Here is a 144,179-nt window from a genome sequence, read left to right as displayed (position 1 = left end):
TACATGGCATTTACATATTTTTAATGTTTGGCTAAAGTTATGTTGGATACCTTGTATAATGCAGCAGGGGAATAGCTAGCCTGCTCTTCCATTTCTGGTGAGTCAAGGGCCTTCATTGAGCTTCATGTAAGTTATTAAACACAACATGCCTTTACACCAACAAGAGCTTTCCCTCCACATATTGTAAGCTTCGAGTAACTTTTTTTGTTAAAGCAGTGCAATTGTTCTGGTAGCATTGAACCACTGTGAAATCTACATCTTGCTAAATGGCTTCGAGGCTGTTTTACAAAAGTCTCCAAGAGACCTACCGTGGTAGCCCAGTGGCTGTGGTGATTCACTGCTGAGCTCAAGGTTGCGGGTTCAATCCTGGCCACAGTGGCTGCATTTCGGTGAGGCTGAAATGCAATGCTTGTGTACTTTTTAATTTTGGTGCACTAAAATAATGGCTAAAATTTATTCAAAGGTGGTTAAAATTAATCCAGAGTTTCCCACTGTGGTGTGAAACAAGAAAGTATGCCCCACGTGCGCGCATCTCTAGGAGGATCTCCCGGACTCCCTGGAACCCGCGCTCGTCGCAAGCTCGCCTTCTTCTTCTTCTTTTTTCCCTTCGTGTACTCGCCAAGCCTCGTTTACTTCGCTGTTTTCTTCTTTTATTTGTCCCCTTTCATCCCCCCTTCTGCCTGGACCAGGGCGAAACGTCGTTTGCAGAAACGAAAATGTGGTCTATATAATGTACACTTACCTTATTTTCGTCTCTTTCTTTCCTTCCTTGTTTCTTTCTTTGCTTATGCGCGCTTCCTAATATAATCAGAACATGGTTTTAGCAGGTAAGACCCCAGAATTTTTTTTTTTTTAATCCTCAAAAGAAGCTTCCCACCACAAGAAAGCTTCCACATTCCAATTCTTGTTCTGCTTGTGTAGCATGGCTTTCCAGTGAAAAGTAGGCAGTTGTGGCCAATGTTTATAGAAGCAAGGTTCTATAAACCTTCCTCTCAATGCTGGTTTTCAGTTGTGTGATAACAGTGGTGAACAATGTTTATAGAATCGAGGTTCTATAAACCTTGGGTGTGGCTGCCTGTGTACGTTTCTTCTGTTTTTGATGTGTCATCACATATTTTGTCTCTTTTGTTCTATATTCTGTGGTTCATTTGATCACATCGGAAGAGCACCATTTCTGGTACGGTAATATAACCCTAGTATGTAAATCAGGTCTTGGCATTTCATAAAAAGAGGGGGAGCTTGTCTAACAACATATGGCATGAATGTGAGGAAGAGGCTCACATACATGCGCACACTATCCAAATAAGGTTATAGCTAGCAGTTGAGTTAAAAAGTGCACCTGTATTTACTGTGGCACATGATAACGAATCACAGACTTTTGTTTTGACAGAAACTATGCGGGACACAAAGGCTCAATGTTGGCTTTCAGTCATTTGATGGCATTGGTGAGAATTTAACACAGAACAAAGAATTAATTTTAATAAGATATATTCATTCAGCTAAGATGATTTCTAATGGAAGTACATATGCAAAGTTTGGTTTTCATTTAAGAAGTACTGGGCCAATTTTCAAAGTTGTGGAAACTCTGCCACATGCTTTTCACACATTAAAGAATGGCACTTTGAAAAACGTTTTTGAAACAAATATTTCAATCTGATTAGCTCTAAAGCGACCTTGCAATGCTAGACGGGGCATCATCAACATTGTTAGAATGTCATGATGCAAAGCAAAATTTGCCAGTGCTTTGTAGCAATAAGGCTGTCTGTGATGATATTGCTCATGGAAAGAGAACTACAGCACTCACATGTGCCAGCTATACCGATCACGGGAACCGAGCAAGCTCGTGTATTGCAAAGTCGTGCCGCCTTCACCTTCTAGGTACCTAAATGTAGTTCGGGAAAACAAAGTATTGTAGTAAATTCAGTTTCTTGGCACTTGGAGCTATTTTTTCCAAAGTTAGGGTATGGACCATTATTCAACATTAAAGAGATACGTTGAAAATGTCCTACCAGTGCTACTTTAACGCTTTCACAGGTAAATTTTTCATAGGAGCTATGGAAATGTACCTCTGTTGTAATAAAACGGCTTTCAAAAAGTCATTTCTTAAATTGGAGCATGTTCAAAGGCACGCTATATGGTATGCTTTTGTTGGAAGTACATGTTCTACTGCCCATTATGACAACACATGTTGAAAATTTATTCAAATTTCCGGCACAAGATGAAGTAGGAATAGCCTTGGATATTTTTAAAAAACTTGCTCCATGTGCTACATAATAAATGTAATTTGTTCATTTTACATGGTACTTTGCAGAGCAGGAATTAATACACAAGGGCACAGCACAGGCCTTCCATGTGTGCAGAGTTTGACGCCTTCATGCTGCAGTTTTGGCACTTTCTTTAAATGTTCGGTGCTTCCGGCAGGTGCAGATTCACTCCAATCCTGATGCTGTCTTGAACAACGAACTTGTTTGCAATGAAGTGAACAGCCACCATGTGCTAATGCCAGAGTAACCTGCGCATTTTATGGCGAGTAGGAAGCAGGGCTGAGATAATGGAACAATTGTATCTGAATGTCATCCCTTGTCAGTGGTCAGAGCAGCACTCTGCCCAGTGTGTTGGAACGAAACAAAAACAGAATTTAAAAAAAGATATTTTTGACTGGAATGAAAATGTAACCGAAACATTATTTATTATTTTGTTTTTGAGTGAAACCAAAATATATTTATCTGTTTGCAGTTCAAGGGGAAAGTCGGCAATGTGAAACAACCTACGTCAAGCAACATCAACATTAGAGCGCATCTCAGGGGTCCGCATAATCGCGAATCTCGGGCAGGAAAAGTGCGAGCAATAGTTGGTCGAGCGCTCCACTAATCTAAGCCTGCTGTTTGGTGCACTAGCAGATCGGCATCGTAGCAAAACCCAGAGCTTGCGCGCTGAAGAGCTTATCATTTCGTTTTCTACAGGTACAACACTTTGTTACTGGAGTTTTATCATTCGTTTATGTTCATTTAACTTTATTGTATCGGAGCAGCGGCCTCGCATTTCAACGAGTACACTCAATGACATGCTGCTTCCAAGATCATGCTCGGTGCCTTGACTCAAGGCACTGAGCATGATCTCAGAATTCATAATGCATTATGAGAAAAATAAATACTATGTTTTTATCATTACTTTGCTTCAAAAGTTCTTGCATGCAAACCAAAACTGTTATGAACCGTTAAGGAGGAGGAGGAAATAACTTTATTGTGTGTCCTGCGAGTTGATGGGGAGGGCCAAAAGCCCCACCTAGATGACGGCCAGGAGTTCATGGGTCCTTTCGGCATCCTCGACCTGCTGAATGGCCCACAGTTGATCCTTGAGGGCGGAGCTGAGCAGCACGGCCTCCCAGCGTGTGCTGTTGCTAGAGGTCACGTTCTCGTTATTCTTACTTATCCCTTGGCATTTCCATAATATATGCTCCAGAGTGGCTCTGGATTCACATTTATTGCATTTGTCTGATATGTATCCGGATATATGATGTGCGAGAGCACAGGGTTCGGATACATCCTAGTTTGTAACTGCCGCCGTGTAACAGACTGCTTTTTGGCAATTTTGGGTGAGCTCACGGAAATATGGCCCTCTATAACCTATAGTGTTTTGTGGTGTCATTATATCTAGTCATTCTGTCCTCCCACTCATCTACCTCGCCATCACGTCTGGAAGCTGCGTCTCTTGCGGCCGCTGCTCGGTCCGTAAGCCCTCAAGCCGAGTCGTGTGCTGCCTCGTTGTTGCCGCCCTCTTTTACGGGTAATTTTTTTCCCATTACGGAGAAAAACCAGAACAAAACTTTTTTCTGTGAAATGAAACTAAAACCAGAACGAAAAAAATTGTGCTCAGACACCCTCTGCCTGCATTATCAATGGGATCAACTAGCCATAAACGATGGTAAGAGTGGCACAGAATCTACCATCCCAGTATGCTGATGCAGTGGCGTAGCTAGAAATTTCGTTCCCCGAGGGGGGGGGGGGGGGGGCTCACGTTGCAGCTCGGCCTCCTCTTTAAGAGGAAGCTTTAGCTCAGGTGCTCGCGTCTAAATACATGTAAAAGGAGAATTCATTTTTCTCAGCAACGACTGCACCAAATTTGATGAAGTTTGTTGCATTTAAAGGAAGAACTTAAATTATAGTGACTGCTGCTTTCAAATTATTCATTTAGATTGGCAATTCTTTATTAATAATTGAGATAAATCGCAAATTTTCAGAAAACGAAACTATCAAGTTTATAACTCTGTAACTCAACAACGAGAAATGATATCAAAATTCTGTGAATTGCATCTAATAGTACATCTACAGCAGGCCAAATTGTTATGCTATACATGATTCTAAAAAAAATATAGTAGTATGGGAATGCGGTCCTTGTACACAACGTAACCAACGCTCGTAAGATACCAATTGGCATACCAAATTTGTCCGCTTTAACTGTTATAACAGATTCCGTTTACAGAACCACAATATTTATTCTTGGTGCAGAGCTATTAATTTGTAAACATTGTGCTTCTATTTTATCGAACTTGCGAATTTTTCAAAATATTTTAAACAAAATTCAGGCCCGAACTCGAAATTCCATTTCTAACAGACACTAGAATTTAGCTTTCTCTCTCAAATGCAACGAATCCCCTTAAAAGCAATCCAGGGATTACATCAGAAAAGCATTTCTGCATTTTACATGTATTTTAATAAGCCACGTCAGAGTTGGGGCCTAGCTAAAGCTCCCTCTTAAAGAATGTGTCGAGGGATCAAATACATGAATTCATGTATCAAATACATACTGCATTGCCATTGCCAAAGATGCTGCTAACGATTTCTTGAACACTACACACTGTCAAAGCAAGTAAAATATGTGCGATGAGGTTTATTCTCGTTCACGACGTTGTGGAACGCTAGGTAAAACAAGGCACTGCAAGGGCTGTCCGAAGCACGGGGTCACTCGAGATCACGGCACAGCCCTTCGTCTTCCTCTTCAGACGGCACATACACAGGGGCGCGTCTGCTTCATTACAATGCCCTGGGAGCAAAGCGTAGCCATCCTGGCTACTCGGGGCGCGGAGAAGATGAGCGGGTCGTAGTACGGTTTCAGGCGGTTGACATGTACTGTCTCTCGCCCACGACGACGCAGGTCTGGTGACACTGTGAGCGGCTCGATGATGTAGTTGACCGGTGAAGTGGCCTCGATTATACGGTATGGACCGTGATAACGCGCCAGGAGTTTGGAAGAAAGGCCAGGAATGTTGGCTGGTATCCAAAGCCACACAAGCGAACCAGGAACAAAGTTGTGCAGTGGTTGATGAGCACGGTCATGTCTTGTCTTTTGACGTTCTTGAGTCTCACTAGTCAGGGCCCGTGCCAGCTGACGGCAATCTTCAGCATATTTGGCGACTTCGGAAAGCGGAGTATACTCTGTATCGTCAGGTTGGTATGGCAGTATGGTGTCCAAAGGGCATGAAGGCTCACGGCCATACACAAGGAAAAAGGGGGAAAAGCCGGTGGTTGCTTGCGCCGCGGTGTTGTACGCGAACGTAACAAAGGGGAGTACGGTGTCCCAGTTGGAGTGGTCGGATGAAATATACATCCGCAACATGTCGCCAAGTGTGCGGTTGAATCGCTCGGTCAGACCGTTGGTTTGGGGATGGTACGCGGTCGATTTGCAATGAATTATCCTGCACTCAGCGAGGAGGGCTTGGATGCCCTCCGACAGGAACACACGGCCCCTATCACTCAGTAATTCTCGGGGAGCACCGTGGCGAAGAACAAAATTGTGAAGGATGAAAAAACCAACGTCACGGGCGGTCGCTGCTGGCAGAGCTGCAGTCTCAGCGTAGCGAGTAAGGTGATCTACGCCGACAATAATCCACCGATTTCCACGCCCGTTGCATGGAAATGGGCCGTAGAGGTCGATGCCGACGCGGTTGAACGGACGAGACGGGCAGGGTAGCGGCTGCAACGGTCCTGTGAAACGCTGTGTAGGTGTCTTGCTTTGTTGGCATGTAGTGCAAGACTGAATGTACTTTTGCACAAAGTTGTACATGCCTCTCCAATAATAGCGCTGACGCAACCTTGTGTAAGTTTTGAGGACGCCGGCATGAGCGCTTAGGGGGCCAGCGTGAAAAGACGCGCAGACGTCAGTGCGCATATGACGAGGTATAGCGAGGAGCCATTTGCGTCCGTCGGGCATGTAGTTTCGGCGATATAGAATGTTGTCCCGCACTAAAAAGTGGGTTGCTTGGCGACGCAGTGCTCGTGTCGAACGGACATCAGACGGAGCAGCAAGGTAGTCGAGTAACGTTGCAAGGGATGGGTCCTTGCGCTGCTCTGTGAGCATGTAAGTGATGGTGAACGGTGACAGGGTGGACGAGGAAGCTGACGACGACGCCAAATCAGGCGTCAGTGGGGAGCGAGAGAGCGCATCAGCGTCGGAGTGCTTGCGACCGGAGCGGCACATGACGCGGATGTCGTACTCTTGCAAGCGAAGCGCCCAACGTCCCAAGCGTCCAGACGGGTCTTTCAAGGAAGAAAGCCAACAAAGGGCATGGTGGTCAGTAACAACGGTGAAAGAACGGCCGTAAAGGTATGGGCGAAACTTGCTTAATGCCTGGATGATCGCTAGACACTCCTTTTCTGTGACGGAGTAATTTAATTCTGCTTTCTTTAGAGTACGGCTCGCATAAGCGACGACGTATTCATCATAGCCAGCTTTCCGTTGCGCTAAGACCGTGCCAAGGCCAACTCCGCTGGCATCAGTATGGACTTCCGTGGGAGCATCAGGGTCGTAGTGGCGAAGAATCGGTGGTGAGGTCAACAAGTGGCGCAATTGCTGAAATGCTGCATCACATTCAGGTGACCATGCTGCTATGCCGTTACTGGCGGAAAGTAAACTTGTCAAAGGCGCCATGATGGATGCGAAATTGCGTACGAAGCGACGAAAATAAGAACATAAGCCAACAAGATTGCCTTGCACTATGCCTGATCCCTCCACCTCGTTGCCCGCACCACCGGCTGCCACTGCATCTGCGCCGGCGTCCCTCGTCACCGCGACCCACCCATTTTCAGTGGGACGGCCGAACACGACGTGGAAGACTGGCTCTCATCATACGAACGTGTAAGTGCCCATAACAAATGGAATGATCAGTCTAAGCTGACCCACGTGCCGATCTACCTCGCCGACGTAGCCAAACTTCGGTTCTTCAACCACGAATCAGCCTTTACAAGCTGGTCCGCGTTTAAGACTCTGTTTGCAGAAGTGTTTGATCGCCCAGCAGTGCGTAAGCTACGTGCTGAACAGCATCTACGCCAGCGCGCACAGCAGCCTGGAGAGACATTCCCCAGCTACATCGAGGATGTTCTCAATTTGTGCAAGCGGGTAAATCCCAGCATGTCAGAGGATGACAAGATCAAGTACATCCTCAAGGGCATCGAGGACAGCGCATTCCAGATGTTGCTGGCCAAAAGCCCAACTAGCATATCCGTCCTCATTAACCTCTGCCAGAGCTTTGACGAGCTGCGCCGCCAACGTTCCATCGCTCGCCAGAACATTCAGCACGCCGATTCCGTCTCGAGCATCGCGGTTTCTACCGAAATAACCTACTCGACCCTCTCGCAGCATATCAAAGATTTTATCCGTGAAGAGGTGGCCAGGCAGCTCTCGCTGCTGCCTCATAGTGACGCACCTACGGCAGCTTTGCCTCCAACGCTGCAGGAAGCCATCCGAAATCAGCTATCTGAAGCGCTTCCTGCAGCTCCTACTACCCCGCACCTCCACCAAATGCGATGAGGTTTATTCTCGTTCACGACGTTGTGGAACGCTAGGTAAAACAAGGCACTGCAAGGGCTGTCCGAAGCACGGGGTCGCTCGAGATCACGGCACGGCCCTTCGTTTTCCTCTTCAGATGGCACATACACAGAGGCGCGTCTGCTTCATTACATATGTATTTTTGTCATAAAAGAATGTTCTCGTATGTGCCAAAAATTGTGCCCAATATAACTGATATCAATGCTTTCACATTTTTTCTCTATTTAATAAGTAAAGAAAATATCACACAAACTTTAGAACTATATCAGTTCGAAACCAGCAAAGCAGTGCATGCTGCTGATATGAAAAATGTAAAGGCCATGGAATGAACAAGTTGAGGACAAATATGTTACTGACACTTTGTCATTCAAGAACCTTATTTACATTCTTGTACATATGCAACGGCCAGTGAAAAATCTCGATGACTCTGTCATTTGTTCCAATATATTACGCAGGATCAGCTGTCACCGGTGGTGTATCGTGAGTAATTGCACCGAAATCCTCGACTATGGTAGTGTAGTTTATGTTGCAGCTAGGCAGTCCTACATTGACTTGATCCAGTTCATAATCTCGGCCTCCGACTGGCGAGCGGTGCCTACATAACATCGCCTGCCCAAAGTTCATACGTTGACTGCAATGAGCCTTCATTACAGCACCGCAGAGTGCTACTTACATTTTGCTATGTATTAAGAATTCAGTCATCACCACAACATATATGCTACAACATCGTAACACCGTGCAAATCACGAGTACACTTCAAAAATAAACCGAACATGATTCGGCCACTCATCTTATGACACGAAGAATACTGTCAGACTTATGATGTTCCTCATGAAGCCCTGCAGGTTGCTGAAAGGCCACCAAGATTGCCGCCGTGGTGCAATCTTACACAGCTATATGACTGGACACTAACACATCAAAAGAAAAAAGATTCCACAAGAACACATAATACAAGAATTCCGAGCTATTCAAGAAAAACAAAAACTACACGGAATTTTAAACTGATGGCTCTAAAACACAAGAACATGTAGGTGTTGGGATCGTAACAAAATATTGGGAAAATAGCATTCGGATAAATAATTTTTCTTCACTCTTTACCTCTGAAGTTTATGCGATATAAATGGCAGTTAAGAAAATTACTGCCAACAAGCAGAAGAATGCTATTATTTATACTGATTCGTTAAGTGCCCTGAGAGCTCTAAACCTAAACTCTGTCTCTGAACCCCTGCTTGGCGATATCTTAAACATAGTCTTTAATAAGAAATACGGAAGAACCATACGATTTTGCTGGGTCCCAAGCCATGTTGCGATACCAGGAAATGAAGCGGCAGATAGAAGCGCATCCATGGCATCGCACAAAAGTATAACTCGCATAACACTTCCATACAAAGACAGTAGCCGAGTGATTCTTAAGACCCTAACATCAAAATGGGAACAAAAATGGAACTCGTGCATAAATAAGTTACATGTGACTAAACCCCTGCTTGGCGAGCGGAAATCATGCAGACACCAAGCACGGTTCTTTGAGGTGATGTTATGTCGACTTCGAATAGGACACACGCATCTAACGCACAATTTTCTATTTCGAAAAGAAAACCCATCAACTTGCAAGAAATTCAATGAATCGCTTACAGTAAACCACATAATTATGTCATGTCCACGTACTGAAACATAAAGGTGGAAACATTTAAACAATTTGTATCACCAGCATATACATTTACACCCTGCCTTATTTTTGGGCGATGAACCGCTAGTCCCATCCAGTAACTTGTTTGAGTTTTTAGATGAAACTGGATATTTACATCGACTTTAAGGAACGCAACTATTGCTGCCTTAACATTGGATCTTGTTCTGTCCTGTAACTGGCGCAGCATGGCCTTAGTCGCTTTTGCGCCATTAAACTCAAATCAACTAACAGAGAGCATGTATAAACAGCAGGAGTTCTGCAAAATATACGAGGGCCAGTCAAATGAAAGTGAGCCAATGCGAACTTAAATGATATTGCGCGACACTAAAAAACGACACAGACATGAGAGAAGACCACACACCAAGCGCTTGGTGTGTCGTCTTCTCTCACATCCGTGATGTTTTTTAGTGTCGCGCAATATCATTTAAGTAATGGATTACCAACTTGCCCGGAATGCTGCTCTCATTAAGTCCGATGCGAACGTATGACAAACAGGGTACTTTATTTAAAAGTAGTCTCCATGAGCAATTAGACATTTGTCCTATTGACTAACGAGTCGCGTGATTCCCGTCTTATAAAACTCCTTGGGTTGCTGCTTCAAAAAGTCTGTAACTGACTCTTTCACGTCATCGTCCGACACAAATCTAGTTCCCTTCAGATATTTTGCCCCAAAATGTGGAAGTGGCAAGGCGACAGGTCTGAGCTGTATGGCGGATGTTGCAGCGTTTCCTGCTTGAACTTTGCCAGTTTTGTATTAACCACATCAGCGACGTGGGGACGGGCATTGTCGTGGAACAAGATGACCCCATTCATCGATTTTCCATGTCATGTATTCTTGATTGCGACAGGCAGCCTATCCGGTGTTTCACAATATCGGAAACAATTGATACTCTCTCAATATTTGGCAAATTCTATCAGTAATGGCCCCTGACGATCGAAAAGTAAGTCCACTTTTCCGACAGAAATGACGGCGTTTGCTTTCCTTGGGGGTGGTGAATTCAAATGTTTCCACTGTAAGCTTTGCCGTCGTGTTTCAGGCTCGTAGTAGTGGCACCATGGTTCTTCCCCGATCACTATTGCAGACAAGAAGTCGTCACCCTCATTGTCATACCAGATCAGATGAGTCAAGGCAGCGCCGAAATTCTCCATCTTCTGGGGGTGGTTCCAAATGTTGGGCATCCATTGCGCATACAAGAGCCAATAACCGAGACGTTCATGAATTATGGTGTGAACGGAAGCGTGGCTGACGTTTGCAGGCTCTGCCAGTTGATCTATGCTTATCCTCCGTTCTTGTCTAATCAGCTCATCAACCTTTGCAATATTGTTGGGGATGATTGTATGGTGACTTTGGCCCGGTCTTTGATCACCTTCGCTACTTTCACGCCCTTCTTTGAACCGTTTGCTCCAACGCTTCACAGTGGCCTAGTGAAATGCAATGTTCAACATACACGGCAGCCATACGGCGACTAATTTCTTTTAAGAAAACACATTCAGCTGTCAGAAACCTCACAACGCCACGCTGCTAAACTTCTGGAGCATCCATTACGTCACGCAACCATGTTCAACCCAGTGTATGAGAGCATTAAAGAACATTCATCTTCACACCTGCATGTCACTTTTGTAAATGATAGATGTCTGTGTGCTACGCGCATGCCTTTCAGATATTGAACCGAACAATAATTGCCCGGGATGGGTAGGCTCACTTTCATTTGACTCGCCCTTGTACATAGAAACACGAAGATACAATGAAATATACAAATCCGAAGATACAGCTTGATAAAGGGCAAAAAAGTGTCACTGGAAACAAAGCACTTATGCACAAAACCTCGCCACAAGATATTTAAATATACGTATTAGTCTTCAATAAATCTACGTATCTAAGAAAAAGTCACTGCATATAATGCATCAACCAAGGCAAATAAACATGTTATGCACTCACAGATTCACAGAATCCTAGATCCCGCCCCCATTCAATCCATTCCCCCCCGATGCGCGCGATGGAAGGCAGCGCGCTTGGTCCCCGCTTTTCTCCTTTGTGCACACAAGACAGCCACCATCGCCGGCTCACCCATTCCAATCCCCCCCCCCCCGGCCCTACGCTTTCACTCGCACATAGGTACAGCATGCAGCGCATGGTCACGCTGTTATCGCCCTTGGACTTTATATGAAACATGAGGGCGATGGCAACGGCAGGAATGTGCCTGGAGTGTCCATATAATTGCTATCGCAATACTATAATAGAATATCCGGCAACTGAAGCGTCCCGTGGCCCATTACTTTTCGCAAAAGAAGTAACAAAATCGAACTTTCACCATGCGACAATTCGCTGCGCCGCAAAATGTTTTTTTTTTTTTTCCTTTAGAGGGGCTGGGCCACCAAAATGAACAAACACAAAGGAAGGTATGTTGGCCACAATAGAATGCCTAATTTGTGCACCTAATTTGGCTACCTTAGGAATATCTAATAAAACCTGAGACGCTTGGTCCACCGAGAGCCATACGCATACTTCTCGGTATCCTACAACGGCGAGACAAGACTTTCCAAAAAGGTTGCGCTCAAGCGAACGCGGTGCAACCCGTCGAGTTGCCACAGTAATGGCGGCAAGCTACCACTGCTTTTTCTATTCTATTAGCCAGAAAGCGTCCAAAACTCTGCAACTCGAAAATCCACTCGGCCAAAGAAAACTGAACGCGCACCGAATTGCACCGCGTGATGGTCGGGGCAACACCAGAAAAACGCATGCGTTCTGGCTGGCTCTGGCAGCCTGCGGGTAGGATAGCGGGAACAGAAAAAAAAGTTGGTCAGACTCAATGTGTCCTCGCCAATAAATGTCAAAGTAGGAAACAAATAAGAACGTAGCTACCTTGGCTGGCTTTAGTTAAGTCTTGACATGGATGCTTCGGCCTAGGTGAAAAAAAATGTTTTTTTTTTTTTTTTTTTTGTGACATGACGGCACAAATGAACCACCAAAACGCTTCGTCTCATCGGGCCTCGCTGCGTGCTTTATCAACTTGTCTGATAGTGTGTTGATTTGGCTTGTCACGTTGTATGATTCGATGTAAGATTTTAGAAAAGTCAGTGCACCCTTGGTGTTGAATGTTTAAGACAACATTAAACCCACAAAGTTCCGCAGTTGCATCTCTAAAGCCCAACTTTGGAAATGTTAATGCACCTTTCACATGAAAAGTTTATGAGAACTTTATACCCATAAAGTTTGGGAATTAACGTTCATGCACTCCATAGATTTCGTGGCCTCCGCGAGATGCTGCGGCAAGCTCGTTCGGCATCAAAACCCCCTGGAAACTTTGTGCTCAGATGGGGCTGCTTGCATTATGCGACTCCCGGTGCATGGGCGTTGCCGCGAAATCCAGCCTTAGTTTGCAATGTTCGCGGTGAAATGTATTTTCGAGCGTGAAAAAGACATTCCAGACAAAATACAGAATGATTTCTGGCGCCGGGGGTTGCTTTGGTCGGCGGTGCATGGATAGCACGAAAACATTTCGGGGGGGGGGGGGGGGCTGAAGCCCCATAAGCCCCCCCACCCCCCGTGGCTATGCCCCTGTGCTGATGTATTCATATCCATGCCATGCCTGTTCATTCAGTGAACACTGAGCATTTATGCATTGTTCCAAGTCCCCAAAGTTATTGCTGCACAGGAAATGTGGCCACCGTGCAGCTTACAATACAGCACACAAAATGGCACTATGTTTGATTATATTGTTCTAATGGCTTTTGCTATATGGAGTGATAAGCTTTAAGTTTTCTGGAATTTTTAAATGTTGCCTGTCGCAAATAACGCAGTTCTAGTTCCGCAACTGGATTATTCAATATAGCATGTTACTTTCACGAGGAATCGAAACACATATTCAACTAATTAACAAAAAATTTTAATTAATCGCACATGTAGGAGTATGCACCATCAAACTTGCTGTAAAAATTCACTCTTGTTTCACTTACTTTTTTAAACAAATGCTCTTTCATGCATTGAAGCACAAAAGTAACTGGAATGCTCATGTATTTCGACCCACAGTTTGGGAAATATCTCGGAACTGGCGTCAACCTGGGAGATCCATTTCAAGTGGATACATCTTGCAAACTCACCAGCTAAAATTTGTAAATTGTTACATGTGCCATGAAGTAAATATTTAGGAAGTTAATTAGTGCATTTATGTTAATTAGCTGAATATTTGTCGATTTCTAGTGCTACTAATGTCCGCCTCTTCGAATAATCCAGCTCAAGGACAATTGGAATTATGCTATTTGCGACAGGTGATTTTCAAGAATTCCAAGAAACATAAGAATGATGACCCTGTATAACGATAATATATGTTGTGGGAGGAATGCTTACTGCAAGTTCAAGAGTAAGGTGCCGATGATAGAAGTATGCTTCCAACCACTGCTGATTAAACCATTAATGGATCACTTTTCCCCCACAAAACCTCAGCTCCTTAACCTTTCAGTGCCGGGTTTTTTATCTCGGATATTATAAATTGAAGACACCAGTTTGTTTTTAGCTATGCAGAAGTGCGAAAATGACACGGATAATGGCAAATACCCTCTTGGTGTGGTCCTTGCATTCCTATCTGACGTCAGTGATTTGGTGGGACAGAAACGTACCGGTATGTCAGAGGCACTGAAAGGGTTAAAAGTGCAACAAATAATACATGTTTTAGAATGACAAATTCGAGATGCATACAGAATGGAGGAGGCTTAAAGAAGGCCATTTCATCCCGTCACAGAAACATTAGTGAGCGAGTATCCTCGAAAAAGATAATCCATGTATGTGACCACTCTCAAACAAATTACAACCACCACGTGGCCACACTGAGTTAACCAGCATGCCTGAAAAAGAAAATACTGCGCGTCCCCAGCGGTAAAGCAAGCCACACAAAGGCAAAAAAAGAACCCACGGCAATAGTCTCATGGTATGCAGGATGGCTATTTGAGCCATTTTATTTTAGGCCTTGAAATGTCTAGCTAGTGAAGTGGCTGAGCTACAAATCTGCTGCATTAGGAGCACACACAGATATATGTGACACAGCAAAGCAACTAATAACAGGCTAGCGGGTAAGTTTCGGTTTGCTGAGTGCATCATGACACAGCCACCATGCTGAACGCACAAATTATGCAATGTTGGTTGAGGAACACCTCTTCTGCAGAGGCCACACCACCAGTTTGATATATGAATGTGGGACACGCCAACAACACAATGGGCTGAGCGTGTTCTACTAGGCCTGACAGAACTTCATCCTAAAGTATGCACAACCCACAAATATTGCGTGTAGAGCGAACATGTGTGAGTAAGCACTGGATTGAATTAGCCCAGTCACTCTTTAGCTCATTTAGCTTTCTAAATAGCAGCAAATGCTATGGCACTCTTCACATAAGGTGGTGGCGACCGCTACCTGACGTTCACAACTCCTCTTTGCTGTGGCCTCCGAGATTGCGTGGCGCAGCTCATCCTGGAGCAGTTTCTATCGTAGTGTGGATGCAGCAGCTCTAAAAAAATATAGCACATTGGAGCAATTGTAGCATTCCCACCACCAGAAACCAGAGGCGGTGGTTACGCAATACCACCAACCGCTTGTGCACACAGGTCTGCCAGCCAGGCTGGTGCAGTGGTTGCAGGTTGCACTGTGAAGTTGCTGAAAGCCAAGCCTATTAGGTGCTTGACAGAATAATAGAGGTGGTGACAGGTGTGCTTGGTGTTTTTGGAAATGCAACAGTAGAGGGCTAGGTCCTGTGTTTAATGTGGAGGAAGAGAATGGCCCATTGAGCAATGCATGCCTAGCTTTTGATGACATGATCATGATCTGGCTTGCCACAACTGCACTACAGTGACTGACCTGTGTCAGTGGTCTGCAAATACTATGTGAGCACCATCTTCTAATTCTGTGATGCTAACGGGTCCTGCTTCAAGCCTGAAGCTGCGCTGTGCACATGGTGCATGTTTGTCAATTTATGTGCGTGAAGAATTGAGGCCTTGCACTATGATCATGGGATCGGCAGAACAAAGCAGGGCAAAACGAGGAAAACCTTTTTCTTGCTCCAGTGCTCCTTAAAATGGCACAGCCAATTTTGTGTTTTCACCAAATACTTTATTTTGAATATAAGCGCTTTAAGGTGAGAATAACATTCAACCCTATTAAGCAACATAACAAGAGCACTGCTTAAGTGACAAAACAACAGCAGTAAAAAAAGTTATTGTGGCAAGAACATAAAAAGAAAGGTAAACAATTCAGACAGCCTCACAAGAGCGGACAAAGAAGGAAGCCCTGCTGTGTGCCTGGAAAACCTATTAACTGAGAGGACTCCTCAGCAGAGACTAATGCTGCACAGCTTAAAGCATTTACAGCAACCCTACAACGCTGGTTGAATGTGGTGAAAAATTTGCGTAATAGACGATCCTGTCAAGACTATCTGAGCCAAATATTACTCCTGTACATGCAGTGAGGAGCCCACAATTTTACAAGGCTGCCTGCCCTTTCCTTCAACTTTTTTCTTTGCTCTTATACAGGAATCTATACCAATGGCTACTGGGCAGATTTCTTTCAATGTCAACACTAAGCAGTGCCTCAAGCAAAATAAAGGAATCTCATCATTGAAGGGCAATGGCACTACCTGGTGGAAAAGAATAATACCACTGTGCCAATGCAATGTCCTCCAAGATAGGTGGTACAATAGAGGGGCTTGCCACATGGTGTAAAAGTCATGCCAGTACCCGCCGTGGTTGCTCAGTGGCTATGGTGTTGGGCTGCTGAGCACGAGGTCGCGGGATCGAATCCCGGCCACGGCGGCCGCATTTCGATGGGGGCGAAATGCGAAAACACCCGTGTGCTTAGATTTAGGTGCACGTTAAAGAACCCCAGGTGGTCAAAATTTCCGGAGTCCTCCACTACGGCGTGCCTCATAATCAGAAAGTGGTTTTGGCACGTAAAACCCCAAATATTAAATATTAAAAAAGTCATGCCAGTAAAAAATCCTAAAGTGATCATGGGCACTGTTTCGCATTACATGGTGGCACAGCTTTTGGTGCAGTAGGGACAGCAAGGCAGGTAAGGTTACGATGATGTGGCAGCGGTAGCATTTGATTTCTGATAATACAAGGTGCACTCAGACACATTTTGCAGGAAAAGATCCATGGGGACGTGCCCTTTAATATTAGACACATTGTGCACCTGTTATAAAATGTGTCTTGGGGCCTTTTTAAGCGCAGTGAAGTTTGTCATACAATCTGCATGTAATGCTGTATACTTAGGTTCCTTAATTTTCGGGTAAAACCCAATAATACCCAATTTTTGCACCCTGAATGAAGTTTATGAAAATTGGTTGCAACCCAATTTCTTCCTGAATTTTGCCCTTTCATAAAGGGTAGTAATAAATAGAGGTGCTACAAAAATAATGAGGGTGGTCAAGATTTATTGTTATTGTGATTAATGCATGAATATGGTATTGCCTCGTTCTGTCTTAACACCCGAGCGAAAACTGGCATATACATGAAGGTATATATTCAGCACGTGCCTGCGTTCAGTGAATGAAAACTTGTTGCTTTTCTAATAGCTACGTTTATATTAACACTACAATGGCACACATGGCATTTCCTGCATATCGCGTAATGTAAACAGCGGTAATGCACTAGGAAGCAAATTAATATAGCGCTGATGTTGCTGTTCATTGCGAAGGATAGCTGTGACAATGTGTACCCAACTGCTTTACATTCAAAGCAGTGTGACTGATTTGTCTAGTTCGTATTCCATTAATATTGTTGCAAGAAAGTGTGGTCATCCTAGCTCGATGAGTCTAGGATGTACACATAAATTCTCAAAATGCATATGATAATGTACGGCAACAAGCCCTTGCAATATAAGGAAAAGCGTCACACCTTCTGTGAAGCACGCCCTTGTGCACTGCTTTTTCCTGTGTTAAAATGCAGATAACAATGAAATGAACAGATCACCAAACCCATGTCTGTTTGTTTTGCCAGTGTGGTTTCTTTAAAATGTATTAATAATGCCTAACAATGAGAATTCGTAGAGATGGTTTGTTATATAATTTGCGAGCAACTTTCTTCACCATTACATGTTCATGTGCGTGATTTCGCTTGTTTATTGAAAGTTTGTCCAAAAGAAGACCACTACTTGTGGTAAGTATAGCTAAAGCTTAGCCAGAAATACCTGAACTTTGGAATGAAGGGCAACAAAACCCCAATTTCTCTCTGATTTCCTTCTTTAATAATTGCACCCAATTTTTGTCCCCCGAATTTCAAATATAAAACCCGAAAATGAAGGACCCTACATATACTGTATTCTCGTGAAAAGTGCCCCATAAACCTAAGCATGGAAGTTAATACATGAATGTGAGTACCCTTCTTTGCTTTTGAATATGAACTGCTAGTGGAATTGACATTGTGACTATGTATTTTAAAAATTCAGCTTCACAAACATGCAGGATTGAACAAAAATATAATTTTCTGTTTGTGACACTGATAACAGTACTAGCTCGAGCTGTTACATGTTGTTTATGCTGAGGAACAGTACAAGTGCACAATTATAAATGCATTTCAGTTGTTAATTTAACGCAGCCCACCATTATTATATTTCATGTCTTAAATTACTTTGAAATTTTAAATTTTGAGTTTACATGTTACTGCAAGATTGCCATTCATATATTGCAATTCAGATTTATTTGCACTGAATCTGAGCATCTTTCCCTACCGTATTCATTATGGTCATTAAAAAAAAAGGTGCTTAGGTTGAAGAAAACATGGTAGGTCACTCTTGAACCTCTAGTGCCTCCACTTGTAAAGGACTGCCCAGCTGTAGTCAGTGAAAAATCAGGAATGCAGGCGAGGCTCATCAAAAAGAAAGAAAGAAAGCTTGATGCAAGTGCATTTATGCTCACAGGCATATTTACCGGGGGGGGGGGGGGCGGAGGCAAAGTATGCTATTTGCCCCCCCACCCCTCCAAAAGTGGGTACTTTCAGCTGCACGCTGGAAAGTCCAACTAAACTATAGCTGAAGTTAAATTTTCTTAATATGGTGGCCATGTGAGTAATGCTCTTCTTTACTATGTATCCTCTGCTTGGGCAGCCAGGATTGTCTTTTTTGCCTGCTCAGACCTTGCTGTAGCGAACAATGTGCAGGATTTACCATACACGCTCGCGTTGCGGAGAAGGCCTGGCACTGTGACAGTTCCTGTCCTAACCAATGTCAGCTTGCGCTACTTGCATCATGCCCAGTTTTTTGGGATTTCTATATCCGTATTCGAAAAAGCAATCTGCTTTCTATAATATTTAACCTGCGGGTGAGGACAAGGTCTGGATAACATATAATCAGCCGTGCCCAACGACTAGTGCGTCTTGCGGCATGAAATCGTTGGGTTATCAAATGCTGGAACTATTTAATTTCCATCCAGAGATAGCCTGCATAATGCTGCAATCTCAGTATCTTATCACCATCAAAAATCTAATCAAACCTCTTGCAGGTATAACTGTCAAATTTAATTGTGTAATCAGGACATCATACATATGTTTGTGAAAATGTAATTGGTTGAACATGCAGAGCCATTTCGATACCAATAGAACATTGACTTGAATTTTGTCTAAAGGCATGTGTCACTTCTGACTTTGTCGAGTTCATGTTCAGGCTGTTTCTAAATAAGAGCTACACTATTGTTTCCCAGCAAGAGCAAAAACAGCAGATATTTCACATTTTGAAGAAATGAGGGCCACATTTTGGTGATGTATATAGAAAATGTGAACTGTGTAGGTTGCTTATGTGCTCTGGAAACATTGACTGAATTCTCCCAATTTTTATGCATTAAACACTGCATTTAGTTGTTTCCCCCTGTATCCTCGGGAAACTATGCGGGGCACGGTGTTTACATTTATTCAAAGTACAAAGCAGTGTTCTGAGTGACAAGCACTAAATGTTTATTCTGTGTAGGTTCATGACAGCCTTTTTAGAAAGTTACTCATTGAAGCATTCCAGGGGGTCATAGTGATGCTAATCGAAATGTTTCTCAGACTCCTAAAACAGCAGCACAAGCTACATACCTGATATTTCATGAGAAAAGGAAAAATTTTAAGTGCAATGCGTTGTGAAACTTTCACTTTCCTGCTTTAAGTGCTAATGTTGCAGCTAATTACTAAACCATCATTTTTCCGTGTGTTTTCATGCATCATACGAGATTCTTAGTTGTTGTGAAACTTTCACTTTCCTGCTTAAGTGCTCATGTTGCAGCTAATTACTAAACCATCATTTTTCCGTGTGTTTTCATGTATAATACGAGATTCTTAGTTTTGTATCTCCGATGTCCTCGGTAAGCTAAAAAGGGTATCTTGCTAACATCTGGGGAAAATTAAGGGCATGGTATGGGTAACGTGTAGTAATGTTCCAAATGGGTCGCTTAAACATAATTTTTCGGTAGAATATGTATAAAGTGGTCCACAGCATTATTAGCCTGTTTTATGAGCGGTGTAAAACTTAGACTGCTGCGCTGGTGTAATTACAACTACAACTGAGGTCAAATTTTATGAACATAGGGGAAACAATATACCAAGTTTATGTGCAATGGTAAATGCATGTTGATCAAATACAGCTTTAAAAACATGCAAGTAAGTATTCGAAAGTATCACACTGCTCCTTTCAGCTAGGTTTTTCAATGCCCCACAAGAACTCTGTGTTTCAGACATTTTATATGTTTAAGGAATATGCAACATTTTAAGTGCAAAGTGTTGCATAGTCTGAACGTTCCTGGCTTATTTAGAAGTGTTACGAATAATTATTGAACCTTCTTTCTTCTTTTTCATGTGGGATATATAATAGGTTTGCCTCATGTCCTCACTGGCAGCTTCATTATGTTTGGTGACTATAAGGATAAGTTAATGGGTGATGTGTAAATAAAGTTGAAAATAGATGGGCAATTGGGGCTTTCGCAATAGATTACATATGCAAGAATTCTAGAGTGTTATAAGCATGTCTAACGAACGGGGAAGAATTGTGCCCGCTGCCCTGGCAGAACTGTAAAACCCACCAAGACCAAATTTAGAAAAAATTGGTGGTACGCTGTGGAAAATCTCTGCAAATCAAATGCATTTGGATCAAATACAGCCTTTGTAAAAAAATCCATATTCAAGTGTTAGAGCATGTGATATGGCCACTGTCAGCTATGCTTCCCAGTGTCCTGACATAGCTGTAGGCTACGACAGGTTTATATTTTGTGGAAAGGGGAGGGAGGTCATGGTGAGGGCAATGCGTGACAAAATCTTCACATTCCTGGTACAGTTAGAAGCATTGCAAGTTACTGAGCCATCAGTTTCCCCCTGCTATTTTCTTGCGTCGTAAGACATTCCACTTGGTTTCAGCGATGTCCTCAGTGAACTAAACAAGACACTTTGTTTATAGTTAGCGAAAACAAAGGGCACATTATGTGCAATATGTAGATAAACTTGAAAGACAGGAGACTAATTATGACATTTGCAGTAAATTACGCATGCAAGCGATATGGAGCTTTATGAATGTGTTTTACAAACAAAGAATTTATCCCGGTGTCCTGGGAGAACTGTGAACTCAACTAATATCAGATCTTGTGGAAATGAGATGAGGGGAGGAGGAGGACACAATGGTAAATGTTATGGCGAAGTAACGTGTGTTTTTAAAAATTCCCAACAAGAGGCGCTACATTACATGCGAGCAAGGTTTTAAATGGAGCAGTCATATATGGCAACTTTTTAAGGTATGTGATATAATTACAGGAAACTGAAACTGTTCAAAAGAAACAGCTTTGCTGGAAATCAGATTGCAATTCTGGTCACACACATCTGCTGTCTTTTTTTCTTGTGAATGTTGCAAATCATTTATGTTGGCTGTACTTTGTTGTCTATAACCTCGACAGCACTATTACCTAAACTAGCTATAAATTTATGCTGTACACTTAATAATCAAGTAGAATTCTTGAATTACTAAAATTGTTTCTAGCAAATGTGAATTCGTTATGTGCACTGTACTGCTTCTACTGGGTGGGATCAGGGACCACTGTGAGGCCCTCATTGCTTTTTATTCCTGCATCATCTTGATTTTATATAGCTGCAAGAAATAAATGCAAATTCAAATAATTTTTTGGACCCCCATGGTTCACCATTTGATTGATAAAGAGGTATATATGGCTGGTAAATATAAAAAGAACTGAAAGATGCATTTCCAGGATTTCACTTAACCAAAAATATACTTAAAGTGCAATTTTGACGTACCATACAAAAACCGGGATATACAGTAGAACCTCGTTGACACGCTCCCGCTACGTACGTTTTCCCGACACCAACGTTCGCAATCGCGAACACAAAAGAGTGACCCAATAGAGTTGCGCTCAATTTTCACGGGTTCATACGTTCCCGGAAAACAAGATTTTTCGGCACCAACGGTCAGTACGTCGCAAAATTGCGATTGTATGGTACGATTTCTGCCCGCTAGCTCCCATATAAACAAGAACATGCGCGAGGCACGCGCGATCGAGGATAGTATGTAGCTGGCCGCTGCGGTAGCTTCATCGCAATACTAGCCCGCCCGACTCGCGTGAAAACGCCGGCGCGCACTCATTTCGGTACCAGCAAATCACCAAGGTCGTCGCACGCGGCATTCGCAGCTATCACCTCCAATCCTATTGCGATAAGCATCTTCGCCTATCTGTTTTCACAGCGCATGTTGCCGTCGGAAGCGTAGCGCACGCTTTTAATAGGCGATAACCGAAACTTGACGCCGTTCCCTGCTGCAGACTGCGATCGTACAGGTTTTTCCGGCCGCAAGAGCCCATGTGAACAAGAAAAGGCGCGAGGCGCGCGCAGTTTCTTATTCCGGTACAGCAAATCTCCGCCCGGGTCGTCGCACGCCGCATTCACAGCTATCGCCGCCAAGCCTATTGCGATAAGCCTCTTCGCCTATCTGTTTTACGGCGATTTGTGCGTAGTGCCGTTGGTAGCGTACTGCACGCTTTTAGTAGGCGATAATCCAAACGCGCCGCCGTTCCCTGCTGCAGGCGGCGCGATGTGGGCATCGCGTTTCGCTTGCCCGGCATCGGGCGCCGCCCACCAGCTAGATTTCACTTCGGTTTCCCGTCACCCTCTTAAAACACCACGCAATAGGTAAAGAAGAAAACACGTCTTGGGCCGCCGGAGCACAGCCAGCTCGACGTGCGTCGGCGTCGCATGCTGCAGCGTACCGCATATACTTCGTTCCATACATAGCAGCCAACGCTGTGGAGGCTAGAGAGACTTCTTGCAGTGGCTTCGTTCGTAGTTGGATATAGATTTTTTTGACAGCAATCGTGCGCAACTGTTACACACACACACACACACATACACACACACACACACTATATATATATATATATTATATATATATAGTGTGTGTGTGTGTACACACAGTAAAAACTTGATCTAACGAAGCCCACTTTTACGAAGTTCTGACATCAGTACGCATGCAGCAGGTAGCGGCTATCATGGAGTATCTGGTGGCTATCACTTTCCCCTCCCTGTATTCTCTTTCCCTTACCCTGTGATCTGGGGGCATAAAAACAACGCCCCAAAACAATAAAGCAAGCTTTTTCCTTGTTGGCATTGGCAAGTGCTGACATGTGGTCACTTAGTGGCAACGAGGGTGGGATGATCGGACAAACACCACCAGGAAAACTGAATGGCTAACTATACAGGCCCACTACCATTTGATGAGGTCACCGATCAATGGCCAACGTACCAAGTTCGTCTGGAAGCATTCTTTGAGGGCCATGGTGCTACGGATGAGAAGAAGAAACGGGTTTTACTCGTCCCAGCACTGAGCACCAACACGGTGGACGTGATTGCTGGATGCTGCGCACCAGCCAAGGTGAACGAACTTTCGTACAGGGAGGTCATTGCCTTTCTGCAACAATACTTTTTGCCAGAGCCTAACAAGATAGCCCGGTCTTACAAGTTCTTCACGCACAGCCAATTGCCAGGCGTGCCAATCAAAGAATTTCTTCTGGCCATTTGTCAGATTGCAAACACGTGCAATTTCGGAGACAGTCTGGACAGAATGCTGCGAGATAGGATTGTTTGTAGGTTGCAAAGCTCCAGTGTACGTTGGCAACTTTTAGCAAAAACAGGCCTGACCAGAAGCAAGGCGGAAGAAATAGCGCTGGCAGACGAGAACGAAAAGAGGATAGGTGCGGCCAAGTCGGACGAAGACGTGTATGTGGTGACAGAGAAAGGCGCACCGAGGAAGGGACATTGAATGTCATGCTTCAGGTGTGAAGGTCAGGGACACAGCGCAGAAACTTACCATTTCTGCCCAGCTGTATGCTCCAAGTGCTGTCAATGTGGGCACCTGGCGAGGGCGTGCGTCCATCACACAGATAAATTGCCTACCACGCCAAGACTGTCACATCAGGACGTCAGTATGCTGGGGCTGAGGGACGACAATGCTGAGACTGATGGCCTAATCATGCTAGGGAATTCTGAAGACTACATCGGGTCCCTCGGGACAGTCAAGCTGCTGGTGCGTACGTTTGAGTGGGGCGGAGTTCCGGTCACCATGCAGCTAGACACGGGATCGCCCATTTCAATTTTGTAGACAACGTATATAATATATGGCGGCCTGGCCTAAGCTCCAAGACTCCTGTTGAACTTGTTTCCTCTGGAATCTTCCGGTAAGCGGACAGTTAAACCTCAACGTTTCCGCAAGGGGGCATTCCATGGCAGGCACTTTGACCGTCCTTAGATGCAAAGGGCCCAACCTGTGCGGCCGAGACCTCTTCAAAGCGTTCAACCTACGAATGTACCTGCTTTCAGCGTGTCAGCCAAAGGTGAGCCATTCATCATAGGTTCAGCAAAAAAGGTTGGTGTCCAAGACCTGTTAAAATAATTTTCTGAGGTGCTTGAACCAAGTCTGGGCCTTATCAAGGGTCCTACGGCCCACCTTTGCCTAAAAGAAACTGCCACTCCAAGGTTTTGCAAAGCTCGTCAAATGGTGTACGTGGCAAGTTCCCAAGTAGCCGAGGAAATTAATCGGCTAGTAGAAAGCAGCATTTTCAAACCGGTGCCACACTCCGAATGGGCTGTGCCCATAATTCCAGTGGTAAAACGCAACTGCAGCATAAGGCTTTGCGGGGATTTCAAGGTCACAGTGAACCAAGCCTGTCTTACAACACAGTATCCTCTTCCCAGCATGGATGATATACTTGCTACGTTAAATGGAGGGGAAGCTTTTACTACGACTGTCCTCCGCGACGTGTACAACCAGCTTCCTTTGGATGAGGAATCCCATCTACTTACGAGCATAAAACGAAGAAGGGCTTCCTCTGTTTCACACAACTACCATTTGGAGTTTCATCAGCACCGGCGTTGTTTCAGAGCCGCATGAAGGCGAGACTGCAAGGATTTCCAAGGGGTGCAAGTCTATCTCGATAATGTCATTGTTGCAAAAAAACAAAAAAAAAAAAAGACCAGAAAAACAAGAGAATGATTGCACCACACTTCGCAAGGTAATGAAACGGTTCCAAGAATCGGGAGTGCATTTGCATCCAGACAAGCCCAAATTTCGCCAACCGTTAGTTGACTTCTGGGTCACAGAATAAGTGCTCATGGTGTGTAGCTGAGACGAAAAACATTGATGCAATCCTTGAAGTCAAGGAGCCCCTAAGTGCAGCGGAACTGCGGTCATTCTTGGGACTGGTTACTTATTACCACAAGTTCCTTAAGAACATGCCCTCGGTGAAGGTACCCGTGTACGAGCTTCTCCGCACAAATGTCAAATGTTGCTGGGGCCGCCCACAGCAGGCAGCCTTTGATGAGGTTATGAGGCTCAAGGAAGCCGAGTGGCTAGCTCATCTAGATGGCGACAACCCACTAATTCTAGAGTGTGACGCAGCGCCAGTCGGAATCGGCATGGTGTTTTCGCACGATGTGGGCCAGGGTGTGTTACGCCTGGTTGGCTTCCGCTCCTGCATACTCACCCAAGCGGAGCATAACTATTCACAGTTAGAGCCCTCGCATTGGTGTTTGGTGTGCTCAAATTTCGTGCCTACCTGCTCGACAGAGTTTTCACTTTGATAACAGACCACAAACTGCTTGTTGGCCTCTTCCTTCCCGACAAGCCTGTGCCTGCCATGGCTGTGGACTGGATCCAGCACTGGGCCCTGATTTAGAGTGCCTACAGCTACAACATCCAGCACAAGGATGGCAAGGCCAACGTTCCAGTCAACGCAGTCAGCCAGATTCCGGTAACCACATTGACACTTCCCGATGAATCTGAAAATTGCGATGGTTGCGTACGTTCTTCTCACGGACAGCCTCAATGATGGGGCGATTTCAGCCAAACAGCTAGCGGCCTTGACTTCAAAGGACATAGAGTTAAGCGAGGTGTGGAAATCTGTCCAGGAAGGTTGGCCGCGGCACCTGTTGAGACAGGATGAGCCTTTAAAAGTATTCTTTAACAGAAGAGACGAGTTGACTGTTAGTCACGGAGTCGTGTACCGGGGCCACTGCATGATGGTGCCCATCGAGGCAATAACAGCGATGCTACATGTGTTGCACAACATGCATCAAGGAGTTGGGGCGATGAAAGCACTAGCCTGCTCACTGTTTTGGTACCCAAGGATTGGTGCTGACATAGAACGGCTCGTAAAAAGTTGTCATGTTTGCGTGCAAACGGCTCCTATGCCACCTAGACAGGAGACGGTGCCTTGGCTGAAAACGGGTCGGCGTTGGTCGAGGCTGCACCTAAATTTCACCGGTCCTATTGAAGAGTGCATGTTGCTGATATTGGTAGATGCCCATACTAAGTGGATTGAGGTTGTGCCCATGAAAAGTGCCACAACATACTCAACCATTGAGGCCTTGCACACCATGTTTAGCATATTTGGTATACCAGAAACCATTGTGTCAGATAACGGTCCTCAGTTCGCAGAGAAAGAGTTCGCTGACTTCTTGCGGCTGAATAGCGTCGTACACTTGCGTACAGCATTGTATCACTTGCAGTCAAAAGGACTGGCAGAAAGGGCTGTGCGAACTATAAAGCAGAGATTGAGGGAAAACCGGCAAGGGTCGTTACAAACCTGTTAGTCAAGGATCCTGCCTAGTTAGTGAAGGACCCTGTCGGCCCGTGGAGAAACACCTGCAATGCGGCTGTTGGGGTTCCAGCCGCATTCTAGATTAGACAACGCTGTGGTACCTCTTCCTTTGGTAGAACGTGACCCCTGCCATACTCATGTGCCCAGCTTCTTGCAGACAGGCAATCCAGTGTGGGTATGTAACTTTACACAAGGAGAGCCCTGGACGCTGGCCACGATCCGAGAAACACAAGGTGCCCGGATGGTAACGACAGATGGTACTATGGGGGAGATTGTGCACTGTCACTTGGACCAAGTCAAGGTGCGACTTCCGGACAGTTCATTGGCCAATTCACCAGTCCAGCGTCACACCAACATCCGGTTAGAAAGCACCACGGGCTGTCCAGAACCAGACGACCCACCTGCAGCATCTGCATCTACACGCCTACCACCCCTAGACGCCACTCCGCTTCTGAGGAGGTCCACTCGGATCCGAACGCCTCCTCAGCAGTTCTCTCTTAGAGAGGGGGGAGGGGGGAAGAAGATCGTTCTGATGTCAGCGTGCGGCGGCTATCACGGAGTATCTGGTGGCTATCACTTTCCCCTACCCGTGTTCCCTTCCCCTTACCCTGTGATCTGGGGCATAAAAATAATTCCCCAAGACAATAAAGCAGGCTTTTTCCTTGTTGGCATTGGCGAGTGCTGATGTCTGGTCGCTTCGGAAGTTCCTGACCTAATGAAGAAATGTACATTCACCGGCAGGTACCCGTAGGGTTTAATGTTATCAACCCGAATTAACGAAACAAGCTTGGCCGAACTCAATTTAATTAAGTTTTTCATGAAATAAATTAGTAAAAAAGTGGTGATTTCTTCCTAATTTTGCCACAGACAGGTTCTCACTGAGCGTGTGCATTAAAGCTATCACGTTAAAACATCTAGGTGCCATGGTCACATCCCTAGCTTTACTTTGAAGAGGCTGCACGCCGTGCCCATGCAAAGAACAGATGGCTTGATTAGCAGCAGATGTAATGCCACGGTAGCCTTTGCGTGTCGCTACGTTACAATTTTACATTTTGAAGGACCGAAAAATTCCTTTCTTGATTTTACGAACTTCCCAATTTAACTAAATAATTAGAGCATGGTCATCACTTTGTTAAATCAAGTTTCAACTGTAGTCCAGTTTCTGTATGGTACGTCGAAAATGCACCTAAGTGCATCTATGCACACATACAGAATAAAAAAGAGGGGAGATCAGATAGTTTGAAGTTTGCCCCCTCCCCCACCCCCCCCAATTGAGAAATAGTTGGTACGCCACTGTTTATGTCTCCTTGCTTCAAGAAATACACCCCTTACAAATGTCGCCAACACGAAGAGAAGCCCAAGCTGTTCAGTAACAGAACACCATGGCCACACACGGTACTAAAAATAGCCACTCTCCATGTGCGAGGACAAAGAAGACAATTTGCAGCATAAATGGATCATTTGAAAAGGGAATTAGGTGAAGGATTTCGCTGACCCACAACATATTTCTTTGCCAACCCACTCACACACCTAATGTGTCGATGTGCGGGTGCAATTTACCACGAAAGACAACCGATTCGTTCAAACATGTATCACTCATGCCTGATGCACAAAAAATTCTGGTGGAACCAATCTCACAATGACTGCAGAGTGCACCAGTGGCACACTGGTGCGTATCGTATTAGCCATGTACTGTAGCCAGGCTACTCTCGCACATCCCTATGGGCCTGCTGTGCAATCTAGCAGCACTGCTGTGAAGCCTGCACATGGCTTCCGAAATGGATGGCGCACCAGTGTGTGCGAATGTTCAGAAACGTGTCATGTATGAAGCTTGTACTGCAGCTGGTCTACTCTCTCGCACTTTCCACTGGACACGTTAGCCATGTGGTGGCACTGCACAGAAGTCTGCATGTGGCCTCCAAGATGCATGGTCCACCAATGTGTGCTAGCACCGAGAATGATTCCCTCACTGACAGCATATCTAGTGGCACATACCCAGTGACACAAGTTAGCATGAAAGACTTCCATTGAAGAGCGGCACGTAACCAGTGCATTCATGGCACAGCTTACTATAATGTTGGCGTAAAACAGGTTCATTAGCAGCCTGTACCCAGTGCATTCGTGGCAAAGCTTGCTGAAGTGTCGGGCTGCTGTGCTTAGGAACCCAAGTGATGTGGCTTTGATTCCTCCCAGCACAGGAGAAAGTATAAAGGTTTTTCTTTTAAAGCAGAGCTTTATATGGCCAGGCGAAATGAAAATCCGTCTGTCTGTGCCTGTGTACAGAAAACCATCATCATTAGGAATGGCTCGAACGTTGTCTTCTGCTATAGCAAGCTCGTTGGTGCCCCTCGGTGCAACCGTGGGAACACGCTCGTGCCACTGCTCCCGCATTTGTTTTCTTTCACAGCTGGCTCCGCTGCCACATTTACGGGGTACGACCATTCATTGTCTTACGTGATGGACAGGTTTAATTTTGAAGCAATTTTGAAGAATCGCAAGCGATAACGGCAGACTGCAGGCATTCCGTCACTGACATTGTTCTCTCTGTTGCAGCCAAACGTGTGTGTAACCTCATTAAGAAACAAAGACGTAACCAATAAGTGAGAAAGACTAATGCACCATTAGGATTAACCCAGTGATAAAACATCAGGGCCGCACGTTTCAGCTTCGCTGGTTAACCATATGTACGAAGTGCTTGGGCAGTGATTTTTTTTACTGATGAAGTCAGAAAAAATGGCTAAATACCCAGATGGTTGCAGAGCAAAAACTGCATGATGCAGCCGAAAAATGCTTGTCGCAATAAAAGCTCCTCCAGTAGGGATAGGAATTTCGCGATAAGGAAGCATCCGAGGAAAGTGAAGGCAGGGACACAGACACAAAGAACAAGATAGAGGGAGGCAATACACAAGGTGATTCACTGGTGTGTATGTTCTTGACTTGTTTGTGCTGCTACTTAAGTCTTTTCTTTATGATGCGAATATTTTGACTCTCATCCTGCACCTGATCATTATGGAGCAGCTTCATAGGAATTAGGATATTTTGGGATAGGAAATTCATGATAAGGAAGCATCCGAGGAAAGTGAAGGAAGGGATATGGACACAAAGAACAAGAGAGAGAGAGACTATGCACAATGTGATTCACTGGTGTTTGTATACATTCTCCCTTTGTGGTGCACCTGTCCTTGCATTTTTTTACTTGACACTGACTGCAGTGATATTTGCTATTTCTCAATTTGTCTTGTAATGTCATTGTGCTTTCTTGACTTCTGCTTGTGCTGCTACATTGTTTTATTTTTAAGACGTGAATACCTTGGCTCTCATCCTGCACCTGATTATTATGGAGCAGCTTCTTGGGAGTCGCTGTACAAGGTCAGAAGATGGAGCTCAAATCGCACAAGCTTTCACTGGTGGTCACATCAAGGACACTGCATAAAACATGCTTTCAGCAGCTGCCTTCGCACAGTTCCTCCTGAATTAAAAGAACACGGTTCGCCAGCTATAAATGTTCACGCATTTAGTAACATGCCTGTTTCTGAGCAGAGAAATCCTTTGTGTCGACTGCACTCTAGCAAAGCTTTGGAATATGCATCAAAATCTTCAGTCGTTGCAAATGAATGCAGTTACACTCACAACTTGATATGACAAACCTGTGTCTCCAAGTAGCCATTACATTTTAATATGCTTGAAACACTGCCATAATGCAGCCGAGCAATACATGAAGGCAGGCTAGGTGAAATTACACAGCTTATAATACTACAATGCAATATGAGATAAGCATGAAGACTGGCAAGTGCAGGGGCTACCATAGTGTATACTGTATTTACTCGAATCTAATGCAAACTATTTTTCCGATAAAAGGGTCCAAAAATTACATGCACGTTAGAATTGAGTACAACTCTAAATCTGTGCTACCATATCGCCATTAGCATTTCAAAAATTTGGAGGGCGCTTCAGCTTCGCCTTTAAGAGTGGAACGGGATAGCATTTAAAGATATCTGACTACTTCTCACACTATCGGCAACTGCAGCTTATGTAACTGTAATGTTCACTGGAAAACGCTGGTGGTGAACGCTATGCACGAAGGCGAGCCTTTTGGCAGAAATGCGGCCTCTTGCATGGGCCGCGATGCGGCGGAGGCAAGCGCCACCTGGAGGTGTTGCAAGGAATCGGACATGCCACCTTATGCCCTTTGAGATTTGCGCGCGCAAATCTGGGAGGTCATGGCCACTCTATGTAAAAACACTGGAAAAGGGGTTTGTGGTTCTTCGCACAACAGAATTATGTTTTCTGGTATATTCCAACTACAATCCGACGCTATCATGCCTGTAGGTTGTGTGTAAGTAGTACTTCCTGATTTTTCTATGTATTGTCGCTTGAAAAGTTCAATTAGTTCAGTAACTTCTTCGCACCACATGGAGTGCCTGGGTATGCGTGGTTTGAAATTCTTTTTGCCGAAACGACGTCCGATGCTGGACGCCGACACCGTATTGTCAGCAACACTGGGCCCTTAGGTGCTGCATTAAAATGACAGCCTTGTATGCGCTTCGAGCCTAGCCACCGCACCTTCCTCCATGTGCTGTAGTACATGTGTTTAGGTTAGTATGCCCATAGAGTTTCCTACAATAAACTAGAGGGAACTCTGCTGCTGCAATCACTGAGTCATCATGGGAATGATGGGAAGTACATGGATTTGTCTGATCTTTGTGCTTGTGGATTCAGACGTTTTTGTGGCTTTGTTTATTTTACTTTGTATGCCTTTACTGTCGTAAATTTCAGAGCACTCCACACTTTTCCAAGTGCAGAAGATGCTGCAAGCATGCACAATAGCTACTAATTGCAACGGTTCAGCTTGTTAAGTTGGCCAAATTGAAATGCGCTAAGCATCCCAAGGCACTGGCTTGCCCGCGATAAATTCATAAGAGCATTTTTTCTTATGTCGATGCATACGTCTGTGGTGTAACTGTTTCAATATCGGGCGTCTGTGCTAGAGGTCCTGTGTTCGAATCTTGCCGAGGGACAATTTTAAAAATGTTTATTTATTTATTGCACGGTACTTGGTTGAAAATGATGGGTTTACAAAGTCACAAAGCCGTTTGAAGCTAGAAGGACAAAGTTTAGACAAATCCATGCACTTCCCATAATTCCCATGCTGGTTCAACTACCCCCATTGCAGCTCCCATAGACACTACTGCCAGAATTCCCTCTAGGTATTGTATGAAACTCTATGAATCCACCGTTCGCCTTCCCGTTTTCTGCATTTGCTGTATCAGCATGGAAGTGCTGACTGCGAAGACACACAGAGTTTATCACAATGCCGCAATTAGAAGGAAAGTGATCACGTGTGAGGAGACGGGCTGAAATCGGGCCCCATCAAGGGCGTTCGGTGTTCCCAAAACTTGCATGCAGGACTGGCGCAAACTGGCAGCTGCTGCGCGTGGCCCCTATCTTGAAAACGATTTGTGATGGAGACGGAGTCTACGCACCTAGGCGCACCGCGTTGTGTTCTCGTCGCTTAGTTCGCATTAAAACGAGAGGCCGCACAAAGGTAAATTCGCCCGCTCCTGTTACTGCACTTCATCACTCCAGCATTTTGATAAAACAGTTTCCACAGTTATAGAGTGAGACGTGTTCATGTTTGCTTGTGCTTGTATGACACTATGCTTGTTAATTTAGTTAGTAAGCAAATGTTTAAAAGTTTATGCGGACAATAAAACTATTATCCTTACTTTTCGTATAATTGTCTACTAATTTGCTATCGAAATCAATGCTTCGCCTTTCGGGTGAACGACTTTTTTTTATGGCAACTTATATTTCTGTATGAAAGAATGAGGTGTGCGGTACTGTAAAGGGGGACTTTTCTTTTTTTAGGTCACGACAAACGGGTGCGCGTTACAATTGAGGGCATTTTTTCCCCCTTTCTTTTGGTCACGGAAAACAGGTGCGCGTTATAATCGAGGACCCATTAGAATAGAGCAAATATGGTAGGTATAGCACAACGTACAATGAAAAAGGTCCATCATAGCACCTGGGTTGGTGGCTATTCTGTCATACCACAAGTGATGTCACAGTGTAGCCCTTGTTCACATTAGCACTAGTACTCACAAGCTGCAACAATATCAGCTCATTAACCGGACATTAAAGATTTTTTTTTTTTGTAGCTTAACAGGCTTTTCACATTCCTAAAAAACAGTAAAAACTATAATAATTTCCCTGGTGTGTAGAAGAGAATACTAAAATAACCAGTCTAACATTGCATTTTGCATGAACTGAAACAACATGTGGCTGTTGCTATATTACACCAAGTCAAGCCATAACTAGAGATATGAAAGTATTTGCAATTTCAAATACAGCTTGTATATCTCTTTTTACTGAACTTATATTTGATTCCAGAATTGGACAGTTTTGAACATTCATATACAAGTTAATAAACTGTACTGCTGCAACTAGTGGAGCCTACATGAAGCAAGGCTTTTGCGAGTGATGCTGGTTTACAGGACTGTGTTCCCTATGGATCACTTCCAGCAATGTTGAGTGGCTAAGCCAATGAACAGAATGCCCATTGCTCCATTGAGGAATTGCACTGGTCATGTCATGGAAAAGGGAAGCATCATGAAGAACATGATGCTTTGCTGCATTATATACCTGCTGTTAACCTTGTTTTAAATATATTGTAGTTTAAATTTTTTGGAGCCACTCTTTTGAGTGAAACACTGCTTTCTGCAAACCATACCTGCTGCACAGAAAGGCCAGTTACTGAGAAAGCTAGTGCAGCAATAAATTTCTGTAGAATAATGTGCAACTTCCAAAATAAGCGTGCTGCTTTTCTGGGCTTCAATCTTGTGTTGCAGAGACCTGCCTTCACCTCATGAAATTGCTCAAGAGGTAAAAGTGGTACTACTCACAGCTGTTGTACAAGTGCCAATCTTGTCTGTTCATGCATGCAATCTCACTGCTGAACCACTGGGGTGCTTCCTTTTTGTGACTGCGATTCGTAAGGGAACTATTATTTTGGGAGTGTGGAGCAGATTTTTTTAATTGAGAATATGAGAGTGGCCTCTCCTGAACTCAGACTATAGTCATGGTCTCCCATAATAGCACAAACGTTTGCACTTACACATTTACAAGTTGTGCATATCACTGCCAATTTTTTTTGTTTGGGTGAAACAAGTATTAAATGTGTGTAAACCAACCCTTCAGCTTCACTCGCTCTTTTTCCGTCATCTCTCTTTGATTATATTATAGAAATTGGAAGATACTCGGCTACGGAAGCTACACTTTTTTTATTCCAAATGTTCATACTTGTTTTGATTCAACTGTTTTCAATATTAAAATAACCTTAGAGCTAGCAATGAAAACCACAACACTGACAAATGGTGCTTCACTTTTATGTGTCCTTTGCAAAATTGTGTCAACAATTTTCTAGATCTTAAATGTGATAAATTATTTGCACAACACCTGACACACTATATCAAAATGTTTGAAACTTGCAAGAAGCTTTCCGACTTGCATCAGTTAATACCTACCATTTCTGGTAAAACTAAAACAAGAACAAGAGCGCTCTTAGTCAAACTCAAGGTTTTAAAAAAATTGCTGGAGTGGAGATGATGACTCCAATGTGAAGCCTGACCGTCACCACCCTAACATGGGCACGAGGCAAGGTTAGCAAATAGCAGAAAATATACAAAACACTTTCTTCTCACCCCATGCTATCTAAGATGGTTAATTTTGCCATACACATATTGTTCGGCATCTTTTTTTTCTGTTACTGGTTTGAAAGAAAAGAACCTAAAATCTGTTCACAAATTTTGTGGCACATCATGTATTAGTATGCAGCCAAAAGTAATATTTTTTAGCCCAAAACTCTGAGCTTTTATTTTCAAATTAGCCCAGCATTTACAAGTGACCAAAAGCAAGTGAACAACGAGCGGATTTCAACTGTTGCGGCCTTTCTTGAAAGAAGTATAAACAAACTCTGGCTTCACCTGTGCTAGTAAGAAACAGTGGGGGCTGCCACTCCAGCAATATTTTTTAAAACTTCCTTGGTCACACTTGCAAAATGTTGAAGGACCACTCAGTGCAGTCAAAATACCAGCAAAAAGTTATTAGGCATGACACTGCCCCTTGCTACGTTTTCCAAAACAGCACTCCCTTCAACATTTGCCCACATGCTGAGGTGATGAAATAAAAGCACTTGGCACACCTCGTGCCACAATCATCCTAGCTGGCAATATTATGAATACCTAGTTAGCACAGTCACAGGAAAAGCACTATACAGCAGTGACAGTAAGCATATCGATGATGAGTGTGCCAAGCATGTCAAAACTGTCAGCATCAAGCATGCATAGAACCATTTCTCCGCAGTCAACATATTTGGCTTGAAACCTCGTGGACAGTTCGTACTGTAGTTGCTGAAATGGGCGAAGCCCACATCAGTGTCCTTGTTGCGGCAAATGTGGTACAATTTGCCTTGACAGCTACCACCCATTGTACCAGTTCTTAGCGTGCGCAAGAGACTTGACACAGCTCTTGCACATTTGAGGCAAGTGCAGGAAACATTACAAGCATTGCCCTTTTCTTAGCAACATGACTATAACCGTGGATAAAAATATCTGAACTGTGAATGCTATTATTATTGGTACTGATGGAACTTTGCCTTATTTTTTAATCACACTATCAACCAGAATGGATGAGCAGCACCTTTTTAACTTTCATATTGCATCCTTGAGTTGATATTAATCCCCTTATAATGTTCTGAAACACCCAACAGAGCAGTGCTCTGATTTCTTTTCCTTTTTTCCCTCTGAACTGATGTAGCAGGTAGCCGCCACTGCATTCCACGAGGTCAATTCATTATAACGGCATCCTATCATCCACATAACCGATGTCGGTGCATGTGTAACTGCAGATCTGACACTAAAAACTGCACATGTTCACACAGAGTCCTGCACTTCGGTTCATTCCTGGCGAATGCGGCAGCACAGTGGAATGGAACAAGCAGGGCCTAGTTGGGTTTCGGAGAGCGGTCAGCCTGATGTATGGGTGCCTGGCGTCTCCGCCCCACAAGGTCCAGCTCTAAGTCAGCTTCGTCACTGAATGATGAGTTCTCCGAATCACTGCTGTCTGTGTATACACCGAGGCCAGGGAGGACGCCAAGACAACGGAGTGCAGTCACTGGAGCTTGCATTCGCACTCGTTCGTCAGGCGACTGGCTTCGTTCTTCGTCACCGTCACCTTCACAAAAAGCATCAATGTGTGGCTCAGCTAGAATTGAGCAAAGCACCTGCAGCACCATCTTGGAGCACAGCAACGCACAAAGTGACTGCATGAATAAAATGAGTAGCCAAATATCCTACTTCCTATGTATGTGGTGCCAAAGCATAAATTTTGTAGCAAGGGCAGACGGTAACACACAACTCCTGTTGGATGCCATATTTGCAGGAACATGCGCTTTTCTTCATAACTTCTGGACTCGGAAGGCACCTCATTCAGGTTTGCGACACGAATATAAAGTTTTTTTTTTAACTTTATTTCTCTAGCGCTGCTACTACACCTCGTGCAAGAGCGTGCGAGCTGGAAGTTTTCCTTCTGAATTTCATTGCCGTCTTTATTCTGCTAATTTGAAACTCTGCTAGTACTGCATCAATGTGGTTACAGCGTATTAATTACAGCCTTAAGCAACATGATTGGCGCTGTTGTGCAGGTGCATCAAGTGAAGAGTAAGTCACATTTTGTATCACCGCACAGTGTGTGAAAGGCTTCACCATATTCGATTGTGTCACAAGCATTCTTGTAGTGCTTCCTGTCCAATAACATTGGTGGCATGCAGGACGATGCCCTTCTCGCTGACAGTGACAAAGACGACAGCAGTGAAGAGTAAACGGTGCATACACTTGTCCTTTCACTTTATTTTACGACAGCTGTTTGTAGTAATGATGAACACTGCCCTACCAGCATCCACTTTTATGCGTAATATGTTTTTCTTTTTCTGAGAGACCGCAAGTCTCATCTTGCGCTATGTTCATGGTTGCATTATTTACATGCAGATGTGATACCTTAAATCTCGGAAGATGCAATTCAACTCGCATGACAAGAAGGCACGGGTGGCATTTGTAGAAGTTTCTTCTAGGGGAAAGAAAGTTAAAGGTGAACTTTGCTCTTGAGAGAGACAATTTATGCTGGCTTAAGAGAAGCAATCTCAGTCTGTACAATACGTAAAAGAGGGACCTTGCTCTTGGAAAGAGACACTAGAATTTTACACAATGGTTGACTACACTTCAGTCACATGTACAGCTTGTGCCCTCATGACTATTTGCAGGCATGTGTAATTACAAGGTTCAATTCTGTTTGTGCACATGACAAATGTAATGAAGTGCAAAAGGTAAAGTAAGCAGGAATAAATGCACTGTCAGTTAACACCTGTGCTAAAACAAGTAACTGCTATATTTCCTGCTCAAATTGTGGGGCCTGTGCTGTTGATGCTCCAAGGATGAATAAAAAGTGATAGGAGTAGGAGATGGGAGAGTTTAGGATGAAGAGGACAAGGAAGCATAAAAGGGGGTGGGGGTAGTGGAGTTAAAAATAGCAGAAAGATGTACTGAGTAAATGGAACCCGACTAGAGACCATGAATACAAGTGACATGTGGGGTTATAATGAGCGGGCTTCTTGAGTAGACCACTTATTGGCCTGCATGTCATAAACCCTTGAAGCTGCTTGTCAGCTGTCAGTAATATCGCTAATCAAAGAATGTCTTCTATAATTACTACAAACTCTGCAGAGACTATTATTTTAGTTTCTTTTCAAGGATTGCTACTGAGGCTACACACGCTAAAAGTGAAGCAAGATCATCCGACACTCTTGCTGGCAAGTTCGTTCTGCAGTGTGTCACGAGACACTCATGCGACAGCCTGCCAAATGACACTTAACAGCAAGAAATGCTTTTTTGGAATTATGGAAATTTTGCCCATGTGACAAAGTAGAACAGTTCAAGTGTAAAAAAAATACTGGTAGCATTTAGCTACATAGACATATCTACACTTCAAGAATGTCTACATAGTGCCTGTTTTCACAGGGACTTCAGGCAAACAAAGGTTATTGGCAATTTACAACTCATTTCTCAATTTTAACACTGAGTAACTGAGTTTGCATGCCCCAAATAGATCACTCACAATGCTGTCAACTTATTAAAAAGTGTACGATTCTTTATGTAGTAACTACAACAAGGAATACTTTTCAAAGTTCCTAAAAATATTCCCAAAACTAGAATTAGCATGCAAAAAAACTTCTGGGGCTACACTCTTAAACAAAATTACACCCTTTTGCCACACAACAAAAATCTTCATCTGTCTTGTCCGCATTTCCTTTAACACGGCAAGCTCGGTACTCCCAAGTCACGAACAGCATGCCCATTATCAGCATGACAGAGCATTCTCGACAGGAAAACAGCGAGCACAGCGTTTTCAAGGAAGAAAACGCAAGCAAGACAGATGACGATTATCGTTGTGTTGCAAATATACACCCCAAAAGGTGTACATTTGTTTAAGAGTGTAGTTGTAACATTGCTTTGAAATAAAGTTGCAGAATAAATGCATACCAGAACTGTTTGTGCGCTGCTTCTTTTCCACATCAGTTGAGTCCGCACACTTCCGCTTCACAGCACCTGACAGCAGAGACAGCTGGCTTTTCTTTCCTTGACCAGGTGTGGTAGCAGCTGCAGTACCTTTCTTTATTTCTAGCCTTTTCGCTTCCAACGCCTCTTCAGATAGTGTGGCAACAGCTTTGTGTGTCAAGTCAAGGCATCTTAACAGACACTTATTTAAACAAGATGCAAGCGCCAACCACAAAGAATATCCTGGCACAATGACTATAAGGTAAAACAGATTTAAAGCACAAGTACAATAAAACGACTAAATGCACAAGTTAAAAAAAAAAAAAAAAAGGTAGCACAAGGAGGCTTGAGGAGGCGCTGACCAATTTTTTGTACGTTACAGCAGTTGCATACATTACTCTATGAATCTCTTTTGCTGCATGGACTTCCAGAAGCTATGAAAAAATGAAAGCCTCAGCTTTAATGACTTCATTCCTTTCAACCAATTTACAGCAAACAGCAGTTATGAGCTCTCACCTTGATATGTTTGAATTCCTACACAATAATGAGAACCCCTGGTATTTCTAGAAATTTTTTAGACAACTTCAGTGCCATTTGAACGAACTCCAAGATTTTTCTGAGAAATGAAATGTGTTTTTTAATTAAAGGACAACAACCTGTTACATCTACTGAGTGTCAGCATCACGTCATGGTGAATATATCGGCTCTTGTCAAGTAACAGAAGCTAAGCAGCATTGTTCTTGGCGAGCACACAGAAGGGAGCCTAACTGGGAACACTGATGGCACCCTCTTTTGTTTTGCAAAACAGTTTCAGTGGCTGCAGCAAAGGGTGTTTCCTCTTCAACTCCTGAAAATGCTAAAGCATTATGTAAAGCATTATGTAAGAGACCTGTTCTTAAAGTGTCCACAGATTTATTATAAAGAAGGACCTCAAAATATGAGGATTCTTCCTCATTGCTTGTTGCCTCAGAGTGGCACAGACTGGATGAGCAAGTAGTTGCCGCATATTGCCTAATTGCCAAAAATTGGTTACATAATTTTTTAATTACTGGCTGTAAGTACTATGGTGCAGAACCAGTATTTCAGGAGGTCACCGTGGAAGGCGAGAGCAACATATGCAATTTTGTATGAGCCAATAATTGCTCAGATATTCATCAATTTTTTGCCTTCTTATACTCCAATTCTGAAAGTGGGTGCACAGTGTACTGGAGCTTCAAGAGTGTGACATGTACAACTGGGATGGAGAAAGGTAAAAAAATGTCAACAGGTACCTAAGCAATGAATGTCTTGAAACTGCGTGAATTGTTTCAGCCTCCCATGGTGACCATTTGCAACATTGCCTTTGCAACATTGCCTTTGCAACATTAGCCTTAAAGCCAGTAATGAAAAATTTAATAAGTTTATTTAAGGTGGCCGTGACATCAAAATTTTCTAGCTTCATTTATGCACTGCACACTAAGCCATGATATGCATCCCACAGTAAGCTGGTAAAACTTGAGCAGATCAATAACCGGGCAAGGGAACAAGAGTCCACGAACGCCATTCAGCCTCTAGAGTCTGTGAAGCAGTATGTTCACCTAGGTCAATTACTCACAGGGGATCCTGATCATGCGAAGGAAATTTACAGAAGAATAAAAATGGGCTGGAGCGCATACGGCAGACATTGTCGGATCCTGACCGGAAGCTTACCATTATTATTAAAAAGAAAGGTATACAATCAATGCATTCTACCACTGCTGACATATGGGGCAGAAACTTTGAGACTGACAAAGAAACTCAAAAGCAAGTTAAAGGGCCCCTGAAACGGTTCGGACAAATTTTGTAGACGCGTAGGGTACAGCTTAGTAGAACATTCGCACCACAATTTAAGTGAAGCGTTACGTATTAATGGAGCTACAAGCGATTAGAAGCTACCCTCCTCCCTAGCCATGCTCTTCCTCCTCAACTCGTTCGCCGAGCGAGTGGGGCTAAGCTCCGCCTTCACTGGTTCAGCGTCACGATGCGACGTCACATCGTCCACTTCCGGTTGTTTTGGAGCCTGCCCCCGCCCGCGCGAGACCGCTCCGCTAGCCCCTTGGCAGTTGACCCCAAGCGAGAGCTATCGAAGCGGCGTGCGTTGCGAGCATTCTGTCGTAGCGCCGAACATGTTTTGTATTCTGGTAACCACAGGCAAGCTGGTCATTTCGGCAAATGACTGGAGGCATAAACTCAAGCTGATGAAGGAACTTTAGCGTAGACGTACGTGAGCGGCCTGATTGGTCTGCACGGTCCATACACTTGTTGGCGCAGCGCTTAACCAGCCAAACAAAGCGCTAAAATTGCTGTAACCAAGTGTAAAACATTTTAAACAATAATAAAAACAACGTGCTGATGATTACACTCCTGCGAAAAATACACACCAGCAGCAAAGAAGAATACACTTCGTTGCTGCTACTGTGTATGGTTGAGCTTTGTGCCACCAGGTGGCTGCACCGTGCAGACCATTCACATTTGCCCTTCTGCTCATCTCATGGCTCATCGCGTTACGGCACAGTTAAGCGGCCAGACTCTGTCCCCTTGCGCTTGCGTTTGACACCGGACTCGCGAAACGCTATTGCGTTAGTAATCTTCCGGTGTAAAGTGACGGCCACAAACGTGCAAATCCTGGCGCCGATGGGATAGCGGCAGTCCGATGCGCAGCAGCCTGTTCGCTCGTACGCTGCCTTGCAGTCCACAAGGCACCAAAGTCGAATCATAGTGCTCGCGAAAAGACTGAGACCGACTCTGACCGCGGAGCTCTCTTCAAAATGGAGTGCGTTGTAACACAAGCAGACGACACATGCTGTGTGCCGGAAGTGCTTAAGTGTACTGAAAAATTATTCTTGTGCATTCTCTTTATGTTACTTTCTTTTCATAAAAACAAATTAACTAACATTCCAACTATCACAAAGATCATTTGTTTACCATATAGGTGGAAAATTTATCGATCACGCGGCCTTGTCAGCCAATCGGATAGCTCGCCCCACTGACGTCGTATGGGTGATTTCGGTCATATGGGTAGGGGCGGCTTAAAATTCCGCCGAGCAGTGTGTTGCGATCGGCAGTGATGTGCATTTTTAAAACCGTATAATAAATTACACGCTTTACGCGGGACACTTAGATGTGTCAATTAATGATCAGAAGGACCTACTCTAACGACTCAGTACGTTTGTAGAAAATCGTCAAAAGAGTTTCAGGGTCCCTTTAAGGATGCGATGGAACGAAGAATGTTAGGCATAACATTAAGACAGGAAGAGAGTGGTGTGGATCAGAGAGCAAATAGGGATAGCAGATATTCTAATTGACATTCAGAGAAATAAATGGAGCTCGGCAGGTCACATAATGCGTAAGTTAGATAACCGGTAGGCCTTTATGGTTACAGAATGGGTGCAAAGAGAAGGGAAGTGCAGTCGAGGACGGCAGAAGACGAGGTGGGGTGATGAAATTAAGAAATTCGCAGGCGGTAGCTGGAATTGGTTGGTGCAGGACAGGGGTAATTGGAGATCACAAGGAGAGGCCTTCATCCTGCAGTGGACATAAAATAGGCTGATGATGATGACATTCAGTGCGGGAGAAAATTTGTAATTGCAAATTATATTTTTTTCATATCGTAATTGAACGATACAGCAGTCTGGCAACACTCAACACTCACAGGAAATGAAACGAAGTGTGCTCTCCCTGGTCAATGTGTGCAGTACAAGTGTGGTTTTGTTTTCACATGAGCATCTAGGCAGTCGGTCCAAGACGCACTCGCACAGCAGCAGGCATACGGCGCTGCCATGGTACGTACATGGTTTTGAAGTGTTAGAGCAGGTGATACAGTCATGGCTCCATATGTGACCCTGCACTTCTTGATGCCACACAAGCGATGCCAAAAAAGGGCGGTTGCTGTTGGTGGGAGGGGCTTACAGGCAATGATTTTAAGATGCGTGCATGAGAGCCTTATAAGTGTATAACCATATTGGCTCCTGTAGTCTGCTACAAGGATAAACTAGATAAACAAATAGTTCAATGACCATGTCATGGGTCCCTTTTAGTTATGAAACGTACCATGGCTGCTACTTTAATAATAATAATAATATTTGGGGTTTTACGTGCCAAAACCACTTTCTGATTATGAGGCACGCCGTAGTGGAGGACTCCGGAAATTTTGACCACCTGGGGTTCTTTAACGTGCACCTAAATCTAAGCACACGGGTGTTTTCGCATTTCGCATTTCGCCCCCATCGAAATGCGGCCGCCGTGGCCAGGATTCGATCCCGCGACCTCGTGCTCAGCAGCCCAACACCATAGCCACTGAGCAACCACGGCGGGTATGGCTGCTACTTTCCCATCTACTGTCCGGCATACCGAGGTAATGAGCAGTGAAGAAAGAATTCTCGCAACTGTGATAGCATAGGCCACCAGGTAACCAGATATCCCTATCTTAGCAGGATCCACCCTGCTCTAAAGATGGGGCCTGCCGCCGACTTGCGAAACTTTACCTTAATAAGAATAAAAATCCCATGAACACATCACCGGGGAAGATGGGAGGAGGGGGGATGAAACACTTTCTTTTATAAAGTTTGCCCTAAGCACACACTTTTTTATGGGATACATAAACACTTTATTAATGCTGTTTTACCTTTAGATGCAGCACACAAGCAGTAGGAAAGAGGGGAACTGATAAGCAACACGTTTTGAGACCACAGTGACTTTTACAGCGACTTTGCTAATGCCAAGTTTGCTTGCTTCAAGAGCTTGTTTAAATAAAGGTGCTAGAAGCAAGTACTACCTCTCTGATACCCTTTCACCATCAGAGAACTTCGAAGGGTATAGCCAGATATAGACGAGCGAAACTCCGTTCAAGTCTTATTTGCAGTACTAAATATCCATTCACATTCAGCATCAGTGCGAGGAACTCGCGGGATCCAAAGCATTATCAATGCGAACCTGAGGAACCTCAGCTGTGAGCACCAAGAAGTACATGGGAAGCTGTGCTTGTATTATATGGTGCTTTACACTGTTGCAACAGGACAATGCAGGTACCATCACAATTTTTTTTTGCATGCATCGCTTGCAACTTGTGCCACCACATCTTTCAACACCTTTTAAACTTTTTTGCAAACGAAATATATTTTTCATAAAGCTTGACACAACATTAGTAAAATCATTGAATGAGTCGAATTTGGAAAGTTCACAGAATATCTGGGAGAGTTGATGTAGCAGGTATGCTCTTCTGTACTTCAACTTGCCAGTATGACTTTTTCATACAAGGGTTGAATGCAGCTCTTATGCCAGCAAGACAGGTGTACAGCTGTATAACTCCAAAGACGGCGGCACTGAATGCAGCAAAGCAACAGACGATGCAGCTTTGCTAAATTGTGATCGAGGAAGTGTAGACGAACATTTACATGCATAAGAACCACCTTGCCTACACACAGTGGTATTACTGCCACATTGGGCCGGAAGTCAATGACACCTTTAAATGCACACAAAATACAGCCTTTCAATATGTCTCTCAACCCCCTAATTTTACTCAATTAATACATCCCGAGTTGAGTACGACATTTCCCATCAAGACCAAATGAAAGAAAGCAAGAAAATTGAACAGGAAGCTTTCTTATTGACTGATCTTGCTTAGCAGAACATCTCAAATTAGAGCCGTCATGATGGACATGGTATATTCGCATTAGCATTGGAAATGAAGGTTGTGCAAATTGATGCCAAAAGGAATTTATATCCATGCAGTCACCCTCATAACCTATGTATACAGCACTATTAAACAACAGAGGAAAAAAAAAATGCTAGCTGGATGAGCTGTGCAGGGAAGGCCTTCGAGGTGAGGTCAGTTCTCTATCAACATTCCCTCCTCAAAACACCCATGACTAGCAGCAGCAATTATTTACTGGGTCATTCCATGCGACATGCCCCAGACACCAAAAGTGACCATCATTGATTTTCTTGAAAAAAGTTGGAGTAGATGGCTATTGTGTGAATAATGTTTCATCAAATTATTTTCGTTGCAAAAAATGTTTTGATCACGTGAGCGCTCTTTGAGATTTCTGCAAAGGAGCAAAAGTTGGTTGGAGGTACATATTTTTAATCAGGTCTGAAACTAGGTACAACTACAAATTTTATTTTAGACCATTGTATTGGCATCCTTCTTTGATATGACATCATAATTGAATGCATCTTAGAATTTTCCGTGTTTGTTTGGCTCAGTAAAAAAGCAATAAAAGTTGCATTTTCAGAAATTTTTCCCATAAACTGCGTTATTCTTTCAGCTACCACAATTTTTCTCCCTTTTTGCCTGTTACGATAATGTATGCTAAAAATAATTTGGAATTAATAAGAAATCTATTTTTTGAGAAAAATACCTGCAAAGTTGGCAAGAAATGAATTTTTTGTGATATTCAAGCCAAATTTAAGCATTAAGGCCCTCCAGATAAAATTATGTCGATGAACAATTTAGAACACACATCCCGCATATCATAAGAATGGGTTTTACACAAAGAAAACTAGGCGGAACTTTTTAATGCTGCAGCATATGTACTTGCCAAATTCGTATAAGAAAACAAGCAACAACTTTCAACAATGTGCCTTGTCCTCTTAGATGCCATCTTTTTGCAGATTACCATCCTTGCTACCTATGTTAACTGGATTGCAGTTTATATTTATTGCATTTATTTAAAATATTTATTGCATTAATTTTATGGGTGTAGTAAGTGAAGGAAATCCAATGCAAAGTAAACTTTAAGTTATGATGTTGTGGCTTCTATCTTCCTTTTCTTTAAGGCTAACCCAATACCTTTCTTGGCCCTTTTCCATAGACGAGAGGAACACATTATACTCAAGAGCCAATAAAGTTCCCTTTGCAGCCAGTTTCATTTTCTGTGCTTCTTCAAAAAACACATGAACCTGCTATCGCTGTTGCAAATAGCACAGCAACGTAAACTGTACTGTGTTGAAAATTAATGCAGTCATGCATTCCACAGATTTGTGTGCACCCATGTACCATTTGACAGTTCACCGGTGGCATATATTCTGTAATCAATATAAAGGATATCCTATATTCCTCAATCTCTTGCATGTCTTCTTTCATTCGTTGCGATTCAATCTCTTGCTTCCGCATATCGACATATTCGAGGAATGTGACCTCGTCATCATCCAGGCCTCGAATCATGTTCTCTGGAATGATGCAGGTCATCCAACAACATAATTAGACACAAGTCGCAGCACATCATCAATATCAATGAAATTATCTGCAGCTGAAATAGAACCTACTGAGCTTGTGTGCTTCTTCATAGTCTGCTTGCTTCTTCAGTCTCTGCTCTTCTAGTCTTTCGTACAATGATCGAGGGTCATATTCTTCTTCAGGTGCCTCTGTTGGAAGATGAAAAATAACACCAAAAATTTTCACAACCACACGCAACTCGCACAGTATATGAAAAATATGGAATGCCAAACCCTGCAGTACTGTTTTTCTGATTAACTCGTGTTTTTGGAATAAGGTGCAATCCACTATCGCGATACAACATAACAGTACCCACATGAAAGTGGTGTCTTGCATTCACACTAAGCAAAAATAAACCACCACACAGCCATAACAAATCATGGAGCACACTTGGGGTATGATTTAGGGACTTCGATCCATATTGACATCATTTGTTTAGTGGAATTTCATTATTTCACATGATGCCGTATTTACTATGAAAATATATGTTTAAAAGGACAAAGTGAATAGTTGTATACAATATGGGATACAAATTTTGATAAGTATATGTGGTGGTTATAAACCAGTTAGTTTGATCACATACTAGAATACAACTAATTCGTCCTTTTAAATTTAAATTTTCAACAAATTGGGCATCACAAGAAACAAAACAATGAAGCTCTGCTAGACAAATGATGCCAATATTCATTAAAGTCTTCACATATGGTACCTCAAGTGTGCACCATGATTTGGTATTCGATTTCATTTCGTCTAAATGACCCTCGGCAGCATATGTGGTGCACCAACATGCATGTTTTTGCCAAGCTCCACCTTTTTGAAACTACACAGCAGAAGCTAAATTTTGTAACCTAAGTAATGCCTAACAGTTTAATCTCAAAATGAGCACAGCGTGCAAGATGGAGACAGAGGCATACACGGTACTGACTTTAACAACGTTTACTGGTGATGCAAAGGCCATATACCTGGTATTTTTGCAAAGACTTTTTTAATATCGCCTGTGGTAGATGTCACAATTTTAGTCCTTGATCTAGTCCACTCAAAGAGGAAGACATTGCTTGCATGATAAATCAAAATGCACAATCAACTAAAAAAAATTCACAAATTCAGTTTTCAACTAATTACCTTATGGCACACACTGCAGTTTACAAATTGTAGCCAGTGAGACAGCAAGGCATGTCCCCTTTAAAATAACTCTGTGGATGACATAGTTTTGTGATATGGGCCATCAAACTCGCAGTAAGATATACACTGTCATTCCACTTACTTTTTGAACAAAAGGTTGTTTTACGCATTGAAGCACAAAAGTAACTAGACCCCTATTGCATTTATCTGCAAAGTTTGGGAATTATCTCGAAAATGGTGTCGTCTAGAGAACTTGTCAAAATTTGATCTGCTTTGCAAACTCCCAGACTACAATTTGTAAATTGCAATGTGTGCCATAAGGTAATTCGTTAAAAACTTCATTAGTGCATTTTTGCTAAACAATTATGCATTTGAGTTCTTTGTAAATAATGACTGCCTGTTTAAGCCATCCAGCTCAAGGAGTAGAACTATACTATATGCCACAGGTAATTTTTAAATTGGTTGGAGCCTTCTCAGCGACACCTGGTATATAGAGGCATGTGCAGAAAGAAAATGAAATGAAAAAAAAAAAAGAAACATCTTATCTAACAAGAGGAAAGATAAATAATTTTGAAGGCCATCTGTTAACTATTCAAAAAGTGCATGCAAAACCATCAGATCTGATTCAGCTATGTAATCTCACCTGGTGTCAGCACAATAACGGGGATCTAACGCACAAACTACCTAGCTTCGCAATGTAGCCTGCTTCTATAAATTTGCATGTCAGCTGCAGGCTGTGCTTCATTAAGAGTTTAGAACTTTCCAAGAGGAACATGCAGCTGTAGTCACAGCAATTAATTTCCAGGTGGCCTTGGGCAGTGTTTTACACATTGCTGTGGTGCTCCCTTAAATTAGCTCATTCAGGCAACTGCCGATTTCCCCAACATATTTCTTCCCAACAAAAGTCAGCGGAATCAAGTACACCAAAGGTATGGCACAGGGCACAATACGCACTGCTTCACTAACGACCTTCAGCAGCGGACGTTCAGGATGTTTAGCATGATCAAGAATGCGCTTGGTGTCAGTATTATAACAAATACATCAAAACAGTTTTAACTTATTGGACTCCTTCGCGGATATTGGAAATGACTGTGTCGAACACTTGGTTCAGCTTTTACACATTATTCTAAACAAGATTTGAGCATGCAGTGATATAAAGAACAAAACATTCAAAGCAGCATTACCAGCGGAGAAAAAGACGAGTGGCGATCGCATTATAGCTGCTGTACAGCAAGCTGCACCCCCTCAGCGGGGGGTTGCATCCACAGTGATCTGACCCCTGCCACCCCCTGCAGCCCCCTAGTGAAGCCATTGGCGAAAGCATACACCAGCTGAAAAGAACCGGCTTGCCATGCTCTAGTATTTACACAATGTACAAGGGCGAATCGGAAAGCCTATATTTTTTTTAGCGAAATTACGGCTGTAATTGCAAACATATCCATTCCCAGCGGTGGACCTTTCTTGGACCGGCCCGGCCTTATCTGCCAGTAGCGCCGTGACACGGCGCTGCTGTCAGTTGTTGGAGATGGCGATTGTGCATCACATCTCCACGGTGTACAAGCAACAAAATGGGATTCGTTTTCTATGGAGCAAGGGATGAATGCCCATTGAAATCCACAGGGAAATGCAGCCCATGTATGAGGAAAGGTGTCTTGCTTTGAGAAGTGGTGGTGTTGCGAGTTTGCAAAAGGCCGATAAGACTTGAATGACAGTGAGCGTATGGGGAGGCCACGTGGGTACGAATTCTACCACAGGGGCATCTGAAATTTAGTGCTGCGATGGGGCAAATGCTTGAACCGATGTGCTGACTATGCAGAAAAATAGTGTAGGGTATGTAGAATAGTGTGTACATTTGTAATGACTTGTATGTACTTGATTTTGGCTAATAAAAATTGGGGCAAATACTTTCTGATCCACCCTTGTATTGCAGAGGCTGAAAAGGATTTGGCAGCATGCTCGTATCACAGGTATTTTCTTCACACCGGAAAAACTTCACAAGCCTTGAAAGTGCAATTTGCAAACTCTTCAGCAGCCGATTGGAGTGGATACGCTGTAAAGCACAACATCAGTTACGTGCCCTGCGCCATAGCCACGGTTTACTTGATTCTGCAGACTTGCAGGAAGAAATAAGTTGGGCTGACTGACAGGCAATTAAATAAGTGTTCAAGGGAGCATTACAACAATGCGCAAAACACAGTCCAAGGCCACATCAGAATTTACTACCGTGACAACTGACGTGTGCCTCGTTTTTTAATGGTCCGAGGTCGTGCCAAAGCCTAGCATGCAGCTGATGCATAAAATTGTAGAAGCAGGCAGTTTATGCATCAGTCCCGTCAATTGGGCTGACACCTAAGTGAGATTACATTTCTAAATAAATTCTTAAGGTTCTACACTATTTTTTTTTAATTGATAGCATGTGGCCTTGAAGGTTATATTTCATTCCTCTTGTTTGATTAGACAATTTTTTTCTATGCCTACCTCTATATATATGATCCTTGCGTCCGTGATAAACACTGTCTGAAGTCAGCACTGCACCTACACCTTTCGCACTTTGCTCATTTTTCCATTAATTTTCAACTCGTCTAAGCATATAGCTGCACCTTGTATGCCGTTTAAGGTTTCCCGAGAGATCATGGTTGCAGGATGATCCTGAGCCACGCAAGGATAATGGAAAAACGCTGCCCTCAATAACATAGGTGTGTACAAACACTTTTGCAAGCTGGGTGGCAGTTTTAAGCTTGTTCCAGATAAAGCTATACCCATTTAGTCATACGATTTTCGGGTTTAGTAATATTTCTATACGTGGACAACACTGTGCTCAATAGTGCACATTTATCGGTGTAAAAAGAATATGGAGCTGTCTGCATTATTAGCCATCAATATACGAGCAGTGTTGCCCAAACGGGGCAGCAAGGCAAGTGTCATCACATAGTTGGACGTGCTAGAAGAACACCAATCTTTCCCTTGCATCCAAATCTGCCCATGTCCCCTATACGAGGGCGTTAAAACCCGCCACAGTAGCTCTGCTATCCAGAATTGAATCAACATCTGCCTTGCTACACAATACTACAGCACACACAATTTCATAAACGTGATTTATGTTTGTCTATTCTTCAAATTATGCATTTTTAGGGGATTACGACTGAATTTTGCAGCACGTCACACTGTTAAGTAAGGAAGAGGGACTGTCCTCTTCCTTGGCAATAACTGCCACTCGAAAATTTGACGGTGCACGAGTCAAGGAGCAGTAAATACGCGAAGAAACAACTCGGCTGTTGACTTCTTTTTTCCATTACTACATACACTTGCGACATCTCGTTCCATAACTAGCAACGCCGTAAAGTACGGACACATAAATTTCTTCTGCGAAGTTATAAACATGGACACGAGTACCTCCCGAGCCGGCGACGCACACCAAGTAAACGCTAGACACGTACCAACAGGATCATCCGCCTTTCTGACTTTTTCCCATTCTTCTTGCCTTTTCCTGCGTATTTCTTGAAGTTCACTTTCAGATACAAACGATTTGAACTTAGGAATCGTGTCCTGCGAGGCGCTAGAGGTGCTACCTGCAAAGCTCATTGTGAACGTGCACCTTTCCCAGTGCGCACCAGACAACCTCAGGATTACTGCAGCATTTGATACAGCTACGACTGTACGCACAACTTATTCACTCGATAACGCGTATAGTAGGAGGGAATGAGCGTTCTGTTATAACAGCAAATTATAGGCGTTGACTAGGAAGTAGCACTGCGCTTCAAATATTATGCTACACCGCCATTACCACTATCGTAAGATTTGGCGCTACTCGTGGACACGCGCACAACGTCGATTTGCAGACTCTTGTACGATGAACTTCGCGTTATTGTATTAACTGGCGCCCTCTTTTGCATTGGCAACATTATTATTGGTTTTGTGTTTACAAAATGTCATTGCTTTAATATGTATAATGTTAAAATCAATATATATAATGCTTTCGCATTAAAAAAAAGTCAGGAGCGTAGCAAGCACCGCGAGCAATGTGGTCTAGGGCATTTCGGAGGGAGAGGGGGGAGCGAGCGTGCTTCTGTTTAGTATCTTCCCGAACATCGGCCGCATGCGTGAGTTGCGAGAGAATTTGGAAACTTTGGCTGGAGACGATGTGTAGTGTTGTGGTAGGCAAAATCATATGGTGTCGCATGTGGTGCAGGGTGCAGGCGCACGCTCAGGGCACTGAGGACAACTGCGTCGTCTGCTACAGCGGTCGACATTTTCAGGCTCACCGCAGTCAGCACGGAACGTGGCGGGCGTAGAGACATAAACAAAGCTTCTGATAGGTATACGCCGACTTTCTTTTCGCTGGCAGCATGAACATGCATATATGGCGTTCGAGCATCTACCGACGGAATTACGTACGTGATCACGAGTATACCTGCATGCAGTCAATTCTTGCAACTGGATCCAGTATACCTGAAGACTAACTAACTAACTAACTAACTAACTAACTAACTAACTAACTAACTAACTAACTAACTAACTAACTAAATAAATAAAACAACTGGACTGGTGTCGGCAATATAAATCAAGTGGTGCTCTTACCTGTACAACTTGCCTGTGCATCGTGCATGTGCTAAGTCGTACATCTCTCTATTACCTGTACATCGGAAACAGACGCACATTGGAGCCTTTCCCTCAAAGAGAAGTGCATCTGATTTTAGAGAGAATGAGAGGCAGGGAGGTTAACCTAAGTTAACCGTAGTCGTGCCTGGTTGGTTACCGTACAAGTCAGTATATAGGGCCGTAACCTGGGGAAGGGGAGAGATAGATATTTATTATGAGAGAAAAGCTGAGAGGTGGGCCTCAACCAATACTCGGCGTTGGGGGAAGGGGAAAGTGTGTAGAAAGATAGAATGGCGAAGACGTTGATTATGAGGATGAAGATGGTGAAAAACCTGCGCGGTCCAACACCCTTCAATGTCTCTTATCCAGTCCGCTCTCATGCAAAAATTTTTTGAGAGCCTCCAGAATATCAGGCTGATGACGAAGATCAAGCGAAGGCCACAATAGAACATTTTCAGTCAATTGTGCAACGACAAATTTCGACAAGATGTGTGTCAGCGATTTTCTCTGTACATGAAATCGCGGGCGATTGCACAAGAGGTGTTCTGTCGTCTCGGGAATACCGCATTCCTCACAATTCGGACTGTCCGCCCGGCCGATGAGGTGCAGGTAGCGGCGGGTAAAGGCCACACCTAATCGTAATATGTGAAGCAAGCTTGCACTGCACATTTTCATGGTGGGTAGCATCCGTATTTTCATCTCTGGGTCGAGTTCGTGAAGGCGGCGATGACGATGACCTGGCGAAGACCAATATACTGCAGTATTATCCCGCAGAAGTCTATACACTAGGACATTATGTCTGGTCGTGAAAATGGGATGGACACTGCAGTATGGCATTAATCTGGGCCATCGTTGCCTCCACGTCGGCGAGTTCGTTTCCATGTAAGCCACAGTGTCCCGGAATCCACTGAAACCTTATGTAATGGCCAGCTCTTAAGGCGACATCGTGTGAGTCGATCACCTCTTGAGCAAGCTAGGACATCGTAAGGTCCTCGTCTAAGTGCACAATAAATCATTAGGGATCACTTGGCTTGGAATCACAAAATATAGTTCAAGTCTGATGTGGCGCCATGGAGATTTAACGAATCGCCTCCCGAATGGCAGCAATCTCTGCTGCCGTTGATGTAGTTGGGGATCGAGAAGGAAGCGCTTACAGGAAGCGCTTAATGCCGAATATGCTCATATTCGGCATTACTAATGCCGCGGTTGAAGTGGTTGTTGACACCGACCCGACAGTAAATATGTGTATGGAAGTGGTATATTCTTCAGATATATGGGATAAAGTAAGTGGTTGAAGTCCACATGAGGGTATACGTGATTTTTTCCTGACTCCGGGAATGGATAGGCTCACCACAGCTTTTGACAAAGTCCACGCTGGTACAGCCGCTGCTTCTGCCGTAGTAAAACTTGAGGGAAGGACGCTCTCATGACGCGAAAGAAATTCCGAGAAGGTGCTGTCTCTACGTAGAATGCGAATCGTCGATAGAGGGCGACATTAATGGAGGGTCAGTAAAGGTAACCGGGTGATTATACAATGGGAAAAGCAGGTTTCGGAGCCTGTGATGATTCGGCGGGGGCTTAGGCAGGGGTGCCCATTGTCACCTCTGATGTTTATGCTGTACCTACAAGGTCTAGAGGCCAAAATACAGCAAAGCGGACTCGGCTTCAACCTATCATTTCTCAAGCAAGGAAAATTGATTGAACAGTCATTACCAGGACTGATGTACGCGGATGATATTGTATTAATGGCTGACAATGCAGAAGATCTGCAGGAATTAATGGACATATGTGGTACAGAAGGAGACAGGTTAGGCTTGAAGTTTAGCAAAGAAAAATCAGCAGTCATGATTTTTAATGATAACAGTTGCGGCGAGCATAAGATACAGGAGGCCACGCTGGAGATAGTCGATAAATACAAGTACCTTGGGGTGTGGATAAATAATGGCATTGAGTATCTGAAGTACGAAAAATATCTAACGACTAAAGGTAACAGAAGTGCAGCGATTATGAAGAGTAGGGCTCTGTGGAACTACAATAGGTACGAGGTAATACGAGGGATATGGAAGGGGGTAATGGTACCAGGCCTGACTTTTGCCAATGCAGTTCTATGTATTAGAACAGAGACCCGGCAACAGTTGGAAATTAGGCAACGTGGTGTGGGTATAGGCTCGCTCTGGGAGCACATGGCAAGACACCAAATCTTGGAGTGCAGGGGGATCTGGGATGGTCTTCTTTCGAGGGCAGAGAGGCTAGTAGCAAGATAGCATTTGAGGAGCGATTGAGAAAAATGGGGGAAATTCTGTGGGCTAGGAAGGTTTTCAGTTACTTATACACGAGGAATGTTGACACGAGGTGGAGGAAGCGAACTAGAAAATTGACAAGCAAATACTTGGGCAGTAGCGGGGGAACAAGTAAGGAATCATCTGTCAAGAAAAAGGTTAAGGAGGCAGAGAGGGGTATGTGGAGTACAGAGATGCAAACCAAATCGGCATTGGAGACATACAGGACGGTTAAGCAAGAAATAGCCAAAGAAAATATTTACGATAACTCTAAGGGAAGCTCATTGTTGTTCGAAGCCAGGACAGGTGTACTGAGGACTAAAACGTACCGAGCCAGATACCAGGAGATAGATTTGGTGTGCGAGGCGTGTAGAGAGGAGGAGGAAACGGCGGAACACCTGATACTTGCTTGTAAACAACTTCACCCTGCAGTTGAATCTAACGGGGAACTATTCAAAGCCTTGGGTTTTAAAGACAGTGAAAGTAGAATAGACTTTGAACAGGTAGAAATAACTAAAAGGAGGCTATCTGATTGGTGGACAATATCAACGCAAAAGTAAAGGAGTAAATACATAGGTATGCATGCATATAGAACCATTAAAGGCTAGGTGGCGCGCGCCGCCGCCGCCCGACACGTGCTTCCGCAATCGTGCCCTTTGTCGAAATGCAGCGTGGCAGACCAAGGCATGTTCTCAGTGTTTGGGCTTGTAAGCTCTCCAGTGTACCTATAGGTACACTGCAGAGCTTACAAGCCCAAACACCGTCCTGCCTATACGCGTCGTGCACGCCGACGGACGCGCCACTGGTGGCGGCCTTGCGCAGAACACGCGGGAGAGGAGCCTGGTGCGCGCCGTAGTTTGTTGTGTCGTTGATCGTGCTTCTCTGTCTTATTCACGTTTTCAGAGCAAGATAGGCAACACCATAGAGTTTCTCACTATTACCTAGAGGGAAATCTGGCGCTGCTGCGCTGTGGTATGCATGGGAATGCCGGTATATTGTGACTTCGGATTGACATCGTTCTCGGAGAGACAGGACACCTTGAAGACGCGCCTGGCAAGTACCGTTCAGTCTGTCACAATGATTCATTTCCTGCTAAAACAGCGCGTAAAAAGCTGTTTTAGCTTTATTATTACGCGAAAACATGTTTTGTTTAACTATGAAAACTTGTTATTGCGTGTACGACTATACGTTACGTAAAAAATATCAGCGGGCCGCTAAAGTTGGAGGACAGACGACAAGGTTCGCGCTCGCTCTGAAACAGTTGGTCGTCTGTGCTTGCTTTTCTTCGCTTGGTTATGCAGTGCGGGTGAGTAAAGATGTAATATGCGTGAATGGAAACATTTCATTAAGATTTTACTTTGAGAACGCGTTATTTGCGTAGCCATATCCACGTTTTAGACGAAGCCTCTTACAACACCAGCCAACACGAGCCTCGCAGACACATGTACCGTCATTCCCATGACGGCACGGTGCCCCCTTAAGAAACTCCCATAGACGGTGGCGCCAGATTTCCCTCTAGGTAGTATAGTGAGAAACTATGGGCAACACCATTCGCATGTGTGGGGTGGCCAAAGCTTCAGGGAATGTCGAAGAAGAATTGTTGCAGGGTGGGAGGCTCAAATACCGGTGAAAACGTGCCGGCGATACGGTTCTAATCATTCCCGGCAAAGCCTCATCAGCGGGAGCAACAGTAGCAAAAATGGATCGTCGCTTCGAAGGGAAATTTCTTGTTATCCTTTCCTTTGTCTCGTCGGTGTTTTTTCCACTCGATCATAGTTAGACGCGAGCAACGAAGTTCGTCTGCAGTGCAGCATGAGGTTTAAAGGCGTTTCGCTAAAGTTCGGAATGCTGTTTGCCGCTTATATTGTTTTCCGCTCTACCACGTTGCGCTAGCTAGGCAGCACGACTGCACGAGCGCACTGCGTTGTATGTTAAAGCTACTTCAGTTTGCAAGAACTGAAATTGTTGGTTTCATGTGGCGCGGTAAATCCTCGCACCAGCTGTCGCGTACTTCATGTTTTTACATCTATTTTATGCGTGGCTTCGCCTATGTTTAACTGTTGCTAGTTGCTCCATGCATAACTCTTGTCGATTCTTTTGAGCTGCGAAGTCTTCACCCTGCCTTGTTTGTAAAGGGTATAAATCACGCTGTGTCTTATCGGAATGATACCAAGGAAGTGCTTCTTTGACAGCTTTATTCTTTTAGCCCGAGGGCATCTTAGATATTGTTTGCGTTTTTGGAAATGTGTTTAGAAAATAGGTAGTTCAGGGCGAGAATCGCTAATAGCTGCTGCATATGGTATTTTTGTTCCATTTGTCGCTGAAAATTTCGCGTCCCGTTTGGGAAGTCATCACACCTCTATGCTGCCTGAGCAAACTTAACACGCCGAGTGATTTGTTTGTTTCACAACGTAGTCCCTTCTTGCATGTGAGTTTTGTACTCAACTGAATTCTTTCTTATACTTACGCTACAGACGACTAAACCGGGCCTTGCCGCCAGAGCTCATCTACTTTGACTGGCGCTGCTCTGCCTTTAAATATATCATGTGGCACCTCTCTCTAGTAATACAAGAGAAGTACTGAAAATTTAGTCAGTCTTTAGCTTTGTACGTTTCCAAGCAGCAGGTAGCCTACGAAAAGTGATTCATACATACGAAGCAATGATCTCTCCGATGGGCCCCATTCGCTATATATTTAAGCGTATATGTTTGAAGCTGCTTAATTTGTATTTGAGCATCGACAGTTGCTTAAAGGGACACTAAACGTTACTATGAAGTCAAGTTAAAATGATAAAGCAATGCTCTAGAACGTCTAAGGCGTCAATATAATCGCGAACAGAGCTTTAGTAACCGAGAAATTGAGGTAAATGCGTGACACGATTTGAGACCCCCCAGCGACCTTCCGGTACTAGCCCGATGACGAAGGCACTCCTCAACATAATTTATGTCACTAGTACTCAACTACTCGTATTAAAAAGATAATTTCATTAGGTTATAAGACGGAAGAAAATGCTACTTGTCTACTTCCATTTGCTTCTAAGAAAAAATAACATTGTGACGTTACCCTTCAGTAGCATGGGTGGTCGAAAGGTTTCGTTTTCGCTCGACTCTGCGCGCTCGACTATGCGCCGCGCGCGCTTTGGAGTTTCAGTTGTTTCGTTATCGCGTCTTGCTGCGCTGGTTCTGCTGGCTCGCGAAACTTGCATTTGGAACAAGCAGCGAGAATGCCGCGTCCATGTGATGTCGTGGGATGAGCGAACGGTCCGCGGAACTTGGCGAAGGGCAGTTGCAACGGCGAATCCAACGTTGCTTATCACTGTGCCAACGAGTAAACCTCTCCGTTCGAATTGGTTAAGTGCCGTACCTCTGCCACAGCGTGTTGGCAAAGAGCCGAAAAATCGCATAGTGTGCTCGCTGCACTTCCGTCCAGAGGATTACGAGTTCAACGCCGATTTACTGAAGTCGCGTGGAGTGCCTTTCAAAGCCATGCTTTCCCGTAGCGCTGTTCCGTCGGTCTTGCCTGCATTCTCCGAAGCGCAAGAACAACTGCAGATCGAAGACGGGGCGGTGAGTGCGGCATTTGGTTTTCACGAAAGAAAAGCTACAAATGTACGAATATGTACAGCCATGACATACAGTTGCCGTCGTAGTAGTACGCAACGACGCCGGCAGCGCGAGCCCTCACTGCAGGTCACGTTCATCAGTGCTTAAATCGCTGAAGTCGAGCCCAGCATCGCGAGCCAATGTGTCGTTGCCAGAGTCGTCCATTGTAACGAGCGTCAAAGCTGGCGTCATAAAATAAAGAACCAGCTTATCGTCGCGCACTTTCCCATCCGGGGCGCTATTCTGTACACGCATGGCGGCTGCACGGCCGCCATTATCCGCCATGTTTACTCTCTGATTGGCTGTCGAGAGGTCACGTGTTTTGAAATTTGTGCCGGGAAGCGGAAGTATTGCAAAATGCAATTTTGCGTTTTCATCAAGATGACGAAACGTGACGTGGAGCTGCAAATTTTATGGACTAATACATGTTTTTGGTCCTTGGCAGCTATATTGCGATGTTAGCGCTTCAAAAAGAATGTGAGCGGTAGCATAATAATATTTGGGGTTTTACGTGCCAAAACAACTTTCTGATTATGAGGCACGCCGTAGTAGAGGACTCCGGAAATTTTGACCACCTGGGGTTCTTTAACGTGCACCTAAATCTAAGCACACGGGTGTTTTCGCATTTCGCCCCCATCGAAATGCGGCCGCCGTGGCCGGGATTCGATCCCGCGACCTCGTGCTCAGCAGCCCAACACAATAGCCACTGAGCAACCACGGCGGGTAATGAGCGGTAGCATGCACAACCAGTGCAATGCATGTGCAATTGCGCGAATATGTGGTGGCGATCCAAGATATGCGCCATGCCAGCTTGCTGATTGGCTGAAGGAATATCTCGTGAGAAGCGTCACAGGAAGGGCTGTTTCGTAAACGTCATTTTGACGATGCGTGACGTTGCGCTGCGCCGACATTGCTGAGATTTTCCGTCATAATTTTTGCTGCGACGAGCCGCGCGAATTATGCTAATGAGCAGCCATATGCAATGGCAGCCGAGAGGAATGCGTATCGCCACATTTTCCCCGTCGTTTGGCGCCACGAAAATCTTTTGTTCGTAACGCGTGCTCATAGTATTTGCATCGCTCTCGGGTGGTGTTCGAATTTGTGTTTGGGGCCATCATTTTTTTAAAAGAACGCGTTTATACGAAATAATACTGGTTGAACATAGCAAGCTTTCGGCAATGTTGTCCACTTTTCACTGCTGCATTTGTATTGTAATCAAGATTAATGCCTTTTCGCACAATCAAAAGTTATGACAACGGCCTCTTTCTAATTTATAAAAAGAAATGTACGCAAGGCGGCGCCTTGAAGTTTCCTCCCGCAGTGCGAGCAACCAGCGAAATGAACAAGAGATGGCAGCGCCGGCGCTTGCGTCGCGCTAGTGGATATCTCTGGCGCCCGCAACGCTATCGGTGATATTCGGCCGTTTCTCAGCCAGTCGAGTCGGGCTGAGTCACTTGCATTTCACGAGATAGCGATAACGTGGCCTAGAACGTGCGCGCATCACCACTGGTATGTCGTGTATGTTGTTTCAAGCTGTTTCAAGCAAGAAAACAAGCGCGTTGGCACCAACATGCGATGACTCATTCCATTTTCCGGGGACACGCATCCTAGCTGTTGAAGCAGACGACGGCTTGTACGCAGCAGACGACGGAAGCGAGAAGCGTTTTCGACGGAATAATCATACGCTATGAGATAGCTGCTTTATTTTTGCTGCGGAGGAAAACTTCATTTCAGTTTCTTAGGCGAAACGTCAAGTTGGCGTCACGTTACGTAAGCAAAACGGGGCCACCAGCGCCATTTTGTTTGCGTCGCGCCTACGTCACGCATCGAAGAAAATGGCGGAATGTCCAGAATAGCGCCCCCGCTAGCCACAGTCCCGCTTTCGCGTTGCTGTCGGCTCTGTTTCTGGCCGCGCGGTTGCGTTTTCCGCAGAAAAGCCGTAGCGCCGTCTGCGGGCGCCGTTTTACTCACCGACGGCGCAACGTCACTATGAGACCATGACGTAACCACTCCTCGATCGGAGGGCGGGCGATTTGAACTGTGCTACAGGTACACGGACGCTTCAGAACGCATTTTCTCTTAAAATAAATCTCTTCTTCGCATGAAACAAGCGTTTCGAGGTTTCTTGGATGATATTTCAACAGTCCACATTGACTTAATATTTACCTTTAGTGTACCTCTACACAAGTTTCGGTCAGTCACCACTTCTACAATTCTGTGGTGCGTTACGTACGGTATGGCTGTGCCGTCAATCGTAATCTGTTAGCGGTGTGTTAGCGGCCCTTGCGTATAAATGCGAGGGCCGCACACTTCGCAGTCGCCAATTGAAGATCTCGCTGCTGCAAATACTTCGAGGTGACCGACACTGCACGTTACAGTCTTGCTCGAAGTTGTGGCATTGAAACACCAGAAGCCCATATGCAGATATCGTCAGCGTACGCTCATACTGGTAGTCTCTGGCACTATATCGGCGAGTCCAATAAGGGTTATTTTGAACAGCGTAGGACTGAGCACGCCTCCTTGAGGAACGCCACGGCTGATTTGACGATGACTGGTTTCCCCATCTGTCGTCGTCATGGTCCGGCCTGTAAGGTAGTTCATTAACCAGTGAAGCATCCTACCTCCAATTCCTAGATCCTCAAGTGCGTCAAGAATGGCGTCATGCAACGCATTGTCATATGTACCTTTGACGCCCAAAGAGAGTGCTCCTGACAAATGTCGACGCTTCTTATTGTGTTCGACAGTTGACACAAAGTCAATCCCGCTGTCAGTGGAGGACCTTCCTTTGCGAAAACCCGTCATCATGTCTGGGTAAAGGCTGTACTTTTAGAGAAACCACTCTAGCCTCTCCAGCACCATTGTCTCCATGATCTTGCCGACGCAGCTTGCCAGGGCAATGGGTCTGCAGGAAGATGTTTTGCGAGGTTTCAGAAGCGCTACAATACGACTGGTTTTCCATTTCTCCAGCACAGAGCCTGAGCTCTATGATGCATTGAATAGGGAAAGGAGAACAGTGCGTGCGTCTTCCCCCAGAGAACGCAGCGCAGAGTATGTGATGCCATCTGGCCAATCCGCTGATGACCTTCGAGATGAAGCCAGTGCAGAGTCTAGGTCTTGCATCATGAACATGACGTCAAGACGGTCATATGTGGATGGTGGTGTTTATCGGTCGATTATTGAATGTGGACCATAAGCTACAGCCACAATCATTTTGCAGTTGTCCTCTGCAACCTCCCCCTCGCTTGTACATTGCACTAGCAGAGCTCGGAATGGGTACTTTTCTTGAAGCAGAAATCGTGAACTGCGCATTACCTGCCATATTTTACAAAGTGGCTTGCGAGGATCAAAGGAAGTACAAAATCCTCTCCAGCGCTTAGTGCCCAGTTTGTCAACTTGCCGACGGACATGTCATTGAGCTCGGCGACAGATAGCACGGTCTGAGGTAGATTTCGTTCTTCGGTATTTCCTCTCGGCGCGGCGACGCACAGCTCGTAGTTTTTCATATTCGATGTCGATCGAGCTTCTATAGTTACCGATACGCGTATGAATTTTGTCGTGTCATAAAGATCTGTCGTAATAATACGTTCTAGATGAGGCGGCGAAGATTGGTTTGAGCAAGCGTTGTCCACGAATGTCTGATAATCTCGCCAGTTAGAACAACGGATGAGAGGTGGAGGAGCTTGAAGGAACCATTGCAGTTGTACATATGCAGGTATGTGGTCGCTACCATGCGTTTCCAGATCTGTGCACCAGGTTGTTGAGGGTAGAAGGCTTCTCGACACAAATGTAAGGTCCAAGGAGCTACTACATTTCGGGCCTCAGAGAAATGTAGGGGAACCGTCATTAATGGTTGCCAAACCCTCGTTATGTATGAAGTTTGTAAATTCTTCACCCCGTCTATTCATTTAACACTGCGCCATAATAGGTGGTGGGCGTTAAAGTCTCCGCTAATTATACGTAGTCCAGGGCACATTTGGACGACAGAACCGAGGTGTAGGCGATCAAATCTCTCTTTCGGCGGTGTGTAGCCTCCAATGATCGAAAACAAGCGCTGCTTATGTCTTACCGTCACACAGATGTATTCATTGGAAGTCTTCCGCGACCTTATGCCGGGCGTATACCATCATGTCCCGAAGTATGCACAGCATAACTTTCTCAGCCTGGTAGTCTCTGGCACAATATCGGCGAGTCCAATAAGGGTTATATTGAACAGCGTAGGGCTGGGTACACCTCCTTGAGGAACGCCACGGCTGATTTGACGACGACTGGTCTCCCCATCTGTCGTCGTCATAAATATGGTCCGGCCTGTCAGGTAGTTCACTAACCAGTGAAGCATCCTACCTCCAATTCCTAGCTCCTCAAGTGCGTCAAGAATGGCGTCATGCAACACATTGTCATATGTACCTTTGACGCTCAAAAAGAGTGCTCCTGACAAGCGTCAACGCTTCTTATACTGTTCGCGTATTTTCCTTTTCCTTTCCGCAGAGAGGCAGCTGCTTCTGTGCGCCGACGGCGACGCCGCTCACGGAAAAAGCACAAGCGTGCCAGCAGTACAACCAGACCACATGAGCCGGAGGCTCCACAAGCGCCCCGCATCTTGTCCGCGCAACCGTCGACAGAATCAGAAAACGTATGGAAAGCCCAAGCGATCACTACCAGTATATCGAGGCCGGCGAGAACGGCCACAGTGACCGGCCCAGTGCAATATGCTGCTGAGGTTGCCCGGCCTTTCTTTCCGTCGATAGGTTCTCGCAAGGATCGTACGGACGAAGGTTCTACGGTGCGTCCTGCTGACAAGATTGACGGAGCCGAAGTCCAGAGCATGCTTCGACAACTGATGAATACGATGTGTGATATGTACATACTAGTCTACGCACGCGATCAGCGTTGGCTGCGTTACCAATTATTAAAGCCAGCTGCGCTCTCGCGCCCCTGGCGACAGCTCACTTGCGCAAGCTGTGGGAGGGAGCCAATCACATTCGAGAATTTCGATTCGAGTTGGTATCGATTGCGCTCTAAGGTGGTCGTGTGATACCGGTATACCTTTATGTCGTAATTTCGTTACCTGTGGATTTGAGAGGAGGAAATTACAATCCATTCACAACGTCAAACCGTTTTTTTTTCTATCCTCGTTTCCACTTTCTTGCGCCTGCAAACGGACCTGGAGAGAACGCCGCGCCTGCTAAGCGCCGTTGCGGAGGTGCTAATCTTTTGAAACACGAGTGGCGCTCGCCGAGGTCTTTGACGCGTTCAAAGATAAAAATTTGTTTCTTCAGCACTGGCAATTCGATCCGGCAGGTTAGCGGCCATGCTATCGGTGCTGGCAGTGACACCTTATGAAAAGAGGCAGTGCTTCGCCGTGAGGGCCACAGAGCGCGCGTGGTCGCAATGAGACGCCCCACTGCTATGCTGCAACTATTGCTTCTGCTGGCCGCCGATGCGGCGTGGGCGGCCGACGGCCAGCAGGCGTACACCTGCAACGCCACGCAGCTCTTGTCCTCGGACCTCCTCGCAGAGATACGCAGCTACGCGCCGGTAGTGCAGAGCATCATCGACTACGTGCTCCGAGGCCCCGAGCGCAACCGCACCTATGAAGAACTGGCCAAGTTTGTGGACCGATTCGGCGCCCGCATCACGGGATCGCGGAACCTGGAGAACGCCATCGACTACATGGTGGAGCTCTTGGGCCGCCAGGAGCTGGACCACGTGTACACGGAGCGGGTGGCCGTTCCGCACTGGGTACGCGGCAACGAGTCGGCCTGGATAGTGCGGCCGCGCATGCAAAAGCTCAACATGCTGGGTTTGGGTGGCAGCGTGGGCACGTCGCCCGGCGGCATCATTGCACCGGTTCTGGTAGTCCGGTCATTCGAGGAGCTGCACTCCAACGCCTCAAAGGTAGGTGGACACGGCCATGCGTGGACGACTCCCAGAGATTTCGTCTCCTGTTCAGACACAACAAGTGGCACAACGGCGATAGTATGACGATTGCCGTTTTCAGCAGTTATTCCTGTTAAAGAGCCACATTTTGATGAATTCGTGCCTGAGAGACGCTCACGTTTTGTAATGCCACGCGGACGTGCTCACACGCGAACCGTCTGAGACGAAAAAGCCGTGTTTGTGCACAACCCTCGAACCCTTTGACCTTTTAGGTAATTCGAATGCCACGTAGCTGGACAGAACCAAGGCAATGTTGTTTTCCGCCACTTGAAGATACTGAAATTATTATTTTGTAATTTTTGGCACGTAAAACCCTATACTTTGTTTAATATACTTCAAGCAGAAAGGAAGCCAATATAGAACAAAAGCATCTGCCTTTATCTAGCGAAGAAATGGTTACTTCAACTTCTGTGATACATGTCTCTATCAACATTATCACATTCTTTTTGACTGAGCTGTGGCAGCAACGAAACAAAATTTTCCGTTACAGCTTTCGCTGTTAATAACTTTATGACATTGAAAAAAATATTTTCATAATGATCCGTGAAGGCTTTCATTATTCTGGCCTGGTCATTAACAATCGCTCCGGCATACTCATCTCGAGCATGTGCTTCGACAGAGCATGTCGACGCTCATCACCAAGCGAACGACTACACGGCTATTGCTGCAAATACCGACGAATACGCGCTCGGACTGGTGCACCTCTGTATCTCTGTGTCCATTGTCTGAATTTGTGCCTTAGTGTTGTAAATAATTTCAATGTACTTGCCAGGATGCAGGCATTCAAGTTCGTGTAGCTGGTCTAGCAACTTCCATAACTCTTTATATTTTCCTTTTTTTTCTTAAAAGACGATGTGAAAGCTTCTTCAATGGCTATCATTTTAACTCCTTGCTTGAATATCTCCCACTGCGCAAAGAGAGATAAATAACTGCGACTTGATACTTCAATAGAAATTTCCAGGACGCGCTTTTGAAAAGGCTTATGTGAAAGTAATATAATATTAATTTTCCGTAAATTCCAGCCCATCCGCGAACTTTGAAATTGCCGGCTTGCAAAACAAACCGACACCAAACAATGATCACTGAAGAACACAGGGTAAGCCACGTTAGCCCGGTGCGCAAATTTTTGAATAGATAAAGATAACTAAGCCGCCACCAAAAGAGGGACGGTCTAAACGAAATGTACGGTAATGTTTTAGGTGAAATGCCTCTTATGCTGATAACCAGGTTTCTTGCAATGCAATGATATCAGGCGAGTGTTGGCTACAGAAGTAATATAAGTCAATAGCAGCGGAATAAATGGAACGCCAATTCCACTGTAATACTTTTAGCATACCTATGTTGAGCTAAGATCGCCAGCAGAAACTGCCTTGTCGAGGATGCTATCCTTAGAAAAATCTTTGTTATAAATGTTATCCTTCTGACCCTTTTTAGTCTTCATGTTATGTGTCATTGTAGATCCCTGCGCTACAGGATATGCGCGGCGTTTAAGAGCACGGGAGTGAATCTCCATGTGTGTTTTTTTGCGAGCCACAATCTTAGCTCAAATCTGATACATGTTCTGCATGATACACAGCAGAGGTCTCGTTAGGCCGAATATTACAAGGGCCTGGATTCGATGTTTCTGCACGATTCGCATTTGGCGGCATTGGAAGTTTATGGGCCATGATTGGGCGGGCAACCACCTGAAGGAGTTGAGTCATTTGGGTGGTAACCATTTGTTCCAATGACTCTGATAGGCTCGCAAATAGATTTTACATTGCCTTCTGCATTGCCCACTCTACTGCCGAAGCTATGACATCAGGAAGCGATGAGAGTCGATTTGTCGCACCGTCATACTCGCAAGATCGCTCTGCAATGATAGAACTGGTTTCCCGTCTTGAGCGTCTCTTTTGTTCAATTATTTCTAAAATTTGTAATTCCTACGCTCTCGCAGAGCAGTTAGTGTGGCCAGCTGAGTGAGAACCACTGCAGAGACGACACTGTTCTCCCTGTGATGAACAACATTTAAATTCGTGATTTTCTCCTCAATTACAACACCGAGGAACCGATCGGCGTCCCTTAATGCTATGCCCATAGCGCCAGCACCTAATACACTGAAGGAGGCGAGGGGATAGCGATTCAACCCGATAAATGAGTGGCCATGCCTTGATCTCTGTCGGAGGAGTTGTTCCAGCGAAGGTAACGATGACTGATTCTGTGAGGATCTGTGAGCAATGAAATACGGCCACGGCTCCGGCCACAAAGAATATGTCTAAAATCTCGGAAGGGGAAATGCTCGAGTCGACCCCACGAACATAGTCCTTTAACACAAGCTAAGTGAGCAGGAATGAAGGAGCTCACCGGATGTGAGGCAAGCGCTGTACATTTGAGAAAGTCAACGATTGAGGCCTCATTTGGCGAACAGCAGAGAACGTCACCGCGACCAAACTGCCCTACTTCGGTGATCAGTTGGTAGTGGGATGTCGCCTTCTGAAATTCTTCCTGAATGAATTTGGGGTTCTTCATTCGGATTGACTACCCATTGGACGGCACTAGGGCTACATGAACGTTGGTCAGTCCGCTGCTCAAGAGAAGTTCAACGGGATAATCATGAGGTGCAAGAGAAGCCGACCATGCAGTGCTTGCCTGGCCGGGGGAAGAAACAGACATCAGTCTGGTTTGCTCAGGTAAATCCCCACCCGAGAGGGTACACCAAGACACCAGGAAGGGTCGTCTCCAGTGAAACGGCTCGCAGAGTCGCACGGCGAGGATACGTCGAACAACCAGGCGCGGCTTGCACGAACATTTAATAACAAAATAACGAACTTCAGAACGTATTCTTGTGCGGACTAGGAGTTGTCTAGGGATCATTTAAGAACGCGTTCTTAGATTCGTTATTATTTTCGTTATTAAATGTTCGTGCAAGCCGCCCCAGGTAGGCTAGTGACCGAACAGCTTGCTTGATTGCTTGCTTGCTTGCTCCTCACTTGTGGCGCTTACCCACTACGGGGAATTGGCCAAGAAGTCGGCGGTTAAAGGTTAAAGGGAAGGGGAAAGAGGAAAACCTAAACGGAAAAGTAAATCAGGGTGAAGTTTAACGTTCACGTCAATTAAGCAGCGCTTCCTTGCAACACGGCCGTTCGAAGCGGCTTCTTCTTCCCCTACCATTGCGCACGTCACGTCGCAGCCATCTGACTGACTAAACGTTTGGCCTAGTGCGCGTGTCGTTGGACACGTGATGGCGCAGCTAATGGGTGGGAGGTGGCGCCACGTCATGAGCATATAAAACGCGTGCATAAACAAAAAACATTAATGTCCAATCCAGGGCCGCTGAGCCGTCCATCGAGTTATCAACTCCTCGCGGGCAAGTGAGCGCATTGAGACGCTTGGCGCGTTTTCATTTGGCCTTACCGAGGCGCAGTTAAAACGCTGGCGAAAGCTTGCGCGGACAAGGAACGCGCGCGCAAGAAAAAAAAAAAAAACATTTCACCAAAGTGACTATATATAATGCTTTCGTATTTCCACACGTGAGCAGTCTGAAGTGTCTCTGCCGTTTTTTTTTTTTAACAGCGAGTGGGCGTCTTACGGTCTAATTTTGCAATTGTGCTCGGTCTCTATTCGTAGTGAGCCAGTTTATTTTGCAGAGGGTGTTTGGGCACTAGGGTAAAGAAATGACTTTCGAAGTGGCTGCGGCTTACTGCCATGCGCCACTCGAGGTCGCCGCGCTCATAAATGGTTGGGGCTGCGGCGCTTGCTTCAATCACCTGCGCTAACTAGATGGAGACGGACAGATTCCGGCGTAATAAAATGGGTTGGATATCCCTTTTCATTACGCCATTTCTGGACCGTAAGTGTCGAACGGTGGTGGCGGCATATATATCCGAGTAAGCGCGAAATTTTTGCAACAAATTACACACCTGTAGGCCTTATAATTACTGGTGAGCACTGGTTTGAATTTATTACATTATACATGGTACGACTGAGTGAGCTCTCTCAAACTCGACCACTCCCGCTCGGACCGACAAACCTACTGCCGAGCTATGCCTCTCTGAACGCGGAGCGAGAGGCTTGATTTAGCTCCGATTGAATCATGCGTGGCGCGACAACGGCGCCATCTGTGCAAGCGACACATGCCTGATCGAGTAATGGCGCCTTTCTTCTACACAACGATACCGGAAGTAAGGCGCCTGGGTGTAGTACGGTTGCAAAGATATAAGCGATAGTGCTATAACACGTTCTCGTCACATGCGGTTTTAGCAAGCGACCACCACTGACATCAACAATAGAGTTATATTACTTGCCTCGAGAACACCCCTCTATGAGAAGTGGTTACAAGCAAAATAAAAGGTGTGCGCAAATGTCTTTTTTTCTTCTTCAGTGTGGCTCCCATCAGTGTTGCCACATTAGCAAGAATCATACCAAAATACTCTTTTCTTTATGTTCCACTCCCACTTACCTCTCATGCAACCATTGCACGACGACGAGATTCCGTCCTGGCAGGACAACCCACTGTATCGCGTACTTGTAAGCATTTGCAAATCACGAGGGGAAAAATATCCCGAACAACCAAATCTTTGGTTATCTCAGCTCATGTACGGCGACAACTGTGCAGTGCCGCCGATGCGATTCACTCGTCTGCCTGTGTTCTACCGTTCAATTCTTGCGCTTGCTCGAGCTCGCTGTGCTGCCTCATGCATTGCCTTGTATTAGCATCCATTCGCGCCCGACGAGATCATCGTGATTCAGCTTTCCCTCGTTTCCCCTCAGCGATTTCTTCTGCACTCGAAGCCTTTCTAGGAGGCGCCGCCCTGACGAGTTCTCGCTCGTCGTCTCGCACTCTCCGCGCACGTCCCCTCACGCCACGGCTAACCAGCCGCGCTGGATATCCAGCATATTACAAGTGCCGAATAAGTGCATCGCGGTGCGGCTCCGCCATAGCATGCGAAATGGCTATAAAACGCTGTACCTCTGCCCGTGTAACCCCATATTGCCTAATACATACTCGCAGTGGCCGCTATGGTTTTCAAACCTATGTACGAATGTAATATTTTTTTGGCTTTCAATTGCAGACAGTTGTAGCGAAACCGTGTCAAATGCAACGTGCAGCTCTACACCAATATGGTCGCTCGATCCTATAGTGCTTCACTTCACTCCCTCACCAGCGCCGGTCTATCTCGTGGATACAATAGCGATATGGCTTGACCATGCATGCATGCCCACAAGCTACCCTGCTGAGTGGGAGTTGCACTTGCGGAGGTGAGCCCTTATGCCTTGAAATGGAAACAATTTTTTTTTTTTTCAGCGCTCGCAATGTTATCCCGCCGGTTAGCGGCCGGGCTTGCAGGTGCACTTGCAAGAAGAGCTTTCGGCGTACAATTTCTGATCACGCCGCTGGCAAGTTGCCCTTAGCGCCGTCCTTTCCCCAGCACTGAGCGCGCGAACTGACGCACTCGCGCAGGCCCGCGGCAAGGTGGTGGTGTTCGACGAGGAGTTCGTCAGCTACGGGCGCACCGTGGAGTACCGCGAGAACGGCGCCGCCGAGGCCGAGCGCGTGGGCGCCGTGGCCGCGCTGGTGCGCTCGGTGACGCCCTTCTCGATCGGGAGCCCGCACACCGGGTGGATGAACTACGAACGCGGCGAGCCTCGCATCCCGAGCGCCTCCATCACCGTCGAGGACGCGCAGCTGCTCCGAAGGCTCCAGGACAGAGGTGCGTCCACGCCTCAAGGCGCACACAAAGGCGTCGGTCACGGACACATTCGGCCACTTCGCGCGTCAAACGTTGTCCTGTTTTGCGAAACAAAGTATGGGGTAGTTTTCACGCAAACATCAAGGACGAAGCCTTCTCACCGTGCTATAGTACCCAAACAGGGCAAGTACCATGACGTAAGTGCACCATACTATCACGCGCATATCGTTTTACGCTTTGACGGTGACGGCGTTTTCACCTATGATTATCCCTCTTCTGTTATCGATTTGTCGCTCGGCGCAAGTCACGCTGGACGTGCTATCGTGCTGTTACGTTTTTTGTCTACGCAGCTTCTCGACGTCCTAGTGCACCAAGATGGCGGCCACGGTGACGTTAATGCAAACGCTTTGTCGCTAAACACGTAAAAAATCAAGAAAAATGAACGCGCCCTCCCATTCACGTATACGCCCACTGTGGTTGGTTAATAATGTTAAAATACTTCCTGAAAGGCAGGAGCGTTGACTTGGCAGCAATGACCAAGACGGCGACGACAATCGTTCTCCCTTGTAATAACTACCAGGTGTGGTTCTTTTTTTGCATTTTTTTTATATTTGTAATAACAGAACATCAGAGGTCGTCTCATTTCTCGACGTGTGGTTAATCCCCTTCGTAGGGCGTGCCATGCGTGAAGGAATTAAAATAAAAAAAAATAGAAGGGCCGCATTGTCTGATAACACAGTTGGATTGGGGTTTGCGCAGGTTTTTCGAGCTGCTGACGAGCGACGAAACAGTAGTCCTCGTCTCTTCAACAGCATGCACCAAGTAGGCCTCTGGATCCGTTGCAATTCCTCTTTTCTTTACCCTAGACATGCGGGCCCTTCCTATTAGAAATAAACAACGACAACAGCAACAAACTCTGCTGCAGCTTGCTTCTCCGGTGGCGAGGTGAACACACAGCGGTGATAAATGAATACTGGTAAGCGCAGCTCCAAGACGGGACAAGAGAAAACACCGACGCACTGCACTAGCGTCGGTGGTTCATATACCGGTGGTTCTTCTTCAGACATACAACGGTGGTGCTTCTTTTCTAAACATATCGTCAAATTTTCGCGAAAATAAAGCAGCTGTAGACGTAAAATCTTTTATGACGTCATAAAAACAAAACCGCAGACCACTGTACACAAGATCTGTTCGAACAAAAAATAGGCAAGTGCCACTATATATAACGAAGTGAGCAGGGCTCGGAATATCCGTCGTTATGCATGTCACTCCGTTATAAAGGTCGCGCCCTTTTAAAAAGTAAACAAGTCAAAATATAAGCATGCTGAAATTAATGAAGCCTCATTCAGACCATGCTGAGATGCTTACTTTTAAAAACCGGTAATTGTTTTCTGCACACGTTGCTTCACATAGTAATTGACTAACCGTTGATGTGATGCTGTCGATGGTGACAGCCTGCTCAAATTGTGAATCCTGGCAGTCACGCACAGAATAGCGGAAGGGAGTCGAATGCCACTAACGCCACCCGAGTCGTCATCACTCTATTAGTAATGTGCCGCGCAGAGAACAAACACTTCTAGGTGTAGTTACCCTACTAGTTCAAATCCTTCTTATGTCGACATAAATGCGATCGAAATACATAAATTGGCTAAATGTAATCTGCTAAATGTGATATAAGTAGCACATACTTGAGTAAGGCTGTTTCCTAATCAGTGAACTGACAGCTGTTGCATTCTCACAGGGTCCTTGTGCTGAAAGCTGATCAGCTCTTAGTGTTTTTTTGATGACAATGGTGCATCGAAAAATATATATATATATATGCAGGGTATTTTTTTAGACAACACAGCTTTTAATAAGAAAATATTATGAGCGTAGCAAACGTGGCGTATTTGCAGAGAAGTTCCAAGGCGAGGTGGTTATACTTGCATCTACTAACGTGAGTTTCACAATACTAATTAAAATATCCCTTAAACATTGCTATTCGACGATGGGCATCTCGAATTAAGCGCGATTTTCAAGATTAAAAAAATTGGGGTGCCATTAAAATATTCTGCCTGCAAAGTTACCATATAATTAAGCAGCTGCCGCTGTGGTTCGAATAAAATTGTTAAGAATATCTTTAATTAGTATTCTGAAACTCACACTATACATTAGCGCCAAATTATGTCCGCCTCACCTTGAAGCTCCTCTGCAAAAACGCCACGTTCGCTACGCTCATAGCCTTTTTATAAAAATCTGTACAGTCTAAAAAAATAAAGAAAACAAATTGTACGTAAGCAATAGATTCCTCGATGTTGCTAGTTGTCGGGCGCTGTATTGTTCTCGTGTAACTTCTCAAAATATTTTACGTTTTTTTTCAGGTATAGAGGTTCAAGTCCACATTGTAATGGACGCACAAAACCTGCCGCTGACCACATCACGGAATACTATAGCTGAACTAAAAGGCACAACCATGCCCGACGAGGTGAGCTCCTTGTTTGCAGAAACAAAACCAATCAGAAGACAACCTATAGATTTATTCATACTCTTCAAAGGTAAATATCCAAGAGTGGGGAAGTCCTAACGAACGAATGGGTGAATGATAGATTAAGACTATACAACAAAGGCACTTTATTCTAAGGGATGAGGATTCGTACTCTTTTGAGATATATTACCCTGCTTGTGCGGTATTTCGACACGTGAGAAATATATATATATATAGCTGTAGGTTTGACATGTTTTGAGGTTTTGAAGGTTTCAGAGTATTTTTAGATGAAAAGGGATCATTCTGCCATACGTTATTTTCTAGATTTACCGTGCTCTAGACATTGCAACGTGCAGCTTCCTGTAGTTTCCGTGTCATAAGATGCACGGTATATCACCCACCCACGCACGCGCAAGCTCGACATCCCTTTACAACTTAATTGCGCTAGTGTCAATGGTCCTCCCTACCCAATTTTGTCGACATTTGAAGCAGACGTTCGGAGCGAACGTTTTGAAACGGACGCTTTCTACTGCACTTTCGCTATAAAAAAAATCGTTTGAAAGAAAAAATGTGGCAGAAAAATATTTTCTCAACGAAAGAGCACAATACAAAGGCTTCTTTTTGCGTATCTATGTGCTTATTCTCGTGAATGTTCGGAAGTGTCTGCGAAGGCTTTCATTCTTGAAAAGCATGCTTCGTACCAGAAGTATGACGCATGAACCACGATATATTCCCAGTAGATGGCCGTACCTATAATTTAGTAAGGTGCTCTTCGAGCTTGGAACTACGCCGGCTGCCCAAGCATCAGCAATTTACGTGCGAAAGAGACCTGCTTTGACTGAAAATAAAAATAAAATAAAAACGGTATGCTGCTGGCATTCGATAATATTTTATGGAATCCGTAACTTCATGTGCGACCGCAAGTAAACGAAGCGTACATTGAAGTAGGTCAGGCCCGATATGCTTGTGAAATATGGTTTTCAATGTTGTTGGCCCACAGGTGCTAACGAAGCACGTGTTTGGATCGAATATGCATATTCGCTATTGCATGAACGAACCGAAGCACCAAGCCAGGGATTCCAAATGAAGAACGAAATACGCGCGTGTGCAGAACATTTTCTTTTAGCTGAGATTTGGCATGGCAGCTGGCCTGTAAATATACAAGCAATAACTTTTGCCCTTGATTGCGAACTTGCCAGTGCCTTCTGAAATATATACGCGCCTTTATTCGCCTTTTCCAACCTCACACAAGAGGGAATTAGGACTTTGCACATGGATGAGTTGTCTGCGACCATGTCCATTTTACGTGACAGTTTTTGTATAATAGTTCTTAGCAAGCAAGCTGTTCGCGAGGCGCAGGATTCAGAAAATCGCCAACACTAGGAGCGGTCTTTATAGTTGGTCGACGCCCCCCATCCTTCCTTCCATCACTGAGTGACCCAATCGGGCACGGGCGCCGAGCAATCACCGATGCCTGCTGCAGTCGAAGCACTTAGCGAGTCTTTAATGGCAGCCCTGCTCTGGAACGCACTGTATGGCTGAGCTCGCGCCGGAGTGTCAGACAGGCGCACGTCGTCCCATGACCAAGAATGATCCCCTTTAATGTATCGTCGTGAAATATATACAGCCAGAATGGTCACATAACTTGTGTGAGAACTGGTCAATGAAAGCATAGCGCTTATCTCAGCGCGTGTCTGTGGCACAGGCACACACAGTGCGTATCGGGACGACGTCACATCTTCCCCGTTTTACAAGCATTGTGTGCCTACCAACAAAGGAAAGCACTTTACAAATCAGTCATCAATGCCGAGTCTTTTTGGCGCTCGTATGACGCGTCTGTATCGCGTCGTTCTTTGCTCTGGTCTCGAAGTTTCGTTCGGTGGAAGGGTCTTTTGGGTGTGGGATGATTGCTTAGCAACGATGGCCGCGTTGTCGGTCGTGTCCGTTGGCAGGCTGCTTTGTTGATGCTGTTCGGCCGAGACGGGACTGGTTTCTCCTCCATTTGGGAGCAGGAACAGATGGCGTCTGTTTCTGCGTACGGTCCTCCCTGCAGTCTGGACCCAGTAAGATCTTGGTGTTGAGGAAGGACGAAGGACTGTGCCCTCGGCGCATCTGTCTCAGCCATACTTGGTTGCCTGCGGATAAATTGGGAAGAGGTCTCGCAGCATGACGTCTATCAAAGTATATCTTGTTTCTGTCTGTATTTTTCGTCCTGCTTTTTCCAAGAAACGGTTACCACTCGCGGTTTTAAAGCGGATGGCATGCATGGCACTCGTGAGCGTAAGCGGCGGCTCATTAGCAGTTGCGCTGGATTATAGCTGGTTGGGCCCGGTGTGTTTATAATCCAGCAAGGCAATTTATGGGTCCTGCGCTTCCTTCAGTAGTCTTTTGAGAGTTCCTACCATGCACTCAGCTTCCCCGTTAGCTTGTGGGTAACGAGGGCTCGTTGTGACATGCTTGAAGCCATATTTTCTTGCAAAATCAATGAAAGCAAAAAAGATGAACTGTGGTCCGTTGTCTGATATTACCGTTTTCGGGATCCCGTGCCTGGAGAAGATGCTTTTCAGATGCTGGATGACCACCTGTGACGATGTTCCTTGATCCAGTAGGGCCAGCTCAGGATACCTGGAATGGTAGTCGACAACAAGATAGACAGCTCCTTTCATCTCAAATATATCAATTCCACTTTTGTCCCATGGAAGCTCAGGTGTTTCAGATGGGATCATCGGTTCGGAAAATTGGGTGCGCTCTGCAGCACAAGTTTGGCAGTTGCTTACGGTTGTTGCAATTTCCTGGCTAATTCTTGGCCACCAGACTGATTCCTTAGCGTTTGCGCGGCAGCGGGCAATGCCTTGATGCCCTTCGTGGATTCTCTGAAGCATTTCTTTCCGTAGAGCTCTTAAGATTACTAGTCTGGCGTCCTTTAGAAGCAACTGCTTGCAAACCGTGATGTTGCCACGATGCGCCCAGAAAGGTTTGAGAACTTGCGGTAGCAGGTCCTTTGCGGGCCAACCTTCCATGCAAGCTTCGAGCAACGATGCGCACTTGTGGTCCGTTGCCTGCTCTGAGCGTATGCAGTCGAGCATGTCATCTGAGAGCGCATATCGGACGACTCCATCCACGTGAGCCGAGACGTCAGCTTCAGACAATTCCCCGATAGACAGTTCCGTGTTGATCACTCTGGCTCGAGAAAGTGTCCGCTGTAGCGATGGTTTTACCCGGAATGTGCGTGAGCGAGTACCGCATAAGACGCATTCCGAACCTTTGGATTCTTGGTGGAAGAGAATCGAGAGGATCGCGACCCAGTAGCGGAAGGAGGGGCTTGTGGTCTGTCTCAAATAAAAACGTGAGGCCTCAGAAATTCGTCGAAGCGTTCTGCTTCGAAGCCAACGCTTCCTTTTCGATTTGTGAATATCTCTGCTCTGTTTTCGTGAGGGATCTGGAGGCATATGATACTGGACGTCTTTCGCAAGATGGCTGATCCTGGAGTAGTATACGGCGCCAAGTCCTTGCGACGACGCGTCCGCCGAAACGATTGTCGAGTACATGGGGTTGTACCTTGCCAGGCATCTGTTCGAGCTGAGAGTAGTCTTGATCTTCTCAAAAGCTTCCTCTTGTCGAGTTCCCCAACACCAGTCGCTGTCTTTGTTGAGGAGGCTGCGTAAAGGCGCAGATATAGACGCAGCATCAGGAAGAAACCTTGTGACGTGGTTCATGCCTAATAAGGAACGAACCTCAGTGACGTTTTGGGGTCGAGGCAACTCCTTGATTGCTCTGATCTTCTCAGGATCTGGGCGCACACCACTGGCGTCAAAGATCATGCCCAGGAATGCTACTTGCTCAACAGCGAAACAACATTTTTCCCTGTTAAGGGTTCCTCCTGTTTGTTCCAGTCGGTCGAGCACGTTACGAAGGCGGTTGTCATGTTCCACTTTGTTCTTGCCGTACAACAGAATGTCGTCCATGTAGTTCAGTACGCCGTCTAGGCCTTCGACGACCTGCGAGAACATTGAAAAATTTCTGGTGCGGATGTGATGCCGCACGGCAACCTGCGGTAGCTGTACCGCCCATACGGCGTTATGAAAATGGTGAGCTTTTGACACTCTTCAGAAAGCTTTATCTGGTAGAATCCAGAATGCGCATCCAGTTTAGAAAAGACCTTGGCTTCCTGGAAGCCTCCCATAACTTGCTCTACCGTTGGTAGCTGATGACGCTCCCGTCTGACAAATTGGTTCAGGTGAGTTAAGTCGACGCATATCCTTACTGTTCCAGACGGCTTCATTACGGGTACAATAGGAACGTACCATTCTGTCGGTTCTTCAACCTTTTGTATCATTCCTTCCCGTTCTAGCCTGTCCAGTTCTTGCTTGACTTTTTTCCTTCATGCGAATAGGGTCTGGGTGTAGACAAGTCGCACGGTGTTGCATTCCGAACGAGACGTATGGTATGTTCTCTAGACATGGAGCCCGTGCCTTGGAATATCTTAGGATACCTGCTTACGATGTTGTTAGCAGTTTCTAAGTCATCCAGGAAGCGAACGATTCCTAGGGCTTTGATAGCTTAAATTAAATTATGGGGTTTTACGTGCCAAAACCACTTTCTGATTATGAGGCACGCCGTAGTGGAGGACTCCGGAAATTCCGACCACCTGGGGTTCTTTAACGTGCACCTATATCTAAGTACTCGGGTGTTTTCGCATTTCGCCCCCATCGGAATGCGGCCGCCGTGGCCGGGATTCGATCCCGCGACCTCGTGCTCAGCAACCCAACACCATAGCCACTGACCAACCACGGCGGGTGGCTTTGATAGATGGTAGTCCCAACAAGGGTGTGGTCAAGTTGTGCACGACGTAAATGGTCTGCTTCGAACAGTTGTCTTTGCAAGTTACTTCAGCGTCAAACTTTCCGATCGTATGAATGCTTGCATTGTTCGGTCCTTTAAGATCACTTGCGTTGTCCAGAGCACGCGGAAGTAAAGGAAGATTTTCCCCGGCGACTGTCACTTCGGCTCCCGTATCTACTTTCATGCGGAGCTTATGGTCGTTTATCGGTACCGTGACGAAGTGCTCAGATGGTGTGTTCACCGATTGCTCGACCGTGCCAAGAAATTTATCAGGTTCGGCAATGTCAAGATTCCCGTCTGCTTGCCTCTTTTTTCGGCACGCCTTTTCGAAGTGGCCCAACTTTCGGCAAAACCTGCATATTTCTTGTTTCGCTGGACAACTGCTTATAGGATGAAATGGTCCGGCGCTGAAACTGCAGAACTTTTAACAATAAGCTGGCTTCTGACCGCGTGTAAACTTTTTTGCTCTTTTCATGGGTTTTTTCGGGCTTTACTGCGGCGAAGCAAGCTTCTGGGATAGTGCCCTCGTGCTCGTTTAGCTCGGCTTGCTGTTCCTTTACCGTTTCGCTTGTACGCGCTTTTGCCAAAGCAGTGCTCAGCGTGAGATTAGGATCCATCTGTAGTTCTTCCGAGAGAAGCTGGTCTCGTAGTCCTACTACGAAGCGGTCTCTTAGCAGGCGTTCCTCCATTTCTTTGAACTCGCATCTGTCTGCTAGCCTGTTAAGCTCGGTTGCAAACTGGTCTACTGTTTCTCCCAGTTGTTGGCGGCGTATATTAAAGCGAGCACTCTCGTAGACTGTGTTCTTGGTATGGACGAAATAGCCCTTAAATTTTGACTTTACGAGGTTGAAGTCCTCCATTTCTTCTTCTTTGACGTTTAGCGACCGAAGAATCTCCCGTGACATTCTGCCCATTGTATAGAGAAGAGTCCTTACTGGTACTTCGTCTGGTTTCTGATGTAGTCCGGATGCGAATCTGTAGTCGTCGAATTCGTCCATCCAGGCGGGCCAGTCCGCAGCGTTCTGGAAGTCGAAGGGCCTTCTGAAGTGGCCTTCTGGGCCATTTCTGACACCGTGTCACACAGACAGACCTCCATCGTCCCATGACCAAGAATGATCCCCTTTAATGTACCGTCGTGAAATATATACAGCCAAAATGGTCACATGACTTGCGTGAGAACTGGTCAATGAAAGCATAGCGCTTATCTCAGCGCGTATCTGTGGCACAATCATACACAGTGCGTATCGGGATGACGTTACAGGAGTATTGCTTGTGTGTTTTGAGGATTCACTAGTTCAGGAACCGAATTCGCACAACCTTTTGTTAAGAAGAGTTGTTTGCCATTGGCTGGCGTCCTTCACTAATGATATGGTAAGCACAACCTACTCTTACGAAGAATTCTAGCATAAGCACATTTTTGTCAATATGGGCCATGATTTGTATAACGTACTTTATCTCTCTTTCAGTTAAATGCCTGTTTGGGAACAGCGCGTATGAGTGTGCAAATTGACGTAGAAAGCTATAGGTACTGCAATGGTTGGTTGCGAGCGCCATAAGTGCTTTACAAATAAACCACACTGCTCTCACGCAAACACCCCAAGCAGTGGCTCAGTGGCTATTGCGTTATGCTGTTGAGCGCGAGGGAGAAATGCAAAATCACTTTTGCATTTAGATTTATGTGCACGCGGAACGCCAGGTGGTCTAAATTAAGCCGTATACCCTTCCAGTACGGCGCGTCCCACAGCCCCTGCGTTGCTTGGGCCGTGGACCCCATAAATCAATCAGTCTCGCGTAACCCCTCGGCTGGCTCGGGCAATGGCGCTTGGACCTCATGGCCCATGAGGCTACACATACGCCACAGAACTCTGGCAGGCTGGCGTCTTGGCCTGCAGCCAAATCATTTTGAGTGAAAGGACGAATTTCCATGGACGACAGCTCGTGAGATGCATGAGACGCATGACGAGCGCTTTACAGCAGCATTTGCTTTTGTTTGTTTATTTGAGAAAAATATCGGCTTCTCCCACTTACGCAATCAAAGAGATGCCGCCGTGGGCACATACCGTGTGTCCCAGCTAACATTACCCAAGCTCTTCAAAGAAAAAAAAACATTTAAATAAATTCGGTCGTCAGAACACCGTAGGTCTTATAATCCTACCTTGCACCGTGCTTTAAAATCTTTTCTCTTCTTCTTTGGACAGCTTTGCTAGCGTTGGCAAGGAAAATAGGTGCGTAGGACTGAGCTGGTGCTCCGGTGCGTGCACGTGGAGTTTACATCGTCGTCATCCGCCCCGTCCCGCTACCGTCACGGCAGTGGTTGCTGCCAGGCGAGCGATTTTCCTCACCGGTTTCTCTTGAAGAATCGGATCCCAGCGATGTTGGTTGACTCTCCCTACCTCACCGCGCGACGTCCCACTTATGAGAGAGAGAGAGAAAAAAACCGGTGAGGGAACTCTTTCCCCTGACGGAAACCGGTGCCGTTACGGGAACGGGACGTGGAGGATGACAGCTGTGTGAATCAGGCGACAAAAAGGACGTGCGAATGCGTGCGCGGCGTCTGTTCTTTCGGTTCGGTCGCACACAGGTGGTGCTCGTGAGCGGCCACCTGGACTCGTGGGACGTGGGCCAGGGCGCCATGGACGACGGCGGCGGCGCCTTCGTCTCGTGGCGGGCGCTGTCGCTGCTGCGGAGGCTGGGCCTGCGGCCGCGGCGTACGCTGCGCGCCTTGCTCTGGACGGGCGAAGAGGAGGGCGTGTGGGGCGGCCGCGCCTACTACGAGCGCCACGGCGGCCGGCCCGAGGCACTGCGCCGGCTCAACCTGGTCATGGAGTCCGACCTGGGCACGTTCCGGCCGCTGGGGCTCAGACTGGCGGCCGCCGACCCGCGCGCGCGCTGCATGGCCGCGCAGGTGCTGCGCTTGTTCGGCTCCATCAACGCGACCCGACTGACGCTGGGGCCCGACGGGCCGGACATCCAGCCCTGGGTCGACGCCGGCGTGCCGGGCGCCTCGCTGGACACGGCCAACGAGGAATACTTCTACTTCCACCACACGGACGGCGACTCCATGACCGTCGAAGACCCTACCAACTTGGATTTGTGCACCGCCCTGTGGGCGGCCTCCGCCTTCGTCTTCGCCGACCTCAGCGAGCGCCTGCCGCGGCCGTAGCGGCGGGATAGCGGCAATAGGCGAAGGACTCGAGAACTCCTGCGAAAGACTCGCTCCCCCATTCACGTCAGTAATGGGCGCGTTCACTGTCTGATGGGTTCATTGACTTAACGATCGGCATTAAGAAAATTAAATAGTAATTGCTTCCAGCCTTGTCAGCTCTCGTCTTCACAAAAATGAACTGTTTATTTAAAGCATTAAGAAAATCTCTTCCGAGCTACTTATAATGCGTATGAATATGTTCTCTTGGAGTTAATTTGCCTCGAAGATGCCTTTCCTTTGCGCATTCTTAGATGGTGTAGGAATATATCACAAGCGTGTATAGTGCTCAGCTGTTCAAACGCGATACTCAGAGCGCATGTCTGTCGTCCTTTCATGCACTGTATACCTGTGGGCGAGGGGGAGCTGATGCATTGTGGCTGATTAAAAAGGCACACGGTGTGCGCCTTTTTCTACCCAGCGTCCGTTATGGCGGTTCGCGACGAAAGCGAGAGCCTTTGTGACGCTTGAGCGCTCACCGGTAACGCGAAAAGCGCCGGACGCGCCACGCGGTCTGATTATCGCGTTTGAAATACAGTTTGTTACGTGAACGCCCAAAATTTCATCAGAGCAACAAAGCTTACAACTGTGCTAAAAATTTGTCCACTATAAAACATTACAACAAATGACAAAGAACGAAAAAAAGAACGCACTTCTTCGTATATAATGGTAGGAAACATAATAGAAAACGCTTGGATTGGAAAATAAAGGTAAAAATAAATATAGACGTATAAGAAAATTACAAAAAAAATTGTGAGGGAGAGGCAAAAAAGCAAAGAGAAATACAAACGCTAAGGAAGCAGATAAGCCAAGAAAAATATTTTTAATACGAGTGGTTGGTCTTGCAAATGCAGAAAAAGAAATAACGAAAAGAAAAGAACAGAACAATACAAAAGACGACAGTAGGGGGCTAGTAGCGGTGAACCTGAGTGAAATGGCGCAGCTCACTACGGGATATACGAGCCAAGGGTCGCATGCTTTATGAGAGGATCAATATTGCAAAATGTTCTGAGGAATACAAAAGTACACGTATTTAGTGAAACGATATTGAAAAATCGAGAGTTCTAAAGCGAAGATTTCTTTGTCTACCACGCCACGGGGTTGGCAGCCACCTGATGGTATAGGCACGCACGCCTACGTACCACCTCACAGGTTGTGTGCGTGCGTGCTCGCGTGTACTCGTGCTTCGACTCTGTGCTTGCACTCACACAAAGCCTCGCTGTATATAGATTCCAACTCGTTGGATATGTTGCATGTCTTGCTATCTTTTTTTTTATCTATTGTTGTGGTAGCACCGATGGTACGACCTGTTGAGAACTCGGCGCTGACGCCCGTTGTTGCACCTGGGTCGCAAGCCCCAAGGGTAGCGTTGGCCTGGCGGCCTGGGGTACAACTGGAAGCATCCGAAGGTCCCGGCAAAACATGAGTCGACTGGTAACAACAAAACAACTTGTTTATTCTAACATCGCAAAGAGTTGGCGGTCAGGTTGACCGAAGTAGAGAGACGGGAGTGCACTTTACTCAACAGAAGAAATCGGAGCCCTCTCTTTGGCGTCCGGGGGCAGCTGTTTTTATACTCTCGCAGTTGAGGGCAAGAAGGAACCCCTCTATAGACGAGCACGTGACTGTACAATGGGATAAGGTGACGCATACTGTCGTGTCGCCGCCGGTCGGGCACAATGGGGAGGAGAAGGTGACTCCTACTGTCGTGTCGCCGCCGGTCGGGCACAATGGGGAGGAGAAGGTGACTCACACTGTCGTATCGCCGCCGGTCGGGCACAATGGGGAGGAGAAGGTGACTCCTACTGTCGTATCGCCGCCTGTCGGGCACAATGGGGAGGAGAAGGTGACTCACACTGTCGTATCGCCGCCGGTCGGGCACAATGGGGAGGAGAAGGTGACTCCTACTGTCGTATCGCCGCCGGTCGGGCACCATATGCACATACACTCACACACGCACATGAAGACACGTGGCATCGGAACATGCCTGGACGCGCTTGGCGGGGAGGCGTAGCGGTGACGCCGAACGGGCCAAAATGTCTGCCGCTTTGTTGCAGTCGCGCCGGCTAAACCGCGCGTCGTAGGCGAAACGTAACAGACCGCCCCGCCGGGGGAAGGAGATCCCGATGGACAGGGGACTGCATCCGCTGTCCGGAGGGATGTCGCTCGATGATGCTCATAACCGAAGTCGGGCGTCCCTCGACGTTTCTTGAGCGCAGCGCACAGAGAAGGCCTCGTTCTCTCGTTCAGGTTCGCACGGGACACTGCAAAGTGACTTCGGGAGAGTTCACATTTTTGTTCTCGTTCCCGGCAAGCGTTAGAACTACGCTGAAACTCAACCGCTCAGTCAGCAAGCACGGCACAACCCTCACTAAGCCCTGCCAGGCTCTTTCCCCTTTTATACCACTGCCTAGTTCCTTACAGTAGTCTAGCATCACTCAGAACGCGTCCACAAATTGGAAAATTGCACTAGAAAGCATATCATCACTTTGAAACACTAAACAAAAGCAATATGTTAAAAAATCCTGCCTCAGGAAGAAAAACATCAGTAACAAACAATTTTGAGGCTGATTCCTACGTTAGGGGCTTCGACTTAAGCCATCGGCGTTACCGTTGAGACTCCCCTTTTTGTAACGCACCTCAAAGGAATATTGTTGCAAAGCGAGGCTCCAGCGCAGGAGGCGGCCATTTTTGGGAGAGATGGTCTGCAGCCATTGGAGAGGGCAGTGATCCGTCTCAATGATAAACCTCGAGCCGGCTAGATAGCATGACAATTTCTGAACGGCCCACACGAGACATGCACACTCTTTCTCGGTGGCGCTATACGCCTGCTCACGACTGGTCAGCTTACGACTAGCATACAGGACGGGGTGTTCTACTTCTCCATTTTCCCGTTGGCACAGTACAACGCCCATGCCTCGCTCACTAGCATCGCACTGAACAACGAACCCTTTTGTATAGTCTGGCGATCGTAGCACAGGCTGGCTTGTTAGGGCACTCTTTAGGGCGCTAAAAGCTCTTTCCTTTGTCTCGTCCCAGACGACTGTTTGAGGCTCTGTCTTTCTTAGAGCATCCGTCAGGGGAGCCGCGATATCAGAGTACCTGGGGATGTACCTCTGATAGTAGCCGGCGACACCTAAGAACGACCGAATATCGGTCTTCGTGCGCGGTTGCGGGAAGTCTCGCACAGCGGCCACCTTTATTTCAGAGGGGCGGCGACGACCCTGACCAATCACGTGACCGAGGTAGACAACCTCGGCCTGTGCTAACTGGCACTTAGGAGCCTTGACTGTCAAGCCCGCTTCGCGCAGGCGGGTTAGCACTGCCCGCAAGTGTGCCATATGCTCAGACCAGGATGCGGAGAATATCGCTACGTCGTCTAGATACGGTAAAGCGAATTCTTGCTGTCCCCGCAACACTTTATCCATGAGGCTTGAAAAACAGTATGGCGCGTTCTTCAAACCAAAACTCAACACTTTAGGACGGAATGTTCCCATTGGTGAAATGAACGCCGCATACCTACTAGCCTCTTCTGTAAGTGGAACCTGCCAATAACCCCTGACAAGATCTAGGGTGGAAATAAACTGAGCGCTACTAACTTTCTCAAGGCGCTCCTCGATGTTAGGGATCGGATAAATTTGATCCTTAGTGATGGAATTAAGCCTGCGGTAGTCGACGCAAGGACGAGGTTCCTTGCCCGGTACCTCAACTAAAATCAAAGGGGAGGTATAATCACTCTCGCCTGCCTCAATAACACCGAGCTGTAGCATTTTCTTTACCTCAGCCTCCATAATATCGTTCTGGCGGGGTGACACCCGATACGCCTTGGATCGTACTGGCTCTGGGGAGGTAAGTTCTATATCATGAGTAAGTACAGAAGTCCTACCAGGCCTCTCAGAGAACAGACCTTGAAACTCTTGTAAGAGCTGGTGTAGTTCGGTTTTCTGCTCAGGCGACAGCGATGCTCTACTGATTAAGTCACTAATGACTTGATCGGTGTCTTTCCTGTTCGTCACTGAGCCTAGTCCCGGAAGCTCGACCGGAAGCTCTTCAGGAACGTTTACCATCATGCACACCACTGCTTCCCTTTGTCTATAAGGTTTGAGCAGATTACAGTGGTAAACTTGCTGTGCTTTCCGCTTTCCTGGCAGACTCACCACGTAGTTGACGTCCGACAGTTTTTGAACAATTCGTGCTGGGCCCTCCCACTGCACGTCTAGTTTGTTTTTTAGCGATGTGCGCAATATCATGACCTCATCGCCCACCCCAAAACGACGGGCCCTGGCTGTCCGATCATAATAAACCTTGGCCCTCTGCTGGGCCTTTGCCATTGCTTCACCTGACAACTCCTGTGCCCTTCTTAAGCGTTCGAGGAGCTTAAGCACGTACTCCACCACGACTGGGTCGTCGCCCCTGCCTTCCCACGATTCTCGAAGCATGCGAAGCGGAGATCGCAGCGAGCGACCGTACACCAGCTCAGCTGGCGAAAACCCCGTAGCCGCATGCGGCGCGGTCCGTAATGCAAACATCACCCCAGACAGACACAGCTCCCAGTCAGTTTGATGTTCAAAACACAATGCTCTCAACACGCGCTTCATGACGGAGTGGAGCTTCTCAACGGAATTCGACTGTGGGTGGTACACTGAGCTGTGTAACAGCTTTACCCCACACCTTTCGAGAAAAGTTGTCGTCAAAGCGCTAGTAAACACTGTGCCCTGATCTGATTGGATTTCCGCAGGAAAACCAACTCGCGCAAATATGGACAGTAGTGCATTGACTATCTCAACTGAGCTGAGTTCTTTAAGCGGCACTGCTTCAGGGAACTTTGTCGCTGGGCAGATCACAGTCAAAATGTGTCTGTACCCCGTGGTTGTTACCGGCAGAGGTCCCACGGTATCAATAACGAGCCGTCTAAAAGGCTCCGTAATGATAGGTACCAACTTCAACGGCGCCCTCGATTTGTCCCCTGGTTTGCCCACCCGCTGACAGGTGTCACATGTCCTCACGAAATGGTCTGCGTCCCGAAAACACCCTGGCCAATAGTACTCTTGCAAGAGACGGTCCTTAGTTTTCTTAACTCCAAGGTGTCCGGACCACGAACCCCCATGCGTCAAGCGCAACAGATCCTGACGATAGCATTGAGGAACGATCAGCTGATCGAACTCCACTCCTCTGCGGTCTAGATACTTCCGGTACAGGACTCCACCTCTTTCCACAAAACGCGCATTTTTCCTGGCGATACCTTCCTTGACATTGCAGCGTATGTTTTCTAGGCTACCATCTTTCTTTTGCTCGGCTATCAAAGCCGACCGGCTGACTTTTAGCAACCTATCAAGTCCGTCTGACGTAGGCGCGATGAGCAAATTTGCAGATAGCTCTTCTAACTTTCCCTTATCGGGCATTTCCTCTCCAGTATCTGGCGCCTTCAACGCTACAGGCTCAATTTTATTCAGTTCGGGCGTGCTCTGAATATCAGCTTGCTGCACCTCTGACCCTTTTTCATTGTTCGATAACGTCGGCCCCGCAACTACCGCCTTTGCAGCGAGCTCCCGAACCTTCGATCTGGTTAAGGCCTGAACGCTAGCCTCACCAAACAAAAGCCCCTTCTCGCGCAGGAGGTGATCGGACCTGTTTGAAAATAGGTACGGGTACTGGGGGGGCAGCATAGATGACACTGCCGCCTCCGTCTCAAGCGCTCCGAAAGGTCCTTCAATAAGCACTTTTGCTACCGGCAGACACACGCTATGAGCTTCCACGGCTTGCTTGATCCATGCGCACTCGCCCGTGAACATATGGGGTTCTACGTAAGAGGGGTGAACTACATCCATCGTAGCTGCGGAATCGCGAAGCACTCGGCACTCTTTCCCGTTCACGAGGAGGTCTCGCATGTAAGGCTCGAGAAGCTTCATGTTCTCGTCAGTGCTGCATATTGACAAAAACACAACTTTTGGTTTTGTTTCCGGACACTGCGCCGAAAAGTGACCCGGCTTCTGGCACGTATAACACACGCGCGCTTGCCTCATCTCGAACCGCTTTCTGCGTTTGGCTGCCGCCGTCTCCTTACGTTCTGTCGGACTGCTTTCACTCGCATCCGCACTACGTGTGTTCCCCTTTGCTCTCATGGGTGTGAACTTCGGCCTCTCAAACTTGGAGCCAAATTCACCCTTTTGACCGTCCTTAGCTCCGCGAGCCCGACGCGTCACAAACTCCTCGGCCAGCTCAGCGGCTTTAGCCACCGTACAAACGTCTGGCCTATCGAAGACCCAGTACCGCACGTTCTCCGGTAACCGACTATAAAACTGTTCTAGCCCGAAACACTGCAGAACTTTCTCGTGGTCACCAAACGCTTTCTCTTCTTTGAGCCACTCCTGCATGTTTGACATAAGCCTGTACGCAAACTCTGTGTATGACTCACTTCTGCCTTTCTCATTTTCCCGAAACTTCCGACGGAACGCCTCCGCTGACAGCCTGTACTTTTTTAGCAGACTCGATTTCACTTTGTCGAAATCCTCTGCCTCCTCTCTATCCAAGCGAGCGACTACGTCGGCCGCCTCGCCGGGTAACAAAGTGAGCAAGCGCTGTGGCCACGTTTCCCGAGAGAACCCCTGCTTCTCGCACGTTCGCTCAAAGTTAACCAGGAACAAACCAATGTCCTCTCCAAGCTTAAACGGCCGCATCAGGTCAGTCATTTTGAACAATACTCGTTCTCCTGCACCATGTGCCTGACTTCCATTACGAGCGCGTTCCATCTCTACCTCGAGACGCTTCATTTCCAAAGCGTGTTCGCGCTCTTCTTTTTCTTTCTGCTCTTTAAGTTCGCGCTCCTGTTTCTCTTTTTGCTCTTTAAGTTCGCGCTCCTGTCTTTTTGACCTCTCCTCAATAGTCTCAAGGCATTCCGACAGCTCGTCATCCTCAGCCTCTAACTCAAGAATAGCCTTTAGCAGTTCTGGTTTTCTGAGTTTGTCCGAGACATCCAGACCCAACTCTCTTGCAAGCTCCAACAATTTCGGTTTGCGCAACGACTTCAAATCCATGGCTGCTCTGAATGCTGCTTTCTCTACTGCCTTCTATTGTCTTGCCGCAATCTAACCCGGCAGCAACGACAACCACAATTACCAGCTCTGTTTCTGACACTAACAAAAGCCTGGCAAAGCTCAGAAGAAGAAAGTCCCGCACTCACCAAACCTCGCAGCCAAGAGTTCAGCGCAGTCGTTCCGCTGCAGGCAACCAGTCATCACACAGGGCTCGTTGCGCTGCTCCCGGATCGTCGTTGAGCTGCTCAGCATACAGTCAACTGCATATCTTCGCTGCTGGCCTCCGTTGTCGCGATCTCACCGCTGGCAGACAGTTGTTGTGGTCGCACCGATGGTACGACCTGTTGAGAACTCGGCGCTGACGCCCGTTGTTGCACCTGGGTCGCAAGCCCCAAGGGTAGCGTTGGCCTGGCGGCCTGGGGTACAACTGGAAGCATCCGAAGGTCCCGGCAAAGCATGAGTCGACTGGTAACAACAAAACAACTTGTTTATTCTAACATCGCAAAGAGTTGGCGGTCAGGTTGACCGAAGTAGAGAGACGGGAGTGCACTTTACTCAACAGAAGAAATCGGAGCCCTCTCTTTGGCGTCCGGGGGCAGCTGTTTTTATACTCTCGCAGTTGAGGGCAAGAAGGAACCCCTCTATAGACGAGCACGTGACTGTACAATGGGATAAGGTGACGCATACTGTCGTGTCGCCGCCGGTCGGGCACAATGGGGAGGAGAAGGTGACTCCTACTGTCGTGTCGCCGCCGGTCGGGCACAATGGGGAGGAGAAGGTGACTCACACTGTCGTATCGCCGCCGGTCGGGCACAATGGGGAGGAGAAGGTGACTCCTACTGTCGTATCGCCGCCTGTCGGGCACAATGGGGAGGAGAAGGTGACTCACACTGTCGTATCGCCGCCGGTCGGGCACAATGGGGAGGAGAAGGTGACTCCTACTGTCGTATCGCCGCCGGTCGGGCACAATGGGGAGGAGAAGGTGACTCCTACTGTCGTATCGCCGCCGGTCGGGCACCATATGCACATACACTCACACACGCACATGAAGACACGTGGCATCGGAACATGCCTGGACGCGCTTGGCGGGGAGGCGTAGCGGCGACGCCGAACGGGCCAAAATGTCTGCCGCTTTGTTGCAGTCGCGCCGGCTAAACCGCGCGTCGTAGGCGAAACGTAACACTATCCAATGGCGGGATTTCTTATCTGCCCTCTTAGACTCGATCCGTGGTCCCTCAATTTCTAGCGGTAGCGCTATTTTGCTTTTACGATAATGGCTACATCCCATAATGCTAGGACAATTGGGCGAGTTCGTGCGGTGACGTTATCCGGACAACGCGAGAGACTGAAGACGAAGAAACAAAAGCGCTGTTGTTGTTGCTCTTGTCTAGTGAACATGGGTCTTGGCCAATACGTGGGCGGATTATTCCAATTTACATTCATAAATAAATTTTCAGGGCTGATATAGAGGAAGTGCTGTTGAAAGGCGAAGTTGCATGTTAAAATTAGCGCAATATAACAGTAAGAGTCAATATTCATTAATAGAAAAGTGTATGATGTTACGTTGTTTAGTCGTCTTCGTCTTTGGCTATGTTTCAATTATGTTATACTGTAAATTTCAATTTTCACGAGTTCCAGTTATTCGTTCTGATTGAAATTATATATTCTTCAAGATTAGTACTAGTTTTGTAACCGCCCGATTCATGCCCGATCCCCCCGAGTTGCTTGCACTAGCATACTGAGAAACAACAACAACAACATCTACATCTCCGGTGTGCGGTATGACTCGGTTTTGGCAAAATGCGGTAAAGATATAGTTTTGGCTGGTGACTTCAATTCTCATCATGTATCATGGGGATCCAGGACAGACCAGTGCGGAAAGAGTCTATGGGGCTGGGCAATAACAAATAACTTTTCGTGTCGAAATTCGGGATCAGTTACATTTCTTCGCGGACAGTTTCGATCTGTGCTGGATCTTACATTTTCGGGTCGAAGTCTTTCCACATCCGCATAGGAAACGGTGAATGTCGTGACAACCAGCGATAATTTTCCAGTTGTGTTTGAAGTGGTAGGTCCGAAGTCCACCGTGGCTCGAGTCCACTCTTTTGTGGATTACCGTGCATTTAAAGTATGCTAGCAGACCACTATCAAATCAATTAAAAATTCTCCATTGAAAGCTTAGGATATTTGCTCAATCATAGATACTTCGTGCAAAAGATCAGAGTTCCAGTTAAAGGCACGCAACGACACTGCTTCTACGAATTGGTGGAATGACGATTGCTCGCGGGACTACAAGACTACGTCAAGCCGCATGGAAACAACTCATGCATAACCAGTCTCCGAAAAGCTGGAGCAACTATAAATTTATTGCTGGAACATTTAAAAGAACGGTATCTAAGGCAAAAGACGATTACAATGTCCGACATTTCGAATTCCTTTCAAAATCAAATAAGAGTGCATTATTTCGGTTTTTTAAGATCCAAAAAAAAATGATTCCGCGCCTCAAGCAAAAGAAAATTAGATTCATTACTTTATTACGCAAAGCACTCAAAGCCGCAGATGGGAGACCTCTCATCATTATGGGAGACTTCAACGTGGCTCACGAGGAATTGGGATATACATGCAGGGACCCCAAAGGTAGACGAATATGGGAAGATATACAAACGCTAGGGCTTACTCTACATACTGACCCATGCGCCCCTACGCACACAGGCAACATGACGATATAACCAGGGACACAGCACCCGACCTCACGATAAGCCATATGGCGGGAACAGTAACATGGAAAAGCACAGGACAAAATCTAGGCAGCGACCACTTTATTATTTCGCTCACGCTAGGAAAAGGCGTCAAAACTTGCCTCATCAAACAACCGAAATTAACGGAGCAGGATAAATTCAGAGCGATAAGAAATGAGGCCTCACTGCCGCACGATATCTACAATATCGACGAGTGGACACACCTCTTTAAAACGCACATAGGGGAAGCGACTACAACTATAGAGGATGAGGACGCACCCCCAGCACTAGACAGCAAACTGGTGAACATGTGGAACAGAAAGGGTAACCTGGGGAAAAGACTCAAGGCACAAAGATGGAACAGGAATATTCCGCGCGAACTAGCCAGACTCAACAAAGAAATAGAAACATATGCGATTAAGCTGAACGAGCAGAATTGGTACAGCAAGTGCGATGAAATGGAAGCCAATATGAGTCTCTCCAAAACCTGGAGCCTTCTCAGACATCTAATCGACCCTAGTAAATAAAAAATGCAGGCTAGTACAAACCAGGCGAGAGCGAGGCATGGCTTTGTTGGCAAAGATGACGAGCTCATTAGCGAGCTCCAAGAGACATATCTTGTAAAAGCAGAGAGCGAGGTGTTTAAGGACTACGAGGGACCTCCCAATCCAGATCTCGATGCCCCCATCACCACGACAGAGGTTAGAGCAGAGATTAATAACCTCAGAAAGAGATCGGCCCCCGGTCCGGACGAGATAACAAACACAGCTCTCAGGAATCTAGACGATGAGTCCATCATTGCATTAACCAAATTCATGAGCCAGGTGTGGGAGAAAGGAGAACTCCCAAAAACATGGAAACAGGCGGACGTAGTCTTTATTCCCAAGCCAGGCAAAGTACCCGGCTTGAACAACATGCGACCAATCTCCCTCACCTCGTGTGTAGGGAAATTGATGGAGCATGTTGTTCAAACGAGACTGACCCGGTACATGGCGGAGAATGATCTCTGACCGCATGAAATGGTTGGATTCAGGCCAGGGCTCAGTACACAAGATGTCATGCTCAGACTTAAGCATGATATCCTAGACCGATACGACTCAACTGGCACCAGGGCGATCCTAGGCCTCAACCTCACCAAGGCATTTGACAACGTTAGCCATAAGGCTATCTTGGTAGGCCTCGAAGAGGTAGATGTGGGACACAGGGTATATGCATACGTCAAAGACTTTCTGTCACAGAGGAAGGCGAATATAAAATTTCTGGATGTAAAATCCCTTCCCATCACACTTGGGAGCAAGGGGACCCCGCAAGGGTCGGTGCTATCACCCTTCCTATTCAACATAGCGATGAGGGGTCTCCCGGCGGAACTCAATAAGATTAAATCGAATAAATTTAGCATATACGCGGATGATATCAACATCTGGGTTAACAGTGGGAGTGACGCAGCCATCGAACTTAAACTACAGATAGCAGCGAATAAGGTGGAAGAGTATGCGGCCAGTAGAGGCTTGGCGTGCTCGCCACAGAAATCGGAGCTGTTAATCATTGAGCCAAAACATCAAAGGGGACATGCTGGGAGCAGCAGACCCATCAATGTTTTCGTAAATAGAAATGAGGTTCCCAAGGTGGAGGAAATCAGAATTCTGGGCATGTATATCCAGAGAAATGGATGCAACCTCACGACAATCAAAAAGCTAGAAGGATACGCGGCGCAGGTCACGGGGATCTTTAGGAGAATTTCGCTAAAAGGCAGGGGGCTCAAAGAGAACAGCCTCCTCAGACTCATGCAAGCCTTCGTTACCAGCTGTATAGCGTATGCCACACCGTTTCTTGTGTTTAAACGAGAAGAAAAGGAGAATAGATGCGATCATTAGGAAGAGCGTTAAGAGAGCCCTAGGGCTCCCAGGCTCGACCTCTACAGACCTCCTCCTCAAAATGGGGGTTCACAACACGCTAGTTGAGCTCACTGAGGCAGTACGAGTGTCTCAGTTGGAAAGATTAGGCCAGTCTAAAACAGGGAGAAAAATCATGGAATGGGTAGGAATCCAATGCGACAGGGGTGCCCCGACTGACAAGAAAGACATTCCGTTGGACGTGCGTAAACGCTTCCGAATCGCCCCCCTACCTAAAAATATGCATCCTATCTACAACAAAGAGAGGAGAGCTCACAGGGGTAAGGCTCTGGTAAATAAACTTAAAAACACACCGGCGCATAACGTAGCGCACGTGGACGCCGCTTGCGGCAGAGACGGGGCTGCGGTATCGACGGTGGTTGATGGCGACGGGTGCGTTAAGATAGCGTGCTCCACGAGCACGAGGGACGCATGTACAGCCGAGGAGGTTGCAGTAGCGCTCGCTTGTGCGGGTACAAAAGCGGGAGTAATATTATGCGATAACAAATTAGCTATCCGAAATTTTAACAAAAGGAGAATCTCGGAAGAAGCCCTCCACATTCTACTCAAAAACCCTCCCAGGAGGGACATAACATTTATTTGGGTACCGGCCCATGAAGAAGTCCTAGGCAACGAAGCCGCTCACGAACCCGCCCGAGCACTCTACCACCGGGCAACTCTAGAGCAGCCAGTTCCAGGGATAAAAGATAGCATCATCACGTACAGGGAAATTGTCGATCATTACAAAGCCGAAAGAAGAATCTTTCCGCCTCCGCATTGGTCTCTCTCTCTGCAGGACGCTCGCATTTGGCGACGCCTCCAGGGAAACAATTATACATCACCACATTGGATCTACTTAACACAGACGAGGGACTATAACGACGCCCTCTGCAAAATTTGTAAGCAATAAGGTACGCTAGACCATATAATATGGGAGTGTGCTGGCTCCCCAGGGGCCAAGGAAAACATTGACAGTAGAGAAGCTTGGGAGGCCTTGCTCCAGAGTGAGGCTGAAGACAACCAGCGTCGAGCAATCCGCCTGGCCGTTGAGGCCGTGAAGACACCGTCCTCAACGCGCGGGGACTGCTTCGTCCTCCCCCCCCCCCCCCTACCTACGTGTAGGTTAAGAGGCGGGCACCCCAGCTCGGTGGAATAATTAAGTTTTCAATCAATCAATCAATCAATCAATCAATCAATCAATCAATCAATCAATCAATCAATCCACGCCCTTTGAACTGGAGTTGGTAGTTTTAATCACCAGTGAAAAAGCTGACTCTCTAGATGTATCAGAAGAACTTCACTTTGGCCTAGTTGGCAAGAACCACAGTAAGCCGTATGCAAAATGCAATGTAGGAGTTGTGTACGAAATCCCCCTGGCGTGTGTCAAGTCCTACATAGGGCAGACTGGACGGTGCCTAAATGATCGAGCCAGGGAACATGAACAAAAGTTAACGAAAGATGAATTGGCGCACTTACCTGCGCATTGCAATGCCTGTCGCTGTGTACCTCTTCTTGAGGAGATAAAGATTCTGGGGAGAAGCCATGACCAGACTGCACGTGAACGGATGGAGGCTTATCACATTAAAAAGAAAGGCCAAGACTGTGTTAGCGATATTTCCATTAGGTTGTTTCAATCGGAAATAGATTTTTTTGATAATTGGTTGCCACGCTAAGCTGATGTGTATTCTTGTTTGCTGCGATCTGTGCATGTTTTATTTGCCTATATATGCCCGCGGGCTGCTGTGAATAAAACAGTTGAAAGTTACCGCCCGTGCTGCTTATGTGTTCTCTCCCTCTGTCCCCGTCTTATTTGCGGTCAATATGATCTCTAGATGTAATTGCGAGAGGGTGAGAGACCCGAATAATTCACTACCTCTCTCCCCTTCTCTCCTCCCGGACAGGGCACTTAAGAAGATTTCGAATAGTTTGCTGTGTCAGAATTGTCACAAGCTGTTTCCTCTTTACAAACTGCAGCCCCAGGTCTCGATGTACTCACTACTAAGAAGTCGCTCCTAACGGCTTGTTAGATGCCGTAAATTACTCAATACAATATGCATGGATCCTTCCTGTGTGGAGAATTGCGGAGGTGATTCCTCTGCTGAAAGACCAAACCAAAGGGTACGTTCTAGACAATATTCGGCCTATTTATCTAACATCAAATATTGTAAAATTAATAGAAATATTATTAACCGCACGTATGGTTAAGTTTGTGACCACAAGAGAATTATTGAGCACCTGCCAAATTGGTTTAGACCAGGGATGTCAATTTGGTGCGCACATGTCGACCTAGTGAGCCGAATTCAGTTGGCTCGTTACCAAAAATAATATGGAGCTCTAGTTACATTAGACATTTCTAAAGCATACGATAGTGTGGAATTCCCTATATTAATAAAGAGGATGCAGGATATTGGATTGCCTGAATAATTCGCAACGTGGACTACTGAGTTCTTGCAGGGCAGGAAGTGCTACTGTGCACAAAGTGCAATTTCTTCGGGAAAATTGAGACAAACGCGCGGTGTTCCTCAAGGAGCAGTTTTGTCCCCGCTGTTGTTTAACATCCTACTCAGCTCCATTCCTTATCATCAGAATGTAAGCACGTACGTTTACGCTGATCATATAGCGTTTTTTGCTTCGGCAAGTGATATTCAGTCACTGTACGAGTGTTTACAGGAATACTAATGCGAGCTAGAAGCATGGCTGGACAGTTTTCGCTTGTCCCTCAATGTTAGAGTGCCGTTTTTGTCTTTCCTCTAAAAGAGCCAGTTATTATAGCCCTTTCATACCGCCATTCCACTATTCCACAAGTGGAAAAAGTAAACTACCTTGGAATTATTTATGATGGAAATCTTAATTGGCGTCATCATATTGAATATATAACTTCAAAAGCTTCCCGTACAATGGGGATATTAAGAAGGATAAGCAATAATCAATGGGGCATGCGCAGAGGCGCACAAATAATGATTTACCGCATGTATATCCGACCTATACTAGAGTTCGGCTGTGTGTTATTCTCCGGCGCCGCGGCTTACAAGCTACGTCCACTCGTTTTGCTGGAACTGGAAGCCCTTCGCTTATGTCTGGGCTACCATAGTTTGTAGCCAACGCTGTGCTCTACAAGGAATCACGATTACCTTCCCCTGAAATGAGATTTAAAATACTCAACGTTCAAACATTCATAAGGCTCTATGAATCCCCACTAAGAAGGTCCCAGTCCATCTTCATCAAGCAACGAGCCCAATTTTTTGGAGTTAAATGGCCTCAGTTTCACACGCCACAAGTAATTATAGCACAATCGTTATTCAATCCGTTAGATGTAAATATAAATGATGCAACCACGGCAAACAACATCTCAAATTCATTGGTTATTACTTATGATGACTTACACCCAAATAATGCAAAACAGCTTCCCTCACATATTCTTAACGGCTTACTCCAGGATCCACTTGAATCAGCTCCACACTAACGTAATTATAGCAACAGATGCTCCACAGAGTGAGGAAAAGGCAGGAGTTGGAATTTTTTCATCATCACTGGATTGTTTTTTTTTTCCATGCAGCTTCCCGACTTCACTCCAATATATCTAGCGGAATTCCTAGCTGTTGTCCTAGCTTTACGTAAGCTACAATCTTTCAGGACAACCGCGGTAATAATCAGATTCTTTGTCGCTGTGCACCTCACTTACTGCTCCCGGCAAGTCGTATATATTAAAAGCTTTGTACTCACTGGCTCCAAGTCATTTGCGGAGTTTACGATTAATATGGGTACCTGGGCACAAAGGCATATTTATGAATGAAGTGACAGACAGCTTGACCAAGGCTTCTACCAGCGGCCCGGTGCTTACCCTTCTTCCAACAATGGGGTTTTATCACGTCTGTCAGGTTTAGAAGATACATCCTTTTAACATGAAAATCAAATCTTAAATCATTCTCGGAACTACACCCCTTACAATTTCCTTGGAGCAGGAAATTTTGCAACACAAGACAAAACGGGAGGCACATTAACGAGACTGCATTATCGAGTCCCATCTCTAAATTTTTACATGCACCTATCTGGTCTGGCAATATCCCCTTTGTGCCATTTTTGCAACTCAGTAGAGACGATCGAGCACTGCTTACTGGAATGCTTGGGTACTCACAGAGGAATGTGTGCATCGCCTTAGAAAAATTCATTGTTGAATCAAACCAATTTCATTGTTGACCGTATTATTCTTTTCATTCCTCCTTTATTTCCTCATTTATATATTCTCTTGATTGAACGACAGTCTACTGAACCGTTTTGAATTTTCCTCGCTTCAATTTATACAACAAAATTATAGATTTTTAAATTCATTACCTGAACACATAAGCAAAGTTTGCCCGACTTTAGGCCAATCCCCGTGAGTGGGTATGCGCCAAACTCATCAGGGGCATCACCATCATCAACGTCACCGGCGGCGTAAGCGTGTCCACAAAGCGGTCGCAGAACGCGCCGTTGCCATGGCCCGATCGCGGCCGCTCGGGGCGCACATCTCAGCGTCGCATCCTCGACGTTCCTCGGAATCGCTAGTGGGTCCCACCGCGGGATGAAGACGCTGCAGATAACTCCTGGATCGAGTATCGCGGCAACTGCGGCGGCGCTTATCGGAAAGCGGAAGCCGCAGCAGCCGGCATCTCCGGCGTGTTCCGCCCATCCGAGTGGCCCGTTGTTGCGGAGGAATCCGGCAGCCGTCTACGACCAGAGGTCCAGCAGTGGTGCCGCTCACTTGAGACAGCCACGATGAACCCGGTGCTACCACTGCTTCTCTCTGTGATGTTCTCGAAGAACGGCCCCGCAACCGACAGGTGCGATTCATTAGTATACATGCACCGCACCCCTTCACAACGGACGCACGGGAGATATAAGAAAATGCGCTTTCTTTAAACCTGCGTTCGTCCATCTTCATATCAACGTTTTTTGACTGGTCGACGGCGTTCTATTCGGGCCTCCTTGTCTGGTTTCTTTCTTGCGTCCGTTGCGTTGCGCAGCTTTGCAGCGTGCACCAAGTGTCTGTTCGTGCCGCCGAACAGGTGCGACCTGCCCTCGACGCTCGTCGATGAGATCGACAGTTATGGGCCCGTGGTGCGGCGCATCCTGTCGGCCTTCGACGATGGACCCCAGTCCGGCGCCACGTACCGGGCTCTGGCCGAGTTCGCCGATCGGTTCGGCCACCGCCTGGTCGGGTCGGAGAGCCTCGAGGCCGCCATCGACAACATAGTGGCGTCACTGCGGGCCGCCGGCCTGGACCGCGTCGAAACGGAGCCCGTGGACACACCAGTGTGGCAGCGTGGTCGCGAGCTGGCGCAACTGTTCGAGCCCCGGCCCGTACCCCTCGACGTGCTCGGCCTGGGCGGCTCGGTGGCCACGCCTGCAGGGGGCCTCACGGCTCCCGTGCTGGCGGTGCGCTCCTTCGAGGAACTCGATCGTCGCCGCGCCGAGGTGAGCGTCTCGCTGGCACGCGGCATCTGTCGGTCGGCACTGCGACAATGCCTGTAGTGCGCGTGACGGGAGCCGTCGCTAGTTTTCCGTAAAGTTCGCAAACGTGGGCCGACTTTTTAAAGACGCGGTACAAGAGAATTAGGGGTGTGCGAATATTCGCAACTTACGAATAAAGAACCGAATATTGTCCTACTGGACTCAAATTCATTAGTGACTGTTCGCAAATAATAATGTTTCTGGAATATTTTTTTCGAGTACTTCACGTCCATTGTGTACGAACAAAAAGAAGCTGAAGGGAAAATGCAGCAACTTTCGTCCTAGCCATTGTAGACCTAACGTATGCAGTATAGCATGCGGCGTCGCTGAAAAAGCAACATTTCTGCGATTAAACCACCGTCATTCGCCCTAACGTTTTGTTTAGCAGTATGACATTCAGCAGTATTTCTTGTTTTAATGTATTTTTAAAGCGAAGCTTTCTTTGCCTCTTCCTTCGCCTTTCCCACTGCTGCTGCTGCTGCTGATTCTACTCCTGTTGTCTGGCACACCGCGTCGGAGGGTGGTTCAGAGCGTATGTATACATGACAAGAACGCGGCAGAGAGGAAAGGCGACGCGAGAAACCCTTTTGGACCTTTCCATCGCGTCGCATGTCCACAATGTCCTTTGGAGCTCCTTGGCCGTCGCCACATATTCGCCTCTTGACAGCTGTAATTATTTGTGACTCCCCCGCAAGAGCATTGCAGAAACTGCAGCGCTTACCATTCTACTAACGTACAACAGTCCAGAAGAGAAGTATAGATGGAATGGTAGAGAGGAGATAGGGAGAGTAGGCAGAGAATGGGTATAACTATAGTGAACTAGAATATTTCTTGTTCACTGTAGGTATACCGACGCAGCCACGAAATTGGCAAATGACAGCCTTGATCGCTCTCAACTCGCATACATGGGGGGAGGGCGGGAGGAGGAAAAGGCGACGCGAGAAGGCGAGGAAATGCTACTGCTATATGCACAACAGCCGGTTGCGGGCAAACTGGATAAATTTAAGTTCAAGGTATGGTACGGTACGTTTCTGCTATTTCTGAAAAATAAACGGCATGCACATATGTCAAGCGGACAACCTACGCAGGGCGTGCAGAAGCAGAGCCGCATTAATTAAAGCGCACCACAGGGTCTAGGCGATACTACCGAAGCGGTCGCACGTCAAATCAACACTTCTGTGCTCGCCGCGGCAGCTTTGCGGCTATGGCATTGCTGGAGGCCGCGCGTATGATCTAGACCGCAGCAACTGCATTTCCACGGGAAAAAAAAAAAAAAGAACGCTCGTGCACTTAGATTTAGGGACACGTTAACGAACACCATGGTGCCAAAATTAATTCCGAGTCCGCCACTACGACGTGCCTCTTAATCTGATTGTGGTTTTGCCACAAACAGTGCCATAATTCAATTAAAGTTTAATAATTCTGCCACATTGCGATGTGGCATGTCAGGCAATGAAGAAGTGTGGCGCAAAAGAGTGCCTCATGCAAACACCTCTCCGTGTGCGCTAAGCAGACAAACAGCAGTGGTGCACGCAAGGTGAACTTTATTATCAACTCGCCACTATCGTGTTGGGCCAAACATTGACAAAATTAAACGTTCGCCGCCAACATCATCGCTAAGTATCGTCAATCAAAGCAAAACAGCACAGAAATATTCGCTTACATTGATTCCAACAGTGCGTGGGATCCACATAATATTTTTATTTTTTATGTTAGCCCCAAGGCCATGTGGCATTAGACTTATGGATGCGGTACGTGTGTGCAAGCTCTCTTCGGATTAAATCTGAACTCACTTCGATAATATAATATTTGAAACAATACGGACTCGTCCAACTAGTGAATTAAGTGCCGTTTTCTTTATGTCATCGTCATAAACGACGTCAATCTTTCGTTTGGTCTTTAAGCTATACACAGATGCTCACGGGGTTGCATTTTAAAATTTCGTTATGATGATGGAGCTGCGCAGGCTTCGAAGGCTCCCGAGTATTCGAACCAACTGCTCTTTCGTTCTAAATGCTCCATTTGTGAGTTTAATAAGGTTTGCTTTGCCAATCACAATATGAAGTGCAATGACAGAAAATTCCTAATGTCGTGAATACCAAAAAGTGAGCATTATTTAATAATAATGGTAAAAAAAGGCTGTTCAGTTTTCGAAAACTATTCGAAAATTCCTCGATATTCGATTCAATACTTCTAACAATATTCGATTAGCATTCGGCTCGCTTTAAAAAATTGCAATTTGCACTTACCTAAAGAGGATGAACACTTAAAACTCTGGCTTCAATTCGAATGAAAATTAAAGGGTCTTTACACAATTATCGCGAGCCTCTGGGCCGAATTTTATTGTTGTGGAGCATTTTTGGGAAGAGTAGGCGGTAAGAGAGAAGTTATGGCAAGTACAAGCGTTAAAAATACCCTGAACAGGCTACTTTCAGAAATTACGATAGAAATTACTGTTGTGCACTGGAAGGTGTAAAGCGCCGTGCAGCGAGCGTTTTTACAGCAAGAATTCTCGAAAATGGCTCAGTGAAAACGGAGATAGAAGCAAAGGATTGTTTGCGAGGTCCTAGTGTGAGAAGGGGAGCTACCCTCCCCACAACGGAGGTTTTCCCCATTGACTCGACCTCATGCGAAATTCCTCGACCAAGCCTTGTGCGTCCTGGACTGAGGACCCATGCCCCCTCCGGGCCCCATAACCCTATTTCTCCTCAATAAAGTTATTTCCTCTTTCTCTCTCTCTCCCCATTGTACTATAGAGCCCGCGTCCGCTTTAAGTAACGAGTTCCGCCTCCCCCCTTAGCCCTCCTTTTTTTTTTTTAATTTCTCTTATCCTAATGCTACGCGGAGCATTTCCGTTGGTGGTTCTGTGCGATTTGAATTTGGCGGGAATTCACGCGTTGTTCGCGTTGTCAATCATCAATGGTGGACGGCCTACACTACCGCTTACGCGCAGTCTGCGGCAGGCGGTGTCGGTATCCAGTATAGGTTAAAATACTCTAACGCGAAGTTCTTTGTAACGATTCGTCGCTGCCTGTAGCGCCCCTACTGCTTCGTGAGTACGGGCGCAAAGAACGTATTCGCGAAACAGTTTGAATGCTACAACGCTCCCACAGGCGTCGGCCTGTGGAGATGGTGGAACGCGGCTTTAGTTGGGTGGCCGGACATGGCCCTCTGGAACAAAAAACTTCCCGAATTTGGCTGCTATAATGTCGTTTTTCATAAAGGTTCTTCGCACTTTCTATTCTTTTTGCCCTTCGTCATTGGCTTGCACCAAACGAATCCATAAAATCGGGTGAAAAACGTTATTACAAAGTATCATCTCTATATAGTGTTTTTCGGTGCGATTATTACGCTATACCAATCCCGCTTCGCTTCGATACTTTGACGATGAAGTTCCAAGCTTTCAGGGCTTGTAGCCACAAAAGCGCAAGTGTCGCCCGCAATATCGCTACAGTAATGTACCGAGCTGCATTATGTGGGCTCGAAAACACCAGAACTGTTCGCATTGCCCATGTGCGGTATAGGGATGATTGGATGGTGTGCTCGGTGGCGACACACGACCCCGATTAAGGCGGTGCTTTGTTTGCATCATCCACCCATTTTGTGGCTGCTGGCTGCTTTCTAGCACGGTGGCCAAACCGCTTTCAGAGATGGTGCAAACCAACGCGACCCGGGACTTTCGTAGACAGTGCAAACTGAGGCGGCTCGGGGCAACCGGATGCTTCATACAACCGAGCGCAGACGCGAGCTCCAACGCAAAGGAGCTGAAGTGCGTATACTGAGTGCGGAGGGGAGACGGTCTGAAGACGCGTCGAGCGAAGAAGGAACGTTTTCGAATACTCAGCGGAAGCACGGTTTAGAACGTGAGCACTTGCTGGCTCGTAAACGCTATAAGTGGAGCAGCGTAGAGCGGCGCCTATGAACACCGAAGAGCGCGGTGAACGCTTTCGCCCAGAAGCGTGAAACGGGCAGTGAATGCGCAGCGCAGAATGACTTGGAACGAGAGCAGGGCGATACGCAGAGAGGAGACGGCAGCGGAACCATGACCGTGTACCGCAAAAAACTGCGCGCAGAACGAGTTCGGTGTTACATAAAGGTGTTCTGTGGTTCGGTGTAGCGTGTGCGATATACTCTGGGTTCTATCGGACGTGCCTGTGGTGTTGGAGCTCCGCGAGTTTACGTTGAGTAAGGCGTGTCTCGGTAAACATGTCTAACTTCGTCGTGTGCTCTGCCTACCAGGCGTCGTTGCTTAGCGTTGGCGTTGCGCTGCTGAACATGAGGCCGCGGGATCAAATCCCGGCCGCGGCGACCGCATTTCGATGGGGGCGAAGTGTAAAAAACGTGCACTGTGCATTGGGTGCCCGTGTAAAGAACCCCAGGGGGTCAGAATTAATCCGGAGTGTGCCTACCGTGCGCCTCATAATAAGATCATAGTTTGGTTGATGAAAAGAGCGCTACGAAGACGCGGACTAAAAGAACAACATGTACGACGGACAAACGCCTTGTCCGTCGTACATGTTGTTCTTTTAGTCCGCGTCTTCGTAGCGCTCTTTTCATCAACTATGCAAAACCAACTCGCCCACATCAAGCTTCTGCAGATCATAGTTTGGACACGTAAAACCCCAGAATTTAATCGTGCTTTGACCGTACAGTTCTTTTTTAACAAAAAAAAGAAAGCCTATGAGCGTAGCAAACGTGTCCTTTATGCAAAGTTTCTAGGCGAGGCGGACATTTCTAGGCGAGGCGAGTAGCGTAGGTAACAGGAGAGCATAATTAACAAAAAAATGATATCTTGTGCATTGGGGGTAGTGGTTTATATAGTAAATTTGGTTGCAGTCCCATTTTAGTGCACCCCTGTTTTTTTTTTTATAAATCTTGAAAATCGCACCTCACTCGAGATATTCGTACAAAATTTCAACGCTCAATCCAGGCTATATTGAAATCGAGTGCGCCCCGCGGGACCCCGCTGTACCGTGACGAAGAGTGTGACAAACTTTGAATGATGTAGTGTCGCGGCAAATACCCCAATATATACCGCACGTCGCCACAGGTACTTGCCAGGTAAAACCAGTATTAGCATCAGTATCGGCCGAGACTGGCCACGATGGTCAGTTTGAAACTTTCGACGCGCTTTTCGTCACGGGGCGTTTCCGTGTGATATGATTGCGGGGCCGCCTTTTCTGCGCTCCCGGCGCCCTCGGTTCCAATATTAATTTCCAGGATTGAGTGTTGCAATTCGATGAATTTTGGAATCACTCGCGATTTTCAGCCTTTAGAAAAATGGGGCGCATTAAAATGTGATTTCCTCAAAATTTGCGAGGTTCTAATAGGAATAAGAAATTCTTGTTATTTAGTATTTGAAACCCACGTTATCAGGGGCAAAGTATACCGAGAAACTTATCTGCAAGGACATCACGTTCGCTACGCTCATACAAAAAAAGCTGGGGCCGAATTCACAAAGCTTTTTGTTCGTAAGTGCTGTTTATCATTGGCTGATTGCATTCGCTAATAACATATCTCACGAACGTTTTTGCGAATATGGGGCCTGTTCTCGAAAAAAAAACCCCTTCCTGTACACTTGCGAACGGTCACTAAAAACAACAGCGTTCCTTGCAAACGCCAATTAAAGCTTCACATAAGCCGACTCCAATAGCGCATGTTTTTAAAGACAAATATAGAAACATCTGCGTGAGTTACACGGAACTTTGAGGTTACGAAACCGTGATAACACTTGATATAGGCCAATATCCCTACTTTACAGTATAGCAGGCGAAAATCTCCAAAGGTATCTCTGAGGATGCCGTTAGAAAATATAAGAATGCTCCTCGAGGATTTGATGATTAAAGCGCATACAGTTGATGTCCAAGGAGAGACTATATATCACCTGCCGTGGTGGCGTCGTGGCTATGGCGCTGCGCTACTAAGCCCGAAGGCGTGGGAGCGAATCCCGGCTGCAGCGGCCGCATTCCGATGGGGGTGAAATGCAAGAACGCCCGTATACCGTGCGTTGGGTGCCCGCGTAAAGAACCCCTGGTGGTCGAAATTAAGTCGCAGTCTCTCACTGCGGCGTGCATGCCTCATAATAAAATCGTGGTTTTGGCACGTAAAACCCCATGATTTAATTTTTACAATATAGCGAGACAATACAGACACATAGGTGGCAATAAGTGACAGACGATTAAATCGCTCAAAATACCAACGACGAGGTAGCCTCGAACACGAGAATAAGCATTTGACACGACGTGCGATCGATCACGCAAAAAAAAAGAAGATATAGAAGAGAAATTTTTTGATGATCATCGCGAGTCAGAGAGAATTGTTAGCTTTACCATCGAAAAACTATCTTTTTCTTTTGTTCATTTGGCCCTACGATTCACAGGTTCTCAGCCAAAAGTCTAGTCCGGCATAGGGTGATTGTCGCAATAAATGAGCTGAAACAAATACAGTCGGCTTCACCCTTGTGTAGAGCATGGGAATTAATGGTGGCCTCCGGGGCGCTCAGGAGCCAGCCAGCGACGCCTAACGGTAGTTGCTGGGCCCAGACGTGCCCAGCAGCTACCGAGATGTCACGCCCAGCAGCTAGCGTTAGACGTCGCTGGCTGCCTCCGGAGCGCACCAGAGGCCGCCGTTAATTCCCACGCTCTACACAAGGGTGAAGCCAACTGTATTTGTAGAAACACACTGTAGAAACACAGACAAAAAGTCTGTGTTTCTACATTCTGAAATGATTTCACTTATCACTTTCGTACAGGAGACTGATAAAATTAAGGCGGCGCCATAAATTTCGGCCTAACCCCTCTCCTGCTTCTTCGTCGTCACAGGGAAAACTCGCAACATTTCATTCGTGTGCCAACTATTTCACATTGGCCCACCACCTTTCCTTAATTATATATTCTCTTAGGAAGAAGGATGGCTCTGTTCTCGTCTGTGTAGATTACCGACGCCTTAACAAGCTCACTCGCAAGGTCTATCCCTTACAGCGCATAGATGACGCCACTGACTGTCTGTAAGGCGCGGAATTCTTTTCTTTCTTAGATTTGCAGTCGGGATATTGGCAAGCGCCATGTGGCAGAAGTCGCCCGGCCGAAGACAGCATTTGTTATGCCTGGTGCTTATACGAATTTAACGTAATGCCTTTTGGACTTTGTAATGCGCCCGCAACATTTGAGCGCATGATGGACACAGTTTTGCGAGGCTTAAAATGACAGATGTGCCTGTGCTTCCCAATGATGCTGTCGTCCTTGCTCTGGACTTCACACGCACCTTCAGCGGCTCAAATGTGTCCTGACATGCTTAATGAATGTCGGCCTACAGCTGAACTTGAAAAAGTGCCGCTTTGCAGCGAGGCAGCTTACAATACCCGGTCATGTTGTATCCAAGGGCGGCGTTCTCCCCGATCCGACCAAACTTCGCGCCATCGCTGAATTCTCTAAACCAAAGTCGATAAAGGAACTATACGTAGTTTCGTTGGACTCTGTTTCTACTTCAGATGGTTCATTAGAAATTTTGCCGCAATCTTATCAGCCCTGACGAAGCTTCTCGGAAGCAATGGTGCTCTCTCCTCATGGCCATCGGAGTGGGAGGACGCTTTCATGAATCTGCGCCGTCTTCTTTCTCCACCCCCAATTTTGCGCCAGTACTACCCAACAGCTTCTACAGAAGGCACACGGAACCCAGCGGTGTCGGCGGCGCTGTCCTTGCGCAACGTGAACACGCATTCGGTGAATGCGTCGCAGCATACGCAAGTCGAACACCGACAAAAGCCGATACCAACAGTGCATGTGACGGAGAAGGAATCTTTAGCCATCATCTGGACCATTACTAAGTTCTGTCCATGTTTGTATGGGCGCCTATTCGATGTCGTCACTGACCATCATGCACTCTCTTGGCTCCCATCATTGACAGATCCTTCAGGCCGCCTTGCTTGCTGGACACTTCGGCTAGAACACTGACATCCGAGTCGTGTACCGAAATGGACGCCAGCATTCTGACGCCGACGCCCTGTCACGCTCTCCCTTGTCCGACAACATTTCCTATTCCTCAGCGTTTGTCTACTATTTCGTCGATTGACATTGGAACCATCGCTTCCAAGCAGCGCAAGGACCACTGGATTGCCTCCCTTAGAGACTTTCTCTCCGATTCGTCAACACAACCGACAACTCGCGCGCTGCGTCGTCAAGCTCACCATTGTGCCATTCGCGATGACCTGCTTCACCGACGTAATTATTTCTGAGACGGTTGTCAACGGTTATTGGTAATACCTCGAAGCCTGCACTCCGAAATCTGCGCATCCTTCCATGCTGATCCGTAGTGTGGGCATTCTGGAGTTTTGAAAACTTACCAACGTCTTCGTCAGCGGTACTACTGGCGAGGGACTGCTACGTTCAAAAATTTGTTCGCTCTTGGCCCGATTGCCAACGCTGCAAATCCTCTGTCCCCCCAGTCGCCAAGTGCTCTACAGCCTCTATCTTGCCCTGCGCGACCATTTGGACTTTAGAAGAGTTAACTGCTGGGCTAGTTGGTGATCTTGCATATTGAAAAGATTTTGCGCCAAAAAACAACACACACAAGAAAGACGACGACACCACGGGCGCCCGTGGTGTCGTCGTCTTTCTTGTGTGTGTTGTTTTTTGGCGCAAAATCTTTTCAGTATGCAAGACCATTTGGACGTGTCGGCATTGATTCGTATGGACCACTTCCCCTAACAACTGGTGCTAACCGCTGCGCCATCGTCGTAGTTCATCACCTCACGCGATACGCTGAAACCGCCGCCCTACCGCAGCGTTGCGTCGTTCCTCCTTCGCAGTTTTATTCTCCGCCACGGTCCACCCCAGGAACTGCTCAGTGGTTGCTGCCGCGCCATTTTGTCCGAAGTCGTTGAGGCCATCCTCAATCAGTGCTGTGTTGTTCTTCGGACAACTACCGCCTATCACCCTCAAACCAACGGTCTCAGTGAACACTTCAACCGTACGTTTGGCGACATGCTTGCACTGTATGTCACCTCTGACCACTCAAAGTGGGACCTCATTCTACCCTTTGTCACCTACGCATACAGCTCCGCGATAGAAAGTACCACTGGCTTTTCGCCATTTTTCTTATTGTACGACCGCCATCCGTCGCACACTGTCGACACAACTCTCCCTTACCGGCCTGATGCATCCGAGTGTGCACGCGTTTCTGCCGCTGTGAGACATGCTGAGTTGTGCAGCGAACTCGCAGGGGCCTTAACTTCATCTAACTAAGAACGCCAGAAGAGCAGCCGCCCCGAAAACACCGACGCACCCACTTTCCTTCCTGGCAAGCTTGTGCGCCTGTCAGTTCCTGCCACTGCAGCTGGTCTCTCAACGAAACTACTGCCCAAGTACGAAGGCCTGTAAAGCTTTTGCTTGGCGCCTGTGCTGCTCATGCAGGGGAGGCCCACACACAAGCTTCGTCTTAGCGCTTTTATGTGAAGTTTCATTTGAACTATAGTGAGTGCAAACAAGATATGGAACCCGGCAATGGCTTCATGGGTGACATTTCTGAATGTTGATCACCAGAATGTTGAACTTGCTTTCACCGTTGTGCATACCTCTTTCTATGTCATTATCATCCCTCATCATACCTTTATGTCCCCGTTCCTCCTCCCTATGTGCACAGTAGCCGGCTAGAGCGCGCTACCTCAGGCCGACATCTCTGCCTTCTTTCAAATAAACTCTCTCTCTCTCTCTCTTTCACCGCATCACCGAGCGCATATCTCCCGTGAATTACGTCATCGCACCAGTCACGCCGTCTTCGGACTTGCGCCGCCGGGGACGTCCATGTGTAGCGCCTGAAGACTAACTTCGACCCGGTCATTGTGGTGCACTCTTAGGTCACCAGAACGGCTCCATTTCGTTCCCGGGGGTAATTGTACAGTCAAGACAACGAATGCTTGCCAATCATCATCACCAGCTCTGCGCACGGGGTTCGCCGCTCGTGCTGGGACTCTTGTTGCTGCTTGACCGCCGTGTTAGCTGCTTTCAGTACGCAGCCAATAAACCTCTTCACAGCTCATTATAGCGATTGATCGGCGCCTGTTCTTACTAACTGCACTTAAGTACAAACTGCATCGCGAATATGAGCTAAGGGCGCGAATTCGCATTTCCCTTTGATCGTAAAAACTCCTTTTCATTGGCCAGTATACCCTTCGCTAATATTTTCACAATTTGCCTGCTGCTGTTTTTTCGACGTCTTGAGAGCTCGGCTTCACAGAAACATTCTTCCGCTAGAATTCTTTGTAAGAGCAGATTTCAGCCAATCTTGATGGAGATATTATTAGTGCAGATGGTTGGGGGATGACAAACAGCACTTACGAACGAAAAACTATAAGAAATCGGCCCCTGGGTTCACATTCACAGAAAAATTACTTATGCTTGCGCTGTTCGTAAGAGCAGATTATATCGATATGATGGACAAATTGTCGAAAGCGAGCGGCCAATGGGGAACAGAACGTATGCGAACAACAACCTTGGTGAATTAGGCCTTTGTTACGTAAACTGTAGGCCCAGGGCCCGTAACAACGGCAGATACAGGAGTGCCTGCCGCCAACTGGAGCGCACTAAATGAACATTAAATTCTGAGGTTCTACGCGCCAAAAACACGATATGATTAGGCCCTCCATAGTGCAGGACTCCGGATTAACTTTGACCAGCACGGCTTTTTTTAAAGTGCACCCAATCACGGTCTACACGGGACTTTTTTGCATTTCACCTCCCATCGAAACGCTGCCGCCGCGGCCGGGATTTGATCCCGCGACCTTGTGCTTAGCAGCGCAACGCCAAAGCCAATACGCAACCACGGCGGGTAACTGGAGTGCACTCTTCTCCAGTGAATGTCCCGGTTTGAAATTAAACATGTACGGGGTGTTCGCCGATCGGACACATTGCAACCTTTTCTTGATATTCGGCATCTAGGTGAACGGCACCATCGTGCTGTTCAATCCAGAGTGGACCGACTACCGGCGGTACGTGCCGTACCGCACCAAGGGGCCTTCCTACGCAGCCAGGTACGCCACCACCCATTCTAATAGATAGAACAGAACATTTATTTGGGCACCAATAGACATTCACAGGCAAATTCCAGTCCACGTAAGCCTTGTGGCTTGTATGCGTGACTGGGCAGTCTCGGCTCACAACCACCTTTTCTCAGTAACATTGCTGCTTATCAGGAGAAAAAAAAAGCACCAAGCTCGGGAACTATGCAATGCTTGCGAATAATTTTGCAGCTGGAAACAGAAATACATGTGTAAATAACTGTCCTGCAAAAGGTAAGTTATGCATAAACGAAAAGTAATTTAATAAAAAATAAATATCTAAATGAAGCAAGTAGGCAGGAAAATGAAAAAAAATATCGACACAGCGCCCAAAATAATACGCATATACAGAAAGGCAGACAGAGACTGCTTGATGACATCGTACATTGAATTATTATATAACTTGTAGTGGGCATTTGTTTTTCTTCCTTCAACCTCTCTTTAGATGTTCGAACACATAATCGATGACCTTATGAAAACTCGTATTTGTTTAAATGAATTGAGAATAAAACTTGTTTGCAACTTATTGAAATGCAATGGAATACAAAAAAAAAGGATTCTCCTCCAATATTTTGTCAAGAACAGTACGAGTTTACTTTCCTTGATTTGCCTAAGCTGTCTCGTTTTGATATTTTCAATTTCGAAGCTAGTAGAGTGCTACTTTTTTACTTATAGCATCGAATGCAAATTGTCTATGTCACCTATCTAGTAAACTGAAGCAGTTCATAATGTCTGCTGGAGCTTCTCTATACAATGTGTTCCGTAAGCAAGGAGAACACGAATTTTATGTACAGGATTGAATCTAACCAGTTAAACTTGTAATGGGAGGATGAACCGTAAACTGTTAGAGCCGTACCTATAACATATTCACCTAACGCCTTAGGTACAGCCTTCATCGGGGAGGGTAAAACATCTTTATTAATAATATTTGAATGGCGAGAGCAGTGTGGGAGGAGGAGACATCTCAAAAAGGTGTCACGTTATGCGTGTAAGCACACAACCAAAGCTCAGGCTGCAGAAGTCCTGGACTAAGGACCCCCCACCCCCATCCCTTGGTGTAAGCAGAAGGAAACATGATTGCGTTTTTCTTTATTTCTCGAATAAATTTTGCTTCTCCTCCTCCACAGCCGCAGTGCTATGCATTCAATGTGGTCATTCCAAGATTTAAATGCTATAGAAGGGATGACCTAAGTATTTAGCACTGTGTACTAAGGTCACTGGAGGGCAAGAACAATTTTTGCAGCTGCTGTTATGAAGGAATATTGGATGTGAAGGCGTTAATGTTTTTGTACCATCTGTAGAAACATAGTAGATTGGTCTTGAATTTGTTTGTGAGGATTCGATTTTTTATAAACCAATCTAATAGGCACATAATACGCTGCTACGTAAAACAATTGCAGTCCCATCAGCATGCAAATAAACTTTAGAAGTAATTTGTAGGCATGTTAGATCATTGATGTAGATTTTAAATCGTAGTTTCCTCACCATAGATGCCTGGGACACACCGCAAGTAACGTTTAACGGCTTGCTCACAAATAACTTGTTTTAGCACACTAAGTGAGATCGGAACATTAATTTTTGAAATAAGTACGGAAAGGAACTCCTGAAGGGAAAGTTGGCCAATTTCTCAAGTAATAATAAATGGTCAGCTGTATCAAATGTCATTTGCTAGTCTACAAAAAAAATTAGGGGAAACATGAGAAATATAAAATTTTTATCAATTCCTTGGCCCAGAAAGTCCGTAAAATTCTCAAGAATCATTGTTGTACTTCAACCTCTGCGGAAACCGTATTGTGAGTAATTTAGCAAGCTGTATTTTCCAGAGACGTTTGTCACCTTCTTGTGAATTATTTTTACCCGGATACAGGCTAAATAATTCAGTATTGCTATGGGTCTGTAATTGTTGTATACTGATCACGAGTCCATTTTCTAAAGTGGTCGTACCATGCTTGTCTTCATACTTTCCGGCATTACACCTGTCCTAATTGTTTAGTTTATATTAAACTGACAGCGTCTTAGTGTCACTAAAAGTGCAGGCGATATCTCTTATAATAATTGCATCAGTTCCTGACGATCGAGTAATGGGAATTTAACGCACTGGTTCCCATAGCTCAACCTCTGCAACTTCTAACATGAATGTGAAGTGCACATTGGAACTTTTGAAAGTGTTGAATGAATTGCAGAGCTTCTCGTTCGTCAAAATCATAACCAGTCACTTTTTTACTAATACAATGTTATCGCCACCGTCTTTACCTTTCTTTCCTACAATGGAAAAACGCATTGAATCTGGCAATTTGAAAATGCGAAAATTGGTGGTACTCATTCATGGATGTTGGTCTCTGTTAAGAACAAACAAGTGCGGCAATATCGACTGAACACACATCTGCAATGTGTCCCAATACTTTTTCAGACTTCTAATATTGACATGCAGTAGTTCAAATGCAACATGACCCGAATGTCCAAACACCCGGACTTGTTTTCTTTCTGTCCAGTCCGCAGAAGTATAAAAGTTTTTAGACATGATAAACGACTTTGGATAACACTTCTTATACCCGTGTCACACGGGCAACTCGGATCTCCTTCGAACTTCCTTCCCTTAAAGGACCGCAAAGGAGTTTCACCTCAAAGGAGTTAGCTCCGTGTCACACGGCCTATAAGCGAACTTCTGAAAGCTGCCACTGGGGGCCCATTAGGCGCTGCTCACTTCGTACGCAGTCATGAAAGAAACACGTTATATATTGATAAAAAGTTTTGGTTACTTGTCTTTTCTTACAAAATCGCGTTCACCAAAACAACAAAATATGGCGCAGTCAGAGCAAACGCAGCAGCCATTCCGAGAACGCCCGGTTCGAGAGTCGAATGTCAGTCGAGTCGAATCTTTGTCAGTGCTCAAATACTATATTATATGCAATAAAAACAGTTATAATTGCTGGTAAAAGTGAAATTAATAAAAATGAGGGTGATTTCTTGACTCGAAATTCAAGCACGCTGGGAACAAGAGTACTTCAGTCCCTTCAGTCTGCAAGGGAGATCTTCCATCTCCTTTCGCTAGGAACTTCCTTAAACTTCCTTTGCTAAAGGACTGCGCGCATCTCCCTCGAGATAAAGATGTCCTTTGTTGAAGGCAGTTAAAAGGACTTTAGCCGCGTCCGTGTGAGAGGGGTATTGAAAGGGCACCAAGCTTCCAGCTTCTTTACTATTATATGTGCCTATTATGGACCTATAGGAAGCGATAGTGCATGCCTCTAGCTCGCTTCTTTGACAGCTATAGCAGCCTCTTCATAGCTGTCAAATTCTTATTAACGTACATTTTCATTTTTTTTAAGGACTTTCAGTTTCTTAAAGGGACAGACAACCGATTTTTAAGGACCTAGCTTTTTATGGCGCAACGCGAAGCTCACCCTCGGTAGTGTTTACATCTGCAGCGGTTACTTCCAAAAGCGCGTGGATATTTAGTTAGCAGAATTTTTCGATCTGAGCAGCCTCTAAAAAAGTAAGAGTCCCGGCCTGCTCCAGCAACGCTGAGAAGTGAGAGAGATGTCGATAGCCCGCCTCGCAAATTGTGAAAGCCGCCTATCGTTCCGTTTTCACAGGAGTGAGTGTAACTGTTGTTAACCACCTACCATTTTGACCTTTTCAACCACTTTTGAAAACAAAAAAGCTGGTGCAATAAGTTCGCGTTGATGTACAGGCATTTCTTATATTTGTGCCGCGTTTTCCCCCAAGTACACGGCTACGTCATGGCTGGCTGGCTCCCGTCGTCGTCGTTCTGTAGATAGACGAGCCAATGCAACTCATCGAAAACGAAGGCGAAGGCAGCGCCACTTTTCTGCTCACTACAAACGAAGAATTATCTCCACGTTGTAAGTCAGGAAAAACTTATAATAATAAAAAAGGAACCATACTACATTTCAATACTAATACAAAGACCAGGAACTGCGTACGCTAGTAGAAGGTCACGTGGTGGACCTTCTATGCAGCTTCATGTCTTTGTCGCGTGGGGCGCCAAAGGTCATTTTTCGAGACATTTAGTGATGAATAAAAAATATAAACATACGCTTAATGAGAAAAACATGGCTCGTTTTAACCACTACGATAGGGAATCATTCCATCAGCAGGGTTATCTCGAGTCATGTTCTGAGCGGTTGTCTGTCCCTTTAACCTCTTGTCTCGAGCCTCCCAGCTAACGAAACACATAAATATAGCGAGAGTTATTCCACGAATAGCCTCAGAATGGTGATGATTGCGGGTGGGAAGCCCAGATTTCGTGGTGAGGGCCTAAGAATATATACACTCACAAACATTGATAACCTGAATCCCTAGGTAATTTCTTCGTTAGTATAGTTCCAATTTTTCAACTTCCAGTTTCAATCGAGAGTCGTTTGACCTAAACTATAGCCTCTAGTTCAATAGTTTTCTTTTTCGGGTTTTTGACCTCTTCTTTGTTTGTTTCAAAGGACTTCAAGATCACGTCGCGATTCTCGGACAGTACACCTAGATAGCTTCTATAGTCTGAATAGCGATAGCTTATATTTTAATTTTGGAATTAGTGGCGTCGTGCTTCGCTAGCTGCATATTGATACGAAGCCATCAAATGGCCCATTGAGCGAGAAAGCCGGCGCCTGTAGCAGCGAAACGGCGCTTAAATTTTCATTGGCTGCGACGCCATGTCACGTGAGCGCCTCGACGGAGCAGAGCGGGCGAAAGGGAACACCTTCTGCTGCGCTGGCGCTCCAGGTGTTGCGTGAGGGGAGAGGGCATCGCCGCAACGCCACGTCACCCTCGCTCTGGGAAGCCTGTGTTATCCGCGCGTTCCTTGTCCGCGCAAGGTCCCGCCTGCGTTCTAACTTCGCCTCGGTAATCGCTATAAAGAATTATCGTATAAGAACTGAATGAATTCGAAAGGGAAAACGTTGGAGGTAGGGTGTTTCGAACCTACGACCCCACGCTTAGAAGTCAGCGAGTTTCTTACCTACTGGGCTAAACCAGCGCCTCCTACATAGCAGGCCTGTACACTCTGCTTTATATGACATCATGTTACTTGGACCAAAACTTCCATTGCCAAGCCCGGCGTGACGAAAGCGGTGACGACAAAATCGCCGCGGCTTGCTCGGGAGCGTCCCCAAGATTCTATGGCAGTCGGGCAAGGTAGCATGACATCACGGACCGAAGTACACCGGCCTTGTGCTATCTAGGAGGCGTTGGCCAAGCGTCTCAACGCGCTCGCTTGCCCGCGAGGAGTTCATAATTCGAAGGACCGCTCAGCGGCGCTCAGTTGGACATTAATGCTTTCGCATCCACAATTCATAAAATGTGCTTAAGTGTCCTCGGATTGTTCCTGACGCTTCTCTGGTTTATTAAAGTGCTCAGTACTGCATCAAGCCTATAGCTATAACCTGTATCGAGGCTGGATATGTCAGGGGTCCCAGGGGGCCAGTCCCTACCGGCTTCTGCATCAGTCGCGATCTACTCTAAGTACATTTCTAGCATGACCATGATCTCATATTTTCATCCAGAAATGCGCATACGGCTCTTCTTCGTAAGCCAGGAGCATTCTCAGAAATGACAGCGATTGCTGCAGTCATAGTAGGCAAGGCACTGGCTTTCAGGTAAGATGGCCTTTATGCAAGCAAAACAATCTTGAGAAAGTGAAATCGTTTGCAGAAATCTAACGTAAGCTTCAGCGCAACCGTGTACGAATATCAAGGAGAGTTTAAAAACTTGAGGAAAGGAGCGAGCAAAACTAGGGGCAGTCAGCCTGGCGGAGAAAGGCTAAAAGAAACAAAATTTAATCAGAATCATTCTTTACATGAAGAACAAAGTATTTATTTATTTATTTAGTTAGTTAGTTATTTGTAAATGCTGCAGCTCGTCAGAACTATTACAGGAGTGGGGCACTGAAAAAAAGGGAGCAAACACACGACCGGCCGCGGTGGCTTAGCGTCATGGTGTTGCGCTGCTAAGCACGAGGTCCCAGGATCAAAATCCCGGCAGCGGGGCCCGCATTTTGATGGAGGCGAAATGCAAAAAGGCCTGTGTCCCGTGCATTGGGAGCACGTTAAAGATCCCCTGGTGGTCAAAATCAATCCGGAGCCCCCCAGTTCGGCGTGCCTCATAATCAAATCGGGGTTTTCACACGTCTAAAACCCAAGACTTCTTTCATTCAATCATTCATTCAAGCAAACACAATCAAAAACACTAAAGCACCTTGAAAAACCCCAACTACAATGAAATGATTTTATGTGTAAATCTTACACCATACTGTATCAGGGGGGTGGTTTCAGCACAGAGTAGTTTATATCAGACCACGTATACAGGGCAAGCACTACCACCTCTGTCATACTTTCTGTCGCTTCTAAGAACTTTAAATCCGGGAGGGATTATCTTGGCGTCATACGCGCAACTTTGGAGCCATGTTTCCATGACACCGACAATTTGAGCGGTATTGGATGCGATTAAAGAGAAAATCTGGAAATTTATTACTAGGTCTTCTGGAATTGACATCGGGGATACATATGTCAGAGTTGACGTGATGTTAGCCAGGGTTCGTTCGTGGAGCATCTGCGGAAGCAAGGCTAGGAATTTCATTGAGAGCGTTAGAACATTGCCCACAAAAGCGTGGTCGTATCTCTGATGGACAGTGGAACCATTATCTCGGAATGCGGCTTTGGTAACCCATAGCTTTCTTGAACAGATCACAGATGCGGGAGAGAACTCCTCTCATATGCAAAACTTCATAGTTTTAAACAATATTTTTGTTTTCGGTGGTGCAGCAGTTTCAAAATAGCTGGAGGGGCCCCATTATCACGACGTGTGCCAAGCATATGAAACCTTTCTGTTTGAGGGCATTCAACTTTACTGTATATGAAAAGAATGTTGCAACCCTTGACACAAAAGCATCGCTATTTTCCTCAACAGTTTTCGGAAGACCATGTTAGGTGAGGTTGTTCCACCGTGAACGATTTTCGATCCTATCGTTATGAGGAGAAATGTCGTTAATCGTAGCCGACAGCAGACTTACTGCAGTGCCCTGATTCAGAGTTCAATTTGAGAGGAAACTTCGTATATGACAGGCTCATGCCGACTCTGCTCGGCTCTGTGCGACTTCCATTTGGCGGCCCGCGTCCGCCTGACACTCTCAAACAAGAAAACTATACGGGGACGCATACAGCCGAAACTTGACCGCGTCCGAATTTGATTGCTTCGCTCTATTCCCAAATTCGCGCTTGCACGCGCTCTGTGTGTGTGGGGGCTATTCATCGGTTTCGAGGCTTCCGACGCTCAGAATGCGCGAATGTGCTTTTGCCGTTTCGCACGCGCACATGGATGCCAGGCGTGTAGCCAGAATATTTTTTAGGGGGGGGGGGCAAGCGTACCTGCCGTGCTTGCTTAGCTATGGTGTTGCGCTGCTACGCACGAGGTCGCGGTATCAAATCCCGGCCACGGCGGCCGCATTTCGACGGGGGCGGAATGTGAAAACACCCGTGTATTTTGGTGCACGTTAAAGAACGCCCAGGTGGTCCACATTATTCCGGGGTCCCCCACCATGGCGTGCCTCATAATCGGATCGTGGCTACGTAAAACCCCAGAAATTTAATCTAACACGATTTGCACGAGAAACTGAAATGCGTAATCAACTATAATGATCAAAATATCGCTAATTAACTTTTAAACTAATAAATTTGTGGCACATATTGGAATTTCCCAGTTGTAGCCAGTGAGTTCGCAAGTCATATCCACTTGAAACAAATTCTGAGGATGACAACAGTTTCGCGATTTGCGTTCCCAACGTTAGCGGCGAAACGCATTGGTGTTCTAGTTATGTTTGAACTCCAATGCACAAGAAGTTGTTTTATTGAAGAAGTAACTGGAAGAGCGGGGCATCTTTACCGCAAGTTTGACAGCGCTTATCTCAAAGCTTTTAGTTTAAAAATTCGCTAAAACAAATTTGGTGTTTTACGTGCCAGAACCACGATCTGATTATGAGGCACGCCGTAGTGCGGGACTCCGGAATAATTTGGACCACCTGGGGTTCTTTAACGTGCACCTAAATCTAAGCACACGGGTGTTTTCGCATTTAGCCCCCATCGAAATGCGGCCGCCGTGGCCGGGATTCGATCCCGTGACCTCGTGCTAATAGCAGCCCAACACCATAGCCACTAAGCAACCACGGAGGGTAAAAATTCGCAACATATGGATGTGCCTTGTGAAAGTACTGGCATTAATTTATAAACTGGAATATGTGCGCTAAAGTAACTAGTTCAATAGTTGATAGAAGTTTTTAAAATAATCAATTATATATTTTAATTTTCGTGCGAGTAATGTTCACCTATTTGAGTAATCCAGCTTAGCCAATAGATTTGTGCGACATGTTACATGTAATTTTTTTAATTCTGTTTACGATAAAAAAAAGTCGCAGTTTCGCCCAAAAGGTGAAGCATCGATTATGATAGCAAATTAGTAGACATATACGAAATAAGGATAGGAGCTTTATCGATCGTATAAAGTTGGAAGCAATAGCTTACTAACTAAATTGACAAGCATGAGGTCACGTGCGCGCAAGCTAACATGAACATATCTCGCTCGATGACCGCGGAAACTCGCTGTCGGAACACTGGAGTGAGGAAGCGCGGCAGCAGCAGCGAGTGAATTGACCTTCATGCTGTGCCTCTCACTTCACGGCGACAGCGACGACCTCTGAGCCATCATCACGGCAACATCACGGCGACGGCAGAAAAGCGCCTGGAGTGTCCATATAACTGCTATCACAATAAAAACAACCGATATAGTATAAATATGGCTGAAGCTTCAGCGAGTGCCTCTGCTGTGAATATATATGTATGCCTGTATTATCCTAGAGTAATCAAGCTCGAACGGAAAAATTCACGTATGATCAGCAAGACCGGAAGACTACTTGGAAGTATATCATATAGCTAATTGGCCTTGCACTGACGCGTACACACACCTTCTTTATGGAGGAGGAAAACTAATACTCATGTCCAATCACTCAGCGAACGTCTTGTGTTTCTTTTTCTGCGCCTGTGTTTGAATTCTCCTGTTCGCGTGTTATTTGCCCGAAATGGCGCAAGCAGAGCGCCGTGCGTGCAATATGCGCAGATACGGCGCCGTGGCGGCTCTGGTGCGCTCGGCGACCCCGGCCTCGCTGTACACGCCGCACACGGGAATGCTGAAGTACCTGCCCGACCACCCGAAGATCCCCGCCGCCGCAGTCACTGTCGAGGACGCCGCATTGCTGACAAGGCTCGTGGAACGCGGTGAGCTTCACTCGGTTGGTGAAGGTGGCGAGCAGTGCGGGTAATTTAATCGCGGAAACTTTGACGTTATAACGAGAAGTGGCTCTCGTGTGGTCTTATCTAGGTGTTTCCAAAGGAATAAAAAAATTAACTTACTGCAACAAATAGAAAGCGTCATCATTTTTTTGTCATCTTTGATGTATGAATGAATGAGGTTTTTATTCATAATAGACAAGATACAGTACAAGGGAATATTATACAGGAGGAGGTCCCGAGGTCAAAGACTGTAACGGGACCTCCTGTACAGCGTATAAGTAAAAATATAAACAACAGTTGCAACAAATAATGAAAAAAGTAAAAAAATAGCAAACATAGCATTGGTTTATGTTTAGCAGTACTAATACAAATCAGCAGCACGCATGCTAGTAAAAAATTATAATTATTATTACATTCGACTAATTACAGAAGTAACTATAACGCCATTATGAAACTAAATTGATAATGAGACATAACCAACCTAACTTTTATTTGTGCAGCGTAAGTATTAACAAAATGTACATTTGGAAGGGTGAAAAGGAAAAAAAAAGACAGCTTAGTGGTTGGAGATGATAAAATGTTGTCTTTTAGTTCTCGTTTAAATTGAAATGATTTACATGACTTAATAGTAGGAGGTAGTGTGTTCCTGAAGGAAACGGACGAAAAATGGATACTGTGCTTACTATAATTTGTGCGTACCTTGGGAAGAATAAAATTATTGTTTCGTGTAAATCGCGTAAGATTAGCATTCATTAGACAAGATTGAGGTAACAGACTCTTGCGGTGAGCGTAATCTAGTTGTCGGTATAAAAAGCGTACCAAGATTAAAGTTAACAAGTTCGTCTACAGTAAGACTGTTATAGTTATGTAATAACTGTTCGGAATTGAAATGGTTAGGACTAAATGTGATTATTTTATCAGCCTGGTTTTGTAATACCTGTAATGATCGTAAGTGGGTACGATAAGTATTGCCCCAGCACGCAATACAATAGTCTATATGTGAATTGATAAATGAGTAGTATAAAGAGAGTAGTGTTTTATGGTTAAATACGTACCGAGCTTTTAAAAGTGCCCTTATTCCGTATGTTGCCTTCTGCCTAATGTTGGCTATGTGTTGATAAAATTTAAGGTTACAATCAAGTTCTACACCCAAATAGTTACCGGAAGTACTATGCGTGATAAGATTATTACCAAGGTAGAGCGGAAGAATTAATGCGGATGAGTGTTGGTGGGACATGAATAAAACAAATTTAGTTTTAAACGAGCTTATATTGAGCTGGTTAATACTGCACCAATTTAGCACGTTGTTTAAGTCAGTATTAAGTTTCGAGACTCGGTTCCTTATAAACAAATGTCAGAGTTAAAGATAGTTGTGTCATCTGCATAAAGAATGTAGTTAGAAGAAAGCAGGCAATTAGGTAGGTCAATAACATATATTAAAAACAACAGCGGACCAAGTATGGGTCCCTGTGGTACACCAATGTTTGTTGTCATTGATTTAGAAAGAACACTATTAATTCTAATTCTTTGTCCTCTGTTTTTTTAGTAATCTTGTATTAAAGCAGGACCTGTTATTCTGATAGATTCAAGTTTAAAGGATAAAATTCAGTGGTTAATTTTATCAAATGCTTTAGTTAAATCCACGAACACTGATCCAGCATACATACCCTTATCGATTGCCATCTTTAATTGTTCAGTTAGGGCGATGAGAGCACGTTCAGTTGAATAACCCTTGCGGAAGCCGAATTGGAATGGTGAAATAATACTAAATTTAGATAGGTACTTAGCGCACTTTTCTACCAGTCGTTCAATAACTTTGCTAAAAAAGGGTAGAATGCATATTGGCCTATAATTAGTAATTAAGGTACAGTCACCCTTTCTAGATACTGGAGTAATTCTACCTTGTTTTAGTACTTGTGGGAAGGTTCCAGTCTTAAACATTAGGTTAATAATAATTGCGAGAGCATCTGAGATTAGGTGCCCAATTAGCTTGATGTGATTCGAATGAATATTATCAGGACTTCCACTTGTTGCTTTTAAATTTCTTATAATGTTTTCTATTTCCTCTGCTTTAGTTGTAAACAAAAAAAACGAGTGAGGTAGGCGTCGCATTAAATGGTTATATTGCGTGGGTATATGCGAATCGCTACTAAAGAAAAATTCTGCAAGAGCATCAGCAATATCTTGTGAGGTGGTGTACGCTTTGTCGTTATGAATAATTTTTTTAAAAATATCGCAATTGTTTCGCCTATTAAAAATTATTTGCTATTCTACATTTCTTACTAATGTCTTCTCCGCATTCTAATATTTTTTTCTCGTAATAAAGTTTCTTTTTAGCTTTTTTTAGTTCGATACCAAGAAAGTTGGCAAATTTTTATACCTCCTAGTCAAATTGCCGTTAAATGGCCGTAGTTACGTCTTCTTATACAGATTTTCTTTTTTCTGCGCATCAAGCTTATCTGACTGCCAAGGATTCTGTGGGGACACAAACTTTTTTTTTCTCTTGCATTTGACTTTGCGGGTATGGCAGTCAGAATACGATTTTAGTACAGATATAAAGAACGAGAAGGCCGTTCGTGGATCTTTCATATCTGCTATAGACGACCAATCAGCTTGGCTCAGTGAATAAATGAAAGCTTCTTTGTCAAGTGTTAGCTTTGTGTAAGTGGCTTTGACAGAGCTTTCATTATTCTGAAAGCGTAAAAATATCGGGTAGTGATGAGTCAGATTTTGTAGCAGGCCAAAGTATCCTGCCAGACTGTACCAGACAGACTGTAACAGACTGTATCCTGCCAAAGCCGCACTAACTGTGCCAGGTCTCCTTTCTGAGGAAAACATGTAATTTTTTTGTTGTGGCACTCGTGTGTCGCTGCTTGCCAACAAACAGAGAATGGCTGCTGTGCCAATTCCGTGGCATTGCAGGTCGGCATTGGAGCGCACTTGTTTTCGCATTTTTTGTCTCCAAAGCTGTGCGTCTTCATTACAAGTGCGTGAATTAAGAAGGATGCAAGGGTTGGAAACGAACAGCGTAAAGCACAAGGCCTGCGATGCGCGAGAATGATTAACCATGATTCTGGAATTCAGTGTCTCCTCATTGATCGGTGTCTGTGCGCTCCGCGCGCAACACGGAGAAGCGGGCGCATCCGGCAGCTAAATGCATTTTACTGCACCGCGGGTCTACATCAAATCGGCATTGGAGTGCTTTTTCCAGTTCTTTGTCTTTCTCTTTTTCCGCAAACCCAGTCCACATAATCTGTGACGGCTGGCGATGATCCTGCGTCGGTGCCCGGAGTCACCAGTGTGTCCGTACAAACCAAGCTGCACAAACTTTACGAAGACAACGTCTTCTTTGGTGACTTCACACGTGCGTGTCGTACGTGGCATCCGGGAATCTGTGCGGCCTCTTGGTCAAAAACGGTCCTTTCGCGCCTCCTTTCGAGCGTGGTAGCAAGACGCAAAAGGCAGCAAAATGTAGGTCTCAAGGTAACAAAAAGCGATAATTAGTCGCAGGGCAGGCAACATTAACGGTACGGGCGTAATTAGCGCCATTGTAGTAAAATATTGACCACGGTGCACCATACTCCCGGATAGACCCGCTTGGCATATTGAAAAAAAAAAGAAAGAAAGAAAGAGAGAAAGAAAGAAAGAAAGGCGTATCAACCAAATACGACGCGAAAGAAGACGCCGACATGCATGCGCGTAAAAAAACAGAGCGAATAAAAAAAAAACTCAGCCTGAATAAAACAAACAGGTAGTCCGGAAAGAAAATGTTAAGTCCGGCAATGGAACGAATAAAATAATGCAAATAACGCAAAAATATTATGCGATTATGCAACATTGCATCAGTCCTCGTAGGTGCTGACGCTACGTAGGCGCTGTGCGACATGTACAGCCTTCAAGATTGGCCCATGTCGCAATGGAACAGGTAGCAATTCACGTCTCTTCGCTACAGTACAAAAACCACCACCACCACCAACAACAACACAAAAAGAAACACACACAAAAAAAGAACCATTCGTCATGAATTTGCCGTCATACTATCGTCGTTGTCTTGCTGCTGCTGCTGTCCTCACGCACACGCGCACGCACGAAGCTGCTCGCCTTCGAACCCGTCGGCCCGTCTGGTAACGTTTTGCAGAACCTCAAACGATGATGGGTGGCTACCAGAAGAATACTTCGCATAACATCGATTCCTACATCGTGCAGGATCTGCACATTGTCTTCGTCACAAACGTCCTCAACTTGACTGTTTATTTAGTTTACCACATAATTTACGTTCAGTGTACCTCTTAAGCTTACGAGTTGTAGCCGATGAGTTCGCAACGCGTATTCACTTGAAATGAAGTCTGAGATCTACACCAGTTTCGAGATAATTTTCAAAGGGTCTGATGAAATGCATTAGTGTTCCAGTTACTTTTGTGCTTCAATGTATAAAACAACGTCTCCTTAAATAATGTAGGTGGAACAACAGTGCATTTTTGCGGCAAGTTTGACGGCGCATATCTCGAAACTAGTGCCATCCTCAGAACAAGTCGATATGCCTTGCAAACTCGTTTGATAAAATTCGTAGATTGAAATACGTGCCGTAATGTAATTAACAACAAATAATTCATATAATTATGTTAACTACTAAATTAGGCATTTTGATTTCTCGTAGAAACAATGGCCGCCTCATCGAATAATCTAGCGCAAGGGTTAGAAATGTGCCATCTGCCACAGGCAATTTTCAAAAATTTAGTGCAGCTACAACACTAAGGAAAAGCCTCAGACCTGCAGGTAGATGATAATTTTGGAGCTGTTTACCAATATATAGCTAAACAGAACTTTTCTGAATATTTGCAAAGTCATTCGTGTGATCACACTCGTGAAACATAGCAAGATCCCACTTTTTCAGGCCCCGAAGCCACACAGGCTACCTTTGTAAGGTCGTGGAGAAAATTGCCGACCAATGAAAGTGTTTTCAAATGGCATGACAGTTTCTACTGCGGCATTGCACTAGTAGTGCTGGATCTTGTCATATGAGTTTAACACGTTGAAAATTAACCGTACACTCTTAAAATTTTAACACCCTTATGGGTGTAATGCGGGTGTATTCATCTTTTCACCCTTGTAAACACCCTTGAAACACTCTTTTTTAACGGAAAAGGGTGTACAACAAGAAAACACCCTTGGAACACCCCAGTCTTTCTAATTTACACCCTAAATATAAGGGAGTAAATGAACAAGCTTACAGTATATGAAATGAACATTGCCAGTTAAGGCGTTGATATTGGCTATACATGAAACGCGCGCTACCTGCGCTTGAATTAGGTAGCTGGAATGATTAGATCGGGGCATCTAGGCAGCATCGCACTGGCTCCGAACAGTGGTCAAAAATGAAGTTTCCCACGAATGTTGATATCGAACGGATGACACTAACGCGCAGACTTTGCATAGACAGATATCTGCAAAAGGCTTCATATGATCAATGGCAAAATATTTACAATGCTATCACTGAATACTTAAAGGTGTGCAACCAGCTAGACTGGAAATGGTTAGGAGTCAGGGCTAATGGTAAATAGCTCACCAACTTAAGGTTTGTAGATGACATTGGCATACTCAGCAACGCTGCAGACTATTTGCAAGAAACGTTTGAGGACCTTGTCGAAGAAAGTGTAAGAGCCTGATTGAGAGTTAGTATGCAGAAGAGAAAAGTAATGTTCCGCAGCCTGGCGAGAGAACGAATGTCATGGTCGGCAGTCAGCCTCTAAAACCTGCGCAGAAATATGTTTATTGAGGTTAATTACTAGCAGGGGCCTCTGATCAAGGGAATTAACAAAAATAAAAAATTAGCTGGAGAGCTTACGGCAGGCATTACTAAATCATGACCAGGGAGCTTACTGCTAACCATTGCTTTCTACCGTTACTAACGTATGGGGCCAAAACTTGGAAGTTACCAAAGAAGCTCGGGAAGACGTTGAGGACCGCGCAACGAGCGATGGTATGAAAATTATTAGGCATGACGATAATAGACTGGAAGACAGCGATGTGGATTAGAGAGCGAACGGGGATAGCTGATATTCTGGTTGACATTAAGAGGAAGAAGTCGTGCTGGGCAGACATTGCAATGCGTAAGGGAGAGAACTGCTGGTCTATTGGAGTTGCAGAATGGGTGCTAAGGGAAGGGAAGCACAGTCGAGGACGGCAGAGAATAATGTGGACGTGATGGAATTGGGAAACTTGAAGACACGTGGAATCAGTTAGCACAAGACAGGGGTATTGGAGATCGCTGGAGAAGCTTTTGTCCTGCGATGGACGTCAAAATAAGCTGATGATGATAATGATGATGATGTGACGACATCCATGCTAGCTTCGCGGCATGTCATTCATGTTATGTCATGCATGCGTGTCATGCTCGTTCTGATAGCTCGATTTGCATCTATTGCGGAAGGGGGTAGGGGGCTAGTAGCGGCGTGCACAGTGGGGCACGCCGGGCACTTGTAACGCTCACTAACAGTAAAATTTTTGCTGCTTTGGCAATGGCCCCGCTCCTTCCCCCTCCACGGTCAATTAGGACCCGCCCCCCCTCACACGAAAAAGTTTTCTGGCTACGCCACTGTGGGGAGGGGGGTGTAAGATTGCTCTAGACCCCTCCCCCTAACTTGTCAACGGAAACGGGGGAGGGGAGGGCAGTGCCGCCGGGCCGCAAACCTCAGGCAGCCATATTACCGGCTGCATTTCCCTTTGGACGTGAATACTGCTCTAATGTCATTACACTGTAGAATTCGTGGCGGTTCAAAGGCATGCGACAACAAAAAAAAAAAAAGACAACCCGCCGTGGTTGCTCAGTGGCTATGGTGTTGGGCTGCTGAGCACGAGGTCGCGGGATCGAATCCCGGCCACGGCGGCCGCATTTCGATGGAGGCGAAATGCGAAAACACCCGTGTGCTTAGATTTAGGTGCACGTTAAAGAACCCCAGGTGGTCAAAATTTCCGGAGTCCTCCACTACGGCGTGCCTCATAATCAGAAAGTGGTTTTGGCACGTAAAACCCCAAATATTAAAATAAAAAAAGACACATACAGCCATCAGTAAGTCTTAGCTTGAGCAGATCTTTGGGAGCTCGGCAAGATTCTCAAAGAAAAAAAAAAGCTTGGCACCCCTCTTACAGGCATTGTCAACTCTGGGTCCCACCGCTGACTGCACATTTCCGGCAAAAAAAATCACACAGGAACTCCTCTCGGATTTGTCTAAGTGTGCCTAAGCATTGTGACTCTTCCTCATCTACACGCAGTCCATGTCGTTATCAATGTTATGAGACTTGATCCGACAAGTATAAGCGACAGCGCTGCGGCGACACGAGCTGCTCTGGTCGGCGGCGCAAGCAAAGTACTGCAGGTGGCGGGGCCAGACGCGCTGGTGACGTTCCGTTCGTTTTGAGCCGTTATCGCTCTTTAGCCCTTCTCATCCGCGTCGAACCATTATCAACCGTTCTCCGGCGGCGGCTGCTTGCGGCACGGCCGCGCGAACCGTATCTTGAAAGCGAACTGCATTGTGGACAGAGTGTGCCCACTGCTGAAAACTTCACGCGCTGTGTTCTCACCGTTTACTTCGCTTTGAAAACAGACGCGCGTACACCTATCTTGAAAGTGATCTGCGAAAAGCGCATAGTGCGGCATAAGCTGAAAGCTTCGTGAGCGCAGTGTCCTCGCCGCTTCGGTCGCGTTGAAGCGAGAGCTAGCACGAAGGTGAATTCACTCGCTGCTGCGGGTTCTATTTTGAAAGATATCGTGCGGTACGGACTGACGGACGGATGGTTTTTCTTGTTGGGTAAGTATAGAAATGCTTACGTTATAAAAAAAATCGCAGGGTTCGCGAATTTCGCGACAAGAACCAACACCAACCTACACCCCCGCCCCCCGCTGAGCGATGCCGTCTTGATCGCCCCCTCCCAACCCCGGGAAAAGGGACACTGCCTCTCTATCTCAGTTGAAGAAACGATGATGAAACGTTAACAACGACAAGAACGGCATTTCCTAACGAGTTGTTTTATGGTCTCTGAGATTCGCGCGCGAGGCTGGCGCGCGCGAACCTGGGAGGCCATAATTGGCCGCTTAATAGCAGAAAAAGACAAAGATAATGCCAAACGACACAGTTAAAAATTCAAACAAAGAACTGATCTTAGCTATACTGTTTGGGGAAAAATAAAAAAATTAGACAGCCGCAACACACGCCACTAAAGCCACCACCGCCGGCATAACGCGGAACCAACAGTTGGCAACATTCATTCGCGCGTCATTGCTTCGTCCGCTTCGTCTCCGCAACGAGAGCCGCCATCTTCTCGCGCCTAACGTTTTGTATGGTTTTGTTCTCTGCAATCCGCGCACACAGCTCATCGGTGGATGCACGTATGCTCGGCGTCGCAATTCGGCCTGCGTCATTTTCTGGTGTTCGCGCAATCGGTGTGAAACATGTCACATGTGAAATGTTTGATGGAAGTGCCTCTCGTCCGAGTCAAGCCGCCGTACGGGTGTATGGCTGTGCGCCCCGTTCTCGGAAGCGTCGACGGGTTTCCGGCATGCGGATTTCAGGTACGTGCAAATGCGTTTCGCCCTTCTATTGAGCTCCGGAGCAAAGCGTGCAGTATTTCATGTGAAAGATGCAGTGCCTGTCATCATGGTGTGAATTTCGAGCGGCAAACGAGAACTTTAGCACTTAGAGCACACCGCGGCTGCTAAGTCAGCGTGGAAATTGTTTTACGTTACCGTAATATGTTGCTGTCAGTCTAATCTGCGGCTTGTGGTCAGCTAGCCCATTGACTTTTGCTTGTGGCAGCGATAGGTACACAAATGGAAGCGGTAATAATTTTCGAGAGCAGAGAGTTGTTTCGCTCGATGTTTGGTCGTGTTCATGGCGTTATGAAAGCTAGAAAACTGGCTTGATCGTGCTTAGTTCCAACTCCAAGGGACGTAACGTTGGCGCTGTATATGTTTGTTTTCGGTGTCACGAGTACCACTTTCATGCTTTTGTTGCATGAGAGTGGTAGCTGCTGCATGCCGTCTGGGCAGAATACAATAAAAGCAATTTCCTCACTTTCATACGTATGCAATGTGACGTAACAAAATTTCTAGCGTTTTATTCGGAGCGTAAATATCCAGTATAGTTTAGTAAGAAACTCAAATTCTGTCTTAGCTTAGTAGGCGTGAAACAAGTGAAACTCTCATTCCTTTTTGAATTGTTCGCCCAAACCGCACCGTCCGCAGATGCGTCATCGGACAATTGACAGTAGCTTCGCTACGTGAGTAGTTTTATGCGCCAATATTGCCCGGTTAAGTATCCTGTTAATTTGTGCCGACGCTCGTTTATCTTGATTTTAAGCGGTTACTATCCCCGAGTACCGGACGATGCCAAACTTGTGAGGTGTAGCAAACGCGGGAAATTCAGTGGCGTGGCTGCAAGTTCCTGTTTTTACGTTTCTTGCATTCAAAGCCAACAGACACAGTATCACTGATTTATTTTCCATTTCTGCTTTACTTGATCAATCTAATGTGACAACTGCATTCGCTCTTTAATGTTCTCCATTTACCATGTATTCAGCTTGGCTGCCGTCATCTGTTCAGAGGATGCCACTGTGATAGCTCTTTCGTATAGCACATGCCTCTAGGCCCTTGTGTTTCAAGGGCTCTGGCGAGGCAGCAGTGCTCCAAGTAATTTTACCATCCTATATATTTTCTATTTTGCATCATTCTTCCACGATGGATTTTAATGTTCATAGTATTCGTCATTAGTCATCGCCATAATTTCATAGCACGTTGATTTTACGCACTTTACAGCGACAATTTTTAGGCCAGTTTACAGCCAAGTCACATCTTCCATAATACGTCAACATTACCACTTGTCATGGCGCTCTTTGGCCAAACCTGGCCCTTGCGCCATAAAACACCACACATCATCATCATCAGCTTGGCTGCCAGAAAATGCTTGAATTTCTTTCAGTATCCAAGTGACGAAATATTTCACTGACGGCCGTGTGTTAAACGCACAAGATGACAAAACTGATAGAAAAATGATGAGATATTTTTTTTATAGCGTTTGGACTCTACTTTTGGTGAGGATGTCGATCGACCTTGGGCCTGGTGACAGCACACCCGACATCTCCAAAGTGCAGCCTATCAGTTGAGTGCCCCCGAATGGACCATCAACATCGGAAAATGAAGCAGAGCCAGGTAGGGGCAATTTTTACCATGGAACAGAATACTGACAGCTGCCTCTTTCTTTAAGAACTAAATAACATATTTACAAACCAATCCTTTCTCTTTGTGCAGCCTACATAGAATTGTTTTTTTGCTTGTTATACAGACCTTCAGAAAGCAGTTCTTCTGAACCCTTTTTGCATGCACAAATAAATAAAGAGGAGTGCACTTTCTGAAGAAATTGATGCACTGAAATGTGCGTTCGACACACAATGAGATGCAAAATAACCAACAACTTTAAAGCGGTAAAAAAAAAACAAGTTTGAAACATGTTCTAACATCATAACCGGCCTTGGCATACGGATCTAAATATAACAGCAACAGAGGTGCATGCAGAGAAGTGTTTGTAAATGTTTGCAAGATATGTGCATTGTCTAAGAAATTGTTTTTATTTACTTGGAGCTTCTTGGTGCCATGGCAGTGCAGTAAAAGCTCGAGATGATGCCCCTGCTCCTAAAAAGCACCTTAAGATTTTAAAATTAAATTATGGGCTTTGACATTCCAAAGTCACAACCTGAAGTTTTGGGAACCTGGCCTTCTTTAATGTACACCTGAATCTAAGTGCATAAGCGTTATTGCATTTTACCCTCATTGGAGGGCAGCTGCCATGGCCTAGATTGAAGCTGGGACCAGCATGACTGAGCAGCATGGCATCATAGTAAGTGGGCTATAACACCAGGTCAAAATGAGAAATACCGCTTAGAGCTACCAACTTCTTGGGTTACAAGCACTTTGCACTACCGTTTATGTATCAATTTCTTTTTAGGCTGACTCCATTATTAGGGTGCGAAGCTTCAATTAGTCAAAACCAGCCTAAATTACAGAACCAGCTCAAAACACACACCAGGTATAGCTGGATTTGGACATGAAAATGGAGTCAGTTCATGTCGCCGAAAATGGAGGTGGCAGTCACACTATTTCATGCATTTTGCCTAAAACATAGTCAATAATAATTAATCAATTTCTAAAATATTCTTTTCATAAAGTTTTTTCAAGCATGAAAGGAGGAGCCAAATGGTGTTCAGGTGCACGAGCGAGTTGCACGGCACTTCTTGCATGTGTTCACTGGCTTCTTTCAAGCTTGAAAAAAAAATTTGTTGCACCTATTGAGCAGTAGAAAGCTGGATTGGGAATTTTGCAGGATGCTCTACAATTTTCGCACTGACACTTTTGCTTTGAATATAATATTTGAGCAGTTAAATAATCGTTAATAACTAATTACCTAATTAGGAAAAATGCAAGAATTGGTTTCACTGCCTCAAAACGATGGCAAACGACATTACCTTGGTGCTGTCCAGCTACGTGGTACTTGTACATATTTAAAGCTTGCACATGTCATACAGACCACCTGGTAATTACAAGGCATATATAGAAGTGGCTAAGTTGTGTGAGCCAGCCATGTGTAGCGAATCATGAGAAACAGCCATGTTTCTTTGACTTAAGGGCATGCTACATAAACAATATTTCTCCACGTGTAAGCTCATATGCATCTTTCAAGTATATTGCCTCGTGTGTTCAAAATAAACCATCCTTGCGCTTCCTTCATTATGTCTTCATCTGTTGCTATGCTAAATTTTTAACATGCAACTGCACAAATTTTCATCTAGTTTTCATATTTCCTCGTTGTTTGGTGGCTTTATTTCTGAACAAGTTGTTTTCGTTAAACCCTGTTGCACACAGCAGTACACAGCATTTCTGCCTAGAGTGGGAATTGTTTTTTTTTTTCAGATTGACATTAATACACCTTGCCTGGACAATGTAAGGCATTCTACATAACACAGCCCTGCAATAATGTTTTATATTTCATTCCAGCATCATGCAAAACTGTTTATTTATTAGATTAGAATATGTATAAGTGTTGGAAGTAACAGAACTGGAAGAAGCCAGCAGATAATGAGGCCAAGGAAAGCATACAGGAACATGTTTTAAGTTTTTTATATGAAGTATAGAAATGATAAATTCTAGGTAAGTGAAAGTGGATTAAAAGATATCCACCTGTGGGTGGGGAATTGACCCATAACCTTCACATTACGCATGTGATATACTAACCGCTGTGGTACTACGGCCGTGTTCGAGCGTCGACAATCTGAGGGGCCATTGTAGAAGGTTGAATGCTGCCTCGGCGGCACAGTGGTTAGTGCATTGTACGCCTAATGCAAAGGCTGTAGGTTCGTTCTCCCCCCATGCCTAGTTGTTTTTTTGACCATTTTCATTTCCCTTTATCATTTCTACATTTAAATAGAGAATTACAAATAAGTTTCCACGTGCCTTCCCTGGCATCTTGCAGCTGTGATTCAGAAAAATTTTGACCCTCAGTATCCTTTCTTCTCGTTTGGAAGAACAGGAGCTTCACTTTAAAAATAATGAGTTCACCTTGTTCAGCATCTCAATGTGGTCTCAAATCTTATCACAGCATGTGTATTACTAAGTGAAGTTTTTGTTAAGATGATGATATAGCATGGAACGTAATTAGTAGCCTTTGTGTACAGATATATGACTAGTCTAATAAACAGGAGGGTTTTAAGAAGCACTTCTAACATGGTCTGAGCATGTGTTTAAAAACACCAATCTAGCATGATTTCAGGCATAACTGTTGCCCCTGAAAAATATTTGGATCATCTACATTGGCATTGTTTTTAGAGAGCACCAATACTGCTTTGATAGAAGTAGCCTCGTGGAACATGAAGCATCGCTTCTTGCTGAGTCAAGGAAATATCTGCATATCTGAGGTGCATGTGTCATATGCTCGAATGCTGTTTAAAGGCTGCTAATAAGAAAATTACTTCACTTGCCTTCCAGGGATTGCTTCAGTAGTCTATGCTACTCGATCATAAACAATTTACCAGAGTGAACATTCATCACAGTTGGCTTTGCAATGTTTATGCAAAATACCGCAATTGCCTACTAGACATGTGACTGCACTAAAACTTGGAATTAATGACCAGTAAGATTTATGGGACCAGCAAAACTTAGTTTATTACTCCAGAACAAAATGCGAGGCACTTCGGTTATTTCTGCCATAGAGTTTCTTACAGTAATTACTACAGGGAACTCTGGCGCTGCATTCGTACCACCATGGGAATGATAGGAAGCACATGGATTTGTCTGTTATTCGTGCTTGTGAATTCAGACGTTCTTGTGGCTTCGTATATTATACGCCTTATAAATCTTATTGTCGTAAATTTCAGCGCAGTCTATGTCTATACTCTTCGAAGTGCAGAAGACGGCGCCAACACGCACAATTGCTATTAATTGCAACGATTGAGCTTGTCCAGGTGGCCAAGTCGGAAGGCGCCAAGCGTCTCAAGGCACTGGTATGCCCGCGATAAATTCATCACGGCGTTGCACTCGCTTGTCGTTACATGCCTCCGTGGCTTAATGGTTTTAATATCAGACTTCTGTTCTAGAGTACCCGTGTTTGAATCCTGTCGTCGGACGATTTTAATGTTTATTTATTTATTACGCAGTATATTGTTGAAAATGACTAGTTTACAAAGTCACAAAGCCGTTTGAAGCCAAACAGACGAAGTTTAGGCAAATCCATGTACTTCCCATAATTTCCATGCTGGTACAAACGTTCTTGTTCGATCTCCTGTGGACACTAACGTCAGAGTTCCCTCTAGTAATTATTGTATGAAACTGATTTCTGCACCTTGCTCGTCCAGAAGCGGCACCACACCTGCGTAAGCATGCACTACCTTTCGGCCAAGTGCAGGGAATGCTGTGAACTCGCCCTGTACAAAGCCTGCACTAAGTAAAACAAATCACAACGTGCAGTTGCTGCCACGTTGAACTGGTGGAATGAGTAGTGAAATGCAGCACCTCCTGAACTAGTTGAGAAAGTGCAGGTTAATCAAGTGGAGATTATATAATAACAGAAGTTGAGTGATTCTGCATTACATTCACGAAATATACTGCATGATACTTTTCCATTTATTTCCTCAGTTATTAAGCATCTCTTTTGCATTGTTGGACAAAACTATAGAATGCCAACATATTTTCTAGCATTCACTGGTAGCAAGCATGTCAAAACTTGTAGTTTATGGATTGCCGCTTTAGCCGTTAACCCCCAAGTTAATTACGGAAAATGTACCAAATTTTCCAAATTTTTTACGTACTCAATTTTTCGTTGTCATTCTCATTCTAAAAATATATTTCATTGGTCTCTGGTTAGAAATAACACAAAAATAAGAGCTGCTCTTGAGGGCAGCTTTTCCTCAATGCCGACTGCAACTCATCTTTGACAATAAGAGCAGCATAACATCGGGCAGAGAGTGCGACTCGTCATTGGCGATATTGGTGCAACCTCCAGTCACTAGTACAGCTTGGGATCAATGGTTAAAGGTTGCGACTTTGTTACTTCCCAATTTTAATTCTGCAGCTGTTACACTTGGGTGTAGCGTGTGTATGTACGTGTGCATGCATAAAAATGACATCACGCTAGAGCAAAGCAACTGTAGCGCAGAGAGGCGTTAGTCATCTTTATATAGTTGCTTTGTAAAGATGCACTAAGTTTATCTTTTGCAGTATAGACTTGGCGCTCATTGGCCAAAGATGCCATTGTGCTACTAAAACCTATCAATTAATTCGCTTTTTGCAGTAGCAGGCGCTTATTCCTTTCTCAGGATCGTTCTGTGAGTTTTAATTTGCTTTTCTTGAACTGTGCAATTCCCACTCACAGGACTGCATCTCATCTGAGGTGTTCCTTTTTCAATCATGAATGTTGAGGTCGTGTTTGTGAAACTCGATTTCTTGCCTCAAACGAGCTTGTACAAACTGACCAAGCTGATAATTCTACCTGCTTATATATTAAATATGTTGCGGTTATGAACCCTCATAATGAATGACACATAGTGTAAAAATTTTATCTAATGAAACAATTTAATGAAATTTTTCATGTTTTTCGCGTTCGTGTTCACTTCTCTGCTCTCGTGTCCTGTCTGCATGCCTCACCTCTTTTTTGCATATTAAATATCGTATAAGCTTAACCATGCTTTTTTACCACAATGCAGGGGGAAAAGGTTCCGGAAACACCATGCATTCAGTATGGTGGCCCAGACGTGTATGCAAGCAACCTCCTTCATGTGGACCAAGAACTACTCTGCAGTGTCTCGCAGACTTCCATGCGAAGCCCTCAACATTCTCGTCTCAGTGGAATGGCTGCTCATCTATCTGCGTGTCCATCACCAAGACGGCCAGTTGTAAAGCTCCTGTACCCGTTTAAGAAAGCTTAATGATTTTTTTATTTAGTTTTCACGGTTGGCCGTAGAATCTTAACATTTTTTATGTTCCTAACATTTTTACCTGGCACAAAGTGGTGCAATAACTTTAAACCAGTGTAATGTATTTAAGTGATGCTCACTCTAATGCCTATCTGGTTTTGTTTGTGTTTAAGAAATTTGAATGTCTGATGAGGTAACAGCATTTAAATTTGTTATCGTGGCTCGTTTCAATGAGCTGCAAGGAAATAAGACGCAAAACTTGTCACACGCCAGTTGTAGCATTTTTGTTTTCATGACTAAAGTATACACGTTTCAAAAGATGGAAAGTGGGGAAAAAAGCCTCAAGAACATAATCGTCCTAGGATTGTCATGTCCTTACAACTCTGCAATGACTAATGCCTCATACATCTTGGGAGCACATTGGTCGCAATGCCTACAGATATACTTGATAACAGAATAGCTTGCACTCAGATTTGCCAGGCAGTTGATGGCTGAGGGCTTTTGTTTGTCGTCTTCATGTTACTACTATGTATTCAATATTCATTTAGATGTGCTGCGGTTTTTTGCAGTCACCTGTATATATATATATATATATATATATATATATATATATATATATATATATTCTTCGTTTCAATAAAAATTTAGTTGAGAGTTAGTGCTCATCCTTTCTGCTTCTAGTCTGTGTCCGTGTCACTTCGCGCTGCAATCCAAGATCATGCTACTGTACCAACTCGCCCAACTTTCTATCCTTGTGTTAAAGACACACTCAGACTTGTTCTTACTTATGTGACCGGTTATTTTTGTGCTTTATAATAAGATGCAGTGCTTTTCGAATGAAAACATGTGATAGTTCATAGTGAGGTTATTTAAAAAAAACTGTTCTGCTTAAAATTTAATTGAGCAAGCCTGTGCCATTATTCGGTGCTTATGTCTTTGTATTGGTATGGTTTTACTCCTTATCTTCCTTTTTACTTTTAAAATGTGCAAACATTATTATGTAAACATTTCTCTTTAATTAAATAAGTACTTTTCTTCTGACATTTCGTCACAAATTTTACAATAATTTTGTTCAGTTAGGTAACCTTAGACGAGCTGATTGTTATTCTGGTAGCTTAACTTACAATGCCTGTGGAATATTAAATGCAAGCACATGGTGAAAAATAAACTAAATTATTGGGTATAAGCAGGTCACTGGCAGTATATGGAGCATACATATATTTCAGGAAATAGTGCATGCTTATATATTGAACAGCATGCACACCTACGCATGCTGTTTTGTTCGTAAATGCTGAAACATTATTCGACGTGGAAGCACTTTGTTCTTTGGCTTTCAGTGCTACCTTTGTCATATGTGTGAAAGTACTAGTAGAAGCATCCCGTGGAAATAATTGACAACTTTTATGAATAGAGGTATAAAATGTGTGCTTAAAACGGCAAAAAACTGCTTGACAGGCAAGCGTATGCTTCTGTAGTACTGCACTTGTTACCGTCGCCAATCCATGCATTGCTTGCGCTCTATTGCATTCAATATGAGCTACAACAACGAGCTGTGGTGTCTTTCCCTTCTGGTCGAGCTGGTGTTGCGAAAATTTTTGACCAAGAAAAGTGGAGGTTTTTAATTATTTGTGAAATGCATGTAACCGTGCTTTTGGCTGTGTGCTGTTTCCACGGGGTTATAAGTACTGGTGCACCAAGGTGCGGGAGATCCTGTATCCTTAGTGCAGCGCGCATTGTTATTGCGCTCTGCATCCTGCCGGCAGTGTACTATCACTGCAGAGGAAGATTACGAAAAGCATGGCGTGTGTACCTTGCTGCAATGGCGAAACCTTAAATTGTTTGCCTGAAAGGGTCGCACGTTATGCTACCACATGACGGACCAGAAGCGCAATATGACGACGCCTCAGATTCTGGCTCATGCTGAACAAGGTAGTACCATAGCTAAGGCTAGGCAGCATTCACAACAGCTAGTCTGCCCATTAACTACATGGCTGTAGTGAACGCAAAAATACTTGCAGGGATAGCACCCTTTTGGAAGGGTGCTGTCCATGCTACACCCATATTGAAAGGGTGGTGTATGTATTACACCCCATATAGAAAGGGTGTTGTTTGTTTTACACCCATGGGCGAGGTGACGTCATATTAACACCCCTTCTTCTGTGGGGTGTTAATTTGCATCCCTTTGCTTGGGGTGTAGCAATACACCCAAAAAGGGTGTCACCCATGGGACAAGTCATTTACACCCTTAAGGGTGTTAAAATTTTTAGAGTGTAACAGTCTTTCTCAATGTCAGCGGGGCACCAGGCACCGCAAATCACACCCATGTGCTCGTTAGTGTTAGATTTAACTTTAGTGCGGCCGATTCCTGAAGTGAATTTCTCAATTTTTAAGTAGCTCAGACATCTTTATTCAGACAATTGAAGGTCTGAGTATTCGCCGTATCATGCAGGGAGTTCCGCGAGACCGTGAATTGGTATTCTTTTCAATTAACTTAATAGCAGCTTTACAGCGAAAACTACACTGTACACTGGTCTGCAATGTACATTATAAGCTGATGACCTGTGTACACAGGCGTCTGGTTCATGCGTTCCTCTGCTTCGATCGGCGCTGCAAGAACAACACCTCGAGGATACTTAAACCTTCGTGAAAGAGACGGGTGTGATTTTTTTTCTTTTTTAACGTTTAGACAGCTGCCGTTCATTTCATTAAATGGCAGCTGGAAAATTATTGCCTATCACTTGAAGGGCCAAACTATCCATGACTGGCGGCCTTCTCTACGTGCAGGTTCCAACGTTGTCGTGCACCTGGAGATGAGCAACAACCACACGCAGGGCGTCTCCAGAAACATTGTTGCCGACATCACGGGCTCAGTCTTTCCGGAGCAGGTAAAATGCGAGCGAAAGGGAGTCGCGGTAGCAGACGCTGGCGACGTTCGCTTAATCTTATTTTCTTGTTTTGAGTAGCACATGCTTTACATCTTTTTTTTTCGTGCATCTTACCCTCTCTTCATAAGAATATTCAGCATTTGTATACTTGGATACATTTATTACCAGGGAAGCATTCACGGCAAACGTTCACTAGCCGCCAGTGCGCTTGTCCGTGGCGGAGTGGCCATTGAACAGCGACTTCACAGGGCACAGTGCAACTAGTTCAGTACAGTCAAATAGGAAACGGAGATTTTTTTTCCCTAGTTTTGCCTGAACTACCTTGCTACCGAAACCAATGGTCGAGAGAAAAAGAGAGTCCTGATGCCTAGCTAAATGACGACAAACGGCTGAAATGTCTTCGAAGTCGGCTCAGTTCATCGTTACTTTAAGCGCGACAGGTTGTCCCTTCGCTCCACCTTGCACACAAACATTCGAAAACGAGACCAAACATTAAAAAAAGAATCCTTTTAATTCATTTGGTACCATAAGAAGAAAACACTCCACTTATCTCGGCGCCTCTGCGGCTTGTATACAAGGTCATGAGGCCGGCCAAGGTGTGTGCTGTCGCAGGGAAGCCCGAACTATTGTGTGATAAGCACATGTGTTGTTCTTGAACCGTATTCCACAAAAAGTCATTTTGCTAGAACTATTCGAAAGACAAGATGCCAACCAAACAATGGCTAAGCTGATGACGATCAAAAAGCTTTGAATTCGACCCCTGTAACTTAAAAAAACAGTCTTCAGCATTGAAAAAAGAAATCAACAAACACTATGCTATAAAAATAGGCAGTTATCTTTTTCTGCATTATGATAGTTCATTATTGATCGTGTTTACCTTGTGTGATTATTGAGGTCTGCATGCAAGGCTACGGTAGTACAACTAATAATTGAGATAAAGTGAAGTGCTCTTCATCTCGTTTCCAGCCTCAAAAAATGCATCCCAAGTTATAATATTTAATGTGTGTTTCAGCTGCTTCGTTCGGAAATGCGCTGGCTTGTTTGTTTAGTACAACGCGTGGCTTCTTTTATCGGCTGTACAAGAGCTCGAATCGTTACACCCTTGAAGCTTTCCCGAGACTTCACTGGCGCGACGAGGCAGATGGTTTTGCGTTTCGACTCTCTTGAGGGCGTGGTCTGCCTGTCGGCAAGCCAGAATGATCGCTGCGAGATAACGGCGACTAAGCGTGCATCGCTGACGGATCTATTAGCACTCTCATTTCCGGGCGTAGAAGCTGCACACTTCTCGCTTTCTATTTCAATGCCAACTAATTTCGAAGTTAACACAGCCACGCCGTGTGTACCGGTATTATGTCTTCGAAAATCTTCAAAAAAATTTGGCAGTCGCAACTCCAGTTGAGCGCACGTAGTGCGAATCGTTGTTGTTTGGTAGTAGAAGTGCACTCACGAAGAATGGTAATATTCTGAAGCGAAACGTATACTGCATGTTATGAAGATTACATGTTTATGACAAATAGCATTGCTAGAGATTATGATCGTGCACAATTTTACATGCTTACATTGTTAGAAATGCACATCGTTTGACATAATTGCTCAATGTTCATTGGTTCACTGATTGTGGTTTCGACCGTGTCTTGCCCAGCGATATCACTGGTGGTTTCACTAGTGGATTCACTGGGGTATATCAAGCCCAATGTGTGTCATTTCTGACGTCAATGCGCACTTGTGGAAGAACCCAGATAAGCTATGCCTCGAGTCCGACAGCGGATGTGTCAAGCGATATAAGTGATTGCACATAGTTTCATCAGCGCTAAACTGGGTCTGAAGGTCACATTGAGCGCTATCTGGGCGTTTTGGAAAAGCTGTACGCTACAAATGCACTCATAGGTCACTGTTTGAGATGCTGTGTTATGCTTCATTGCTTGCCTCCCAGATCGGCCCACGAAAAGGGTCAAATACCAGCGGGAAAAACGGGTCTACATTCGACAAGAATGCTTTGCATTAGTTCATACTAACACGCACTATAGAGGGTCATCAGCTTTCAAGTAGATGAATGAATGAATGAATTATTTCATCCTGAGTACAATTTCAAGAAAGCTGCAGGGGCAAAAGGCGCATGCACAGTGCCTGACAGGGGCCCCTGTACCCGCAAAATACGCATGTATTGTACATTATTTAGTGGTAGTTCACTGGCAGTGAGCAGTTATCGCATAGGTAATCTGAATGGGACCGGTTAAAGTTAGTGCACCTGGGTTATTTAGCTCAGTGCTCTTCTGGCGTCTTATAACTCCAGATACGACAAGAACGACCCCACTGACGCGCTCCGTATTCACTCTAAGAAAAGTTTGCGCCATTTGTGGCTTATAGTGTCCCCAAACCATAAACGTTGTCTACCTCGCGTGCATTTCCTTTCTTTAGCGATACGCTACCAATATTTATCGGGCACGAACTGCACGCGCGTATCAGCGTTGCATAGTGTTCCTGGCAGAAAAGCAGCAAGCGCATAGCGTTAAACGAAGAGTACACAAGATTGATGACCATTATCCTTGGGAGACAATAACCCAGAAGAGCACAATTATTTTCTTGTTAGCGTACATAAGTATACAAAGCGGTCTGGGTCTTTATTTAGATTTCGCGCTTATGAGTGCTTGCTTTTCGCTGAAATTGAATCACAAGGTCAAATGTTCGCATATCTAGAAAAACACTGTGTTTGCTTGTCTGATTTGTTCATAAAGACGAAACATCACCGCAGTGCACACGCCTCGTCATTGGAGAAGCCAGCTGCTAGAGATACGTGAACCGGTTTTTCCGCCTGTGCGCAGCTAAATGGCCGGACGAACCTGTCGAGCAGCGATGCCAAGTGCTCTATTGAACGGTGCATGCGGACCCAGAGAATGCAATTTTGTTGTAAAGTGTAACCCTTTAAGGACGAAGCATAAAAATATTCGAAGGAAACGTATATTTTTTTATTGAAATATGCAAAATGCACGAAGAAAAAAAGAAGATATTCAATGAAAAAATATATACTTTGAGGAAACTTTAGTAATGTAGGTTGTCTAGATGTGGGGGGCAACAGCTAGCAGGCAGAACACCGGAAGCGAGCTTCACCCCACGCTACCTATGGTTTCGTGCAAAACTTGTACAGACAGGTCTGGTCGGATGCAGCAAAGAGGTGCGCACTGCATTTCGTTTACATCAACTGCGTGGCCACTGCAGCCGGGTCGGTCTATTGCCTGTAATCGTGCTTTACGGAAGTAAAAGAATCGCGCACCAAGCTTCTTCATTGTCCTCTGTCTCTGCTCTAATCCAACAAATTACGCCTGATCCATACAATCCATTTATGGCCCAAGTCTTTTAGCCAGAAACTCCGCACTGAAACAAAAAACTCAGTAAAAAAAATAATTTTGTTTTGTTGCCTGCAGGAAACGCTAGTATATGCTTATAGGTTTAACCAAAAACAAAACAGCGGTAAGCGACAAACTATTTTCTAGAAGGTCGAATAAAACGTAGGCCATGCGACTCGCACACCCTATTTGTGGGCAGTTTTTTGCACGTAAAACCGATAACAGACTGGCTGCCTTTGTTGGCTCTCATTACTATATGCCAGATAGACGGATGTGGTATGCTCGTGCAGTACGTGATCGTGGGCGCGCACACGGACAGCTGGGACGTGGGCCAGGGCGTGGTGGACGACGCGGGTGGCGTGTTCATCTGCATGGCAGCGATGGCGCAGCTGCGCCGCATGCAGCTGCGACCGCGGCGCACGCTGCGCCTGGTGCTGTGGACGGCGGAGGAGGTCGGCATGCATGGGGCCACCGAGTTCGTTCGCCGGCACCGGGACGAGATGGACGCCGTGTCGCTGGCGCTCGAGTCGGACATCGGCACGTTTGCGCCCGTCGGGCTCACCACGAGCGGCGGCGACAACACGACCGCTTGCATCCTGCGCCGGCTGCTGACCCTGACCGCGCCCGTGGGCGCTACGCGGCTCGAGCCCAGCCGCGGCCGCGGCTCCGACGTCAGCAAGCTGGAAGAGCTTGGCGTGCCGGTTTCCGTGCTCCTGACGCGTAACGAGCGGTACTTCCACTACCACCACACGCGCGCCGACACCGTGAGCGCCGTGAGCAGCCGCGACCTGGACCTGTGCGCGGCCTTTTTGACGGCCGTGGCTTACGCGGTGGCTGACCTGCGAGACATGCTGCCCCGAGGACATTGATCCCCGCACCGCCGGGAAAGACTCGATGCGTGCGCCATCTCTGACACTTGCCGTGGCACGGAAACACTTTGCGAGGATGAACGCAGCAATGTACAGCGGATATCAGCTCCTGTCGGCGGAGGGAACAGGCTTATAGCGTAGACTGGCAGCTGTCACTGACACTCGCTGGTTGCATCCTTTGCGCGTAGGTCTGCAACTGCGTTTCTGTATCCTCTGTGCGAATGCTGTTTCTTTTTTGCTTCCCTTCTATCTTCAACTTCCTTTTTCTATCCCCTCCTTCTAAAGAGTTGGCAGGCTTTGAGCCCCTCTCGGTGACCAGTTGCCAGCATGCTTCTTCCCTATTTCCCTCCCTGCTTTGTGTGCGTTTTCATATCAGATAATAAGGCTTACGTTCTTGCCTTCCATTTGAACGTTTGAATGTGAGAAAAATAAAGTATACAAAGCGCCCGGTTTGTATAGGCGGGCACTTCTCCTGGTACCTCTATGCTCATGGGATATTTCTGTTGCAGTTTCCCACACGACGCCAAGAACGGAGAGTTGGAGATCCCGTGTAATACTAGCCCGAATTTATACCATTACCCAGAGAGTCTTTTTCACACCCCGTGCTTGCGTGAATGCGATGCGACCGCGAATGCAACGCGAAGCGGACTTTTTGAGGCTTCAGAAATAAAATACGCACATAGTATTGCGACGATAGCGAAGGCGAACGCCGCATGCAGCGACCACTGCCAGTCAGTTTAGAAAAGATGAGAAACACGCACACGAGTACTTGTAGGCTTTCATTATGCCCATCCCTTTGTACTTGCCTCACACCGCGCATCGCCCGCCATTGCCGCGAGGCCTCAAGGAGTTCAAGGTGTCAGGCCCTCATACAAATACCGCCCTGCTGCCTCTTCCGCACTCCTTGCTGTGTGACTTCGGATATTAGGAGCCTGGAAAAGAATGTATACAAGTTATTGAACTCATGCGAGGCTTTTCGTTTTTCTTTTCTTCGGGGCTCATTGGTAGAGCCCAAAGTAGCGCCCCACCCTGCGCTGAAAAAAAAAAAAAAGAAATACGCGCTCCGTTTTTGTTTTTCTGCTGTTTTGTCTGCGCTCTACATGTTTCTTAGAAGTACAATATACTGGGCGAGTGGTTATTCCGCACTGACGAAGAATATAGCGCGATACACAAGGGACGAGAAACGATGACGACACCAGCGCACTCTAGCCACTAGATGCGCGCATCGATATAGAAAATATTTGCGTCCACCAACTTTGCTTGCCTGATTTGTCCAATAGAAAAAATATCACACCGTCATGTGCACACTTCGACATTGTAGAAGCGGGCTGAGACATGAACTGAGACACCTGCGCGCAGCTGATGACCGGACAAACAAGCCTTTAATTTAGCGGTGCATGACGGACCCCCCCCCCCCCTCCCCCCCAAAAAATGCAATTTTGTTGCAAAACTAAGCCCTTTAAGGAGCGAACAAACAAAAAACCATTTGAAGGAAGTGTTTAGCTGTCATTTCATCAATATTCGGCGTGCTTTTTAAAGTTCTTATTTCCACACGGAAAATTAGCTTTATTTCAGTGAATATATTTTCCAATACAACGTGTCGCCGCTGTTTTTCGGTAGATATTTTTAGTTTACTTTGTGTGTGTGTGTGTGTGTGTGTGTGTGTGTGTGTGTGTGTGTGTGTGTGTGTGTGTGTGTGTGTGTGTGTGTGTGTGTGTGTGTGTGTGTGTGTGTGTGTGTGTGTGTGTGTGCGTGCGTGCGTGCGTGCGTGCGTGCGTGCGTGCGCGTTTTCTGACTGTTGGCGCTGAAACGTGTAGTATCACCGCAGATACCGCTCTTCGCCACTGTATAGTTGCGTCCAATACATAGAGTAACGAATGTTTCAAGAGACACAGTCTTGCAGGGGCACTAACCATACCGAGATGCGGCTATGCAGTAATTAAGAGCGAGTGCATTTGATACACGAACACAAATACACTCCAAGAAAAGTTTACAGCCTTTGGAGTGACCCTTCTGCCACACAACGATAATCGTCATCTGCCTCGATGCGTTTCCTTTCTTCAACGCTGCAAGCCCGGTACTATCCAGTAACGAACGGCATGCGCGTTATCAGCATGATAGCATACCCGACAGGGAAGTAGCGGGCGCGGCGTTTTCAAGAAAGGAAACGCTTGAGGCAGATGACGATTATCGTTGTGCGGCAGAAGGGGCACTCGAAAGGGTGTAAACTTTTCTTAGAGTGTAGAATGAGACTTCACTTATAACATCATCATCAGGTGTACAGACCTGAAACGAAGAACTCAGAAAAAGATTATTGGGTAGATACCACTCCGCATTGATACGACCACAAGGCACCGCAGACCCATCTGCGTACCACTTCCATGTTAAAAGCGAAAAATGGTGTAAATCTGTCTATAACTCACACCCTTTCACCATTTTTGGGTAAAGGATGTGAGTTATAGACATTTACATCCCTATTCACTTTAAGGGGTGTAAATTATTTTACAATGTATACTAGATTTACTTGGCATTTGTAAGAATTTTTACTATTGACTGGGAGCCCCATCTCCCCTACGTTAAGTGCCCATACAGTACCCTCTTAAAGAAGTTTGCACCCTTTGGGTCGTATATATCTGGTCCCAAAACAATAACCGTCATCTGTCTTGCCCGCATTTTCTTCTTTCACGAACATTTAATACCGGAAATAAGGAATATAAGAACGCGTTCTTGTGCGGACTAGGCGTTGTCTATGGAACATTTAGGAACGCGTCCGTCCGTCCGTCCGTCCAATCCCATCCCATCCCATCCCATCCCATCCCATCCGACCGTTCGCGCGCTCTACACAGCAGTGGACGGCACTGTACACGCGAAACTAATTGCCGAGCTGCTTTTCGCTAACCGCGTAACAACGCCGGGCGCAGCCACTGTGCATAAAAAGTGCCCCAAAAAGTAACGAAATTAGTTACAATAAGGTTGTGGGTCAGAGAAAGCGCCAAAACTTGTCCCGGTAAGATTCAGTACTGCGAAACTGCGTCACACGGTGGAGGTGATTTTCGTTAACTGCGTCACAAAGGCGGGTGCGGCGAGCGTGCCCGAAAAACTACCGTAATAAGTTATAATAATGTTGGGGCTCGCAGAAAGCGTCGCGAACATCTTCCAGTACGAGTCAGTATCGCAAATTAACTACGCCAGGATGGCCGAGCTGTTTTTCGCTAACTGCGCCACAAGTCTCGCTTCCATTCCGTAAAAGCCAGAATTGCTTGAAATGCGTCGCAGACTGTCAAACAAAAGTTCTCACCTCGCCGTAGTCCAATAGTGCAGTGGTGCCGTGTCGAAGTGCAGAAGGAACGCAAGAATGCGCTGGGAGCCGAACAAACGTGCTACATCCAAGAAGAAACGGGTCGCCGTACAGGCGAACTTCACATGCGCAACCGGCCTCGCTGGCTTCGGTGGCCTTCTGGATGTGTCTGGCGCATGACGCATGCATCTGTCGTGCCTGGCGTGCCGTTAGCTTGTTGCTAGGTAACGCAAGAAAAGCGAGTCACAAGGTATAAGTTCATTTATACGCAAAACTTTTTAGCTTTAGCGGATATAATTAAAAAAATAAAACGTTGTTTGTAAGTCCATTTCACTGTCTTTTTCTCGATGCTCGCGTCAACTAACGGATGGGATGAAGACTAGCCGTGACGTGTTTCCTGTCACCAGTTTTCGCCAAGTGTCCCCTCTTGTTGAATTTCTTTCTTTATGTTCTGTTCGTGTGAGTTTTGAACAGCCAACCAGCTCGATGTAATGTCGGCCCGCCTTAAGTGTTAATTAGCCGGTGTTTAAGCATGTTGCACAGGACGGCTGCACGGAGGGTTAATCTCTGGCTTAAACAATGCAATCAAAGGCACTGTGCCAGCTGGTCCGCCGGAATATTTAAATACAGAGACGCTTGGGGCATTTCTACGCTTTTCAAGTCGGATTTGAGCGATCTGAAAGAACCAAGAACATTTAGTCGGAGCGTTCTTTTTCGATCACCCGAACAAAATGGCTACCTCTGGAGCACTCCGAAACGACCACCCGAAGCCGCCATAAGACTACAACCGAAACAGGTAAGCCGGGAGCTGACCTGTGGTATCGGTGAGCAAGCAGCGAGGGTGAGCAAAGGCTATTGGGCGACGGGCGGACGCAGACAGCCACTTCCCGCGCGGTGCCCGATTTAAGATAGGCCGTTACGAAAACCCTACCTTCAATAGGTGACCCCGCTCTCAGAACCGCTTCCGTCGCGTTCAACCAGCGAAAGCGCAGCCTTTAAGTTGTGCATTTTAAATCTAGAGGGCATCACTCTATGAGGCCTGGATTTGGACACGTCCTATTCACGAAAACAGCTGGCAAAAAATTAATTAACAGAAAGGAGTGTTCTTTCCCGTTCACTCAACTTTATTGCTAAAACCTAGTGATTGCCAAAAATGCAAACAACCACATCTACTTTACTTAATCCCACTAAACCTTAGAATGCCCGGCAACCGCTAGGGGCAAGCAGAACATGCGTTAATAGACAACCAAATAGACAGCCAGGAGTCATCAAAATGATAGTGAGAAAACAGAGACTGTGAATTAGACGCAAAGAATGGAAAAAAAAAGACCATGTAGATTTACACGAATGAGAAGAAAGAAATTAGAAGGGAACATCTGTACGATAACACGAGGGCGGTGCCTTGCTATCTTAGGCTCGAGCTGGGCGGGAGGGGGGGGGGGGGTATTCTGTAAGAGTCCACTTAGTGGACTGTCCATTTCGGCCGCTGCTGATTGGCTAGGGACGCTCGTCTTCTCCTCTCTCGTACAGCTGCATCCAATCAGCAGCGGCCGAAATAGACAGTCCACTAGGTGGACTCTTACAGAATACATCCCCTGGTTGCCAAAGGACAAAAACATACCGGAGCAAATATTCGCCACGAGATGAGGCATGTGTCTGCTGCATC

General features: G+C 45.7%; 4 protein-coding genes and 1 long non-coding RNA gene across 5 annotated transcripts; 3 read left to right on the top strand and 2 right to left on the bottom strand.

Moving 5' to 3' along the window:
- Nucleotides 1-33,872: 33,872 nt before the first annotated feature.
- LOC142559740 (PSME3-interacting protein) lies at nt 33,873-50,379 on the bottom strand. Its single transcript, XM_075671336.1, has 5 exons — nt 50,011-50,379; nt 45,502-45,600; nt 45,284-45,405; nt 38,203-38,389; nt 33,873-35,842 (listed from the first exon to the last, which is right to left on the bottom strand). The coding sequence occupies exons 1-5, from the start codon at nt 50,153-50,155 to the stop codon at nt 35,613-35,615; spliced, it is 783 nt and encodes a 260-aa protein (XP_075527451.1). The 5' UTR covers nt 50,156-50,379; the 3' UTR covers nt 33,873-35,612.
- A 12,043-nt stretch (nt 50,380-62,422) lies between these two features.
- LOC142573122 (carboxypeptidase Q-like) lies at nt 62,423-80,255 on the top strand. The gene is made up of 4 exons (XM_075682647.1): nt 62,423-62,948; nt 68,431-68,680; nt 71,020-71,123; nt 78,547-80,255. Exons 1-4 carry the CDS (start codon nt 62,442-62,444, stop codon nt 79,126-79,128), a joined length of 1,443 nt encoding a protein of 480 aa, XP_075538762.1. The 5' UTR covers nt 62,423-62,441; the 3' UTR covers nt 79,129-80,255.
- On the bottom strand, nt 73,241-77,866 carry LOC142574660 (uncharacterized). Its single transcript, XM_075683699.1, is given in 6 exon segments — nt 73,241-73,258; nt 73,652-73,748; nt 74,682-75,121; nt 76,177-76,395; nt 76,397-77,030; nt 77,820-77,866. Coding segments are annotated over 6 exon segments (1,455 nt in total).
- Nucleotides 80,256-95,374: 15,119 nt separating the features above from the next.
- LOC142559736 (carboxypeptidase Q-like) lies at nt 95,375-139,693 on the top strand. Its single transcript, XM_075671332.1, has 6 exons — nt 95,375-95,651; nt 95,877-96,285; nt 107,256-107,347; nt 116,492-116,649; nt 134,902-135,002; nt 138,637-139,693. The coding sequence occupies exons 1-6, from the start codon at nt 95,587-95,589 to the stop codon at nt 139,213-139,215; spliced, it is 1,404 nt and encodes a 467-aa protein (XP_075527447.1). The 5' UTR covers nt 95,375-95,586; the 3' UTR covers nt 139,216-139,693.
- LOC142573115 (uncharacterized) lies at nt 124,880-132,589 on the top strand. Its single transcript, XR_012826230.1, has 3 exons — nt 124,880-125,233; nt 126,732-126,868; nt 131,908-132,589. It is a non-coding gene; the product is annotated as an uncharacterized LOC142573115 (long non-coding RNA).
- Nucleotides 139,694-144,179: the final 4,486 nt, after the last annotated feature.

This window comes from Dermacentor variabilis, chromosome 1 (genome assembly GCF_050947875.1).
Source record: "Dermacentor variabilis isolate Ectoservices chromosome 1, ASM5094787v1, whole genome shotgun sequence".
NCBI lineage: Eukaryota > Metazoa > Arthropoda > Arachnida > Ixodida > Ixodidae > Dermacentor > Dermacentor variabilis.
This window is presented reverse-complemented; position numbering and strand designations above follow the sequence as displayed.

Coding starts and splice junctions, on each gene's coding strand:
- LOC142559740 (XM_075671336.1), bottom strand. CDS start 50,155: ATGAGCTTTGCAGGTAGCACCTCTAGCGCCTCGCAGGACACGATTCCT. Junction 45,601..50,010: donor AAAGGCGGATGATCCTGTTG/GTACGTGTCTAG, acceptor ATCTTCCAACAG/AGGCACCTGAAGAAGAATAT. Junction 38,390..45,283: donor AAGAGATTGAGGAATATAGG/ATATCCTTTATA, acceptor GACTTGACACAC/AAAGCTGTTGCCACACTATC.
- LOC142573122 (XM_075682647.1), top strand. CDS start 62,442: ATGAGACGCCCCACTGCTATGCTGCAACTATTGCTTCTGCTGGCCGCC. Junction 62,949..68,430: donor TGCACTCCAACGCCTCAAAG/GTAGGTGGACAC, acceptor GCACTCGCGCAG/GCCCGCGGCAAGGTGGTGGT. Junction 71,124..78,546: donor GCACAACCATGCCCGACGAG/GTGAGCTCCTTG, acceptor GGTCGCACACAG/GTGGTGCTCGTGAGCGGCCA.
- LOC142559736 (XM_075671332.1), top strand. CDS start 95,587: ATGAACCCGGTGCTACCACTGCTTCTCTCTGTGATGTTCTCGAAGAAC. Junction 95,652..95,876: donor AACGGCCCCGCAACCGACAG/GTGCGATTCATT, acceptor GCCGCCGAACAG/GTGCGACCTGCCCTCGACGC. Junction 135,003..138,636: donor GCTCAGTCTTTCCGGAGCAG/GTAAAATGCGAG, acceptor ATGCTCGTGCAG/TACGTGATCGTGGGCGCGCA.